Source organism: Python bivittatus, unplaced genomic scaffold (assembly GCF_059951505.1).
Source record: "Python bivittatus isolate LINGU-HERP-01145 unplaced genomic scaffold, Pbiv_v1 ctg000020_np1212, whole genome shotgun sequence".
In the NCBI taxonomy this organism is placed as follows: domain Eukaryota; kingdom Metazoa; phylum Chordata; class Lepidosauria; order Squamata; family Pythonidae; genus Python; species Python bivittatus.
Window position 1 is genome coordinate 20737352 of NW_028277030.1, and position 122499 is coordinate 20859850.

General features: G+C 38.3%; 1 protein-coding gene across 2 annotated transcripts; it reads left to right on the forward strand.

The window, feature by feature from the left end:
• Positions 1-8577: 8577 nt before the first annotated feature.
• On the forward strand, positions 8578-111962 carry LDAH (lipid droplet associated hydrolase). 2 transcript variants are annotated; one of them, XR_015795181.1, is made up of 8 exons: positions 8578-8716; positions 10401-10556; positions 19270-19404; positions 41880-42049; positions 79107-79347; positions 98007-98089; positions 106281-106403; positions 107975-108108. XR_015795181.1 is itself a non-coding variant. In XM_088135637.1 (7 exons), exons 1-7 carry the CDS (start codon positions 8680-8682, stop codon positions 108164-108166), a joined length of 1014 nt encoding a protein of 337 aa, XP_087991763.1. In that variant the 5' UTR covers positions 8578-8679; the 3' UTR covers positions 108167-111962. The 2 variants fall into 2 exon arrangements, 1 of the variants encoding a protein (XP_087991763.1); XM_088135637.1 differs by lacking the exon at positions 106281-106403 and having other exon boundaries at positions 107975-111962.
• Positions 111963-122499: the final 10537 nt, after the last annotated feature.

The following is a 122499-nucleotide window of genomic DNA, read 5'->3' on the forward strand; positions in this document are numbered from 1 at the left end:
GTAACAACAGGTAAAGCAACCAGCTTTAGAACTGACAATGAAGATGCTGAAGTGGTAGACAGCTTCTGCCTTTTAGGATCAACCATCAACAATAAAGGAACAAGCAGTCAAGAAATACACTGCAGAGTAGCACTCAGTAGAGCAGTCTTGAAGGCCTTGAAAGGATAAGTATCTCTATCTACAAAGATCAGAATAGTGGATGAACTCAGTTACAGTGGCAGTGGGTGCACCACTGGAAAACCTAAAGGACCAGGTCAGGGACAGATCATCATGGAGAAAATCCATCTATGTGGTTGCTAAGAGTCAATATTGACTTGATGGCATATAATCAATCAATAAATCAGATTTTTTTTTTAAAGGATTTTTTTCCCTATTTCACACCGATGATTTCAGCTATCCCTGGCTATACATTTATGTCAGTCACTGTGACATGTCAGCAATATTTGCAGATCCGGTGGAAAACGGTTTGAGCTTGCATGACACTCTCCAGCTGCAGTAACTGACTTGAATGTTCAAATAAGTGGAAGGAAAGTTCCCTATTACCCATGCCTTAACCTGTGTCCCCCTCAAGTTTTTCTGGAGGGTCAAAGAGCACTAATGAACAAAACAGAAGACTGTTGTGAGAGAGTAAACTTCCCAAAATTTGGCTAGGATTCTTAAGTAAAATAACTTTAGAAAGGTTATGGGAGGAAAGTTGCCCATTTCTTCCTTCCCCTGTGCTCCTCTTACATCACTCTGGAGGGCTTCAACCTTTCCAGGAGACTTTTTGAAGTTTGTTGTAGGAAGGAGGAGTGGGAAATTTTCCATCCCTAAGCTTTTCTTAATTTAATTTCTCATAGGGTCCAAGCTAGGGATGACTGGCATATCCAATTTGCTTTCCTTCTGTTTCCCATTTTTACAAATTGGTGAGATTCAGTTTATCCAACTTATGCATTAAAAAAAACAACAACTTCAGACTGAAATTTGTATGTATACTTCTAACCATAGGCATTTGCTTAGAAATTTGCCTGCCATATATTTTTTGCAGTTTTCCTTAATATAAGGCATGAAACATTTTTTAATAGCCTCCTCTCTAGTGAGCATCTTTTTTAAAAAATCGAGGAACTGCCCTGCAAAGTTAAAAGTCCAAATTCTGAATAATTGTTTCAGTGTGTATATTCGTTTGAAAATGTGAAGTTTGATACATTAACTTTCTTCTCCATCCCTAGGCCAAGTCAAGCAACTCACTCTCAGCCTTTACATAAGGATGCACTTAGAGACAAAGAGTCTACTTATATCTCAAAGGCACAGGCTCCCAAATGCCTAGTCTACACTAACTAGCAACAATATATCAGGATTGTACTCTTTCTCAACATTACCGGCATGTGCCCTGATATAATGCCCCTCCTATTTATCTTTTGGTTGGGCACCTTCCAGAATAGTAGAGGAGAAGGAACTAGAAGCTGCAAGTAGGAGCCATCACCCGTTATCCCGTTCTTCTATAACAGGAAGCCTTTGTTCATCTGTTACCTTACATTTGCAAGGAGGCAAGTCTGGATCCAACTTGTTTTCAAATTGCTTCTCTCAAAAAGTTTACCAAATTCTATGTTTACCAAGAGGATTCTCCTGCAAGTCAGATGAGGCATATTTGGAGCCCCTTGTAAAAATCTTCTGCACTTTATACATGTAGACCTCCTCAGACTCAAAGTAATACATAGGAAGCTGATCTGCCACGGCATATGTGCCAAAAATGACAAACTGCATTAAATCAAACCCAAGAAAAAGTAATAGGAGTAGAAAGGGATATTTTCCAAAAATCAAATATTTCTTCTGTTATATTGCTACAAGCCAAAATGTTACATGTAGAATGCAAGCAGTTTTGATGGCTTCTCTACCTATTCTATACAGTCAATCTGAATTTCATTGACTTGCTCAATTTAGGTCATGAATAGATTAGGAAGGATTCCTTTTAATGTCCTCATAATAGCTACCTGAAGTATATTTATAATCACAAAAATTCACGAGAACCCACTGAGTATCTTTTGTCCGCTGCAACATGAAGTTTTGTTACTTTCTTACTCAGCGCTTTCTCCCATTTATGTTTCAGACATAAAAATATACAGAAATAATTCACTCAGGGAATCAAGCTTGCCAGAGAGACAGATGAAGCCCCAATCTTCTGGAAGCATTGTGTTGTTTCTACAGCATGCAATGGTTTATTTCATTCATCTCCTCTTGGTAGAAATACAGGAAGAGTTGTTCCAGCACATACAGCTGTGTTAATTAAACATTCATCTCCACCTAACATTTTATACTGTCGGATGCTTTGAAGGCTCATTATTGTTATTTTATTATGTATTTGTTCAGTTCCAGTTCATGCTCCATGTTTTTTACCACATGTGTCTAATTCTTTCCCTGCCCATATTGCTTTTTAAACTTATTTTCCACACATTTATACATTTACAGGGCAAGATTAACATAGTAGGTGCCATCTGTGCCTAGATGGCGTTTGCTGTCACTACGGTTGACATGCAAAGAGAATTTTGTATTTTGCTTGGATACTGCTGGTGCTTTCTTTGGATTAGGTATTTTGAGCTGAACTGCAAAAATGGAGTGAAACGCATAGGTCATAGCAATTAATGCATTATTTACATTACTAAACTGCAAACACATAGATCCCATGGTCCTAAGAACCTTGGCCAGAATAACCCATCTCCTGTAGATTAGATGCTTTGAGATACTACCAGCAAACTTCTGAAACTCTTCTGTATGCCACTGGGCCTACAGTTGGTTGCCAAGAAAAATACCTCAAACCAGTATGTTAGGACATTGATGTTTCTTTTGCCTTCACTGGTAGCAGAGCATTGAAAGTGTTCACACTAAAGTCTGCTGGCTCTGAACTCATGCAGAACCCCCAGTGGGTTGATGTAACAGGATCTGCTGATCAGGAAGGTAAGGGTGGTCTTGATTTATTGCCTTCCAATGCCATATTCTATTTGGCATTTGTACACTGAGAATTGATGTGGACTAGTCTGAGAGAAAGAAGGTTCACAGATGGGTAGTAGAGCATTTGTTTTGTGTGCCAAAGATCCCCAGGTTCAATTCCTGGCATCTCCATGAAGGATGGTAAAAATTCATCTCTGAAACCCCAATGTATGGTTATCTTGCCAATGAGTGTTTTTTTCTTCTGCCATAAAGATAAGCCACACCATTCAATGGATAGTTGCATCCACAATCCACATCCATAATCTGGCTAACCCTAACTTCCTTGCCTAAAAAAGTAAAGGTAAAAGTGCACCTGTCCAAAATCAGTGGGGTTGAGCTGAGACGATCTCAAGGGAGATACTGTGGAAGGTTAAAAAGAAGAGAAGCAACATGATGGAAAAATTGCTGGTTCAGTTGAGTTCAACTCCCATTCGAGGCCTCTTCTTAACAACAGCTATATGCCATATTTAAGGTGATGGACTAGGACTCTATGAGGAGATCCTTGCATAGAAGCTCATGGGATTTCTTGGCCCAACCTCCCTCAGAGGATAAAAGTAAAGGAGAAAGTGTAATGTACTAGTTTGTGGGAAGCACCTCCGAAGCATATTCTTGATCTGGACTGTTGCAGTGATCTGATTCAGGGTAGTGCCTTGACCTGGAAAACCAAGTCATTCCACTTCCATAGAGTGAAAACAATTGAAAATGAATATCTCAGAGACCTGTTATCAGGTAAGCTGGCTGGCCTAACCTAACCTGTTCATTTGTACTTTCTTGCCATAGTACTGTAGCATCAAAAGGCCTCAATTTCTTCTGAAAATTAGCTTTTATGACAGTACAAGGGACCATCTTTTGTGGCATTTGACCACCTGAGACCAAAACAAGATTCTTTGATTCAATAGAGTATAACATATGGAAGGAACCTAGAACTGCAGAAAAGGCTGAAGTTACCTGTGCAGGTACCCAAGAGTAAGCAAAGGATTGGGCCTAACCCCAGGATTTAATTGTATGAGTGTTTTTGTGCATGATACTTAAATTATATTTTCTGATTTTCCACATTTGTAATGCCAGTAAAATATGTGCTTTGGCTACAATACACAGGCAATTTAAAAATATCTCTCTTCTGCTTTTTGTCCAACATTAACGGGTTCATACATGCACACACAAGTAGCACTAAAGAGCAGCTTCATAGATGCTTTTAGACTCACAAGAAAATCCCTGGTGCCTCTCCATTTTTGATAGCTGTAACCCTGAAAACTTGGGAACAAAGAATTCAACAGCCCAGTTAAACCTAGAGAAGAATACAGGGAGGCCAAGGTATGTCCCTGAAAAAAGGAGCAGATAAAATTCTTATGAATCACTGCAACAGAAAATATTTAAAATCTGGAGCTGAAGTTTAGTACTCAGAGGCTGGCACTGCACCCTCACCTAGAATTCATTGTTATGGAGGAAGTATACAAGAAGACATGGGACTTCTCATTTTCATTCAGTCTACTTGTAGTAATATTAAAAATAGTGTTTTATTAAAACAGGGTTTCGGGCTTCAACCTTGAGGTAAAGTGGGAGACAGAAACTCGCTATTTGTAGACAGAAAATTATATTGCATTTTAACCTATCCTTTAAATTTATTCTTAACGTTGGCTATTAGTCAGTCTCAGCAATTCTCATTTTCTGAGCTGCTCCCTTTGGACTGGCCCATGCATGGGAAAAAGCCAGCACTTGTGACAAGACCAGACGATAAACTGCAGAATTGGGGTGAAATGTTGGTGGGTCAAGGGGATGTCTTCATAGGTCTGGGAACAACAAAGACACTAAACTTTATCAGCCAAAACTACTTAGCTTATTCAGCTAAACTATCTGATGGATAGCCAAACTTGTTTTTAGGGCTAGGGAAATCCTTTTAAAAAGGTGTTTTGAAACATACAGGAGTGTGCATGCAGCACTGCTATCTGAATTGTTAAATCAACAGGGTCTTTCTTTTTCCATGTTGTGTGGCTGCTCCAGAAGCTACTTGTGACCTGACACTCCAACCAGAACCAAGGCTGCATTTAATAAATGGGTGGGAGAAGAGCAAAGAATAGATATGACCAAGGAAAAATAAATTTGGATGGACAGAAACAATTCAATTTAAAGTAACCCAGTGTAGTTAATTCTTCATTATTTTCCTTCTGTCGAGCTAAAAATTAAAATTCAGGAGCAACATTTGGAGAGGATCTGAGGGCCACAGGCTATACTCTCCTGAAATCATTATTTGGGTTGATACAAATTGAAAAGTGGGAATAAATTGAATAATAAAAGATAAATATGATGCATATTAGCTCCAGCTTCTACAGCCAAGCAAGTTAGCAAGCAAAAATAAACATAGTAGTTCTCCTCTCCCTCCTTCAAGGAGAAAATATTTCAGAGTCATTAGGGGATGGAAACAGCCAGTTGGTCAGTCAGTCAAACCTTATTATTTCACCTATAAGTTTCAACAAAAAGAGGGAGAAAAAAGATTAAACAATAATAATGTATTATTATTGTAAATAAATGTAAATATTCATAATACTGATATTCCTAGTTTATTGATTAAACCAATGAGAGGATAGCATTTAAACCAGGCTTCAGGATTGTATAGGGTGAAACTAGACACTGCCAGTCACATTATCCTACAATGAGAACTAAGGGGAAAAAAATAAAGTCAGTCAACTTACCCCTTAAGAGCTATATCTAAAAACCTAGATTGAATGTTAGAAAAAAAATAGGACAATAAACAGATAGTATGGCATATCTTACATGAAGTCAATGCCATGTGAGCAGAGATTGTCATCTGTGGTATTTTCTTAAAGCAACCTTCTAAATCTGCTGTTGGCATTTACTGCATTCTTATCAAGTTAAAAGTTCTAATTCAAGTTCTAAGAATATGCTTGGGGAGAAGCCTCAGATACTATTCACACGCCTACAACAATCTTGTTATCTGCAATGACATGCCTGAATAGAGAGACTACAGATACCATCTTAATTAATAACCCAGTATTGATTGATTATGTGCTGTCAAGTTGTTTTCGACTCCTAGCAACCACACAGATTTTCTCCATGACAATCTATCTGTAACCTATTCTTTCAGGTCTCCCAATGGGTGCACGCATTGCCACTGTAACTGAGTCCAGTCACCTTGCTGCTGGTTGTCCTCTTCTTCTCTTTCCTTCCACCTTTCCCAGCAATACAGCCTTCTCCAGAGAGCTAGATTTTCACATAATGTGTCTGAAGTAGGATAATTTGAGCCTGGTCATTTGTGCTTCAGATGAGAATTCTGGGTTGAGCTGTTCGATGATCAGTTTGTTTTCTTGGCTGCCTATGGTATTCTCAGGAGTCTTCTCCAATACCAGAGTTCAAAGGCACCAATACTCTTCCTCTCCTGCTTCTTCAACTGTCACTTCCATACAGTGTCACAGGGAATATCATGGCTTGCACTGTTCTGATCTTTGTAGGTGTAGACACTTCACAACATTTGAATATCTTTCCAAGGCCTTCATGGCTGCTCTACTATAATATTATTTTAAAAAATGATCTGCTGATGAAAACCTCACTTAAATATTGATCTGTCATGCAGAAGTGCGAGAATCAAAAGGCAATTATTAATATTTTATCTGCAAGTTTTGACCATAGGTTATTTCTGTTCTGTCAAATGAATCATAGGCTACACAATTTAGAAACTTCTTAACTTCTGTTGTATCACATACTGATTAACCAAATAAATATTGGGCAGGAGACTGATGTTAAGAATCTTGCTCGAAGACCACCTCTCCTGCCACGTGGGTCTTCCCCAATAGATTTATTCACAGGCAAAAAATAGGTTTTTTTAAAAAAATTCCTCTTCAAGAGAGACACGGAGGTGATGGATTTGTAACAATAAGGATAGAACTGAACAGCCAATGAACTTGAGTAGAATGAGTAGATTCAAATAGGTCCATAGACTGCTTTACTCAACCTGCTTTAGCTATCTTGGAATTTAGAATCAATTTGCTATGTTGTAAATTGTTGTTTATTATCATTCAGAATTATCTATAAAAACCATGTTTGGGAAACAAATAAACTGTTTTGCGTTTGTATGTGCAATTATATTCATGTGTGGCACTGGAATTGACATACAAACTTATTAGTGTAGTGGTTTAGAACCAGTTTGGTGTAATGGCTAAGGTGCTGGACTAGGAACTGGGAAATTGTGAGTTCTAGTCCTCCCTTAACCATGGAAGTCAGCCGGGTAATATTGGGCTGGTCATTTTGTCTCAGCCCAACCCACCTCACAGGTTGTTGTAGGGAAAAGAAGGGGAAACAGCTGCATTATGTACACAAAATAAAGATGGTATATAAATAAGTAATATCGTTTATGCACAAGACTTGACTTTAACAGAGCAATCCCAGAAAATGAGAGCATATATGATTTTAGCCTTTCATCATTGGAAGAAATGAAATGGATAAATGTACGGAAGATACATTTATTCATGGCTGTCTACTTGTCATTATGGGTACATGGAAACAGCTGGGGAACATGAGTAAGAGGGTGCATGTCCTGCTTTCTTGTGCATGTTCTGCTTTCCCACTTACCGGGACAATGTGGTAGCCATTGAAGGCAACGGGATGCTCTGAAAGAAAGTTTTTTTGATAAACTTCAGCAAGGTGCCTCTAACATTGCTCCAGTCTTCTCAAAACAGGCTTTGAAATTCACAAGGCCACCAGGTGCCACGCTGCTTCCTCAGAGCAAAGTGCAAATTGGGACACAAGGTGGCTTGCTTCAAATGTGCATTCCTTTCCCTTTTATATGACACCATCCCTGGCACAAGGGACTATAACTAAGCCCAACTCCCATACTGGGCAGCCTGGGTGGCCATTTAACACCCTTTTAAGAAAGTGGGAAGATGGCAGATAATGCAGACTTTACACTAAAAATGCATAATGTTATGTGGCATATTCTCTTATTGTATTAGGGGCAACTGAGCATAGAAAACAAAACTAGGATATGGGGAATTGCCATATGCCTGTCCAGGAATCCAGAAAGAATACTGAATTAGGGGAACAATCCTCAGAGGGAACAACCTAAGACTGTTTCAGTTCAGGACTGGAAGCATCCTGCGAGGGGAACAATGGGGTTCCCAAGGCATTAAGGAGCTGTTTTAAACAGCAAATGGGGGGTGGGGGTGGGGGTGGGGTGTCTACTTTTGACCTTCTGAAAAGTGCTCAAGATCCGGCTTTCCGCCAAGCGCTGGGATAGACTGAGATTGGTGAGATGAACTTGTTGCGGGCTGCATGGGAAAGTTTAGCTGTGGTGCCAGGGCTACAGTAAATAGATGTGGTCTTATTTTGGGGTTGTGAGCCGCCCAGAATTTGGTTCAAGATGGGCAGCTATATAAATGTTTTGAATGAATGAATGAGAGGACAGACAGACAGACAGACAGACCACCGAGGAATGAAGAGTGAGGAGCCCACATGCGCACACCAGAAGCGAAAGCACGCCCTCGTGCAACCGGCATTCGGAATTCCCAAACTTATCAACCTCCCTGCTGGCCTTCCCTGCTCAGCAGGGGCGGAACCCTTCGAACGATTCGGGTCTCGGCGCCTTGTTTACGTCTCAGCCGGGCGGAAGAGCCGCGGGCGCCGGGCCGTCTCTTGCTACTGTTTTTACTTCCGCCCGGCCAGCAGGGAAGGAACAGGAATTGCTGTGCTTCTCCCTGCCTAAAGATGCTGGGAGCCGGTCGAGAGCCGCTGAGTGGGGAAGGTACGTGCTTGGCCAAGGACTGCCTCGTTGGTTTTTCCGCCCTTCCCTGGTGCTCCTCTCCTGCAACCTGTGGTATTAATCGGTCCCCTTCCCTGCGCGGAGAGTGCCTGCTTTCTGTTCCTTTTCCTGCCCACCTCCTTTTTCCTGGGTGATGGAGCTTTGCTTTCCTTTTTGCAAATTCCCCTTTGCTTGTTTCATGGAGTTACGGTGCTAAGAATGGTCCTCTAATAGAAATAACGAGGCTGATGGAGCAACTGAAGCGAGGCAATCCAGGTGCGGAAAAGAAAGAAATGTTCCTGCTCAGTGTCTGTTTCCACTAAGTCATATATTTCCATCTATTCCCCCGCTCCCCCCGCACTTTTGGACTAGCTACTGTCTCGTTTTGGCTGCAGCTCCCCTGATCTCTGACCATTGGCCGTGAGGTGGGCGGTGTCCCTCCGGAGGATGCCTGGTTGCCTCCCTTGGCTTTGTATATACAGTACTATGACTCAGGAGATTGTTTTTTCCCACCCTGCGCTCTGGCAGGAAAAGAAGGAAATCCAGTACTAATTTCTGGACCGTTCTTTCAGCTGTTAAGAATAAATAGTGATTTGCAGAGCAGCAGAGGTGGTCTTGTGATGCTGGCTTTTGGGTTAAAACCTGTCCTGAGATATATTAAAATAATGTGAACTACAAAACTTCTAACAACAACAAAATACATCAATGCCTGAATCTACATGTGGTTGCAACAGAGAACTTCTCTGAAGAGAAATCTTGTACCTTGGTGTTCACTCAGGTTGGGGCTGTATGTAATTACCCATTTGCTTCGTCCTGTGGCAGGGACAAGACATATTAGTCACATGTGTAGCAAACTATACTCAGAATCAAATGGAGCCACAATATTTTATGATTTTATTAGCAAAAGGCATTAGCTGGAGAACACTGATAAGAACATCAGAGGGGGTCTAAAAAGGAATGTTAACCCCTTCCTCTTTCTTGGCAGTCCTAAGGACCGCCCACCCCCCCCACCCCCGGAAATGCTATTTGCAAGGGGCAGCGGGAGCGCTCATCCAAAGCAATACAGTATTCGCCTCAGAGTGCAGGAGTGAGAAAATGGAGTGGGTTCCCTCCAGGCCTAATCTATTCCATTAATTGAAGTATTTTCTTAATAGAAAAGTTTGTATTAAAGAGTTTGAATCTAGCAAATTAAATCAGTATTTATTTTCCTTGACAAGGTTTAAGATAAATCTTTGATACTTTTATTTTTCATTCATTTGTTTCAGCATCTTTTCAGGAAATTGGTGCATCAGGAATGAAAGCCTTGAACTGCTATCCTGCTCGTTGATTTTTCACTCTGCATGCCACAAACATCATGCCCTTGATTTGGCAATGTTACTAGCTTTATTTTACAGTATTGTGTAAAACGTTGGGATACATGCCATGTTGTAACTTGCCAGTTGTAGTTCTGATAAAAGTCAGCATCTCTTCTGCAAGTGTTTAATAACACAGGAAGTTGTTGTTATCGTACTTCCTTAACTTAGGAATGTTGCCTGTGTGGGAATTGAAATGAAGGAGTTGAAAAAACTCCTGTATCTTGTTTGGCTAGAAAGTTGCTGCAACTTTCTTTCTTTATAAAGCAAAACAACTAGGGAATGATTTCACATGCCTAACCAGTTACCTTTAAACTCTCTTACTTTCTCCTCAGCAACAAGCATGAAATCAGATTCCCAAGAGCAAGATTTGATACGTGAAGAGTTCACTTACATTTATGGAGCTCCTACCCAGATTCTAAAGTGTGGCCCTTGGGAAGATCTCTGGAATGATAAAAGTGCGCCCAGACTTCTATTTCTAGTTATCCCTGGTAAGTTCTATGAGGTGGTGGTTTAATATGTACGTTCTCTTGATCAAATCGGTTCTAGGAAATGGAAGGTAAAAGGCTTGGATATAATTCCATAAAAACAAATTAATAAGGACTTGTATCCTGAAAGGTATATATGGCAATAAGGGATTGAGATACTAGTCGAGATAAGAAACCAAGAGACATTTTCTGATTTATCCCTTTGGGGAGATGGTAGAACTAGTATGAAGGTAATTTCTGTTGAAATCCTAGTTGCTCAGTTACGCAAGGAAAAAATAGTAAATGACAATTCTGCAGAATAAGAGGCCAGTGCTATCAAGTCATCTGGTATGATTTTTTAAAAAGGGAAATAGAGAAGTTAGACTGGAGGGTGGAAACTGATTGTAGTAGTAACCAATTTATTATAGTATTGGAGTAGATTTTCAGTGTCTAGAACTTCAGTCTAAAAGTTTGTCTTTCTTTTTCTTCCTGGCAGAAATGTTCATGACTATTATCAGACTCTGTTTTTGGAATCTAATAGCTTCTTTATATTTTGTCCTTGAATATTGTGGCCACAAGTGGACAGATACTGCCTAGATTCCTAGTTTTCTCATTAAAAAAGGGGTAGACCTATTTCCTTAAGTTTAAGTATCTCTGTATTGATAGGTGAGCTCTTCAGACTAAAGGGTTAGTAAAGCTATAAAAAGTGATAGATACATTTCCTGATATTATGAACCAACCAGGCACAAAACATGCAGTTCCAGGAATAAACATGCTGTTCCAGGAGTATTTGTACAATATAAAATTTGAATAACATAAAAGTTAAATGAGTAGGTGAAAGTAAAGTGAGTTCCAAATCTTGACCATATATGTTCATTTCTCCCCTGCCACGCTGCAAAAGACCAAAAAGAGCCAGTGAGGTGGCAGTGATTAAGGTCTTAGGAGGACCAAGGTTCAAGTCCACCCTCAGCCATAGAACTTCACTGGGTGACCTTGAGCCAGTGTCTCTCTCTTGTCCCAACAGACCTCAGGGTTGCTGTTGTAAGGAAGAACAAGGAGGAGGGAACACTACGTATGCCACCTTCTGCTCCAGAATGGAAGGCAGAATATAATTCAAATAAAAAAATATATTCATCCATCCATCCATTCATTCATTCCCAACTACTGTATTTCTGCTTTTTACAGAATGCTCCCCAGTGCCTCTGAAACATACAGGAGGCCTGTAGTTCAGTGGTAGAATTCCAGATAAGTCCCAGGCTTAATCTCTCTGGGTTCCCCAAATAAAGCTGGGAAGCACTCCAGTGGCTTAGTGATCTAACTTGTTACAGGGTAGCTTCCCATGTTTTTATCTGAGAACAAGGGAAGATTTCTGAGAAATGTGAAATCATCAAATCAATGGAAATGAGGCCAAAAAACAAAAAAATCTCGGATACATTCTTAAGTCTCTTAGGCTGTTGTCCTAGGATATGACACCATGCAACAAAGCATGCATAAAAGAAAAAATATCCAGATGTGTTGTCACGATATGCACTGCATGTACAAATTACAGCTGCATTTTATATGGCTTCCTTCTCCTCTCCTTAATTTCTCTGGGTTCCTGTAATACTTGGCAGCAGTAACGGCCAAATTAAAGTGCCAGTTCTGGAAACTGAAGCTGGGTTGTACTCAGCTGGAGGTACTGTTAGTTCTGAAAGAGTTGTATGATCTCTGAACAATCACATTTGCGCTTGGGAGATTTTGGCACTCTATCAGACATTCAGAGGAAAGATTTTGTCCTCTTTCTCCTATATACGTATGTTCATTGGCTTTATTTGGATTGATGAGAAGAAAACTGGCATTTCCTAAGCTTGCATATTCCCCTGTCTTCTTTTAGCATAGCAGCAAGGAGTTCTAAAGCATTCTCTTGCATTTTGGTTTGCCTTCTTGTCTGAACCTGAAAATATTGTTTATTTGAGATGACAGCAGATGCACAAATACTAAAAGTGAAAAAGCGAGGTACTTCTATGTTTACCCCAATGTCTCCCTACGTATAGGAACTTTGGGAGTGGGACTTGAAAGCATTCCCCCCTCCCCAATTTTATTCATATTAAGTTTTCACATTATCCAATGTCTGCTTGAATAAGACTGGTTTCATATCACTGTTTCTGAAGCTGGCTTGTTTTAGTAAACCATAGTTAATAGAGTTTAGGATTCAGATGTCACATTGCAGTTAATTGAAACTGGAAGCATTTGATCTTAGAAATGATGAAATTTAGCCTGTGGCAGGCTAAATTTATTCATATCACAGTATCATTGTCTAGCCAATGACTTGTGAAGAAATCAAAATACAGTGGGTTGGCTAGAAGCCAGAGGGGTTCTTGAAGCTTTTGCAATAATTAGTTTGCCTCCTTTGACTTGAAGATTGCAATGGAAGCACTCTTAATGTTGGGATCAGGTATGTTTGTTCAGTCCAGTTCTTGCTCAACAGAGATACTAGACAGGCATTTATTACAAACCAATTAGAATATAATAATGCCTAAGACAATTCTGCTTTCTGACTGTAAAGTAGAAACACATGTGCCAGAAGATGGTGCTGTTTTAAAGATAAGTACAATTTTTTTCACAGTTTTTTGTATGAAGAACTTGATTTTACGATGATGTTCATCTCTGGTTACCCTTGAGATATAAAAAGCAATTGCAGAGTGCTTCTGAATAGAACGTACTTCACCTTTTAGAAACTGTTCCCCCTATTTGGAGGTTACAAAGTACAAATCTCACTTCATTCTTCCAGATAATTAAATTGACAAGTATGTATACTCTTTCATAATAAAATATTTATGTAAAGTCTGGGTCATTGGTTGTTTCCCATTATTGGATTTTTCCCAATGACAAAAGATTGAAGACTGCCGTATCCAAAGTTTATTTAGCTGTCTGCTCTTCAAACTGTTGAATCTGGATGTGGAATTATTTTAATTACACAGAACAATGCACAATGCTAAAATAATAATGAAAAAACTTCAGAAGTCTCTACATATTTTACATTATGTCAGACTGTTAGGAAACTAGCAACAAATTAATTAAAGGATCAGTGTAGTGACATTTTCTCAGAGTTCAATGGAGTAGGTGGAACATGTTGGTGCAGTCTCTGTACCTTCCAAAAATCTGCACTGCCTCTTCTACATTGTGAGTCATGTAGGTTAGCCATAAGTCTTCTCTGCCATACAAACATATTCACTATTCCTAAAGGTGGCTGGATCGGGAGGCTCTCTGCACAGTAACTCATGCCCTGGTGACCTCCTGGTTGGATTACTGCAATGCACTCTACATCGGGCTACCCTTGAAGAGTATCCGGAAGCTGCAGCTGGCACAAAATGCAGCGGCGTGGGCAGTTCTGAATGCCATCGGGTGGCCCATATAATACCTCTGTTATGAGAGTTGCATTGGTTGCTGGTTTGCTTCTGGGTCCAATTCAAGGTTATTGGTTATTACCTTTAAAGCCCTTCGTGTCACAGGACCAGATTATCTGGAGAGCCATCATGCCCCCATTATATCAGCCCGCCTCACTCAGTCCGGCAGAAGGGGCATATTGCGGAGCACACCAGTCAAGGAATTTTGACTGGAGGGGTCTAGGAAGAGGGCCTTTTCTGCCATGGCTCCTGCTCTGTGGAACTACTTACCACCTGAGGTGCAGTGTGCCCCCACTCTCATGGCCTTCAGGAAGAATGTGAAATTTTGGCTTTGCCAGATAGCCTGGAGTCCTGATGGGGGCTCGCATCGTTGGAATTGGCTCGTGGGGTTATTGATTCTGCCCACTCGTCATCTTGAGTGTTATAGTCTTATGTATATAGTCTTTTTATCTAGTATGATTTTTTTAAAGCTAATTTAATGTGGATACTTATATTTTTTACTGCTTTGATGTTTGATTTTAATTGTGAGCCACCCAGAGTCATCCTTTGGGGGAGATGGGCGGCAAATAAATTTAATAAATAAAATTAAATAAAATAAATAATAAATATGTTTGTATGGCAGAGAAGGATGAAAAGTATATTGATCTTGCATTGTAAAGTAAGAGGTCCATGTTTCTTCAGGAAATTAGTAAAGATATGAATCTGATGGCCTTCTGTCTTAAGTGACAGATAAACATTAGTTAGCTCAAGATTGCCAATGGATATGTAAATAGTCTTTCTTGTCTAGGCATCTTTCTTTTCTTGACCATCTTTTCTAGATACTCAAGTTAGCACTAAGCAATCCTTAAAGTTTTAAAGGTGATTGGAGGAGAATAAACTCCTAAGAGCATGAAGAGATATGGGGCAGCTTTATAGAATAATTCAAATAGAGGTATTTTTTTTTAAATGAAGAACACTGGAGATACAGTACATGCTGATTTTTTTTTATATTTGTTGCTCAACTTGTCCAATAGGAGATCTTCAGTTTATATCATGACTGTAGACTAGATTAGGAAGTATAAAAACATCCAAATCAAAGGCAAACCAAGGTTCTGTATTATTGCTAGAAAAGCTACATGAATGTATTTATTAATTCATTAGAGGTTGAGCTGGACTTGAAGGGGACGTTACTTTGACTCTCTCTTCGTCCCAAATTCAGTTAATTAAGCAAAAGAGGTATGAGCTCCCTGTCTATAACATCATACACTTTTTCACCTACATATAGTCTTGCTATGGTTGATTGACTAATCAGTAAAGTTATGGTACTATACCTACTTAGAGCCAGTTTGGTGTCGTGGTTAAGGCATCAGGCTAGAAACCAGAAGACTGAGTTCTAGTCCCACTTTAGGCATGAAGCCAGCTGTGTGACCTTGGGCCAGTCCCTCTCTCTCAGCCCTAGGAAGGAGGCAGCGGCAAACCACTTCTGAAAAACCTTGTTAAGAAAACTCCAGGCAGTCACCAGGAGTCAACACTGACTTGAAGGCATGCACACACACTGTACCTACATACAGGTGTCCCTGGTATGAAAAACAACAATAACAGCTATACAGTATGCCCAGTCATGAAACTTAGAGTGGACTTGTCCTGGTTTACAAATTTGCTTTGAGACCCATATTCTGATTGACTATAAAATATGATACTGATCAGTGTCCCCATATTTTTCTGTGATGAAAATGTATTTTGCACCTTCTGTTTGTTTGTTTGTTTGTTTGTTTATTTATTATATTTCAAATTTGTCACCGCCCATCTCACTGCAGAGTGACTCTGGGCAGTTCACAGTAAAATAGAATAAACATTAATTAAAATAGATAAATATTAATTAATTAATTAATTAAAATATGCTGAAAACCAAACTTCCTATATGATACTTCCAAGAGGCTGATGTTAATTAGGTGTTAATAAACTCAGGGAGCATCGTCAAGGTGCCAGCCATCCCCAGAGTCGATTGTATCTTTCCTCACTCCATGCAAGTTGGCAGAGCCAAGTCTTCAATTGCTTCCGAAAAATTGGTAGGGTAGGGGCCTGCCTCACCTCTGGGGGGAGAGTATTCCATAGGGCGGGGGCAAAGGCAGAGTAGGCTGTCCTCCTAGGACCCGCCAGTCGACATTCTCTCACTGACAGGATCCTCAACATGCCTCCTCTGCCAGACTGGGTGGGATGGGTTGATGTAATGGGGGTGAGACGATCCCTCGGGTAACCTGGACCCATGCCATGTAGGGCTTTAAAGGTGATAACCAACACCTTGAATTGGACCTGGAAACAGACTGGAACCCAATGCAGCTCCCACAGAAAGGATGTTACATGTGCTATCCTTGGGGCACCCAAGATTGCCCACACAGCTGCATTTTGAACCAGCTGTAGCTTCTGGATACTCTTCAAGGGTAGCCCCATGTAGAGTGCATTGCAATAGTCTAAAAGAGAGATGACCAGGGCATGAGTGACAGACCGGAGGGACTCCTGATCCAGGAAGGGATGTAACTGGCACACAACACGAAGTTGACCGAAGACCCTCCTGGCCACGACTGCCACCTGCTCCTTGAGCAGGAATCATGAGTCTAGAAGGACCCCCAGATTACGCACCAGGTCTGTCTGGGGCAGTGCCACCCCATCGAGAACCAAAGATGGTAAACCCCCAGATACAGAGGAGCCTCCAATCCACAGCCAATCCGTCTTACCAGGGTTCAGTTAAAGCCTGTTGTTTAGAATTTTAAATCCCTTGATTTTTGTGTGGACTGGTTTCTGTATATTAAAATTGGGATGCTGCTTTGCTGACTGCCTTGAAGCTTTCCTGACTATGGGAACTGGTATTTTTATTCAAAATGGAAGTCCTAGCAACTTGAGACAAACTTCTTTATTAGCAAAATAAAAACAAAATAACAGTGGTGGTGAATCCAAAATTGTAGTGTTTTCCTGGATTTTAAACTCCTTCCCACTCTATTAAGACTTCTGTATATACTTAGTCATTTAAAAATGTAAATGCAGAATCTTCCTGTTGATCATTGGGATTCTTCAGCTATTCAGAGACCTTCTGAACCTTCCAGAGTAGCAACTTTCCATGTTTTAATTACTTCTTGCAAAGATAAATCTAGGCCAGATGTTTCCTTTAGTGACATCATTGGTTCTGCTAGTTTATTAACCCATTTTGCAGGGGTCCTTTCATTTTACAAACTCTTTGTTTCTATTGCTATTTATATTTTTGCTATGTTAAATCTCCACAACTTAACAACAACTTCATCATCCCTCTAAATAGGAGGAAAAACTCTGGGTGGAGAGCTTCATCCAAGATCTGATTTGGAGAATAGATGCTATCAGTTAACTGATCTTGTTTGGTTCAGTTTTCCCTTGACAAGAAGAAAAAGTTTTTGATATCTACTCATTATCTCAGTTCTTATAATGTATACAGAAAGAGTGTTTCTGAAAATTCATATAATATAGGGGGTAAACAACTTGCTCCACCGATGCAATGTAATAACGCAAGATGCATTGCAATAATGTCACTGAGAAAGACAGGGCTGATTTTTTGCAAGGGTGGAAGAGAGGCCTTGAGTTCTTTTATCTTTGGGGATCTTAATGGTGAGGTGGAATGGGAGGCCTCTGGGAGGCAAACTCTTCCCACTTCCCACTTAAGTCTACCATAAGATGGATCAGAACTGTGCAACTGAAATTTAGGCATTTTCCTGCGTAAGGTGGCATGTTCTGAGGATGTTGGAGGGAGTTTAACTCTTACTTCTCTCTTCAATATATTAGGTGCTCTTGAGCTAGCTGGTATTATCTCAACCAGCCATGTGGAGATAATATGTCTCTCTCTTTTTTTTTAACTGGGTGGGTATAAAGATTGGTGAGATTATGCATGTTATGTATTTTGAGTGGGGTAAATGCAAGCAACAATTGGTGACCAAGGTTCTTTTTAAAAAAAATTTACATAGGGCCACAAATACTTTCTCCTGCTCTATCAGATTATTGGATATGATTATGAAGTAGTGAGAGTTCCCACTCTTCACAGAGCTTTGAATGTAGCCTTGAATTTTAATCTTGCAGAACCAGACATCTTAAAATCCATTAGTATCCAGCATCAGGCCCCATAGAGATGCCCTAGTAATAGTTCTGCAAGCTACTGTAAAATAAAAGTCCTTGTTTTGTGATTGGTTCAGTTGCGTATCATCCTACCAAAGGCCAAGGATGATTTGCTCACATTTTGTGACAGAAACACTGGAAAAATGTTTGTCTTGCTTAAAAGAACAAAGACAGTACAATAAGCAGTGTTCAGTATTTAGTGCTCTTTCAGGATTTTTTTGACAGCGATTTTGTTCTCTTCATTAAAATATGTATTCATATTGGCGGCTCTTGTTTCTACCCCTTCAAGGTATTTTGCAGTGTCAGTAGTTATTGTGATAAATGACCTATATGATTGTCCTTTTGCCTTAGCAGGTGTTCTCTTCCTCCTTCTAACCTGGCCTTATTTTTTTCTGTGACCTTTTCTATTTCCTTTCTAAAAAAAAATCTCAGGTAGTGACTCAGTTCATCAGAGGATAGAAATCTTTCCTGTCAGGGGGAAAAAAAAAAAGATTAGTCACAGGTGTTAAAAGCTACACAGAGCAATTGACTACAAACCTTGGCAAAAGTTATATGAATCTTACTTTCACTGTTCAGCTGATGATAGGAATGAGACAATATTCTATACCACCCAGTGGAATTAATGGGGAAGAATGAAAATGTGTGAAAGAGTTGCAGGGTCTGCAATCTTTGTTCTCTCTATCTTTGGTGGTTCTTCCAAAGGGTATCAATTTAAAAAAAGAAAAAGAAAAGACAAGAATGTGAATTATGTTATTCAAAGAGCATTTATTGTAACCCATTTTTTTAAAAAAGGCAATTCAAGTAAACTGCTCTAATTTCCCTGTGTGAGGAAACAGGTACTAAACATTTCAGGAACTTGAGAACTTGAAAAATGTGGATAATATACCATATCTGAAGACTACATTGCTGGAGATATCATAAGCTTGTATACTAAAGCGATGCAATGAAATCATTAAGTCCTTTTTTTCCCCAGAAACTCATTCATGTTGTGTTAATCTTTGGTAGGGGGAAAGTTGCCTGCTGAGTTGAAGAATTACTTTTAGACAAATAATGAGGAATAGCATATAGTCTATTTACATTCCAAGTTTGAGTATAATGTATAAATGGTCCATACAGTGAAAAATATTTGACAAAAGAAGTTTGCACAAGATACAAGATGGATATTAATTTTTCAGTCTTTACAATGAATTGTGTTTTATTTGTGGCCTATATTTTTACTACACTTTTCTCTCTTTCAGGTAATCCTGGTTTGGCTGGCTTTTACCAGATATTCATTGAAGCTTTGTATTTTGGCCTGAATCAGCAGTATCCAGTGTGGGTTGTAAGCCATGGTGGACACTGTAAAATTCCTTATGACGTCAAAAGAAAGGAAGGTAGTCTTAACAACTTTCTCCTCTTAGATTATTTATCAGTTGCCACTGCTGAATGCTTTGCCTATACAGATCACCTGCAACAGCTCTTGTACTAAACTATATGAAAATGGTGTTGTAGATTTTATTGATATTTCCATTTATATGTCTAAGACTAGTTTTTAAAATTTCATTCATTTATTTAGGCACTTATGTGGCTGCTCCATTCAAAGTGTCTGACTCTGGGAAGTGTACAAAAGACAAAAAAATCACCCATAAATAATGAATACAAAATAACATAGCCCACGAGAACATACTAAATAATAAAATGTTGAACAGAACTCAGAATGTCTCCAACTTGCCCACTGGGGACTCCCCTCAACCTGATCACAAAACCTGGCGAAGATCCAGGTCTTAACTGCCTTCCTAAAGGCCTATAGCCAACGGTATGTTTGGGAGTAGATCATTCCAAAGGGCAGGCAATAATGGAAGGAACATAAAAATTAGGAAATATCTCCCAAGACCCTTAAAACGAGGATGAATACTTCTCCAAAGCCTCAAATTATCTCTGTGGTATTGGTTTACCTTGGATCAACCTCTGGGATATGAAGCTTAAACCTTAAAAAAAATCAGCAGGAGACAATGGGTTGACCTGAAGCAGCAGTTATGTTTGTCTTACACAAAGTGTTTGCTAGTTACATATGTCCACAGGTAGGTAGTTACTCATTCTGGAGTAGAAGGTCACACAACAATAAGGCACCTGAAATGAATTGCTTCCGTTGGTTTTCACCATAAGCAAAATGAATAAACTGTATAATTTAATTCCATCTCAGGGCTAGAGGTGCTGCATGTAAAAGGCAGATTTTTTTTTCCTGCCATTTATTATGAACCTATTTAGCACAGGCAGATGGCAGCAACTAAACTAATTTTGGCTGAGCCGCAAAAGACTGAGCCTGGTTGGTTTGTACTTGGATGGAACAACATCAGAAAAACCCAGAGCTGTAGGCTAAACTGGGTTGAAATCTGGAAAGAAATCCCAAAAGCATTGGCAAACCACTTTTATATTACTACCAAGAAAATTGCATAGACATATCCATGGAGTTAAACTTTATCAAGAGAGTGTTTGCTTTTTATACACTATTTAACTGTGAGTGATAGGGCGGACCTCGCATGTGTTACCAGGACCAATACACCTGGAACATTTTTTGTAAGAATATAGTGCTATCCTAACATAGAGGACAAGGTTTGTTACTGGTTGATTCAGAGTAGATGTGCATGTCCCTTCCTCCCAAAACTTCACTGCTGAACTTCAGCATGTTTTTCAGTCGTTTTAGAAGGTTTTAAGGGTAGGAATTAGTAGTTTCCCAGAAATTAATCTTCTGAACTGGAAGCAGTTCCAGACATCCTTCAGCATACCTTGCCCCAAACACTATGGAACCACTTCCAGTTTGGAGGATATATTTCCAGAAAATCACCCAACTACCCCAGAAACAGCCAGAATGGCACAGCCGGAGGAGGAACCAAGCATTCTGGAGTTCTCTGGAATGTTCCATTCCAGGATTGATTATTTTTATCCTTTGTATGACAACAGCTTAGTCTTGTTGAAATTTAAATTCATGCCGTCTTATTTATACAATAAGGTAAAAGATATATATACAGGGTATATCAAAGGTCAGGCCCCATGGACAGTTTATTATATAAATTACATTAAGTGTTCGAATTGGTTGTCATTTTGTTCTAAAGACTTCATTACTCATTTAATGCATGACCTTTGAACATTCCTGAGTACAATAACACTCGGGAATATTTTCTCGGGAAAATATATTAATAAATCATATTGTGATTGGTCTGTGGAGCCTGACTTTTGGTACATCCTGTGTGTGTGTGTGTGTGTGTGTGTGTGTGTGGTATTATACTGACACACCCTTTGGTAAAAGGTTTATGTTTACAGTGCTTATGTCCAAGAGGGTTTTTTGCCCCCCGTTTTTCTGCACTGTTCTATTAGATGTTCATTCCTTAATTGTTCACTTCTGTATCCTAGCCCTGTTGATTCTCCGTGACCTTTCAATCCCGTTTGAGAGCACTGCTAGTCAAACATCTTGCTATTTTGCTGCACAGAGGCATAATGATATGGTGATTTTGGAAAAAGGCATTGGAAAGTTTCTGCTCAGTATCATGGCACTTGTGCTGGCAATTCATCTTATGCTTCATATTTTAACAGCTATCTGAAGTTGTTAGGTAAGGCCATGAAAGGTTTAGGAATGACATCCAAGTCAGATGAGGTTGTACAAATGCTGAATCAACATGTAGGTGTGAAGCAAGACTAGATAAGGGTGCTAAAGTGTAAGAAGTGCCTTTCCCTAGTTCTGGTTCAGAAGCTCTGATTGGTCCTTGATAGGAGTAATCAGGTCACAGAACATTGTGTTCTCATAATCTTGGAACTGGGCTACTGTGAAGATTTGTACATAGGGATTCTCTTGAAAATAATTTGAGAAGTTTAGTTTCTGAAGTGGAAAGTCCCCTTTTTGTAACCTTCAGCATTCTTCTGTGATTTCTGAAAACTGAACTCTTGCTCTTTTAACTTGAAAAACCAGATTAGAATTACAACCCTAAAATAGGCATATCCCAGTTACACCCTGCTAAATTCCAACCTGACCAACATATATGGCCTCACCCATTGCATCTCTTCCCCCACAAATGCTAAATGAACTCATTGGACGCCAAAAGATTGCCCCTCCCTGAGCTAGTGCAAAAGGTGGTCAAAACTGTAGCCAATGCAGAAAGGTAGAGCCATATCATAGCCAGGTAGAGTAATATTTTCCTTTCCTGGCTACAGTACTGATTCATTTACAAGTGCTTACGCTTAGCCTGAAACCCACAAATGGCTTGGGAACCAAGAGTGTCTCTATGAGAACCAAGCTTGTCAGCGCTTTAATGTAACCAGGAGGGAGTTCAACTGTTATGTAAGTCACTTCTCCTGGAGGCGCAAAATGCCTATTTAGCCAGGCGTTTTCATTTGATTTATTATCCTAGTTGATATGAACAGTTTGCTATTAGAGACAAGAAATAACAGTTTCACATACTTAGCATAATTTTATATATCATAAAATACAGTGGTACCTTGGGATACGAACGCCTCTACTAACGAACATTTTGGGTTATGACCAGCTTCGGTAGGAAAAATTTACCTCGGGTTACGAACTCACCTCGACTTACGAACCGGATCCGCAGCCATTTTCCCTGCTGCCACGCGGTCACGGCTTCCTGTGGGCGAGGTCGCGGTAGCAAGGAGACGTTCGGTGAGGCTTGTGGTGTGTTTTGCGGTGTTTTGCGAAGGTTTTTGGGGTGCGTGTTAGCATGGCTCCAAAGAAAATGCAGAGCAGGCTTGGCGGGAGTAAGGCTCTGAAGAGAAAATTGCCTCGGGTTGCGACCAAATTCGGCCGGAGGGCGGAACGGATTAACTGGATTTACATTGAACCCTATGGGAAAATTTGCTTCGGGTTGCGACCAACTCGGGATACGTCCAGAGTCACGGAACAGATTAAGTTCGTATCCCGAGGTACCACTGTAACTAAATATTAAGTATTGGTTTACTCGGATACTGCCCTAGCATTGATGTCAAAATTTGGTCTAAAATATTTTTCATAAAAAATGATTATGTGAGAAGGAAGACGTACCAAGGAGGTACCTTACTTTTTGGGGATTTTGCAAATTCTATCATATTTTGTAAAGCAATCTAGTTTCTTCCTTGATCTTTGTGAATTTTTATAGATAAGTTTATTTAGTTATTTTAAAGTAAATACTATATCTTTAACCATGCAAATTAATTTTTCTATGGCTTTTCTACAGGTTCTTAGATCATTCAGCTTATGTTTGGCAACTCCCAAGGCAGAGGCCTCTCTAGATTAACTTTCATAATTCAGGCAGCAGTATGTCATAGGCAGAGAGCAGTAACTATCCAGAGTACCATATACAATTCCATACAATAGAGAAAGTCCTAAATCACTTGCAGAGGTGAATAAAACTGCATACTTGGAATGGAAGGACAAAAAATAGTCTCAGTTTCCTGGCTTGTGAGAAGTATTTGTAAGAAAAAAATGATACGATTAATTAAATAAACCATGTGGTAGAATTCCTGTTACTGAACAATTTTAAACTGCTAGTAGGAAACTATATTGAACGCTAGCAGATTAAGAAAGGTATTCTAGAACTTTCTCCCCAGTGAATTAGTTTTCCCCATACAGCAGAATCTATGTGGGAAGCCGGTCATCTGTCTGCAAATACATTCAGAAAAGATATGCTGAACTGGCATGAGTTGAACATTGAATTTGTATTTTGATAATTCATCTCAGGAAGGAAGATGAAATGCTTGATCAAATTGCTTCCAAGAGAAATTTTAGCATAATGCTTGTGTTTCCCAAAATCAGTGTATATCAACAAGATTCTTTTATAGTTTCATTTTTATATATATGAAGGAATAACAATCTCTAGCACGTTAAAATGCACATGGGGCTGCCTTTGAAGAATATCCAGAAGTTTCAGCTGGTGTAAAATGCAGTGGCACAGGCTGTTATGTGTGCTCCAAGAACTGCACACGTTACACCTCTGCTGCGCAAGCTGCATTGGCTGCCAGTTTGCTTCTGGGTCCAATTCAAGGTGCTGGATATAACCTTTAAAGCCCTACATGGCATGGGACCAGAATATTTGAGGGACAGCCTCTCCCTGGCTACATCTACCTGTCCCATCAGGTCTGTCAGGAGAGGCATGTTGCAGGTCCCATCAGCCAGGAGATGAGCCTTTTCTGCCGTGGCCCCCACCCTGTGGAACATCATTCCTCCTGAGATGAGGCTGGCTTCAACCCTGCTGGCCTTCTGGAAGGCCCTTAGCACATGGGTTCTGTCAACTAGCTTGGGGGTCCTATGACAGAGTAGAACCTGCTGGACGGTTATACGACAATTGAATGCTTTGCTTTGTATGTTTTGCTGCCATTTGTTTTTTATTTTATTTTTATCTTTTAATTTAAATTGGTTGTTTTAATCGTTTTTATGTATTTTGATTGTTTTGTTATGTATATGGCCCAGAGCCACTATGTGAGATAGACAGCTGTACAAATGTGGTTAAATCAATCAATCAATCAATCAATCAATCAATCAATCAATCAGGCTTCAGTTCTGGGCTAGGGAGTGTTCTCAATACACCTGTCTAGATTGTTAGTTTGGATTGCCCAGTTACTATTATTTTCTCCTTTTTGTTCCCTCAGTGAGGCAAAGGCCATAATCATTTGAGTAATGAATATAATGTGAATTCTCTATGGTAGAACCTGGGATTGCCTAGTATTGACTATTTCCTGCATGTAGTGGCTGCAGTGTTGAATTAGGGCTCAAATCCTCACTGATCCATGAAGCTCATTGAGTGATTTTTGGTCAGTCATCATCACTGATGGGGAGCCTATCCAGCTTCAGAAGTTGTTATAATGATAACATGGGGTACAAAAACATATAGCATCCTGAGCTACTGGAGAAAGGATGAAATGTAGATATTCTAATTAACAAATACTTGACATGGCCTTGTAGAAGACCTCTAGTGAATAGGAGGATTTGTTCACTCCTTTAATAGTTGGTCTTAATAATAATATTATCCTTTTATTACTAAAAGAACCAAGTATAAGACATTATTTCTCCTCAGGTTCATATCAAGTGTGTGTGTGGGTTTATGTTAGGATTTTCTCATGGGAAGGATTCATCTCGTTATCTGCAAAACAGTATTGTTGTGGCTAAGTAAACCGTGTGACTTAGTTTAGTCTTTTTAGTTTGCACGTATACTGCTATTTACTGCCACCTATTGGCGTCTGTATGCTAGTTACTCAGTGGGAGGGTACATATTGGCAATATAATGGGAGGATTATATGTCCAGCCTCTCAGTAGAGTTTTAGCCACCATGTAGTCAGTTTTTATGGGTTATGTAGTTGTAACTAATAACCAAGTAGTGTACCTCTTCTCTGGGAGTTTTTGGCTAGAGACTTTGTTAAGCTTGTGTAATAGATAAGTCTTGGATGCTAAAATACATGAGAAGACGTGTTTTTTCCTATATTTTGTATGAAACTTGTATTTTATGGAGTTTTGGATTTTTTATCAATAAACACCAGATAGTATATATTTTCTGGCTGGATTTCTTTAGATAACAAGATATGGACATTGCATTTTGTAAATCTCTCATGCTGATGTGTATTTTTCCTGGGCAACTTTCTTGGAAGTATTGCTGCACTCTGCACAACAGGAGTATTGCTGCCCTCTGCTCAACAGTTTAATGCCTTCAAGTCAGTGTTGACTCTTGGCAACTGCCTGGACAAATCTCTGCAGTTTTCTTGGCAAGATTTCAGAAGTGGATGCCCTTGGCTTCTTCCCAGGGCTGACGAGGGACTAGAACTCATAGTCTCCTAGTTGTAGCTGGTACCTTAGCCACCACACCAAACTGGTTCTCAGTCAGGAATTACTACACCATAAAGGAACAATTAATGGTAGCACTGCATACTTTTCCATCCCAAGTCAACATGTTTTATTTGCACAGGCATCTTAATTTAGGTATGCCTGTCTGTTGTAGTTTTAGCTGCTCTTCAATCGTATTATGCTGATCGTTAATTGTCGTGTTACTTGGTGTTGTGTGACTAATTTCAATGGATATTTTTGGTATGGGTAATAAATAAAGGTTTTTGTACTTTTCCTCAGTATTTATAAATAATATTTAGAAATTTTAATAGACAAATGAATAATAAAAGCACTTAGCAATTCCAGTTTTAGAACAGGAACATTTATATTTTTCCTTAACTTTTCATTATCACTAGCTTTTCATCTGGGTCCTAACCGTTTTGTAACATCCTACTTCCTGTACTTCTAAAGTTGAAAGTGAAATCTGAGATGTCAGGGTATTTTGGTTAAATTGCTGCTAATCATTCTGGTCAAATGTCATATTCTAAAGCAAACAATAACAATTTGGCACTGCAAGGGAAAAAAAATATTTCTCAGCTTTCAGATTGATAGTAGAACTTGAGAATTAGCATTTGCTGGCAAGTCCATGACCTTACACAGTTAAAAAAAAAATCATTGTTGATTGATAGCTTGAAGTCATCATTTTAGCTTAGATTTTGCATTTAACTTTTAGTGCAGTTGCCTGAAAATTTTTATCACATGATCATTCCTTAGATTGATCTCCAGTACATAGCCAGGGGGAAAAAAAACCTTTTGGTAGATGAATATTAGAGATTAGATTATTTGGATTCCTTAAAAAATAAATAATCTATATTAGTTAGTTTATTTTGATTTTTCAAACTTTTCTATGAACTGCTGGGTTAAAATAGGTAGTATTTTTTTCCTGACCATACTACTTGAATTGTGTGACTATCCTTCTTAAACTGATTTCCCTCCAGGTATGTTAGAGTGAAAACCCTCTTGCAGCATGATCATTAACTGGACTGATGGAAAATTCTGCAGTTTGTAGCCACAGAATATCTGGAAGAATCAGAATTCAAAAAAGGCTGATTTGCATCATTAGTTTCTATACCTTATCTGGAACCATTTCAGCAGTTGTTTGACACAAACCTTTCCTTTGTGTCATGTAGACTTAATTCTTCTAATTCTTCACTAACTGACTAATCCTGCTTATTCCATATCTCTAAAATTCTAGAAGTTTAACTACCAGTCATATATAATATTGTGGGTTTTATCCCTATCGGTGAAATATTTCCTAACAACTGTAACCTAGACAGACCTAAATCCAGCAGATTAAATAATAATAAACAACTTTGGTAGATATTTAAATCTCTTACAGCTCACTCTCACAGATACCTGTATATAGACAAATCTCTTCCTTTATGTTAAATGAAAATTTTATTTATTTATTTATTTATTTATTAAATTTTTCGACCACCCATCTCCCCCCAATGGGGGAACTCTGGGTGATTCACAACAAACATTAAAACATAAAATATATGAACACATAAAACCTTAATTTAAAAATTACTAAAAAGAAGAAGGAGAGACCAAGAGGATGAAAAATCTGAGGCTGAAGGCAGAAGGCCTCTATGGGGCTAGCCATCCCCATGCTTGAGGTATTCCCACCCCACCCCAGGCCAGGTGGCAGAACCAGGTCTTCAAAGGCTCACGGAAGGCCAGGAGTGAGGGGGCTAATCGCACCTCTGGGGGCAGGATGTTCCAAAGAGCAGGGGCTACCGCAGAAGAGGCCCGTCTTCTAGACCCCGCCAGTCGAAGTTCTTTCACTGAGAAATAAGACGAGGATTTGCCAAATGTATATAAGACTATGAATTGTGTGAAAAAGTAGCACGATATGTACAAATTCAGTCCCAGTTTATTCATTTTTTATTACAGTCAGCTTTCATATCATGTGACTTGGTGTCTCATGATCCATTTACTTATGTATTTAGTATTTTATAATACATTTTTATTTAAATTTTATAATTTAAAAACAAATTTTAAAAAATATAACAATAAGGTATAAAACATCAAATTACATTTTAAATTTCTGTGTATAGTGCTGTTTTTAACATGAAAACTTCCAACCTTACATTTTCTGAAAATCTCTTTTTGTCAGGTTTCTTGTTGTTTATTTGGTTTGTTAACTCCTTTTAGAAATACACACACTCTATCTATCTCCAATAAAATGCAATTAAAACCATGAGCAGCACAAACAAACTGCAGGGCCCCCTACAAAATCCATAGCTTGGTGATACTTTCTATTAAGACAAATGTCATAAAACAGTTTTCTTGAAAGAAACTTCCAAAAACTCTCCATCAGGCAAGGGGTTACTAGAACGAAAAGAAAAAAGAAAAGAAAAGAAAGCTAGGATGACAGAAAAGCAAGGGAATCCATAGAAACAGGGCATATCCTTCAGCCATGAAGTTGGCGTCAAAATCAGCCCCACCATGGAGTTTGTGGATTGAATGTGTAGTTATTCCTAGGTGTTATGTAATCCATAGCTGGGCAATGTTTTTATTATGCATTCCATAAACCAAAATGGCTACAGTTATGATAGCTTTTCATGTGACCCTAGGAGACATGCATGTGTATCCATAATGATATATATCTTAGGACTCTCACATATTCTGGAAACTTGAGCAAGCAGCTGTACTGACAATGAAAAAGGCAAGATGAAAAAAAGGATCCTCATGTTTTGTTTGCTGATATCTATATGAAAACCACTTGGAATGGAAGAGGTCATAGGAACACCTGGAAATCATCTAGATGATAGCAAGACACCATAAAATGCCAAACAAATAAACCCAAGAACATATTTGTTTATTTTGGTAGTACCCTATCAACACTGTACCCTATCAACACTGAGAACAATCAATCCAGAAAGTGTAATTCAGCAGACAATTTAAAATATTTAAAGACCCAGAAATCCACATATATCCAGGTTTTTAAAAATCCAAACTAATAAACTATTCAGTATTTCTCCAGAGGAACTATGATAATAATTTGCTGAAAACCCAGCTGTCCAGTTTTATTTTATTTTGCTTTGTTACCCAGCATTGTATCTTAAGTAGCTCAATTATTTTTCTTTTGGAGGAACTGAGCTGGAGTTTGTGTGTATGTGTGTAGACAGAATATCAAAAGTCAGATCCCATAGGTCAGTCACAATTTTTCTTTTCAGAGAAAATGTTAACTATACTTAAGAATGTTCAAAGGTCATCTGTCAAATGATTAAGAAAATGGCAACCAATTTGAACATTTAATGAAATTTACATAATAAATTGTATATGAGGCCTAACTCTGACTATGGGGCCTGACTTTTGGTATACTGAATCTTGGGGGGGAGTGTGTGCGTGTATGTGTGTAAATAGATGATAGATGATGGATAGATAAATTTGCTAGCGCTGACTTTTTGGCCAATTCCTATTCCAAAAGATGCTGCCATTTATACTGATATATTGAATGTTTTATATGGAATGTTAGCAATTAGTACAGTAACAGTTAATTACAGAGTCGAGATTTCTTTTCATCTGCCTAGCTACCTACCTTTAAAGCTCTAATGCTCATACCGAAGTATTTAACATGGCATTCTGTCATTCTGCTTAAGAACGAACGATCTATACGTGCTGAATAAACATTAGCAGAATCATTAAATGTTGCTTTTTCCTCTGCACTGCCCAGTATTGACACTTTGACTCATTACGTTTTCCTAAGGGTTAGTTTGCTTGACTGCAGATGCTACTTATGAACAGCTCCTTTTATAACCTCATAAACACCGACTACTTATTTATATCCCGTAGTTTTGTCCATTACAACTTGCATATTATTGTTTTTGTTTGTGTCTCTGTTTTATAAGGTTAAAGCAGTTAGAGGATGTTAATGGCATACTTGGATCTAAAAAGGCAAGCTTGAAAAACAAGGAGGGGGGCAATGTTAAAATGCTGTATTGGATTTTATTGTAATCAAAGCATGGCTATCCTTGTTTCTTTCTTAAAATAAGCAACTGAAGCTTGCCCACAATGCATTTATTTTTGCAAGATTATAAGGTTTCCCTTAACGTATCTCCTAACATTTGGAACAGCTCTTATTTAATTTGGTTTGAGAATTTGAGTTGCATTTTGTTTGAGTGGTGTAGTGGTGAAGTAATTTACTTTCTTGCTCTTAAGCTTGAAAAAATAGATTTGGAAAGTTTGTTTAAATGGCATGTTAGCGCTTCCTCTCAGAGGCTTTTAAAAATACATTGTAGTTCAGAACCCTGGCTATCAAAACAGAAGCTACTGATCATATGCGGATGTCAATAAGCTCATGTTCAGCTAGAGATTAAATGGCTGACTTTTTTATTGAGTTATAGACACTGTGTACATGTATTGGTTTAAACTTAAATTAACACATTGGATTTATCTTACTATCTTAAAATTTTATTAGAATCTTTAAAATTAGTTACATAACACTTTACATGCCACTCATAGCTTCTCATTTAAAACTCTCAAGTTTGTTGCTATAAGCCACCTTGAACACATTTCCTAATGAAAAGGCAAGACACAACTAAGCAGGAACCAATGTGGGAAGTCATGGATGATGATGATGATGATGATGATGATGATGATGATGATGATGATGATTGCTCACACACAGTCTCAAAATTGGAAATGGTCAAATACTAGGCTTTGATGGTTGTATACCTGGTGAATTATTTCAAGGATGTAAAATGCGTGTGTTATTCTAAAGCAGTCTTCCATAGGCTGGCATCTACCAGATGTTTTTGACTATAATTCACATTATTACAAGGTTGGGGAAGTCTGTGCATCATCTTCTTCCATTAACTTGACCAATGGGATTTTGTCTATACCTGAACTGTATATGATTAACTAAAATAGGGTTTTTACTTTCATTTCTAAATCCACTATACAAGGATAATGTTGATATAAAATGTCGTCTTTATTGGTTTTATAACTGTATGATACAATATGTGGAATATGAAATTGTAATATCCAAGTTTGGAAAACTCAAGTTTAATATTTATTTATTTATTTATTTATCAAATTTGTGACTGCCCATCTCATTGAAGATGTAGAGATGAACTTAATTTTTCAGAAAACATTGTTTTGTATTGGATACCTCAAACCTGAACCTGAACCTGACTGACTAGGATCCAGATAACTGCTTCGTCCAATGTTCTCTGTAGTTGTTCCCTCACAACTGTCTCAATAAACATAGCCAAAAATGATGGTTGGAAACTGGGTGAAAGTTATCTAATACCTGTTGGTCCAGGGAGGGCCTCTCAAGGAGAAGGTATACCAGCTTCCTTCAAGGCTGTTGGAAATAGTCCCTTCCTTAAAGAGATATTAACACTCTCATGGATCTAGAGAACTGGGCCAGTTGCTCAAAGGAGCCAGGAGGGGCTAGGACATCCTAGAGAATACCCTATCCACTTACTCATAGGTCACAAGCCAAAACAAATCCCAAATAATCTGACAAGACATTGTCCTGAGCACTGCTTTAGACTCTGCCCAAGTGGGATTAAGACTCAAGAAAATTTGAGCAACTTTACCAGTCAAATGCTGAGCTAACTGGTCACAGTGGCTGGGGGAAGGTCCTGCAATGGGCTCAATCCCAAAAGGGATTAACCACCCCAAATAAGGCTACTGGACAACAGTACCCCAATGCAGTAGGAGAGAAGTAACAAATAGTTTAGCTAAGGAGGCTTGTTTCCTCCATTAAGGTACCACTGTGGTTTAGCATGTTGTGAATGCAGTGGCTGGTCAGCAACGCCTGAAGGCCTATAAATTCCCTGTCCCTGCCATATTTTCTAACTCAGCAGCTATCAGATTGTTTTGGGGATATGATAAAATCATACTTAGCTTTTAGCCTTAATTCAGCCCAGCTATCATGCATGTGTCCATAAAATATAACCATTGCCTGGAAAGTTGTGTTCCTGGAGGGCATCCATTTGAATGAGAATAAACACTGGCCATTTGCATTTGCTCTTGCTTTTTCTTTGGACTTTCATGTACTATCCGAGCCTCCAGACATGGAAGGCAAGCATCCCGTTCCCACGATGGTATAACTAATCAGGTTGAGAGGGCTGCTTAAGTCAATCATACATGTAGAACACTTCCCCATTTAACAGTTATCTTCCCCATTTTGTTTTATTGACTGTTGAGATGGTGAAATCTCAAATATCTGGTTTTCAGGACTTGCTTGCAGCCTCATGATTAACAGTACATCTGATTTGGCTCTGATAAAAGCAACAGTAACAATTAAATGCAGGTGAAAGAAGTACTGGATGTGTTAATGAAATGATATGGTAATTTCTTACAATGTCTTTGCAGATAGTTTGCTTAATGGCCCCATTTTATAGTCCTCATGAATTTTCATGAATTCTAAGTAATGCTAACTAGCAAGTATTACACTTTTTAAAATAATGAATTATTTACTCTTTTGTAGTGTCACAAGTATACAAGGATGTTTTTACTACAGAATACTTCTGGTGTTTCAGTATAGAGCATGAGCTTCCTGTTTATAGGACTGCTTAATATATGCAGTGATTCACTTTCAACGTTCTGCAAGCTATTCGTCAACAGTGAAATATTCCCACATCAATGTGTGAGGAAGGACTGGTTGTTTTTATTTAATGTTTCAAGAACTGCCTCAGCATGGTGGTGCTGCCCATCTTGATGGTTCAGCTTTTGCTGCTCAGTTTGACCCTTTGGGAACTTTAAAGAACATTTGGAAGCATAAACACCCATAATAATTCATTAATACTGATTGGAAATAGGCAAACATTTTGTCCCAAGAGTTAAAATGGAACATGTGAAAGTATACCATTGGAAAGATGCATCAGTTGCTCATTTTTTCTTTTGATTTGCTTCGTGATTGTTTATAATCTCTCATATACCCACATGCACACAGACACATGCAAATGTGTGTTCTTTATAGTTTTATTCCATCTATGAGAAAGCTTTGGTCCCACAGATGTTGCTGAACTTCATCTCGCATGATTCCTTGATACTGGCTTTGTTGGCTAGAAGTGCCACAGTTGTAAGTCAGCAACATGTGAAGGCCTGTAGGTTCTTCACCTTGATTTATCCCATCAACTTACTAAAATTTAGGGGTGTACAAAACAGTTTGAATTCATAATGTTTTATACTTGAAACATCCCCCAGTTTTAGTTTGAAATGGGTGGTTTCAATCATTCCAGAAGTGTTCTGAACTTGAAAAGAGCCTTTGCATCAAAGTGAAAACATCTTGCAAAACCATTTGCAGAATGGTTGGAACAACCCATTTTGAGCTCAAAACATTATGAATTCAAAACATTTTGCACACGTCTACTAAAATTGTATAAATTGCCTTTGTACATATAACACTTGCCTTAGGATTGTCAGCGAGAGTAGAAGTAAGTTGAAGGCTGCATAAAACCAGTTTGTGTGATTTAAGGAGTGCAGGCAGAGTAGGAAAATGATCCAAGATTCTCCAGCATCTTTTTTCTGCATAAAGGACAGGTATAGGGGTTTAACTCCTCTGGGATAAATTTTCCTTGAACAAATTTTATTTTGGAAGCAGTGCAAATAATACTGAGACATTGCAGTTTTTGATTTCTTTCGAACAGCCCCTTACTTATAGAACAGAATATTTGTAGCTCAGGGTTGAACTATGGAATCCTTGGTGTTCTCTGAGCTCAGAGAGCAACAAGGACTCCATAACCCCTCACTTCCTAAAAGACATGCTTATTCAGCAGTCTTAATCGTGGTTATTACTATCATCCCCCTCTAAATACTTGTGTGCAAATATACCAAGTATACTTTTTTGCCCCCTTGCTATACGCTATAATATATCTGTAGATTACTTTAATATTTTCGATTTTAAATATAATCATTTTGATTTGGTTGTATTTAAAATCACATTCTCTATATTATTCAGGACATGGTGTTTACCAGTGTATTTTGCCAGTAATTTATGTAACTTTAATTTGTAAAAACAAGTCTCCTGATCTTACTTTAAAAACAATATTTCTTCTCCATTCCCTTTCCCACATATAGCCCAGTTTTTCTCAAGCAAGAGCATGGATCGGAACAGCTTTCTTTCTTTTCTTTTTTTTCCAAGTATTGTAGTACTGAGGCACTTCATTGACCGCAGTCCTCTCAACTTTGGGCCTAGGTTTGTGTGTGTGCATGTGGGAGTGTGGGGGGGTGTTGTTTATGGATATTTTCAGCCTTTCACTCCATGACATAAGTTGTTCTCTAGCTGATACCATCACCCATACTGTAATTGGATGCAGATGATATCCTAAGTCAGGGAAGGCTGAAAGAAATTTCTTTATGAATTTGAACCTTGTGGAAAAGAAACATTTATGTCTTCTGATGTCCTAGTTTCAGGAGGTTATGTCACAGTTCACTGAGATGAGCAATACTTGTGGTGTTTCCATTTATATTCCTAACTCCCTCCCTGAGAAACAACAATGTGAAGTACCTCAAAAACAGTGAGCTAAAGATTTGAAATGGCATTTTCTTTGGGGAGAAGCCCCTAGAAGAGAAGTCACGACCCAATTCATATTGCAGTCGTGGGACTGAAGGGTATATGGGATGTCAGCAAGATGCTTGTTGACCTCTGATGCTAAATGAGTAAGAGAAGAGGGCTTAAACTGATTCTGACATTCTGAACATCAATGGCTGCTATACATGTGTGCTAAAGAGTGTGGGACAAACTCTTTCATATGCATTTGCACTAATCCTTACAGAAAATTAAAACAATGGGCAGGATCCAAACTAGAATGCTTTGTGTAATCTCTTTTCTTGGCCTAGGTGTAGTAACACGTCGTACTTTAATACGTTGTCATTTAAATGTGTTACTACACCTTACATTTGCAATTTAAATGTAATTAAATTGGTTAAGTTTCACCCTGATGTTTTTAGCCTTTTCTTTTTTTCCCTTTCCTTTGGGATGTATCCTTGCGTCTTGTTTCCCAGTGCAACTTTTCCTCTGTTTTACGAGTTCTCCAACAGACATTTTGTGAGTTCTGTTCTTTTCTGCACATAAATGAAATAGGTAGGATGACAGTATACAACCCTGACATAATCTTTTCCTGATTTTGAACGAATTAATTGCAGATGAGGTGGTCCAGTACATCCATCTTTTTAAAGACTATCTACAATTTGTTGTAGTCTCCACAGTCAAAGGTCTGATTATAAACAAGGCAAAATAAAAAGTTTGCGACTCTTTTTCCTCTTCCCTTGTCCATCAGATATTTGTAATGTGATCCCAGGTGCCTCTCCCTCTTCCGAGACCAGTTTCTGCTTCTGTAAAAAAACCTGAGAACTGTTTGTTTTATTTTAACCAAGTGACTTTTTAGGGCCAGGGGAGAAAAACCAGTATACATTACTCTGGGTACATGGAGATACCACTCCAGAAATAATACATTCTGTGAAAACAAGGAAATACTTATATTAATTCAATTAAGAAAGTGAGAGAAGGGAGGAAGGATAATTTCTAAAGGGATTTCATAGGATAATAAAACAAATTCTTACTGAACTTTTCAGGAGCAAAGCCTTTTTTTTTCATCCAGCTGAATCAAATAAGTCCTTTGGCAAGATAGGCTTGCAATAAGACAACAACATTGTTTTTTGTAAAGCAGAGCTTTACTTTTGCTTATGTATTAAATAAATCATAATTGTCATTGGTCTGGCAGCTGCAAACAGGCCCCCTCCAAATTGCTGGGCTTGGTACTTTGTTATATAGTAATTGCTTTTGCCTGCTCACTGAGAAAGACTGTTAGTAAGATGGGAACTTGTGTATATCATTCTTTCTCCTCACATCCCTGTTTTCATAACTGGACAGCCTATCATTTCTCTGCCCCTGTTACAGTTAATTGGATCTGTGTGTATTGAAACAGTATTATCGAATCTACTCAGGGGAAGTGCTGCCTTTGGGGAGGAGAATACAGTCATGTAAAAGAAAGGCTTAATCTGTGCGCCATGGATTGCCTAACCGTGGTTTGCAGTGTGGCTTATTGTAATGTGCAAGCCAAGCCAATGGTGACTTATGCAACAAATCTTGGCTTAGCAAGGCATAATTTGCCTCTGTCAAAATAATCAGACTATGATTACATATATGGCATTAGGCTGATTATTGCTTCTCCTCCTTGGGAGATGGCAATTCGCCATGGAAGAGAATGGATGGGCACTTAATATTTTCCTGCTGATATGCGTTGTTTCCACTCCTGTCTGAAAACCTAGAAGTTGGCTACCCGTGAGAACAGGGACTTTTGAGTGAAATTGAGCTTGTGTTAAAAGTGTTAAATACTGTCCTAGAGCTATACAAAACTTCAGCTTCAATTTGCAAACTGTGCAGATTGAAGGTGAAGTTTTGTATAGCTCTAGGACAATACAGTGGTACCTCGGGTCACGAACTTAATTCGTTCTGCGACCCAAATTGGTCGCGACCCAAATCAAATTTTCCCATAAGGTTCAATGTAAATACGGTTAATCCGTTCTGAACCATATGTATTTTTTTTTAAAACCACAAAAATATGAAACAAAGTACAGTACAGCACAGTACGAAGAGAGAGAACACTAACCTTGCTCGAGGCGACTTCTGGCGTGGAGGACAGGGAGGCGGTTATTGTTTGGAGGGAGAGTCCCCCTCCCTACAGGAAGCCACGACCACGTGTCACAGCAGGGAAATGGCCGCGGATTCTGTTCGTCACCCGATGCAGAGTTCGTGAACAGAAGCAAAATTTTGCAAACAGTGCTGTTCATGACCCGAATTGTTCGTGAACAGAAGCGTTCGTGACCCGAGGTACCACTGTATTTACATGCACACCTGCTTTAAAGTATTGCACACTGAAGCACCTTTTGGAGACAGAATCTGAAGCGCTGCTGATATTACATATCCTTCCTAATTTTTTCCTAAGTATTCTTTTCCCAAGAAAGAGCAGTTGTAAGGTTAATGATGCAAATGTTGTAATGTTTGCTTATGTTTTAATTCAGGCCATGATTTACTATTTGTATAAACCGGCATTTAATATAATAGATTGTGTAGCATAGAGATAGACAGGTGGTAGTTACCAGCCAAGGTAGTTAAAATCCAAGCACAGCTAAGAATTAATCAGACTGCTTTAGGTAAGTCACAGTCTCGCTGTGTTTATCGTTGTGACTCTCAAAAGCTTTCCCCTATCCATGATAGGAAGCTGATTAAATTGGAATATCAGGAATGGGGAATCTTCAGCTGTTGCTGAACCAGAATTCTCAGTGTCCCTACTGAGCAACAGTGTCGTTCTACAGTGTACAAGTCTTTATCTAAAGTTACAACTGCATTGTATTTTGTCTTCAGTCCCCCCAGGATTCACCTTAAAGTCCACCTGATCAAGCTTGCCATGCTTTGGCAAAAACCACCACCAACAAAGTTTTCATGAAGTGCAATCCATCCTGTGTCAGCAGCCCATCAGACCATAGTCCCAAAAACCAAACAGTTCCTGTTGACATAATTGCTTAGCTAGTCATTCTTACATAGTATTCCTCTTTCCAGTCCTCTTTCATGGATTGGAGGGATGGAGAAAGGCATTTGAGGCCTCAAGTTCTTGAGCTTCCATCCTAGAGCTTCAAAATCCATTTCTGGTACAGTTGTAGCTGTTCCATGAAGCATAACTTGTCTCCACATCATTAGTTAGGTTATATTGCTCTTAGAGGATACCACGTAAAATTAGCTGGTGGGTCTGGTTGGCACACATTTATTATGATTTTGCAACAGGAATGAATAATCAATTACCAGCAGTCCTTTCTTTTGTTCTTGTAAGTTGCAGCTGCATGTCTGCCCTTCAGAGATCCACTGTATTGTCTTCTGTTCTGCAATCTTTTTTCCCCCTCTTCTTCTAAACCATGTCTCTTGCTTTTGCTGTTTGCTCTTCTCCACTGAGCTTGCTCCTTTATTCGATGGAGAGTTGCTTCCTCTGTGGATCCCTGTTGTAACACCTCCTTTCTTTAATGTAATACGTTTTCATCCTCACGTACTACCTCGTTGCTCTGATCAGTTTTCTGCAAGAACTGCTACAGGCATGCATGGAGAATAGTCTGTGAAGTAGATGTGCATCCAAAATTCTTTCAGATCAACTTTGACTTTGGGCAACTTCATGGGCAGGTCCATGCAATTTTCTTGGCAACATTGTGGAAGTGGTTTGCCATTACCTTCTTCCAGGATGTTTTTCATCTTCCCAGACTAGGGCTGAGAGAGTGTGACTGACCCACAGTTACCCAGCTGGTTTCTGTGCCTAAGAGAACCTGGGTCTCCCTGTTCCTAGTCCAGACCCTTCAATCACTATACCAGAGATGAGGAAAGGACAATACAACTGTATACAGAATGGATGCAGAGCTGAACAGAGACCATTCCATAGATCAGAAAAATAGTTTTGAAGATGTGAGTATGTGTGTGTAATGCTTCAGCAGATTATATCTAATAAAAGCTTTATAGGTTTAAAAAGAAAAAAGAAAAACGGTTTGAGAATTAAGAAGGAATATGGATAAAACAGTATGGATTATGCAAAATGTACAAGGTCATATGACATGGCAAAGTCTTCAAAAGCACAGAATAAATCTGAATAGCTCTCTTATTTTTTCCATGCAAACCTGCCTAAACAAATTATAGCAGAAGAGATATTATGAATAACAGAGCAGCACTCCTGAAATGCTTTGAAAGTGATATAGTAGAGGCAGAAAAGCTCATTGATCAGCAAGTCATATTAGTACAGAGAGCCCATCATACCAGTCAACCCCTCCCTTCAACTTTGTCCACATATGGAAGAAATGCTACAGCAGAATTTGAGACATTACAAAGCCATAAAGTCCACCAAATATCTGAATTCCTTTGAATCTCTCAGAATCTCAATTCAGTTTGATGCTCAAATCATTTAACAGTTTTGTTTTGAAGGAGTTATTCAACTAAAACTCCTTCAAATTAGATCAGTCCTACAAAGCTTCACACAACCCTAGTAACTGCTAGCCAGTGCACAGTACTCTGATTACGTGATATCCATACTGAAAGATTTGAACTAGCTGTTTGTTGCATGCTGGACATACTTTGAGCTTTGGTGTGAATACAAAACCCCTAATATTAAAACATTCTTTTAGGATGATTCTGTGTTTGTAGAAAATAGTTTATAATGTTCAACTGTGATCCTGAGCGCCTTCAGTTCCAACAAGGGCTTCATCTGTAATGAGGACTCCATCTGTAATTTATTACCATATCTGTCACCCTTTTTCATAAAAGTGGAACAATTGGTGGGACTCGCCTTTGATGAATGTGATCAAGCTGTAGCAACCCACTTGCTGCAGAATGTTTTACTGACTGGTGTTCTATATACTTTTTCATATCTTATCTGAAAGATAAATGAAATTGTTGAATGTGCAAGGCAAAGGAAAGACACATGAGAAATGATCATCATCAAAATTATCTTGTGTTACTTGAGAGTTTCATATAATTCAGCACAATACTTTTAATAGGATGAATTAGATGGTCAGCTTACAACACAATACTTGGCTATGGACTAGATTAAACAAAAAAAAAAAAAAAACAGAGCAACTTGGCCTAAAAATAGATCTTCATCTGAAAACAGTGCTTTGGCCTTAGGCCTTTGCTAGAGAACTTAGTTTTTTATTTTCCATTACCTGTATAACAAGTGAAAAAATTAAAAATGTGATTGGCAAAAGATTGCTCTCATTTTTTTTTTAATTTGAGGGGGTAGAGAAGAGGGGATGTATCATGTATTTCTGTCTTTCTCAGTCTCCTTTCTGGCTCTTCCATTTTTAATTTAACAAAGCATAAATCATGCCAGGATGTTTCTAAGAACAGCTTTACCAACAGTATTAATTGGCTTTCTCAAAGCCTTTTCTGTGGCCATCCCTGGTTTAATTTGTTTAAGATTTAAACAAAAGGCTAAACATTGAACATTAAACAATAAACAATAGAAGATCCTGTTTTCTTGAAGCAATTATCATTTTATACCCAACAATTACTTTTTATGTGGCATTTTTTAAAAAACAACTAATTATATGGGGACCGTATGAGAGCGCATTCAATAACTGGTTCTTCATGTGCTCAGCATGGTGCCAAACACGTTACCATAGACAACCCTGTGCAATATAGCCTCTGAGAAACTCTAAATAGTGAATGTCATCCCGCCTTTACTGTTTCATCCGAGCAACCTATGAAGAAGAATACTAAACAGAAATATGGTGTCTCTATTCTATTATTCTGTCTTCCTCTCATTGGTGGCTGAATTTAAACCTGGATCTTAGCATGACATTCATTCATTCATTCATTCATTCATTCATTCATTCATTCATTCATTCATTCCATTTCTCCCCCGCCCATCTCCACCCATTTATACCACACTGAATATAGTCTGTTAAAGTGGAGTGAAGGTTTGCCATATGTAAAAGAAGAGAATATCTGAATTAGATTTTCAGAAGCATTTTTTTTCTTCTAATAAACTTTATTTCATGGGGAAAAGGGCACAGAGTGGAATAATGCATTTGAAATTATATTATACAGTGAATATCTCCAAGACCATGAGTATTTTATTTTATTTATTAAATTTATATCGCTGCCCATTTCACTTACATTTTGGCTTATCCGTGATGGTGATACCATTGCAGCACTGGCCACGTACCCTGTAACCCTTGGAGGTTGAACGTTTTTTTAAATAATGAGAAATGTAAACTCTGGCCACAAGAAAATTGGCCACCCTTGCTTTAAAACAGATGGTTCTCAACTAAGTTACTCCTGTGACATGGGTGCCATAGAAACCACAGCCATGTTCTTTTGTATTGTCAGTTCTACAGGGACATTTGCCACCTGGTGATTACCCCCCTTTTATTTAAATTTCCAGAGCACTGTGATAATTTTTATTTGCATTATCTGTTAAACAACCAAGATAAATTTATTTCTCTAAAAGTAGCAAAATTCTGCTACATTATGTGTAAGCTTCACCCATAGATGATTGCCAACAGTTATTGATGTTAGGGGATAATTTTACCTCGTTTGTTTTATAGAATGTATTTTTATTGGTCAATGACCAAAATAAAGTTTCTGTCTGTCTGTCTCAACTAAATGCATACCTATCACAGATAGGATTCAGAAGTAGAGTAGATGGGACACTAAATAAGTCACTGAAACTTTCAGGCTTTTAAAACTTACTGTAAGTAATAAACATAATAATAGACTGCTTATAAACATATATATATATATATATGATCTTTCTAGAAAAAAAAATCCCTATCATGTTGGATATAAAAGAAAGTTCTATGCAGTGTTGGAGTGGAACATAAAATACAAAAGGTTGAGAACCATTTATGTCCTAAATAATATTAATATTTTCCAAACTTTGAATGGCTGAGACATACCATTTCTCTGAATAAACCATTTCTAAAATGGTGTGATTCTGGTTCCTTAATAGAATAGGACTTAAGATGCAAATGGCTGAGAGTCTTTGTTGTAAAGATACTCCAGCAACATATTTATTGCCAACTGTTACCTTAAAAAGTAAATTGGCTGCCTTTTGGTTTCAGGATTCAGTTCATTATATGGGCTTTCTAATCTTTAAGATCAGCATCCATGGCTTTGTTTTCTGTTCCTACAGTAAAAACAGAGATTGGGGTGTTCTTTATGGTAATTCTACATCTTTCTTTTGTCCTCCTCCAGGAATTCAGGATGGTCCCCTCTGTTGACTTTCTGGAAGATTTTAAAATCTTGTATATTACAATCTGTCTTTGGTTGATTGTACTGTACTGTGCATTTAAATAAGTTTTAATTAGTGCTGCTGTTTTATTGGTAGTACCCTATTTATTACAAATAATTGAACAACATTAAATAATTATTACCAAAGGAAGGTTTATGAGTAATGTCATCTCAGAGTAATTTCTGGATTATTTTTGAAAGCAGTTGTAAAGAGCTACAGTGAATGCAATGAATCATCTTCAAAGCAAAGGAAATAATTTTATTATTATTTTTTTGCTTGTTTATAGAGATGGTTTCGAATGAAACAGATGATGTTTTTGGGCTTCACGGGCAAGTTGAACACAAACTGAACTTCCTCCGGAAAAATGTGCCAAAAGATGTCAAGCTTGTACTTATTGGACATTCAATTGGCTGTTATATTGCTCTTAAAATTATGAAGCATGCACCAGAACTGGAGGTATGTCAGAGATATATAAACTTGCTCAGCTTTTTCTCTTTCCAATCCCCCCAGCCCAAACTGACCATATTTGTATAACAATAATCTTAATTCTCAGTCACAGAAAATAGACCTGACAGCAAAGGGTTAAGACACTTGGCAAAAATGTTTTTTCTGTTTTTCTGTCTGGGAGATTCCAGTCATCTCTCCTTTCACTTTCTCTGTACTTGTGTTATAGACTATGTAAACTCATCTGTAGCACTGGAGACCATGATTCCTTCATCAAAATTGGCTCAAAAGATTATTATTAAACTGTTGAATACATGGTGCTTTTTAATTAACACTCCTGGCAGGACTGGAATTGGGTAAACTGATGATGAAGAATAGGGAAAATAGTACATTCTAACTTCCTCTACCTGAAGTAAGACTCACAGACTTGTAGAGAAGGAATTTCACCAAGTATCACAGTAATAGGAAGGACAAAAAGGCTGTCACAGAGGCAAGGAATCCAATGGCTCCCCCAAAGAGGAAAAGGTGTGTGGTGGTGATAGGTGACTCCCTACTAAGAAGAAGAGTCAGCAGTCTGCAGACCAGATATGCTATCAAGGCAAGTATATTGTCTCCTAGGTGTGAAGATTCAAGATATAACAAGATATAGAGAAGCTGACCCAAATAATCAAGTCTGCTAACCACTATTTCTTCTGTTTTGTGTTGGAACAAATAATACTGCCAGAAAGAGCCTGGGAAGAATATTGAAAGACTATGAGTAGCTAGGCATGAAAGCAAAAGAACTTGGGGCACAGGTGATGTTTTCATACATACTTCCAATTCGGAAGACATCTTGCTAAGGTTATCTGGAGGGCTTTAAACTAGAGGGGGAGGATGTCATCCCTTCAAGATAAACCAAACTAGGAAACCAAAGTTATGCAGGTCAGTACTGCTTTTTATTATAAAGATATAGTAACAGAATCTTGCAAATCTGAATGTACTTCCCCCCTCCAGGGGGGAAAACCAGGGAGGGTCTTGTCTGAGACATTTTCTTAGGTTACAGTTCTGCCCCAGGCTCAGGTTTCTTTTATCTGACCATTGTCTTGGTAGCTGCTTTTCCTCCTGTCCCTGTAGGCCAGTATTTCTTAAAGTGTGGCCTGAGGACCCCTATGGGTACCCCAAGACTTTCTTAGGGCTCCACAAAATCAAAATTATTTGCCAGTCTATGTTGAAAAATAATATGATACTAAAATGCCATCAAACAATTGTAAGAAGTGGCAGCAAATGCATCAATTTTAATTTTTAATATGGTAAATATCAATAAATATAACCCATACAAACAAAAACTCTTTTGGGATCCTCCATAATTTTTAAAAGTAGGAAGTGGTCCTGAGAGAAAAAAGTTTAAGAAACACTGCTGTAGGCCATTCCCTCTGCCTATTATAGAGGGGGACCATTACCTAGAACCACCCCCAAAACATAAGACCAAAGGTAGCAAACTTTGCAACAAAGAAGGAAGGAGCACTTAAGAATACGCAAGGAGATGCAGGAGGGAAACTTAAAGACATCACTAAAGGACTCAGATGCCTGTACACCTATGCACAGTGTATGGGCAACAAACAGGCAGAACAACAAACAGGCAGAAGTAGAACTAGAAGCTCTAATACAGAAGGGCAAATATGATATTGTCAGTATAACTGAAACTTGATGGGATGGATCTCATGATTGGAACATTGTACTAGAAGTATATCATTTGTTCAGAAGAAACAGACCCAACAAAAGGAGAGATGGAATCACATTATATGTGAAGAATGACTACATCTGTATGGTAATGCATGATGCCAAAGATGAAAACTGTGCTAATAGTTTCTGGATTAATATTAGGGAAGAAAGAAACAAAAATGACATTGTTGTGGGTGTGTACTAGAGACCACACAAATGAGCAGAAGATGCAGATGAAGTCTTCACAAACCAGATGGCCGAGGTATCCATGAAACACACCATTGTGATAATGGGGAATTCCAATCATCCTGATATCAGCTGGGAATCAAATTCTGCATCAAGCAGGAGATCCTACAAGTTCTTGACGTGCCTTGCAGATGATTTCATTGACGAAAAGGTGGAGAAGGGAACTAGAAGACCAGTATATTGAACTTAATACTTACTACTAGGGAGGAAGTAGTCAAAGAAGTGGAATTGGTAGGGATCTTGAGAGATAATGACCATGTAATTCTAGAGTTTGCTGCATTTCAAGCAGGGAGAACTGAAAGTAGTCAAATTAGTATTCTAGATTTTAAGAGAGCTGATCTCAACAGACTAAAAAGTAGGCAGGATTCCATGGATAGAAATCCTGAAGGAAAAACAATTCAGAAGAGTTGACAAATCCTGAAAAATGAGATCCTCAAGGCCCAAACACAATTAATACCAAAGAGGAAACAAAAAGAAGGGGGGAGGGGGGAGACACTGGTGAGATTGGCATGGTTGCATGAAGAACTCCCTGATAAACTTGAGAAATAAAAAGGACAAGTTAAAAAAATGGAAAAAGAGGCATATAGCAAAAGCAGGATATCAGGGAATTGCCTGAATATACAAAGATTGGGTCAGGAAGAAAATGCTCAACATGAGTTAAGGCTCGCAATGAATAGTAACAACAAAGGGTTATTTTGGGGGACTTCCAGGGGAGTAATGGCAGTTTGAAGATGGCTCCATTTTCGTGGAGCTGATGGCTGCGGCAGATAATAGAAGCCAGTGCAGGGTCCAGCTCTTCCGAACCATCTCCTGATAAAGGAGATGACTGGATCACCCGTAAGTACTCCTTACAGAGGCTCCCTGTGAAGAGATTGCAAAATAGTGATCTCCAGCGGGTTGAGCGCTCTGGGAGTTGCAGGCAACATTGAGCCCAAGCCACAGTTCAGAGCCTTCAAAAGGACACTAGATTTGCATGCACTTTCTCTTTAATTGACAATTACTACTTATTATCAATTTATTTGGAAATTAAAAACCTTCTGAAGGGCAAGTTGCTACCCACAGGGAGTATTTCCTTCTATCCTTGAAGAAAGGAAGTTTAAGTAAGTTTAGAGATTAAAAAGAAAAAAATTAACTTTGGGAAAACAGCAAAAAGGAGTTTAGAATCTTGATTGTGGACAGTTAAAGGGCCAGATGGATTTGAAAGAATAGTTCTTATGAACTGTTTCAAATTTTATAAAAATACAGCTGATGATTTTGGAATTAATTGTAGGAAACCTTACTGTGGGAAACTTTTGACTTTGAAAATAAGCAAAAGATAAGACTGGGCTTTGAAGGTTAGCTAGAGGGAACCAGAGAGCAATTAAAGGAGAAGATACCAACTAAAATAATAGAGGAATATTTTTTTACTATAGGAAAAATAAAGTCTGTTTGGGAACAATGTACTCAGGACTTTTAAAATTTTCTGATACTTTCAAAGCGGATCTAATAGAGGATATAGAAGAAAAAAGGATTCTATTGGATAAAACAGAGGCTGAGGATGATTTGAATAGGGATCTTAAAATGGATTTTTAAAAATTGCCAAACTATAAAGGTGATATGGAAGATATGGAAAAAGACATTGTGGATTTGAAAATGGACTTAAAAGTGTTTGACTGCAAGAGTGATATGAAGAAAGAAGTTACATCAGACCTACAAAGTATACTGGTTGATGTTTAACAATTAAAGGGGACATTCAAATTATAAATCAGAAGAATGACTTTGAGAGTTACCTTATTCTGGATTCACAGAAGGGAAGTACTAAATCTTTAAAGTTGTTCCTGAAAACAGACAGGGAGGAAATGATAAGAGATCAACATGTGGGACTTTATTTGAAGAAGGGATTGAATGAAAGTCAAGCCTTTTAAAAATAAGAAAATGGAGTTTAAAGTGGACTTATTTGATCAGGGTTAAATTGTATAAGTTGTGATTTTGGGTTGTACTATTGGAATCTTTTTTTTTTTTTTGGCACCAGGATTTTAAGACAAGGATTTAAAGGGTTTTTTTTAATATGTAAATAAACTATCTCTTATTTGTTACAGAAAGTTATAGGTTAGAATGTAAAGGGGACCTGTTTGATTTAGTTTAAAATATATATGTTATTATTATTGGTATTCTTTATGCCTACAGGGATAAATCTTTTATAGTTTACTTATTAGAGAGTGTTATAAGGATTTATTTGTTTACGGACTTACTTGTTTAAGGTTAAAACATATAGTTTATTACTGGTACTCGTAATGCTTTTGCTGAGTAAGATTGATGATTTTTTAAAATAATTTAGCTATTGTTACGGGGTATGAAATGGGAAGAAGAGATTTTTCTGTAATACTAGAGAAGATGTTAAGTTACTGCAAATGTTTATACTTGTTTGGAGACAGGGGAGTCACTTTTTATATGTCTTTCTCTTTTCTCTTTTTCTTTTTTCTTTTTTGTTTGTATGTCTTTTTAAGTTCTGTATTAGCTTTTATCTGTGTAAAACTTTAATACAAATATTATTTTTAAAAAAGGGGTTATTTGGGGATCTGGAACAACAAGGAAATGGGCGGCTTACTGGTTGGAGAAGATGGCAAAATAGCAATGGGGAGCAGGGAGAAAGTTGATCTACTTAATTCCTACCTTGCATCTGTCTTTTCATAGAAGAAAATAGCAGTCTAATTTGTCCAAAGTGTCACTCTGGTGAGCAGAAGGGAAATTCATATAAAAATGGGTAAGGAATTCATCCCTGTTGCTCTGAATGAATTCAAGTTTCCTGGACCAGATTAATTACATCCCAAGGTGTTAAAGGTGAATGTCATCTCAGAGCCACTGACTAAAATCTTTGAGAAATCCTGGAGCACAGGAGAAGTGCCAGAATACTGGAAAAGAGCCAACAATGTCCCAATTTTTTTTTTTAAAAGAGGAAAAAAGTGGACCCAGGAAACTACAGATCAATCAGCTTGACATCAATACCTCAGAAAATCCTAGAAAAGATCATCAAGCAATAGGTTTGTACGCTCTTAGAAATGAAGAGGGTGATTACCAGAAGCCAGCATGGATTTGTTAAAAAAAACAGATCATGCCCAACAAATGTTATTGCTTTTTTTGACAATGTGACTAGTAGTGGATCAAGGGAATGCTGCGGATATAGTGCACTTAGACTCCAGTAAGGCTTTTGATTAAAGAAGACCACAGCTTGCTTCTTGATAAACTGGAACAATGTTGGATGGATAGTCCCACTACCAGATAGGTTCACAGTTGGCTGAACAACTGCAGCCAATGCATGGTCCTTAATGGGTCTGTGTCCACATGGAGGGAGGTATGCATAGAGGTACATCAGTACTCTTTAATATCTTCATAAATGACTTAGAAGAGGAAATAGAAGGGACAGTGATAAAATTTGCGGATGACACAAAGCATTGGGCGGGGTGGGGGGGATTCCTAAAACCCAGAAGACAGGCTCAAATTTAAAAAGGATCTTGACAGACTTGAACATTGGGCCCCATCCAACAAAATGCTGTTCGATAGTTAGAAATGTAAGATTTTGCACTTAGGCAGGAAAACCCAGATGCACAGGTACAAAAAAGGCAGTATCTGGTTTAGCAGTAGTGCTTGTGAAAAAGATCCTAGGTTTCTTGGTAGACCACAGATTAAACACAGGAAAGAGAGAAGAGAACAGCGACCAAGATAAGAGGCTTGGAAGCTAAATCCTACGAAGAGTGGTTAAAGGAACTTGGTACATTTAGCCTAAAGAAGGGAATAGTAAGAGGAGATACAATAGCAGCCTTCCAATATATGAAGGGATGTCACAGGGAAGAGGGTGTGAGTTTATTCTCCAGAATACCCAAAGGTAAGACAAGAACCAGTGGATAGAAGCTTTACAATCAGAGATCCAAACTTCAAATGAGAAATTTCCTGACTGTGAAAGCTATTAAGCAGTGGAATAGCCTGTGTCCAGAAATTGTAGGTATGGAAATGGGGTCATCACTGGAGTTTCCAAGAAAAGACTGGACAAAGTCTGAGGATTCCAACACTGGGCAGGTGTTGGACGTGAAGACCTGCACGTTTCCTTCCAACCCTAGGGTTTTAATTGTTCTAGGATGTTCTTTATTTCCATTCCATGTGTCCTACTGTACAACAGAGGTCTCCCAGGAAGACGTTTTACGAATTCATTTGCCAAACAGATGGCACTAGATTGAAGGCAAGATGGAATATAAATAACTCATGAAGAAAGGATGTAGATATTAGTTGAATATTTATTCTGTTTATGGCTAATGAATGATCATTAATATAATTCATATTATATTTAATGATCATTCATTAAAACAGTGTCATCTTATTCTTTCTGTTGGCTTCAGCAAATACTTTAGTAACTGTACAACAATATAAAATAAGCATTTAAGTGTGTAGTCATGTATGAATTTATTCCTGTTCTCTTGTTGATTAAAAGTTTCCTTTTCTTAAACTGAGACTACAAATTAGCCTGTACTCCACCCCCAGGGATTAACATTAAAGCTCAAATATCAACTCCCCCCACCTTTTTTAAAAATTTCTTTTCTTTTTTCTTTTCTTTTTTGAGGGGGAGATAATACAGTGCATTGTATTTGTAACTGATGTAATTCTAATATTAAGAGATCTAGGGAAAATCTTTAGACATTTTATTTTATTCTAATAGCTACCTGGTTTCAATTATATTTGATTTGTTGAATTGCCTTTTTTCCCCTCCACATGGCCCCATGGATGTTGCTGGCAGTGTAATGATTTGTCAGTGGGTTGAAACTATAGGTATGTTTAGGATGCTTTGAGAGAGAACAATGTGCCTGAAGTTAAATTATGACAAGTTGCATTTAAGATGTTTCAACAATAGAAAATATTTGCATACGCCTGTTTGTTGCACAACTTCTGTTCCTTTTCCCAAAATAAGTTAACTGCTATATTTTATGACATATGAAGTGTGATAATAAGAAACTTGTGTTTCCATCTCTTCTCTTATTTTTACTGGAATATTTAATTCCCAGGAGAATTCAAGTAAATAAGTGTAGTTTAGTAGCTGGCTGTGTGTCTATGTGTGTGTTTATGACTCTGTATTTGCTATGGGATTCTGGTTTTTGCTTCAAAATGTATAGCTTTTTAAAGGGGTTTTCAATGCTATGTGTTCTTGCTTTGAACTATTTAGTTGTTATTTTAGTAGTTCCTTATTTTTTTCATTCAAAGTGCACCTATTAAAATTTTATTTGAAGGTATTTTTAAAAACTGTGGAAAACCAGAATGCATCTTTGAACTGTGTGGGAGGAACCTGGACCAGGATTCAAAAACGAATGCACTGGGAGTTGTGATCACACCAGCTGACCCTATCACCCCCCTCCGTTGACCTGATGTTTACATTGCTTTGAACTGAGCAGGCACACCAAGTTACCACCATGTGTAGCTTTAGTTATGTAAACTCTCTCCTTCAGCTCTGCAGCTTGGAGGTGCACAGCTGGAGCCAATGCACATGACAGATTGTACCTAGAGGCTCTCCTGGGCTCAAGAAGACTTGAGACTGGGTTTGCCTGAACACTTAATGTACCTTTTTTACATACAGAAGGTATACTGTACTTTATTGCTTTAGTATCAAGGGAAAAAAGAGGGAGAAGGAAGGGGAAAAACCCACAAAAACATATAAAGGGAAAAGGAGAAAAAACATGTTACATATAAGAAGTTATTCGGCCTAATTTGTAAACAGATCATTACATCTTGACTATGTGAAATAATATTGATTGGTTTTCCCATTACATTGATAGAAAGCCAACTAATAAGCAGAAAGCGAATACACATCAGTCAGGCTGCACTGTGAATCTGTGTTTACAACGTCTTGTTATCTTTTGTACTGCTCTCCATGTTTGATAAATCCTTAATTCTTGATAAAGTGCTAAGTTGCAAATTTTTGATCATTTAAAAGTACCTTCAGGTATTTAAATTGAATCGATCTTTGTAACACCATATTAGCAAGTTTATGGATATTAAACCAAAACAGGATAATAGTGGGACAAACCCTCAGATGAGAAAGTGTTCCCTCACTTGTTTTATATTTCCCTCATAATAAGATTGACATCCAGGAATTTTTTGTTCTGTTAGTCTCAGTTTAAAATAATAAGAAACATATTTTATATTCTTTAAGACCTTTAGTCATTTGTTTATTAATATGGGATATTCCAACTCTTTATTCCAGAGTCCTTGCAGATAACTAATATCTACCTTAAACAATGTTATGTACCCTGGTTGAAAAGCAAGAAAAAATGCAATAAGTTTAAGCCAGTGAACATAAACGAATATATAGTAATTGTATTCATGGTAAAAATATTGTTAAAAAAGAGATGGATATGGGTTTTTAAAACAGTTAGAAAAAGGAGTAGGAACTTACAAGTAAAAGATGTATTTGAATGTTCTTTACATGGAGATGGTAGAAGCTCTCAAGTTCTCTTCAGTGAAATCTTCCTCATGATTCATTTGGCTTCCTTTGAAACATATGAAGAGTGAGAATTATGTTATTTAAAAAAGCCACTTAAAACAGTTTTTCTAGGAAGTTACATAGCATTAAAATAGCAAGCCATCCCAAAATAGAGCATAAGTCTGTTATTCCACTATGGTAGTCCAAGTACAATAAGTCCAAGTGCAGTAGTCCAAGGAAAAAGGAAATGGAGAATTAAGATCTGAATGACCAGTAGAATAAATAATATCAAATGGACTTCAGTAACCAGTCTTAACACTTGTGCTTAGTCCTACTGAGATGACAACAACAGTCAAGTCAAATAATATTACTCAAGAACGTAATTTATTTGAGCATTCATCAGCTTGCATTGCCTTTAGTTTCTATTACCAGCCATGTGCATTAGTTGATTTGATTTTTTTTCTCTTATGGTAACATTTTCTCCATACTATTAGATGTTCAGGTTTACAAGATTTAGGTTCATAGGGCTCAAATTCACCTCTGTAAAAGTAGCAGTAATAAAGCAAACTATATCTTATTTTTATTCATTAAATCTATTCCATATACATCTCATCTTTTCTTCAGCAAGTTCAAGTTGGCATGTATAGTCTCCCTCCTGCTACTTAGTCACATGAAATTTCTGCAAAAGAGGTTTGGCTAAATGACTACAACTGGTCCAAGGTTATCCATTTAGTTTCATGACCAATGGCAGTTTATCTCCTATTTCCCTTGTTCTAGTTTAGAGGACTATACTGGTTGTCTTAAATGATCAAGGAGTTGATCCTGTATGTGCTTACTTCAGAGAAGATCCCATTGAGCTCAATAGGAGCTGGCATATAGGATTGGATTATGTAACAGTTAAGCAATTAAGTACTTCATTAAAGCTGTAGCATTGCACCTTATTCTGAGTTGCTTCTATTCTGATTTGTTCTAACAGATTTGCACTTATATTTCAATACATGTTACAAACTTCTGACAATTTAGTGAAGTAGCATTTGCCTTGCTGAGTTGAGGGTCTTCTGAAATGAACTCCTTAGCGGATATTTCTGTCAACAATTGAGATGCCTGTATTTATTACTTTATTAATGAGTAGGCAGATAAGAGAAATACATCTTGTTACATAATAAGAGATATTTGCCAGCAAGGCTGGAAGAAAATACAGTTGTTCAACTCAATAAAATTTCTGGGAAGGAAAGCCAACAGAAATACTGACAAAGGTTTTTTGTTTGTTTGTTTTGGTTTTTTGGTCATTGTTTTCTACAGGAAAATATCTAAATGGTTTATTTACTAACCAATACTAGTGTAATTGGGCAAGCCATGAAAAGGAATGAAAAGATTTATATAGACTGTAAAACGTTTAATCTCTTTAGTAATTCTTAACATATTTATATTGCCTTTTTCAGAAAAGCCTTTTGAAATTCATTTACAAAATTACATACGCTATGAAAGAGAAATGATCTAAAATAGCATCACGAAGCATCTAAGCAACATTAGCAATAAAAATGGGAATGATCCATTTACATAAAGTCAGAGTGGAAACCTAAGTCCTTAAGATCTACTTAGAAATAATCAGGAAGGAAGCAATGCTCACATTCCACGGTAGGTCCATTCACAAGCATTGGACTACCATATAAGAAGCTTTGCTCACTTACCAATTACACTTTATCAGCAAGGTAATAGCAGAGTGCAGGTACATGGGCCTTCAAAAATGAAAGTGAACTAGAAAGTGTTAAAACGTACAGAAGCAAACAGCTAAAGGAATGCATCTTTATATTGAGCAGTATTTTGCCATTGTAATATCATGAGTTGCTTGAACTGGCCATGGAATGGGTCTTTGGAGGAGAATATTGATTTTTGAGATTGGCATTAAAAAAAAGTGGCATTGTATAATCAAAATGTGCTTCATTATTGACAACACTGGAATGTTTCTGAGTACTTTTCCTTGTTCTTCTTCTTTGGATTGTGTGCAGGACTATGGTTTTTAATGTCAAAATGCTAATGTTTGTGATGGTAGGAGGAAGAAAAAGAAATTTGAGTGAGAACGGGCTAGCAGCAGGAGCTCTTGGCTATAGTTCTTCCATGGAAGCTGCCTTTTATGTGCCACACATTTGTATTGATCAGATTACATTTCTAATATCTAGGGAAAAAACAAGTGGGATAAATGTTTGGCTATCTATCTATCTATCTATCTATCTATCTATCTATCTATCTATCTATCTATCTATTTATGGAAGAAAATATTTGTACACTGCTTATCACCTCTAAAAGCATTTTCAGAGCCTGGTTTTAACCATGAAAATCAAAACGCTCTTGTTAAATAAAAACGTTCACCATGTTCTGCTCTTACTAATCCCAGACCTCTAAGATGAGGTGAGCTCATGCCTTTGTGGGTTGAGGGCTGCTTTTGAGTGGTTTTTGAGGAACCTCACTCCAAAAGCTAAGAGGGCATAGACAAAAACTCAGTTTGATTTAATTTAAATGTAATGGAAATGCAATTGATAGGATTATTCCTAGTGTGTTAAATCAATTTTCTCTGCCACATTAAAAAATACAATTCAGTGGCTTTTTTTTTTTTTTTTTTTGAGGGAAGCCTCTCTTTAAGATTTGAGGGTATGCATCCAGGCTATGTGCTGCCAGGTAAGATTTAAAAAAAAAAATACTGGAACAGCTCAGAGGCCAGCCCAAAAAAAGCTTCACTTGGTAATGAAAGGATAAGAGCAGACCAGCCTTTCTGAGGGGAAGAGATTCTGAAGACTGAGTGTAAACAGTGAAAAGGTCTATTTCATTTCACTGCCTGCCTGCCTGCCTGGCACAGAATGAGATCCAGGGATTCATTTTAAGGAAACAGCCAGGGTGAAAGATGAAGAGGAGCAGGGAAGATTGATGTGGCACGAGAATGGAAAAGTTAATGGTTGGAGAGTGTGAGCTGAGGTGCAGAAAGAAATTGAATATATCATTTTGTTACCCGTGTCCCTCTCCAAGACTTCTGGTAATGGTTGTGGTTCTCTGATGAATGTAAATGAAATATTTCGAGAGTACGCCATCTGGTTTAGATGGTAGTATGTTATTTCCACTTTGGTTAAAATTTCATGGTGCATAATTTAGGCAGCATGATATACTCCTCACATAAAATGTCTCTTGGGTGAGTTGAGGCTTTAAAAGAAATAATAGCAAATATTATAATAGCTAGGAAATAATTTGACAGTAGAGCATTAAGGCCATGACAAAGAGCATTCATTCATTTGCCTATTTTCTTTAAGCGATATAGGCTTCAAATATACTGTACCTTGCAATAGGGCTCTATAGAGTGGCTCATTAAATTGTTTGGATTTTTTCGTCCATTTGCCAAGAATGTGCTTAATTTCCGCATCCCTTAATGTTTGATAGTATCTGTGATTAAAGAAAGGATACAAGAAATAGGGAAGCCTTTGAATGTCTACCCAGATAGAAAATGTAGCAAATGTGGATATGCTGACGTTTTAACCCATAGCACAGAACAGCAGAAGGATAAGTGGAGATTAAGTTGAATCAGGCACATAAGGAAGCTGTTTTTCATTCAGGGAAAATACTTTCCAAACTAGCCATTTTAGCCTGAAGGGGGGAACTAAAATCTTACATTTGACTGAGAGGCCATCCCAACTGTAAGATTGTTCCCCCCAATTGACACCAGGTTGCAATCTTCTTCCTGCTTATCTTTTTTTTCTTAAGATCAAGAATCCGTTTACCCGTTTAGGATGCGAGGCTGATTCCTGTCGTTCCCTGAACTAAAACTTCAGTGGGTCTGGACTGGACGTACCTGGCTGCTGTCTGGTCATGCATATGCATTTCATCCAACAGAATTCAGCAGCCCTGCAATATATTTTGCTAAACATTGGTGAAGCTAACACAGTCCAGATTCAGAGGCATCCGAAGCAGAAATATAAAAAGGCATACAAGGAGATGACTTTAAATGGCCAAAGCATAGAGACAAGCCACAGGCTACGAGTAAAGTCATATGCGTCGGGAGCATGTTTCACCAGATGAAATTAGTGCCTCAGTTATGAACTTTCATGGCTAGGTCTAATTTATTCATAGCCATTCACTCTTTCCAGACTGGATTACTACAGCAGTTATCAACCTGGGGCTGCCATTGAAAAGTTACACTCGGATTCTTCTGTTTATAGGAGTGGGCCGCTGAAAGAAAGTTAGATAAACTCTGAAATGACTTCCTTGGCTTACTTTGGGCTTTTGGAGCCAATTTGAAGTGAAGTTTAAAAACCATAAATGTTGTTGGGTAGGCTGTCATTTAAAAAAACATCTATAAAGCTTCAGCTATTGAGCAGTTTAAATTTTAATAAAATAAATTAAACATTTTACATACTTGAACTGAAGTTCCTCTGCTAATCTGATCTAATGAAAACCAACCTGGGACAGAATTGATCTATGCCCTTTGAACTTCACTTTACAGGTAAAGTTCATTTTGTCTCTTCAATATTTGGCAAAGATGGTTCTTTCAGAGAATCTTTGTGTTTCTCAAGATTCCTAGCTGAATTCTTCATTTTTGTTTTCTATGTCTGTTTCTTCCAATTTTAATGGGAAGCTTTTTGATGGGGCTGCGGGGGCGGGGGGAGTGTTGTATCCTTCCATCCACACTCTTTTCTTGTTAGAGCAAAGTTTCTATAGAAACTTGTAGCAGCTAGCGTAAAATACTAGGTTTTCTCATATATATACAGTATAGATAATCTGAGGAAGGCAAACTAGCAATTCCCAAACTTAATATCTATCTAGTGATATCTACTGTACAGTAAACTACACATAATCAAGAAAAAAGCACCAGTGTCATGCATTATGATAGACAAATGTTTCTGGTATAATGTAACAAAAATTGAGGGTGCAAATAGAAGACTGAATTAATGGCCTTTCTTACATCAAGTATTTCCTATCATCTTCTCTGTATCACTCCAAAATGTTAAAATTCCATCAGGATTTTCTTTAATGTTAGGAGACCGGGAGAAGCAGAGAAAAATTATTACCAATAGTGAAATTAAGCAGCTAACGATTTAGCACTTTGGGGGATTTGGGGACAAGATTTCAAAGGGAAAAATGCAATTAAGCAATCCTGTTTAACAGAACAGGATTTATAAGAGTTTCAGTAAGAACTTAAGTGCTCAATAATTACAGTTGGCAACTTTACTAAAAGGTAAAGGACACAAAAATGTTAGACTTATTACAAAAAAAAAAAGGAAAAAATGTTAGAGGTCAGTACATACGTTTGGTAGTTTCTTAAGGAAAGCAGATTAGTCTTTTTTTTTTTCCTATCTCTGCTGTATGGGTGAAGTGTTAGTTTTCAGAAGCACACATAGTACAAAGAGTTAGGTAAGAATGTCAGTTGATTCTAATCCTTCTCAAAGCAGCTTGAAGATATTTGCATTACGTATCAAACTAAACAATTTCTATCCTCTGTCCTCTAGATGCTTTTCCATCGAGACTGTTTTTTATTGGCTTCTGTACTCCTTCCAGGTTCTCTGTGTACTTTGTGTTCTACTTTCAGATGGGATGGGTCGCGTGGGATTATATCTTGCATGCAGGAAGATATGCTTAAATCCTACATGACAACAAGAGTAGTCCAGGCATTGAAGGAAGTTTGAGGATGAATTCTGAGTGCAGCTCCTACTGCTTACCCTCTTAAGCATTGACCGGAGGTTGAGCAACATTACTAATCTCAAAATCAGCTGAGTCCTATGGCACCTTACAAATAAATGGTTCAGTATCTAATAGTTCACAAATCATCTTGTCCATTCATTGCAGGAATATAAAGATGAATGCAAGGAGAGAAAGAGAACTGGCTCTTGTGGGTAGAAGCTCTCAATAAACGTAATGGTTTTTTAATACCTTGCAGTTGTTAATTGATAAGGTAGTTGTAATCTGTCTCACTTGTAACCTACATCTGTATAACGCTCTTCTTCTCCCCTTCTCCCCCCGCCTCACCCCAGTTTAAATCCTATATCAGTTTAGCCATTCGATGCATCTGATGAAGTGAGCTGCAGCTGAGAAAAGCTGAAATCTTTTAATAAAATTTGTTAGTTAGAAAAGGTGCTACCAGACTCCTTCTGATTATGTGTTTCCTGTTGCAGAAGTATATCACGCATCCTTTTTATTGTTGCAGTAGGAAAGCTCTAGGTGCAACGTAAAGTTTGTCAAAACAGTGTACATTTCTCTTTATCATCACATCTACTTTCTGAACAGAAACAAGGCAAGATTCTGTGAGGGAGCTAAACCGTGTGGTGGGAGAGAATAACATTTGATCGTATGCTTCATAATGTAAATAAAACAAATGTCTCTTGGAAAGTGATGGTTTATATTTTTTTTTAAAAAATATTGGTGGCTGCCATAATGGGAACAGCTGAAAGATTCATGATATAGAGCTGTGACACATTTCAGTATGAACTTTTGTACAGTTGTCTTCACCCCAATGAAATACCACTCCTTTCACTTTTTACTTTGACCTCTTTTACTGTTCATGTGCTCTGATGATAATACCTCCAAAACCCTTCTTAGTTGACTTTCTCAAATCACTTCAAATTCTGGCTCTTTCCCCTGTTGCCCCTTTTTGAAAGGACTTGATCTGGATGTAGAGGGATTCTTGGCTAATAAGCACTTCTTCCTAATAAATTATTTTAAAAAGCAGGAGAGATTTCAGAGAAGTTTTTTTTCCTTTCGTGTCTTTGAAAGGCTTTTTACAGAAATCAGTTGGAATTTTTTTTCTAGAGGAAGGGAAGGTGAAGTACCGCCATACTAATAAATGGCCTGGAAGATGTGACTAATGGGATGAAGGCTTTTTGCTGCCTTAAAAGAGAGGCACCTTCTTCCCCCATTGGGGAAGTGGGACCACCCACTAACCATGCAGAACCGATGACATGGGGTTTAGTCAGCCACCTCGCAACATTGAGCTGGAAATTTTGGAATGTCTCATGCAACTCATGTCTGGAGAACACTTGTTTTGCCTGCTTCGTGAAACAAGAATTTTCTGAGATTTAGCTAATTTGGGTTAGTCCCCTTTTTCACAGCTGGCTGGTCTGTAAGGATTTGGGAGAAAGCTAAGGAACTGGGGAGCATACTAAGGCATCTTTAGAGTCATGGTCCAGGTAGCTTTCCCAGCCTGCCACAAGATGCTATGTGGGACACACAGCTTCTTGCAGCAGGCTGGCACATGGAACATCTGGGAGCAGCCGTCTTTGGATCCTATTGGCTGCATTACAGTTAAAATTGTCCAGCCATGGGGACAAGATACAACCAGGTACCCCCGTAGTATACTTTCAAGTAAGCAGACAAAGAGAACTAGGATCTGTCGTCAGACTGATCTGAGTTTTGGAGCCAGAGTGCAATTGCCCGTGTGGGGAACCTCCTGGCTTTCACTTTGATATTCAGTTATTTAAGGTGGTAGTGCTCAACTTGTTACTGTTTGCCTTTTTGCCTTTTTCTTTTTAAGATCTTTAATAATATAGAAATGCTGCTTTTTTTTTTCCTAAATGCATAGCTCATGTTTTTATTCTAGTAACTCTCCACTGAATTAAATGGCAGGTTATATTTATATAGATACACTCAGCAAAATAATTAAATAACTTTGCCAACTGTTCAGTATATATATATTTTTTCCTGAGAATGTAATCCTGTCACAGCATTCATAAATCTTCAGGTCAGGAGTTTTTAAGTAGTAAAAATCAATAATGGCAAACAGTCTTTCCTGAAAGACATGTTTACCCATCATTATCATTTTTTTTTCTTTCAGTATAAAATCCCAGTACAAACTGGGCAACTCTGAGATCCAAAGGGCTCAACTGATTGTGAATTGACTATGCATTTTAAAACATATCTGATTCTTCTGATATTCTGGTCGTATTCTGGTCTCTGTGGCAGAAGCCAAGACTGTTTAGTGTCTTTGTGCACATGTTCCTAAAATACAGGGATGGATTTTCTGAACGTTTCTCTTGGAAAATCTCTGATGTGAATGCTTTGACTGTGCATGAAAACCTGACTCATATTCTGATTTTTTTTCACCTGTTAGGAGAGTTGTGATATTGCATTTCTTGCAACAGAAGAGGGCTAAGCTAAATAATCTTATGGTCCCTTCCAACTTTCTTATTCCTTAGTAAGAGATACAAAATGTTTTGTTTTCTTAAGCAATGGCCTTGCCTGAATTAAGCTATGAAATCCTAGCACACAGTGAAAGTATCTTTGTGGATATATTTAAAAAAAAAACATTCCTACCCTAGTGTCGGTCTTGGCTGGAATTTCTGGGCTGTAGCAACTATGAGATACATATCAAACGACCATAAACCACGGCCTTGCAAATGCAACCATAAAAGTCTGTGGCTTCTGTTGTTATGTCCATGTGACATTGCTACTCCGCGAGTTGCTCTAACTTCCAGTAAGCTTCTGGGTGCAATTCAAGGTGCAAGCTATCAGCTATAAAACCGAGCATGGCATAGGAATGGGTTATTTGTAGGACCACCTGCTCCCAAGGGTATCTTCCCATCTCACGTGTTCCAGCAGAGAGGGCATATCTGGGTCTCCTCATTGAAACATTGTCACCTTGTGGGACCCACAAAGTGTGCTTTCTCGGTGGCCACCCTGCCCTTTGGAATGATTTTCTGTCCAACATATGGTTAGCCTTACTCTCCAAGCTTTTAGAAAGGCAGTTATGACCTCCTCTTTCCCTGGGCCTTTTGATCAGGATACGCAGAGTTCCTAATTTTACGGGTCATAGTATATTTTTGTTCTGATCACTATTTTAATGATTTAGTTGTTTTTTAATGGCATGCATTGTTTTCTTTTGTAGTTGTTGCTTGCTGATTTATTGTAGGCTGCCCAGAGTTATGTTCTTTAAGTTGGGCAGTCATATAAATAAATAAATTAAATTAGTCAGCCATGACACATTCTGATGGCCTGACAAGAGAGAAGAATTTGGGTGTCTGAAAGCAATACATATGTATTTATTATTGTCGTATATGAGTGAATAACCAACTGTTTTCAAGGCTAGTAAATGCATGTAGTACTGTATCTTTTCTAGGCACAGTGAAGATTCATAGATGAGAAATGCATAAGAAACAACCTGGAAAGAAAAAGAAATTCTTTTTGTATGTTGTCCAGTTGCAATATAATACAGAAATTCATCCCATGATCTCCCAAGATACTAAGATCATAACTTTTTTTTTTTAATTTAATAGGATGCTACTTACTTTTCATATTGTCAGGTGGATTCTTAAAAGCATTGAACAAAGTCAGGTTTCCATAAGGGATGAATTAAAGTGTGATGGTTATGCACACAAAATTTGATTTAGCTATCCAAGTTTGGCAGTTACAAAGTAAGATCAACTGATCAGTCAGCACATGACATTAAGGACTCCAGAACAACTTGTCTGAATGTACTAGAATGAGTTAGGGTTAGGGTTAGCTAGCTCTTTTTCTCTCTTTGTGCATATTTAAAAATTTCTTTAGTAACATTAATTTTAAAAAATAATAGGTACAGTAAAATGACTTAAGATTCTTTGATTTCAAATACTATTAAGAATAGATTAAAATAAGATAGATTGCCATGCATCTTTCCATTTGTCTTTATCAGAAGGAAGTCAATGTACATTGATATTCACATGGGGGAAGAACATGTACATGGCTGTTTAGTAATGATGTGCACATAATGAGAAATGTGCTTTGTTTCAGGCTTGAAGCAAAGTAGCCTCCCTAAGTATTCCATTGGAACATTCCAAATTGGCTGATTTTCAGCTTGGGGCAAAACTGGAGACAACTTGAGTATCCCATCATAAGAAAGAGATCAAGTGTTCCACTCATTGAAACAATAAGCCCATTTAGTCGTTCATTTCCATGTAATGCATATAAAAAATAGCGTGGCAAACATCACCCTCCGTAAAGCTATCCAAGACTATAGTCCAACTGTCTGCAGCAGAGAACGCTACATGTGAAAGTCCTCATTATCAGGATTCCAGCTCACGTGGACAGTTTTGCGTGTAGAATTCTACACACATCCCTTCTACAAACAGTCACACTGTGCTTGCAGATTGCTGACATCACAGTATAGAGGGGACACAATTGTTCCTCACTACTTGGTAGTACATCAGAGACCAGCAAACCAACCCAAACCAGAATACTACAACTAGTTGTCTTGGCACTTATAACTTACAAATGAGCAATAATCTAAATTCTCTCTTCCAATAAGTGGAAGATGGGTTATGGTTTAAAAAATTAATTAACTGATATAAAATATTAATACCCCTATTAGCCATGAATTTAAGTAAAAAAAAAGTTTATCTGCAATTTTCGAACTGGGATATCTCAAAGAGTTGAGTTTATCATGTGAATAAGGGTCAAAATTCTATTCCTGTCTGAACTCCTTCCAAGTATAATGTTGAAAATACAATAGAATTATGACTAGAAAAAGGAATCAAGCTTCTGACAAGATATCAGAAAAGTCACATAATACTGTTCTAACACCATCACTTCTGCTTGTGGTAAAAGAAGTTCAGACACCAGCTGGGGGCACCACCTTCTGCTACAAGATCATTAGGCTTATTAGAAAAATCAAATCTTTGAGCCAGTTTTGTCTTTCCTCTCCCATGACCTACAGAAAGGGCAGAGAGCCACCCAGTGAAGGGTGCACTTCACACACAGGTTTGGGGGATAACTGAGATACCTATTTTAGGGCTTCATGATAGTTTTTGACACTTCCCTGTCTCAACATGGCCGTCTGTTTTTGGCCATCATGGTTGGAAGGCCCACTCCTGTTCTATCTGCTTTGTCTGTCTTTCTCAGTTACAGCTTTAAAGATTGCATGTTTTAATTGCAAAGGGAGATAAATTGAACAGGAATTCTCTCTTCTGTAAGTAGTGCCCATGCTACATTGCCTTAAAACTAAAAGCTTAGTAGCAACTGGTTAGTACTTGGATAGGAGATCCCAAGTCTATAGGTTAGGATGAGAGATCAAAACAAATAAAGTAAAAATGAATAAATAGAAGACAATGGCAAATCATTTCTGTATTGTTGTTTCTTTCTTTCTTTTTAAAGTGAAAGCAACACCCAAGTTGCATTACAACTAAAAGGAGTGAGGTGGGATGAGAGGCACAGCAGGCTACCTGAATCCAGGAGCCAGATACTTGTTCATGAAGCTGTAGTGGTTGTATAACAGTAGAAGTAGTTGCAGTTGGTCACAGCAGCCTACTCTACTCCTTAAGCCGCTCATTCTCCCTCTCTCTTCAGTAGCAGAGCAGAGTCCAGAATGGTTCTTCCGGCCATGGGCCAAAAGGCCTGCTGCTTGTTCCCAACAGTCCTTCTTCCACATTACCCCATTCAGTCTAAGCCAGCCTTTTTCAACTGGGGTTCCACAGAACTCTAGAGTTCCACGAGATATGGTGACTGGGAAAAAAAATCATTTTTTGAATTTCATGTGCCTCACAATAGTGGTTACAGCGGTGGGAAGTTTTGCATCCCATGACTTACCTGCTGGCCTGTTGCTTTGCAGTTGTAAATGTTGTAAAATGTGGATTTTGTAGGTGAGAAGTGAATTCTATTGTGAAGTTTCCATGTTTTTTATGATTTTTATGCAGGAGTTGCCTGAGACTTGAACATTATTTCAAGGGTTCCTTCAGGATAAAAAGATTGAGAAAGACTGGTCTAAGCCAATGGCTACAGGGGTATGGCCAATCTCACCCTCTATACCAGCTAGACTGGAATTTGGGTCTGGGGGAAGATTCAGTCAGAAGACACCTAGAACAGTGTAATGGTTAAAATGTTGAACTGGCACTGGGGAGACCCCAGTTTTAATCTACCCACAGCCACAGACCTTGGTCAGCCACTCACTCTCAGTTCAACCCATCTCACCAGTTTGCTGTGGGGAAAACAGGAGGAAATGACTACCATATATACCACCTTGAATTCCTGAATGAAAAGACAGGATACAAATCTAATAAATAAATACAAGTCCAGTTGTGGAACACGTAATACTCAGAACAGTGCTGCTGTACAAGTGGCTCTGGTGTATGAAACAAAACAACATAAACTCAGAACAAAACTTTCAGAACACTGTATGCCTCAGTGTTAAACACTGACTTAATGTATGCCTGACTTAAACTTTTAGGAATGCCTTTTAAGGCTCTAAATTAGATGGAACCCTTTCCACTATTAAAATATATTAGGAACCCCTCATCCATAACAGCATCACCATTAGAATTATCTGTAACATGGTCACTGGTTTTGTTAGCTGAAGATGACAGAGGTCCAGATTAGGAATTCTGTTACAGTCTTGAGCTAACCAATGGCTTGACTAAGTAGCTCCCTCCTGTTTCTGCCATCAGACAGCCCACAAACTGAAAACAGCCATTGTCTCATAAATTGGCTGGGAATTTCAATTATGTCTGCTGTGCAGAATAGTAAAAAATGATGGGGGTGGTGGTGGTTTAAAACAGATCACACATTCTATGTTGCTTTGCTTTTCATATCTCTAGAGAAGCAATTAGATTAGTCTGCATTTGGACACGATCTAACCCTACTGTTCCTTCAATTCCAATCCAGTTTGCTCTGCTCAAGTGACAGTTATGTCAAAAAAGTGAAAGTTTGTGAAGGTAGTCATCGTATCAACTTCATGCTTGTAAAAAGCACATTGGCCTCACTGAAAGGCATGAAGAAATCTGCAGTAGTGGTCAGGAGTGATAGAAAATATGGCACTGTGTTACTATGTGTGTGCTTCCTGCTCATCATGATCTTCTGTGAAATTCATAAACTGATGGAGAAATCTTAGATGTTTGTATTGTTGTGCTGAATGGCAAAATTAGCTTGGCTCAGAAATACTGAGATCTTCAGAGAAGAAAAAATCACCTTTGCAGGCACCCAGGGCAATGAGCCAGTTCAGATAAACAGTGCAAAAAAAATGCCTTTGATATAGCTGAAATATTCATGTTGCAGTGACTGTAGTTTCTTCACTTGAAGATTATTTTTATATGATGGAGAAAAGTGGCAGCTAGTTGCATTTGCTACTCAAAATCAAGTGAAAGGAATAATATTTCATCCTGCTACTATAGGAATACTGACATGTATTATCACATTTTTTTAGGTATAAATTTGAAAGGCAAAGCAGCTCATTTTATCCACTTTAGCAATTAAATTCATTTTTAATTTAGTTTTTCAGTATAGTATCATAGGAACCAAGTTTATTTTCTTTGCAAAAAAGGTACCATTTACAAGGTTTTTAGGTACTGCAAGAAAGTCTACATCAACTCACTTTTATCAGCTGGACCAGAGTTTCTCAACCTTAGCAACTTTAAGATGTGTGGACTTCAACTCCCAGAATTCCCCAGCCACCATGGCTGGGTGGGGAATTCTGGGAGTTGAAGTCCACTCATCTTAAAGTTGCTAAGTGGAGAAACACTGAGCTGGACTGATACTCAGGCTTTAAATAGTTCTGCTTGTTGAAGTTCTAAAACAGCAGTTCCCTTCCATATATCTGATCCAACGTATCTAATCCCTTCCAGATATGTTAGACTATGATCGCTATCTGAGTGGGGAATTCCAGGACTTTCATTCCAACAGCTAATTTTAAATGGAAATCATATAATCTAGGTCAGGGCGTATTAGTTTATACATCTCACAATGTTCTCATCTCCTACACATGAAAGTGTATAAGATCATTGTATTTACTTTCATGTTAATGAAAGCATGTTTGCCTTTCCATTAAGCAATGGGAAAGAGCATTAAATGACTTCTTACAGGTGCTTAAGTTGGAATCTTGAAAAGTTGCTTTGGCATTTACTGAAGTACTGTATTCATTGAAAGGTGAAATTTTATTGCAGAGGGGAAAAAAGGAATGTAGTGGCAAAAATGTAGGATTTTCTTAGGAAAATCTGTAGGTTATAGACCGTATCTGCAAACATTGACCAAATGCAAAACAATGTTTCTGAGTATTAATTAGAGCAGTGATACAGCTCTTTGGGAGGAGAAAGTAAACATCTTGACTAAATCAGGACATATACTGGAGTGTGTGTGTGTTTCCATCAAACTTTGGTGAATGTCAGTCATAGGTACATTTTCTGATAGTCCAGAAAAATAAAACCAATAGTGTTCACCACAATATATCTGAGAAGCAGGGACACTCCCAATGTAATTATTGTAGTATTTATCCAAGAGTTTCAATATTCAAATGTACATTAAGTATGTTTTAGTGAGATGGAAATGTTCAGTGTGTGGGATAAGGAACGTAATTAATACTTCTTTGCAAGTCTAGAACTTTTATCTTATTTAAAGAGGCTTAATACAGGAATTTTCCTGTGGCCCAGTAGTTCAATGCAATTTTAGGTCAGTATTATTAGATCAGGACCTATAATTTTAGGTCAGTAAATACACGTTTTACCTTTATTGATTGAAAAGGCAGTGGTTTCATAATTCCAGACATACCTGAACAATATGGATCACACAGATCTTTTGATTGGGGTTATTTATTTACTTATTCATTCATTCAGTGTTCCTAGGGCACCCAACTCAACAGAACTCTGGCTGGCTCACATATTAAAAACAAAACCACAGTATAGTACATTAAACCAAAAATGATAAAAGATGATCATAATGGTGAAACAAACATGAATCATAATCTAATCCACATAGTTCAATCCAAGTGGACACATACCACAAACTATCTTAGGACCTGGGGAAAAGGCCAGAACTTCAAGGCCCATTTGAAGCTGTTGAACCTCTGGAGAGATGCTATTCCAGATGGCTGGTGCTGCAGCAGAGAAGGCTTCTGGGTAGAATATGGGACTGAAATATTAGATTCATTTGGATGAATGATCTGTGCTGGGGACAGAGTAATGTGGGCTTGTTAAGCCATTTGGTACTCTTGATTCTCTTTACCATGGATCTTTCTGGACCTGGATACACTGTATTGCAATGGCTCTTGTCCTTTATGGCACATTGTGTCCAGAAGGTGGTGCTGGGAGACTGCTATTCAATATCATTGTTTTGGTCTACAGTGTCCCAAACGGTTCCATTTGTCTTCTGTGTAGTTTTGTTACCTTCCTGAAGCAATGGAGAGGAATCATTTGGAGTGCTGAATGACTTGTCTTCAACATGCTGATGCCATTGAACAGTACTGCTGTTTCTATTCAATTCCACGGAGTGGTTGCCAGCATTTGGTAATAAGCTAATTTTATTGAGTGGGCAGGAATAAAGACAGACTTAGGAACATTCTGCTGGTCATCAGAAAGCTCAGCTTGAAGACTGGGTTCTTCTTACTTATGAAAGAGGTGTATTCCCTCTGAAAGATTGTGGTCTTAACTTGAGAATGTTTCTTGATTCTATGATGCCCTGGATGTTCTTGTGATGACAGTGGATTTCTTTGTTTAGTTTTAGGCAGACTGTAAAAACTTGTTTGTTTCACAAGTCTTTTAAGTGATTTTTAAATATATTTGTTCTGAGCTCTGGTTTTTAAAGGACTGGGTTTTTCCTGATCTTAATTTTGCTAAGTATGCTTTTAAGTTTTAAAGATGTAATTTGCCCTTGAGCCTTTTCTAGTTCCAAAGGCTACTCAGAAATGCTTTAAATAAACATGGTTTCTTTGCCTGCCTGGAATATATCTCAGTTATGCATGAACTGATCTTTTGCTCTTGAAAGTATTTAGAAGAATGTCTTTTGACATTAAAGGATTCAGATAGTGTTCAAAGGGTATAAGCAGTTGATATTCCCATTTTAAGAGATTCTACTAACATGTCTGCCCATAATAGCAATGCAGCATAATTTTGATAATGCAGCAGCACAGCAGGTCTTTAGGTATAAGCTGTATCTGGATGTACATTCATTACCAATTACTGCTTTTACTTAAGCAGTGAGATTTCTCACTCTGTTCCACCAGCATCATTCCATATATGTTCCCAGTTCTCTCTTGGAGAATCTCCAACCCTTCCAGAAGAGATTTGAGGATGTTTGAAGGGTAGGAGGAGGATTTCTTTCCCTTGACAGATTATGCTTTGTCAATGGAAAAAGGATTCCTTTGGATGTAGGTTGAAGGCATGATGTTTATACATTGGTGCTGCAGTGTTTTGGGAGTTCTGGGCAAGATGCTTGTTTTCTGTCCCTTTCCCAATTGCACCATGTTTTATCTCTGTCTTTTAGAAGAGATGGGGTATGTGGAGCAAGTCAGCAAGTTTGCCTTGAGCCTTGATCTGTAGAAGGTGGCTGCCTAGAGAACTTAAGGAGAAATGAAATGCTGTGAATGGTCACATTTAATATAAAACCAGATAGGAAGTGGTTGTCTAATCCTCCATCCTACTTATCTGATAGGATGGAGAGACTGAACACTAGTTGGGTAAGAGGAAGGAAAGTGTTACAGAAGCAAAAGAGACAGAGCATGACGGGGGAGTATATAGCATCTTCTTAAAAATATTTTTAAGGGGTGCCCTGACTATTTGAGGCCCTCTGGGCTGCAAGGCCTATTCCTGCATTTAAGAGTTTGTGTTCAATTCAAACTGTTTTCAGGTGTGTTAAAATTAGACCAAGGATTTATTATTGAGCTTCTTGTAGTTACTATGAATACGACATATTTGCATAGTCTAAGGGTCTTCAGCTTAGTCAGTTTGTTGCTTTGATTAATTTTGGTGGTTTGGATAAATGTGATTCAAATGGAAGGAAAATGAATGATTTTCTGATTTGGATCCTAGCTTGTATTGTAGTTTAGAGCAGGGATAGAGCCCTTCTGACTCATCTGACCCACAAGAGCTCAATCAAGATTCCTTCTTCACGTAGCTACCTATCCCAATTTGTTTTGCCCATGCTTCATCCATCTAATGGGATAGAAGTGGGCAAGGATGTAATAACCAATCCAAGTGATTCTCCTAATGCCCTTGCTCTACCCCAACAGGATAGGTAGAGATCTAGAACCAGTCCATTACTAGATTCAGGATTCTACCCTTAATTTAGAATACATGGGTTAGTTTTGAGAGGTAAAGTAAAATTACATAAAGTATCTTGCAGAAGATTATATTATATTATATTATATTATATCATATTATATCATATTATATTATATTATATAGTATAATGTATGAGTGATTATCATGTTGACCAAAAAAAAAACCCCGTTAAGCAAATAATATTAAACTTAAAAGGAAAAATATCTTTCCAGTACAAAAACCAACATTCAGTGTCCTTTCTTTTTCTGGAAAAATGTAAGTTTCCCATCTAGCAATGTTACCACCTAAACCAGAGAGAGGCAATATGTAGCCTTTGGCCTAGCCCCCCAGCATAATTTCAAAAGCCGTCTGTAAGCAGTCAGTTCAAGCCTTTGGCAAGAACAATCTGTTCCATACTACTATATGGGGAGGGAGATAAAATAGAGCATATTGGGAAAAGAGGCAGAGAGTGTTTGACGAAAAAGTATAAGAAGAAGAAATAGGGATTTTCAGAAAGAGGTATCCCACCTATATTACTCAGGCAGTAGTTACTTCTGCCTTACTACCTACCTGGACTAGAGCAGGGACATTAGGAGAGTTACCTGGATTGCTACTGCATCGTTGCCCACTTCTATCCCACTAGATGAATGAAGCAAGGGCAAACCTCTATTTATTTATTTATTTTATTTATTAAATCAATTTATATAGCCACCCATCTCACCACAGGCAACTCTGAGCAGCGTACGACAAAGCTAAAAACAGTAAGATATGTTAAAAATATATAAAACAAAATAAAACAGAGAATAAAAGAAAGTTAAAAATAAGAGAGCCACCTCACTAATTCCATAACCAAGTCTTAAGGGACCTCCGGAAGCTGAACAATGACGAGGCCAACCTCACCTCAGGGGAGAAAAGATTCCACAGCACAGGCGCCACAGCAGAAAAGGCCCACCACCTGGAGCCTGCCAAATGTATCTCCCTAGGCGATGGAACCCATAACATGCCCTCTCTGCTGGATCTGGTAGGAAGGGCAGATGAAATTGGGGAGAGGCGGTCCCTCAGATGAACCCTGAAGAGCTTTAAAGGTCAACACCAGCACCTTGAATTGAACCCAGAAACAAACTGGTAACCAGTGCAACTCACGAAGCAGAGGTGTAATATGTGTTCTACTAGAACACACATAACTGCTCGTGCCGCTGCATTTTGCACCAGCTGAAGTTTCCAGATACTCTTCAAGGGCAGCCCCTTGAATGAAATAAATCATGATAATTTTTGAACTTACACTGAAAGATTTCTGTTTCTGTTGCATCAAAAAAATAGCTTTTGCTTTTCTGCCAAATATTTTTTCTTTCAAGCACACTTACACAAAATAGCAAAAGAATGATCAAAGGTCTTCTGAATCACAGGTGTGTCCTAAACATATCCCAGGAAAGCTAATCTAAGTTTGTATACTACGCGGGGTTTAAGATTGAAAGAAAGTTAAGCGCTGCACCTTTTAGAAACACAGAAGTAGGCAGAACAATTGGGTAGATGATTGAGAATGATTAAGAATTGCATTTTTTGTTAAGTGGCCTGGATTGTCTTCACAGTAGTATGTATTTTGCATTTTATGGAAATCTTCACAATTGCTTTTGAAAAACAAACAAAATTTCTTCAGCTGGATGAATATGTTCTGAACACATTAACTTTTGGATCACTCATTGGCAAAGTAATGTTTGGTTGACTTATTGTTTATAAACATGTTTTGATGGCCTGGTGCATGAACCCTGATGAAAATGCAATTTTTCAACCTGGGCTGAAAAAGTAGTGGTTATGGTATATTTTTACATGGACAGATCATTGTTAGTTTCTCCCATCACACATCAAAACAAAGCCACCTAGTAGAAGGAATTATAATATATGAGCCACAGTGAGATAATGTGTATACTTCATGTCCAATTAAATAAGAAAAAATATAGCAGAATTTCTCATGACCTTAGTAATATATACTGTGTAGATGTCTTAATACATGGCCCCAGCATGTATGTTCTGTGAGAACTGAGATATGGATAAAGCTCTTGGCTCCATGCACATTTAGAATATAAATTATACCTGAGCTCTACATAAAAAAAGTCCCATGCAATCTATATACTGCTATCTGAAAAAGTGTTTTTAAGCTATTTCAGCTATTCAATTAAATCCTGGATTTAGAGGGACATTTTTTAAAGAAATCTGGATGATTTCCTGAATATCAACCATACTGCTTCTCTAGCATTACTGATTTCAAGAAATTAAGAATGTAAGTGGCAATATATTTTTAAGTAATTTCATTTTGCATTGAAAATTTTGTTTTTTATGCTGTGCTGTTGCTCAAGACAAGCACTTCAGAGAGAAAGAATACTACGGCTCCCAGAACAAATGCAAGGACAGAACTGAAACCATATTCAGTCTGATTCAAATACTCTCTACTCTGTACAAAAACTGCTGGTTCTGGATGAATGCATTTGCTCAAAATCCAATTTGTATTATATCTTCACATGGGTCAAATCCACTGATAAATAAGATATTGTCTATTCTTTTTCATGGAGAAAATAACCACTTAGTGCAAATATACATAGATAGACATCCCCATATTTATACCAGTGTACAATATATCTATTGACTTCAGTTGGTTGCTTAGTAATGGGTGAGATGAACCCCCATGTGAATTGCCATTGCTCAGACTTGTTGTACTTGAATGTTCTTTATCAGTTGTATTCCTATTATTGTGTGAGTCTAGAGAGTGTGAGCTATGTGATAATGACTGTGAGGCATTTGTAGATTGAATTTGGTTCTTTGTGAAATTGGTAACTGGTTGGATTAAGTCATTGGATTGTAATTAACAAAGGTGTAGATGCAAGTAACTAGTGGGAGAGATTTTAATCTTATTTTGGCCCATGGTAATCTTGACCTGATAGAGAACTGGGTTTAGATCAAAGAATATTTAAAAGTAGAGTGGACAGCAAGTGGTTCTCTTGGTAATTTCATGTGGACCTCACCCTAATATCAAAAATTCTATGCAAAAGAATAGGGGTACGAACAAAACAGGAAACATGTTTTATTTCAAGCTTGGAACAGAAGAATTTTACTCAAAACATTCTGCTGGAAAATACTGTATTGGCTCTGTTTCAAAAGAATACAACTTGAAATTGCTCAAGTGTTCCATCTGAACAAACTCAAAAAGTTTTGAATGTTCCAGCTACGGAAAATAAGGGGAACATGGGACAAGCTCTTTTTTCCATTTTTTTTTTTTCACTCCAGGCCATAAGAATAGGTGGGGTACTACTCCCTGCTGATTGCTACTTACCAACCAAAGTAATCCTCTGTGGGGATTATGGTTTTGTAATTTAAAAAAATAAAATAAAAATAATCCCTTTACCTGATATTTCTGTTGCTCAGATCGCAGGTAGTAATTAGTATAAATTACCATCTCACCTGCTAAGTTCTTTGCTAGACTTCTTTAGGACCCTAAATTGCACAAATAATATCATTAACATTACTACAACAGCAACAAAAATATACTACTATTCCAGTTTTGTAGGCCAGGAAAGCCTTGCAGTTGAATACATTGTGATATTCAATATCATGGTGGCACAAGAGTTCACAGACACACTCAGCAGACCAATCCAAAGTGTCCTAATATAGAACTAGTAGTGGTCTTTATATTTGCAGCTCACAAGAATTAGTAGCTGTTTGATTAGTTGCAGCAATCCAGAACCTGTCTCTAGTAGCAGAGCAGAGTTCACAATGTCTCTCTTCAATCCTAAACCATGAGTTTAACTAACTAGTGCTTTGCTCAGCGCTTCACATTTTACCCTATCCAATCTGAGCTAATAGCAGTAAGGATGTAATGATCCCACCTATTGTATTTGGTAAATGGTTAAAAATTACCCCAATCAAAAGCCACAATATAAATGTCCAATCAGTACCACCACAACATTCAAAACAGTGCCACTGAAACTAGCTGAATTTTGTTTTGAATACAAGTTGCAAACCATTTCAAGCCAAAACAAAACTCTCAGAACAAAAATGTATTTCAATCTTAGAGCAAGCACTAAGACCAGCTATCTTGATCTCAAAATGTTTTGTGTCCCATTACAAGAAATCACGCAGATCTCTTTCTTTTTACAAAAAGCTTTCATTGCTTACACTTGGGAGTGGGTGGAGAGGAGATTAGCTTTCAGTGACTGACAGGTCTCTCTTCAAATTACAGTGATCCTAGAAATTAGGATATCCATTCCCAGGATCTTGAGGCTGAAGAGATTTGGGGAGTTGGCATGGAGTGATTATTTACCATTGCTCTAAGAGTCTGTGTCTTAATGCCACCAGTGCCTCATCCTGAGTGGCTCACAGTCTTTTCTGAGTTGCACTATCTGACCTCAATTAACAATTGTGATCAATAATTTCTTTCCTATTCATTTTTTATCCAACTTTTGAATCGGTTTAATCAATTTAAATGGATATTATGAAAAAGGCTATCAAATTAACCCCTGTACTTTAATGTTGCCCTGTGAAATTCTGTTCATAAGGAAAGGGCATCATTATTCTTATAAATACTTGTTCCCTTTGGACAACATTCCCTTGCCTTTCTGCCTACAGTTTGCCTACAGTTTGACATAGATATGCTGGAATTTATTACTACAGATTTCATCACATCAGATGAACAAAGCTGCAGGCACTGTTTTAAGATCAGATGATAAAGGACTGTCGTTCTAAAGCTGAACAATTTCTGTGGAATTTAGAAGGCTTCCTCTTTTCAGAAAAGTCTCCACATAAAGCTCTAGTGTTCCTGCAAATCTCATTGTGCTCTTCTGGAAAACATTCTGCTGTTTGTGTTGTTTCTGAGCAAGTCTAAAAGAGAATGAAGCTTTGCTTTTAGCTGTTTTTCTCTGGAATCCTAATACATCACATTGAATTGTCTCTAGGTTGGCTTGAACTTGAGCAGGCCATTTCTGAATCTCATGATTGAGCCCCCAGGTAGCCCTTTTTGTTGAATATCTCTGGTGTAAACCTTCATCTCACTACTGTCATAATAAATGAGCTGCGTTTTGCCTATATATACCTGCAGGCTTTAAACCATAGGTAGGCAACCTATTGGCTGCTGCCATATGGTTTGAGGAGCTTCAGGAGAGAGAAGGAAAACAAGAAAAGAGAGAAGTGGGTTTCTACCTTCTCTTGGCCTTGGTTCCATCTTCTGCCAGCGGCAAAAGGCTTTCCATACATGGTAATGTGGCCCTGAACTCAAATAAATTTTCCCACTCTGGCTTAAAAAAAAACAGGTAATTAATACCACACCTTAATTCAAACCATAGATTACCATTGAACACATCGTTATCCTTTAAAATAACAGCAGATTTCACTTGCCTGCTAAAAGCTTTCCTGCTCTCCAAGCTTGTGATGCACAGAGACTGAGAGCAATGTCAACAATAATTGTTACATATGTCACAAATAACCTTTTGGCTTCCATAGATTTCTTCAAAGGTTAGCAGTCCATAGTGATCTATTGTGATTGCTTATAAAACTTCCTTGTTGTGCTTCCTCGAAACTATCTGACTCTAAATTACCTTAATTTTACATGTCCACATTTCTTTTTATATGGATCAGTGCTCTGCAGCCATAAGAACTGTAGTTGGAGGAAGCTTTTCTTTGTAGGGGTCATCACAATGGATCAGTTATCAAAATAATGGATTGCTTCCTGTTTTTGCTGGCTGATCTGATCAGAGCCTGAAGTTTATTGGAAACTTCAAGTTACATACATAGCATGGAATCCAAGTCATACATTCTTCTTAGTTGAGGGTGATTGCATTAACTGTTTTGTGTACATCCCCAAATAATTCAAAGCAGGTTATTCTTCAAAAGCAAACAAGCTCCAAGATAATTTCCTCCTCAGGCATGGAAGTGAAACTCAACCACTATTGAGTCTGTTACTGACATTGTGTGAGCCAGCAAACTATTTCTGAGCTGTCTGCAGTGTCTGATGAAGTAGGGAGTAGTTTTGCCAGTTCTGTGTTTCAGGACATGTATCTTTAAACCAGTAGTTGCGATTATGGGAGTTCTGTCTATTTTCTAAGAGATGGTGTAGCTGATAAGAATGTGCAGTTAGAACAGAACAAGATGTCAGAGTGATAGTACACATAATTAGAATGGATGGGCATGCTTGCCTTCCAATTGATTGCCATTCCTTGGTCTGTGAGTAGAAAATCATTTCACATTTTTCACATGTATGGTACCTGAAGAAAGATAGAAAGATCTCTCTCTCCCTCTCCCCCCCCCCCCGCCCCCATGGCCACGTCCTCAACACACTATCAAATGTAATTTGTTCGGATAGTCTTTCATATCTTTTTCATCTGAACATATGAAAAAAGTAATTCTGATGTGGGAAGCAATTATAAATAATGGTTCAGGGGAGTTATGTGTGGGAGGTAACTCAGGTATGTTTACAACTATTATAAGATTGGGTGGAACTATAGTAGTATGTTGTTTATGCAATAGTAAAATAGATTGTTATGGCTTCAGTGCACATGCTTTGTTGTTACACATTGTTGCCCACTACTTTATGCATAATGAGATGAAAATTGATAAATACCTATTAACAAAAATATAAAGACATAGGAAGTCCTGATCCACACATATAGCCAAACTCTTAAGCTATATTCATAATAGATAGAAAATTAAAATTTGGTATAAAGATTGTCCAGAATGTCTTGATAATTAAGACCTCTAAAAGTGAAACAGTGGTATATTTGATAGTGAACCTTTGATTTAATGTCAACCTCATAATGACACCGGAGATTCCAGCAAACACTGAACCATAAATACGATAGAATGCAGTAACGAACAATTTCACTTTGGCATATTTGAAGCATCTTTAAAATGCAGTGAAAAGCTCCAGTGGTAACCCAGATGTATGTATGCTTGTAGAGTGCTAGTTGTAATTATTCATAAATAATATGTGTTAAAATGTATACCTTAATTTTAAAATTAAATAAGGTTTTATATCATATTTAAATTTAAATAAGAATTTTAAAATTCTTATTTAAATTTAAATATGATATAAAACCTTAATTTTCAATTTTATATTTGTAAACATTGAAAGAGTTGCTTTTCAGTGCCCTAAAGCACAAATAGCTTGCTCACAAGCTTAAAACTACCTCCCCGTTTTCCTTTGTCAAGCCACTTTCTAGCATTACTTATAAGTAACTGGCATTGAAAGAAACCTTTGTTGCCTGATGTTTTCCTTCATCTGTCTTTTGTTGTGTAAAACCAATAAGTCCAGAACACATTTTATTGATCCGTAGAACATTGTATAAAATAAATTGTAAAGGGTTACAAAACATGTAGAGTTTTAAAGAGTTGTATGAACAGGCCTTTTCAAAAATACAGTCTACATTTTGACAAGGTTGCACAAAATAAAAATTAAGAAAAAAGAGAAAAAGGTAAACAATATGCATAAACACCAATAGGAATATTCAGTTACTGTAGAATGGAAATAAAAACAGAAACAAAGTGTTGCTATGTAAATTACTAAAGATTACAAGATCTCACCTTCAGTAATGTACAGAGAACCAGTGTAAGAGTTTAAGGAGGCAAGAGGGATGAATAATTTGATCATAAGTTTTCTAGAAGTGAAAAATTTCTGTTGTTGTGATGGAAGGATAGAAAAAGAGGTAGAAACCACAGCAGAAAAATATCATTGGATAAGTGTATGATCAGTACATAATATATTTTCTATTTTGTTCCATAATAATTGCCAAGTGTGTGCTGCCACAGAGTTCCTAGCTTCAGTTATTGAGGTTTTATTATGAGCTATTGTTTTGAGTGGGTTTTACATTTATGTTTCTATAGCCCAGTGCAAATATTTGGAAAAAGCTAACCAATAATCCAAATGTGGAAAACACTGAAACTAAAACATAACATGATAAGTCTTCACATGGGTTTGCCTGTGTTTCCTTGAATAGGATCTGGATTTTTTTTCACCGGTAAATATACCATGCCAGTCCTCCCATCTGTATACTATGATGTCTCAAAGAACAGAATTTCAAAGAATCTGCTTTAATATAATGATATGAACCTGCCATGTAATCTGGTATCAGGATCTCATTCCTCTACTTCAGCCGTTGGATGTCTTAAAGGAAAAAAAAGAGGCCTGTGATAGCTATTTTTTTTGCATAGAATGCCTTTTCCTTCATCCAGAACCAACACAGTGTATGTTGGATTGTGTACAGAGCTCTTCAGATATAATTCTCCTCCTCTTTTATGCTAACAGAAGAAATCCTTTCAAAAATATTTCTTCCCTACACTGTGATATGGCATGGCCTACGGACATTTTCCTCCCACCCACCCACAATTATAAGGCCAGATGCTTGAAAACTGAACCACTGGAACAGCGTATCTACTGAACTGTTATTGTCTCAAAACCTCCTGCCAACCTCAAGAATGATGCCTGAAAAATAATTTTAAAATTTCTTGGAAATCTTGGTAGTATGATTGATATAATCAAAAATATTAATTAAAGAAGATGAAGGATCATACTGTCAAAGGTCTTGAAATATAATGTTAGATGAATGCTCTCCCCCCCTCCAAAAATAGACATAGAACAGTGGTTGAATAGAGTCATCCTTTCTAAAATGGTGGTTGAAATCCAAGTCCTGAACAGGCGAAGGTAAAGTATGGAAGAAATTTGTCATCACCTTCTTTCAGGAGGCTTTTTCCAATTTCTAATCTAGTTAGCCTACAACCATAGTACTTCCTGATGGTCTTCCACTGAAATATTAATAAGATCCAACTCTCTTTAGTTTTTGAGATCAGCCAAGGTTAGTTAGATGTTGGAGAGCAAAGCCTAAAACAAAATTGCATGCAAATTCAGAAATTGTGTTCATCTTCAGGGAATGTTTACTTTTGTTTGCTGAATTTTAAGGCAATGACAAGTATTAGCTTACTAAATTTAATAACCTTTGCATCCTGCAATTTAACTTTTTTAAAATTTCTAAATCCCAAACCATCTGCACGCTTGTCAATTAATTATAGCATAAAGGAAGTACCACAAACTGTTCTCAGTAAGTGATACGTTCCTCTTGCAAGGCCTCACTTAATACATTCAAATTCTAGTTCAGTTTGTTGGAAGGTAAATGGTCAGTTTGCTTTATGCATTTACCTTTAGTGGAGATAGTCAAGAAATATTCAAAAGAATAGGAATTCTGGAACATAATTCTTGATTCCTGTCAGAAATTCCTCCTCATTAGATCATTGGAAACTCCTTAAGCCATTCATTGTTTCAAACCTAATAATCTTAGATTCCCATAAAGAGACTTTCTTATTATATATGGCAGAGTCATATGTATCACCTGAATGATTGTCTTCAAAGCAGCCAATGACACAATAATAATAGTTCCAGGATTATCCTTATTTCCAGATGAATGGATATATCCCATTTTTAATGATATTCCAAATGAGTATAACTTTTCTCACTAACAGATACGCATATATGAATCTCAAACTAATGCAGCATCAGTTGGTGATACAGGCAAGGTTGGACTAGGAGGGATCAGTCCTTTACTGCAATGTTTCAGGGAACCATGAAATTTAGGCAAGTAATATTTCTATAATGTCTGGGGTCTCAGAGAAAACCTCTGGCCATTATTCTCTAAGTTTTTTGAAAATGCTAGAAGTTGGAGAAGGAAGTTCAACATACTTAATCTGTGATGTTACCTATCAGTTTTCCCCTTAAGAGGATGGGTATTAGAAGGCAAAATAGGAAAGATTTAATAGGCAATATCTTAAAATCATGAACATTTCTCAAAAAAAAAAAATGTCCTGGATGAAGAAAAAGAGGTAGGTAACAAGCCAGACACATATGCAGAGGGAGATTAGTTTTAGCTCACAATGGGACATGGATTTCCAGAGTGATAAGGGTCATATTTTGTATATGAATATAAACACTATTGCCACAATATCTTGTGTGGCTTCAGCTATATATGAACCTTACCATCTTTTTCCTATGGTGTTTCATTTATTCCTCTATCATTAAGGTCTGAATTCTTTTCTTTTTCTTTTTCTTTTTTGAATTTACAACATCAGTCTCATAAATTGCCTGTCAACTCTTGAGATGAAAGAGGTGTGCTCACCGTAAAATATTCTAAGAGCTGAAGCTGAATGGCCAAAAAAGCTTGGAGTAGCTTTCTTCACATTTGACTTAAACTTTATGGTTTAAAGTCTCCTATTGCTGATCTCTGGGGGCGGGGGGCGGGGATCACCTTGGAGAATGGGGAAGGAAACTAGATTACAGTAGGTAACTATCTGGCATAAATGGCATTTCTACTAAGGAAGCATTGATTGGATTATAAGGTCCATGATTCTGAAAGTGGAACCAGCATTTTGAGCATCATTTCCTGAATGAATGACAATATTTGTGGTCTAGCCCATCCTTTCCCAACCTGCTACTCACCAGACCTATTTGGAAACCAGACCTCCTCCTAAGTCTTATTAAGATTTCTACCTTTTCACAACAGTTTGAACATAGGCACATGTCTTGGATACATGCCCTAATTTTTGGCTTAATCCCAAGAGAAAGCATATATAAAAGGTAAATTAGGCCAGTCAGTAATTAGAAAACTAGCCACTGTACAGACAGGGGGGAAAAAAAGCTGATTAATTTTCATTAAATAATGTGTGGACCTATGAGGCATAAAATCTAATCTAAGCCGTCAGTTGAACAGTAACTTCTGCTCACAGTAATTCTTAGAGGAACCCAAGTCATGTAATTTGGCTCATAGCTATTTGTATCAATTACCTCCCACAGCCTTGTCCCTCCCAGGAAGTAGAACAAAAATGGAAGTGCTACTATTTTTGGTTCCCTTTTAAATATTTTGGAAGTTTTTGCCTGCTAGTGGAATTGGAAGGAATCCCTAGCCACCTTTCCCTAAAATTCCCATTTTGAGATACAAGTCCTTTATGGGAGGATTATGGATTTACTAATGAAATATGGAAAATACTACTTAAATAAATGAAAAACATTTTGCAGTTTTGTTCTGTAAAATGAGCAATTAAAGGACCAAAATTTGAAATCTTTGTTATTAGGTCAGAGACAGAAGAGAAATTGTTTAATAGAATAGGCATGTCCATATTTCTACAGACATATGTGTATATGTGTGCATGTCAGAATGGCTGCACCTGAATCTTTACATATGTAAAAGAAGTTGTAGCATGAGCAAACCTTTGCAGTAAGGCTTTTTTAAAAAAAACTTGTTAGGCATTACTTTGGCTAATGTATTTACAGGGTTATATCGCATTTTAATAAGAGAACAGAAATGAATTGTATGCAAATACGTTTCATTCATTTTTTTCTGCAAAATAGGATAGTAAATTCCTTTTTAAAGAATGGTTTGACCTTAAGAATTCAAATTTTACAGTGATCCACTGGACCTCAAGCATGGAGCATCCTCAGAAATAGATCCTTTGTTGCAGACCAGTAAGGAGGCAGAGGCTGATTAGCTCTACATTTACATCTATTGAAATAGAAATCCTACTGAATTCAGTGGTATTTACTCTCAACTAAGGATACATAGGATTCCTAAGCATCAGCTCATCTTAGAGGAATTGTGCAGTGTAGAAAAGGGAGAGCTACTCCAATAATCCATATTGCATGTAAAGTTTTCTCTGTTCCATGCCTTGTTCAGTCCTTTTCTTTTTCATGGCTTTTCAGATTCTCCGCACCATCCTGCTCTTCCCTACGATAGAACGCATGGCGCACTCCCCGCAAGGCAGATTCTTGACTCCCCTGCTCTGCCAGCTCCGTTATATTCTGTACATGCCTGCGTACTTGCTAAGTCTTTTACCAGAAAAAGCCAAAAGCTTCCTGGTGCGCTATGCATTGCACAGGCAGAAGTCGAATAATGACGTTTTAGTAACAACATCGGTAGACATGCTTAACATGGATTGTATTGGTGAGTAGAACCGACACATGAGACCTGATCTTTCTTCTAAATGATCTTGTCTAACATACTGTTTTGATGGATTGGTCCTTGTAAAAGACAGCTGTCATTTTAAAAATATTTTTGGAATGTGTTTTGGTAATAATTTGGGGAAAATATTTTTAAAAGTTTGAGTGGTAGTGGTAAATTTGTCTCTTGGGTTTCAAGCAGTATGGAAATAAGCTGAAATAAAAATGCCTTTTTTCCCCAACAAAAATGGATAGGTGGAAGAAAAGTTGCTGTTTATTTATTTATCCAATTTGTTTATACCATTACTGAGGCCTCTTGGTGGTTTATAATATATTAAATTATCTGCAATATTTGGGGCTTGTACAGTTTTTACAGCCTGTAAGCCTGGGATGTGCAACTTTTTCCCACATATCTTCCTTTGAAGTAAAATATTTCTTGAAATGTATCTCTCCTCTCATTGTATATACATATCTCTGAGAGCTAAATTGGAAGGTTATTTTCTGCAAACCCCAGCACTTCTCTGTGCCACCTTCCCTATTGCTGCAGAGGGTCCCTGCCCTTATAAAGCAAGTTAAGAGGGAACAGTGGTTGAGGCTTGGAAAAAAGTAGAATGGAACTGCTGAGAAGCATCTCTTTCTCAATTCTGCTGATAAAAACCTCTTCTAAATCAGAGCCTTCCATCATTGGCAGGAAATTAATCAGAAGTGCAACTTGGAACATTTACAAAAGCAAACATCTCCAAACACCAGCAGTTTTTTAGATGTAGTCCATAGTTCCTTGATAATGCTAATTTTTCCATTCTGTTTTAAAATCTCAAGCCTTTTGGGGCCTTTTTTTATAACTCTAGAGCCACCCTTCCTGCTGCTGTATTTCAGAGGTGCAATTCCTGAAAACTGATGGTGCTGTTCCCACTATTTTGAAGTGGAAACATATGATAATTAAGTGGTAAGCCTTAAAATAATGCTTAACTGGAACCATCTCCTTCAAAAGAAAAGACCAGAAAAAATTGAGAAATCACATTCTGTCCATCCTACAGTGTAACTATGACTATTTTGCGTCTTGATTCAAACCATCTCGGTGGCTTCTGAAGAATTCTTCAAAGAATTTGAGAAATTTGTGATGAATAGGTTCTTTAGCCAGAGAGAAATCCCCAACATATTAGTGGATGAGATATCTAATTATATGTGTCAATCTACTAAACTGCAGAATAAAGGTTCTGGGCACCTATGTCTGCATGGATAAAATCTGTGGTTGTCAAGAGCTATTGAGGACATAACTGAGGCAAATAGGTTTGTTCCATGTCATCTTTAGAGGTGAAGTGAATGAGTGGGAGAAGTTTCATCTTACATTCTGGTACATCATTCTTTTGGATAATATGGTATCATTTTGTAAGCATTACAGTTTTGAAGCTTAGCACGGTGGGACCATTATATTTGTTCTTTGACAACTGAATGGGCCACTGCCAGGCTCCTCTCTGGAAGGAAGCACAGGAAACATAGATCATGCAATACAGTGAATGAGCTCTTGGAGATTTGATCCTCTGGCAGCTTCCAATTTTTTTTTTTTTTAATGTAATTAAACCCTATTGAGAGTGACTGGTTTTATTTGGCTGGACTTTACTAGCAGCCTTTAAATAAAATTAAGTATCCATTGATTTCAATGAGTTGCCTTCCTTGGAAATGAATCATTGTGGTTGACTGAGTTCAAAGGAAATGCCCGCAAACATTAAGACTGTGAGCAAAAAAGGGTTTTATATAGTAACAAACTCCTAGGCTTCCTGTATAGGTAAGTAATCTAGGAAGTGGCATGTCCTGTACCATCTGCTTCAGATTAGCAGTAACTGACAATATCTTGGTCAGCAATCTTGGCTATTTTAACTTGGCTTTACCATTCTGTGAGTGTGCAATGAAATAAAATAGGAACAAACATTATATCCCCTTGCCCTTCAATAACCCATTAGGTATGGTTCAGAAATGTTCAGCAAATGAATTTATTCCTCTTTTCCAGGAAGTTTGTGTTAACCAACTCATTAAAAGTGTGTGTGTGTGTGTGTGTGTTACCTTTGGCATTAGTTTCTGTCTCATTGCTGTAATTGCAATAAAATCCATGATGAAGGGCAGAAGAGAAGGTAAACGTTTCCTTTAAAATGATGTGTTTCCTAGAACAAGCTAACCTGCCAGGGACTTGTTACCACGTCCGGACCTTACTCACAACAATATGTTTTCTCTCCTCTAAAAAGGAAATGAGATTTAGAAAACCTAATTATAACAAGACTAAGTGCCCAGTCCGGCTTCCATCAGACTCAGAAAGTAAAACACCATTTAGAAGGAGTGTGGCCTCAAGCAAAGTCTTGGGTATGTTGTTGTGAATGGGAGAGTTTCAGCAGAATAAGCGTAGGCTTCAAGGTACATAGGAAGTCTCAGCAAGTAGAAAAGGAAACATGGTGGCTCATATTATATCATTCAGTATTCAGCCAGAAGACATTAAAATGTGTGTGTGTGTGTGTGTGTTTTTGGGTGGACTCTATTTGTTGGTACTGAATAAATAATCTGTATCAATAGCAACATCGCTAATTAGGATTTTCTCAGCATTTAAGGACTTGGTTTGGCTAGTCAATTTCTTTATTCAGATTTTACATTTTCAAAAGTTACCAGGCAGATACTGTGTGTGCAATATGTAGTAATCAACATTGATATTAAAAGAGTTCCTAGGGAATGGATATTAAAATAGGGCATCCTACTGCCTTACTCTCAAGTAATTGGGAACACTCTCTCAGAAGTGGCATTTAGTTGCCTCTCTACTTTCAGGAAAGGCATTAAGTCTGTTTTTTAACCCATTTCCTTTTTTCTTTTTGCATTGTTAACTACTTTGAGTGCCTTATGGGTAAAAAAATAAGTATACATTGAAATAATAAATAATGCATATATGTTGAAATTGGATGTATATCTTATGGTTAATGATAAATCACAATAATGTATTATAATTTTTATTAATTCTAATGATGATAGCACCTGCCTTAGAGAGTAGTGGCGTTATAATGACTGATTGATTAGTTGATTGATTTTACCCTGGGAAAGGAAACACCATAATCATACCATAGTCATACCAGGTATAACATAACAAGATATGAGAATGTTAGAGGTATCTAGAGCATAGAAAACAGCAAAAAGCATCTTTCTTTATAAAAGCTAGTTCTTGAACACCTGACGTAGTCTTGGATTTGTGCTTTTGCCTACTGAGAACTTCACTAGTAATAATGCTGTTTACCTCTGTTTGAAGACCAGTGTTTTAATGTATAAACAAAAGAGGAAAGAAAAAATGTTCTAACTGTAGCTTTCATTCTCATTTTCAAATACCATTTTAACTCTTTTCTCCATAATGTCTCAAATGCATAAAGGTTTGCAAATTCAGGTCCCTTCCAAAATGCTTCCTGTAGTACACTGAGTCTAGTTCTGGGGTAGACAACCAACTTTCCTCCAACCATAATTGCTGGGAAACAGGTACACCTTCCCACTATTTGGAAGCAGAAAGCCATAAAAAAGCCTCACCCTAAAATAGACTCAATATAGGTAAAAACAGAAGAAAAACATGTTTGAGTTACCCCCAACCCCAGGGTGAAAATGGAAAATACCACGGGCCTGTTACAGCCCTACCTCCTTGATGTCAGGCTCAGCCCAAGAACCACCATGAGACAGTCCAGAAATCAGCTCAGCTTCTTTATTAGCTTGCACCTAATAGACAGAATCTCGCCAGACTAACTGTAATCCCCCAACGATAGCACCTATGACCATCATGCCCTCAGGGAGGGGCCAGTCTCCTTCTCTTGACTTTCCCACACTCCAGCTGGGGGCTGAGGAGGTGCTTCCCTGGAACCTCTCCTCCCCCTCCCTGTGACCTTGAAGCTCCATTCCAGAATCCTCCCCGCTCACGCCTTCCATCACACCTCCTTGTTTTGGCCCCCACCTCTTCTCAGGGATGTGATTCCCCTACCGCTCCCTACCCAGCTGAAAGGGGAAAATCATAGCAAATATCAGGATCTTATAGTAACCTACACTGTTTTTAACAACAGCAGCACAATCCTTGATGTCCCCACAATGGTGATGGTTGGAGGGGGAAAAAAAAAACCACAAGAAGATGAACTACCTCAGAATCGTTTTACACTTTCATCCACTTGGTGTTACATCTTATTAAGCCCCAAAGGTTTCCCTTTTGAAAAATAATGATACTGACCAACTTCCAAATGGAAGACTTGACTTCCTCCATTTTATTCAGCATATTAAACTTCTAGCGAATGAAGTGGCACCCCCCCCCCAAAAAAGGAAGTGAAATGTGTTTTCTTTATTTTGCAGCATATATTACTAATGCAGTGTGTTTGGGGCTTTGTTTTTCTGACTTTTAAAAATTTACTGTCTGAAACATATTTTCCATTGAGCATGTAAGTAGCGGATTTAAGGTGAGGGCAGACGGGTCTGTATCTATAGAGCACAGGATTTATTATCCACTAGCTTGACTGGCAAACTTCCTCCATTTGTTTCTGTAAAATTTCCACAAAAGTACAGACATTACATAATGGGCAAACACTGCAAGCCTTTTTGAGAGAGGCAGGCTTCTGGGTCAAAGGTTAACGTCTGGATGACAGCGAAGATACAGATAAGCACAGTAAGCCCCCAAGCCCCCTCCTTACATGCAGTCGTTCCTTGCAATCTTAAATCTGTGGCTTCTCTTGAGGAATTTCCTTGTTTTTTTTAATCTGTTTACTGACCAGAAGAGTACTGAAGACGGTTTATTTTACGATACTTGGCAATAGCAGAAGGGATTGAAAAAAAAGTTCTTATCTTGGGAAACAGCATTTGAAATTGTTATTAAAAATGAAGTGGAAAACAATTTTCTTCCTATTTTATATCAAAACGAGCATAACTGGATACAAACCATATTTAATAGTTGGCAACCAGATGGATGAATAGTGGATAACTAACAGGAAGGAGGGATTAAGACCTTTTTCTTTTTCTTTTTCTTTCTCCTCTCCCCCTGCCCGCCTTTTCACCTCCATTGAGCGAGCGAGCCTGAGAATCAGTGTATTGGTGAGCTAGGGAGGTTAGAAAGCCTGAATGCATCCAGCAGGTTTTGTTGTGCTTTAAAGCCAGGAGCTACGCAAAGGTTAAGTAATACCTTTGATTCATTACACGGAATGAGTGGATAGGGCTCGTAAATTGCACCTAGAAAGTTGTTCCTGGCACCAGGGTAAGAAGTATCCTGTGTTAGGCAGGAGTCAGGACTTGTAGTTGTATTTTTGGATTGATTATGTGCCATCAAGTCATTGTTGACCCTTAGCGACCACATGGATAAATTTTCTCCATAATGTAGTTATATAGTTTTGAGCTAAACTATGCTTAATATGAGAAGAAGTATAGGAGAAACAATAACTCTTTGAAATGTATTGAATTGTAAATCATTACAAATTACAGGTAGACCTTGCTTAATGACTGCCCTGTTTAGTGATCATTCGAAGTTACGACAGCACTGAAAAAGTAACTTTATGACCAGTCCTCGAAGTTACGACCATCACAGCATCCCACAGTCACATGAGCACCATTTGTGCACTTCACAACTGGCTTCTGACAAGCAGAGTCAGTGGAGAAGCTGACAGTAAAATTGCAAACTGTGGTCATGTGATGTGTCACTTAGCAACCACATCATTTAGCAATGGAGTTGCTGGTGCCAATTGTGATTGCTAAGCAAAGACTACCGATATGTGTGGTAAGAACCCTGGATGGGAAGATTTGTGAAAAGATTGAATGGTAAAGTGGGTTCAGATGCCACAACTGTATTTTTCACAAAAACTTTCCATGCCTGAGCACAAGTGAGTTAAATATGACTATAGAAAACTTTGAGCATTAAAAAAAAAAATACCACAGAGATTGAAAATTATGTATGAAATGGAAAGAGAAGAAATATGTAGAAATCATCATAATTACCTAAAAGTTGGAGAGGATTGGGAAAACCTTTTTCATTTATATGCACATAAATTATCTTACTTGCACTACACAGATTACAGCTGTTCCTTCCTCCTAGTTTGACCCTTGGAAGCACTGAGTTGGAATAGCATCTGCCAAACACTCTTGGGAAATATGTCAGAAATCTTGAAGTACAGTGTAGACATTATTAAGCCCACTTAATCAGTGATTGGTCTGCCCTTGAACCAGGTCATTCCTATGTCCCTAATATATATTTGGCCTAGCATGATGTGCATTAAAATATGCAGTGAAGATGTGGCAAGGCAGTTGAATGAATGATTCATCAATTTTATGTAGATACATTAGCCCATATTTATATGCCATTTGAATGGTATGAATTGGTGCTTTTCTATTTCAGATGCCAGTAACTCTGGCTAGAATGAAACAATCTAGGGTACAAAATGCATCATCTAGTGTTTTTTTTTAACATTGTCAGCATCCAAGCAAGATTTTCAGTTAACCTATCATTTTTAAGTTGACATTTATATGAATGATTTCTGATCATTCTTTTTTTAAAGGTAAAAAACATAATCCTACAGTGGCATTATCATTGCTACCATTATTGATTAGTTAAATCGACAATAGTAGTGTTTTTAAAAAATTACACTTTGAAGAACATACTTGAAATCTGCCTATCTGTCCTTTCACACACACATTAAGTCAACTCTCCTTGCAAAGTTATCCAGTGGTTTTTGTGTTAGCATTAGTCATAATCCAATATATTCCTCTGTGTGGTTTATGCACCAATCTGTCATGCATCATCTTAATTTTCTGCTAACTTTATGGATATTGTAGAAGCTCATTTCTATGAAAAAGTTGGTAAGTCATTTTGGAGATATTAGGAGATCATAGAGAAACTGGACCATGGAATCAGAGTCAATTAAACATTCCATATTATGAAATGCAAATAACTCGGTCCTTAACTCAAAGTTTTTAATTTGAAATACATTCTGCTAATTACTGTCAGACCAACTCTGAAGACTTTGTGTTAAAGATCATAGATTAGCAACATTTTCATTTCCTTATCTCTCCCTGAATTACAAGCATTTTATAAGTCTCATTCTAGGTTCACGGTTTCAATTCCACTTACAGTCTGCGTCCCACTGCAGTATTGTGTATTGCATTGTATTGTATACGATTACAGATAGTCCTTGCTTAATGACCATTCATTCAGCAACTGTTCAAAGTTATGATGGGGCTGAACGAATGGTAGTTATGGCTAGTCCTTGAAGTTATGGCCATTGCAATACACCTGCAGACATGTGATCAAAATTTGGGCGCTTGGCAGCCTGCCCACATTTATGATTGCAACATGCATTTCAGCCCCCCACCCCTCATTTCTCCCTATCTAGGGTTGTTAAGCAAGGACTGCCTATAGTTGGCAGTTCACATTATAGTTGTGACAACACATTATAGCCATGACAACTACTCCTACACAAAAATGTGAGCTCCAAAATTTTTTTCTAAACACGGGACATGTAACTAGTTGCAAAAATATCATATATTTGCACTAGAAAGACAAATGCACTGAGGAGGTACTTAGTTTATCATCATCATCTCACCTTCACCATAACAGTAGAAGCAGGTACAGAAATGTCTATGTTATTTTATCATGTTTTCCATGCAAATGTCCTGTTATTAATGAGTGCAATTTTAAAATAATGGAGTACAGTATATTTATCTGTCCTCCAAGCCACACCTAAACTAAAAGAGAAAATACTGTATATAAGCATACATAGTTGTCTTCTCCAAGCCATGTGTCCAGGGTCTATAAATTAGATTGCCTAAATGAAAACAAAGGTTTTTTTTTTTTTTTTCTTGTCAGAGTCCCACTCCCCATCCCTAGAAGCATTGCTTGAATGCTTGGGCCCATGCAAAGTTGTTGCAGTGCCCATTTGTAATTGAGGTAAGGAATTATATTCCATAATAGGTATTTTCAAAGAATGTTTCCTTACCTCTGGAAACACATTAGAGTTTATCACCTGCCTTCCAGGAAAGCAGACCAAGGAATAATGACCTTCACTATTTTCACATTTCCTCTCCTACTGTTTGTTTTCCTGTGTGATGCCTGACTAAAATGTTTGCTCAATGTTGTCTGAGGACTTACCTTCCTAAGACAGTCTTTAATTGTGGTTTAAAGGAACTCTGTATCTGCTTTGTTCCTCTTTTTAAAAATGAACTAAAGTTTTCCCTATTTAAGGATGGGATGCTCATGCTAATTTAGTGAAGAGAAACAAATGGCTTTTAAAGGATTTATTATGTTTACAGACCTAGTCATTTGTCAGAGTGACCCTCATTTATAATTTACCCTCTTTCCAAATGAACGAAAGAAAGGATGGGTGGGTAGGAATTTAGCAAGTTGCTTTATTGCTCATAAGAACTTTGATTTCTCTACAGATGCTCTGAGTGAGAAAAGGAAAGAAGTTCTTGCTTTAGTTTAGCTTCCGTAATTATGTTTTTTTAAAAAAAACAAATTAAAAGCTGTCAGTTTTATTTCCATCATAAATATTACTCATGAAGCGTGAATGCTTTGATAGTGAAACTGTTCATAACTTCCAAGAAACACGAAGCATAGTTTGGGAGTTTCTAACATCCTTCCTGAGGTTGTCATTTGAAGGAGAGCTCACTTGGAGTGACTCACCTAGCGTACCATTAAGAGACGGAAAGGAAAGAGAGGTGAGGAGAAGATATTGAAAATAATTTGTTATTAAAAACAAAAAAACATACTGCCAAACAAGTGGCAATAGGTAGGACTACCCTGACCACAACTAGCAATGAAGCTGTTGGTCAGGGGAATAGGATTAGGGCTTTAGGCAACTGATGTGTGATCTGATCACTTCTTTGCCACAATGACTACAACACTATCAAAGTGGCCTGCTTTTCTGACAGTGTAGCATGTCTATAATCAACAAAATGCCTGAATTAATAGGCTTCTGTTTTCAAAAGTTCAGCTCCCGAGCTCCTCAGTAGTAAAACTAAGGAATGATAGAATGATTCACCAAGAGAATTAATCCTGAAAGAAGCATACACTGATTTGAACTTTTCTGCATTTTGAGGACCTATTGTATACCTACCTGTTCATAATATCAGTGGTAGCATAATTCTACGTTCAAAGCTTTATTCACCTGAATTGGCTTTAGGAATTGCCCTACAAGTAGAACAAGCAGGTTATCCAGAATGCTGAAGCATCAGAATGTTTCAATAAGACCCAGTTTACCATTGTTGCTGTCTTTGCTGCAAGAAAAGTAGGTTAGAATTTCCATTTTGGTACCTATATTTAGTAGGAAGACAATGGAGTAGAAGGGTATACTGATCTTGTCTCAAGTCATCAAGCTACAGTAGGACACTGACTGCATCTTTGGTAAGCAATAAACTCTTAACAGGCCAAAGGACTTGGTTTAGGGTTTTGTAAAGCTCAGATGAAGTATCAGACAAAGCTCAGTTTGAGTTTTCTACAAGTCACAAAAAATATAACAGCCAAGCTAGATCAGACAAAGGGCCCATTTAGATCAGAGTTCAGGATAGCCAGGTGCTTGAGGAAAGCTAGCTCATGAGAAGGGCAAGAGTGTAATAGTGCCTTCTGTTCATGTTCCACAGAAGCTAGAATCAGGAGGCATGCTACATATGATATTGAGGGCAATATATGCTAGTGGTCCTCATTATTTGCATAGGTTCTGTTCCAGTGTAAAGCCACAGAAAACTAAACTATGAAGAAGGAGAATTTGAGTCTGTGAGAATTGGTTGGGGGACTATCCTTTTCCCTCCACAGCCTTAGTGAAGGAGCCACTCAGCCACCACCACTGGATGCTGGTGCTACCTCTAGACCACTCATAGTGATCTCTGCATTGCATAACTGAATGCTAGTGCTGCCTGCAAGGGCTCGCTGTGAGTGGTCTCACTCTGAGCATTGTGAGGGTCTGCAGGCAGTAGTTGCAGAGTGATTGGGAGGCCCCTCCAGTGAGATAGTAAAAGAGCCATGCAGATTGGAGCAACCAGCGTGAGCCAAGTGATGCAAATGAGGAGACTCCCTCCATCACTGGCCAAAGCAAATCCCTATGAAGAAAGAGGTCAGCTGCCATGGGGAAGCCACATGGAGCTTCATGACTAGGCTGACTTAGTGAGATCCACTGCAACCTTGAGAGGAGAAGCAGCAAATATAGGTACATTGGGAGATAGCTGAACCTCTGAATCTCTTCGTTTCCTTAGATGATTTTCAATAAACTTCTCTCTACATATACCATCTACATTTTACTTTTACTTTAGAACCATCATTACCTTGCTTCCTTAGAACATCCCAAAATGGCAGACTTCTATGGTGAATGTTATGATTTAGAAATTCACCAGTGCCTCTTTTCCATGCTCCAAGGCACTGAAAGAATCTTAAATATATCTAAGCCAGTACATTGCCTGTTGGTGGTTGGATTTTAAAGCTCCCCACCCAGCCTTCCGTAAAGTTATTGGCAGCAGCTGGTGACGATAGCGCTCCCATGGCTGCTCAAGATTTCTATTTATAATTTTCTCCATTCCATTGGAAATAAAGGGTATTCAGACAGAATTTTACCAGGTGTGCAGTATCTTCATATAATCCTTATGCATATTTGATGGATCAAGGACAACAACCCTTTCAGTAGAATGTTGGTAAATGATTGCTGAATCAAAATTCACCAGAATGCCACATTGCCATCGACTGTCATAAACACTGTGCATTTCATTCATATCTTTAAAAAACAGAGAGTGGATGGTTTTGATGATTAGACAGGATAGATTATAGAAAGAAGTTATGTTGTAACCATAGGTAAATTTATAATTGTAGTTATAACTGCTGTAAAGAAGATCAGAAGCTACTTCTTTGTATCTTTTTTCTTTTCTATTCTTTTTATTTTTTCCATTTCTTTCACTTTTAGCTTTCTCTTTGATTTTCTTTTTCTTTTACGTTATATTAGTTTGTATATATTATTTGTCTTCCTTTTAAAATTCTTTAATAAAATTATATATATAAAGATCCATGCCATCGACATGTACGCCCTGCCAGTCATCAGAAACCCTGTCTGTATAGTGAGCTGGCCAAAGGAGGACATGGAAGCTGCCGATGTGAAGTCCCGGAAGCCCCTCACATTGTACGGAGGTTTCCACCCCAAGTCCAACAGTCAGAGATTGCACACCAGCCGCAAAGAGGGCGGGCGGGGTCTGATGAGTGTCAAAGCCACTGTCCTGGACGAAACCCGGAGTATCCAGGAGTACATCAGTAAGATGGCACCCAAAGATGAGCTGCTGAGAGAATGCCTCAGGCAGCAGCTGACATGGGAGGAAGTTCAAGTGGAGGAAATACCATGGCAAGACAAGCCCCTGCATGGGATGTACCATCAACAGAGCTGAGATGGCTGACATTCAGAAATCTTACCAGTGGCTGGAAAGGGCTGGACTAAAAGACAGCACTGAGGCACTGATCATAGCAGCACAAGAACAGGCACTAAACACCAGATCCATAGAAGCAGGGGTCTACCACACTAGACAGGACCCAAGGTGCAGATTGTGCAAAGAGGCCTCAGAGACACTCCAACACATAGTGGCAGGGTGTAAGATGCAGGCAGGAACAGCATACACTGAACGGCACAACCAAATAGCTGGCATTGTGTACAGGAACATCTGCACAGTGTATGGCCTAGACCCTCCCAAGTCCAGATGGGAGATTCCACAGAAGATTGTGGAGAATAACAGGGCTAAGATCCTGTGGGACTTCCAGATCCGGACAGACAGGCAGGTACTGGCCAGTCAACCAGACATTGTGGTAGTAGACAAAGACCAGAAGACAGTGGTAGTGATAGATGTAGCAGTGCCAAGTGACAGCAACATCAGGAAGAAGGAGCATGGGAAGCTGGAGAAGTACCAGGGCCTGAAGGAGGAACTAGAGAGGATGTGGAAAGTAAAGGCCAAAGTGGTCCCAGTGGTGGTAGGAGCACTCGGGGCCGTGACTCCTAAGCTGGGAGAGGGGCTCCAACAGATCCCAGGAACAACCTCAGAGCTCTCTGTCCAGAAGAGGGCAGGGCTAGGAACAGCTAAGATACTGCACAGAACCCTCAAACTCCCAGGCCTCTGGAAGAGGACCCGAGTGAGGAAGACACGTACCAGCCATAGGGGTGAGAGGGGAATTTATAAATAAAAACACTGAGAGTGGATGATAATGAAATTGATATCCTTGTGAGTTTTGATATAGCATTATTTACCAACCACCCAGGAAACTACTTTACCAATGAAAGGTTGGTGACATTTTGCAGTATTCTGTGTCAGTCTATAAGTGGGTGATTCAGTACTGCTGAAAATGGGGCACAGATTAGGAGGTTTGATTTGGGAAGAGTGTATAGTATGTCTGGCTTGGATGAAGAAGGTAGAATAGCCCACTGCTAGCTTTTGGAATACATTGTGGTTTGATAATATAACATGCTTGTTTTTCAGGCTTAGGAACAGGGTCCTTTGGTATTTTTTCTGTATAAATTAGGATGCAATCAGTTTTGATTTTGTTGCAGCTGTTGTTGTAATCTGTCAGCCCTTCCATGTAGGTCAAACAAGAAGCACCAACCATAAGTACTAACACTACCTTTATTGTAAGGTTACAGTAACAGAATGTTGCAAGTCTGGAAGCACCTCTTCTCTCCCATCCATACCCTTTCTAGAGAACTAGGGATGGTCCCTTCTGAGATGCTTCCCATGCCCCTTTTCCTTCTGTGGACTGAGATACCTTTGTATGATGGCTGTCTAGCCTGTGGCACTTCCTCCTGCCTCCCAAGGTCATTCCCACATACCATTTCATAATCTGACTTGCCCATTTGGACTGTAGCATTGTCACTGCTTTGAAAAACTAGCAGCATGGCTAGTGAATAATCAATAAATATTCATTGTTTCCCATGGCATATTTTTAAGGTAGATATGAGAGAAATCCCTGTTTGTGGAAAGTAAGCTTGACAAAAAGGAGTCTAGCCTTCCCACATGCTAGTTTTCTGAATGCAGAAAGATTTAAGCATACAACACTCTCTTCAGTGTTATAAATCATTTAAACATTCAATTTCTTCCATCTGTAGCTTCAGAGCTGTTTATTTACTAGTTCTGTACAGACCCAACTATACAATTTGGGCAACAGTTGATCCTTATTCAAGCTACCTGTTGTTCCAGTTCTTGTTGATGTGAGTTACATCTCATTTCCGCCTTGTGATAATTTATCTGAATCTAATTTAGCTGAATATTCATTAAATTGTACCTGAATGAATCTACCTTCTTCCTACTTCTAGCTTCTACATCTTCCACTATTTCAGAAGAAAGGAGAAAGGGGAGAAGAACAGCATTTTTACTCTTGCCTTCAGTTTTGAGAAGTCTGCTATTTTTCTTTGCAGCATCCATAATACTTACCTCAGGGTAACTGGGATACTTTTCTCCTAGGAAGCTGTCAGTTGTATTACTACCATAATTTAATTTGCTTTTATTGAACCCTCCACTTATATCTGTTCTTCCACATCACAACAACCGGTTTACAATAACTTAAATAAAATCATCTGGACAGAACTGATGCTCAATGATACAATAAAAGAGCTATTTCCCAAATGTATCTTCCCTATTCATCTGTTTTGGCCTCATAGGAGTAACGGTAGTCTTGCAAAAAGTTCTCGTGGAATCCCAGGGTTTCGCAGAAGACAGTTTTGATTTTGGTAATTAAGATGCGAATTGCATGTCTCTGAAGTTGAATTAGAGAATATGCAAGACTGGGGCTACCTTTGTAATCTTAGCTGGAAAAGATGCTTAGTTGTGTGTGTATGTGTGTGTGTATCTTCAGATTGCTGCATTATTCTATTCCTGTAGCTTCAGTTTGTATCAGTGGTACAATCTCTCCCTTATTGTTGGTGCTCTGGCAAATTGGGGGTGTTTTTCTTGATCCTGGCCCTTGGTTGCATGGATTATTGTCTGATTATTCTATTGTTGTTTGGTTTTTAATCATTTATGCTTGTCACATTGCCATGTGACCATAGAAGTTCCCAGTTGCTTATTCAACAACTGGATATGGCTTGTTTGTTTCTTCATCTATGGTTCTGTTTTCAACATGGTGGTGCTTTGTGTGATGCAAGAGTTAATAAGAGGAGTGGTATTAAACTTCCTTTATTTTTATCCCCTAACTTATATCCACTTTTATATTTAACTGAGTTACGGCTGTCATGCTGAACTTTCCTATATTCCTAAGTTAGTTTGATAGCATTTGTTTGTTTGTTTTTAGTTAACCGAGAAGTTTCTAACTTTCAGCATACATGGCCGCAAGCTCATTATGACCGTTCAACTTCTAATGCAAATTTTTAGTGAAACTTATATGCTGAGGCAATTTTTTCTACTCCAAATCAGCAACCAGTTAGCATTTGGAGTTTGCAGTAATCAGACGAAAACTTCCAGGGAGTAGCATGTGCACCGTGACTGAGATAACAGTGGACTGTGCAAGCTGGTTTGGATTATAGATTAAACTGCTGGATGAATCTCTGTGCAGATGGAATGAGGTTTACCGCTTCTCCCAGAGGAAGAGAAATAGCAATTGCTTGCTTGCACCAATGTATGTATACAGAATAATATCTGCTGGCAAATTTTAACTTTCCTTTCATAGGTTGCAATCCTTGAGGAATGTAATTGATATATAATAGATGCTTTGTTTGCCCTTCAAACAATAATGTGAGTTGAAGAAAGACAGAAAAACCATTCCATTAATATATTTGCTTCTAAGCAGGGCTGGGGAACATATGTCCACCATATCTTGTTGAACTACAACACCCAGCAGGACTTCCAGTAGCGAGGAATGAAGCAATCTGTAGTTCAGTGACATCCTAATGGTCAAATATCTTATTATAGAGGCACATTAAAAAATAAAATACTACACATTTTACTGCTCCTTGATATTCTCCAAATGTTCCTTGAGATAGTGGGAGTTAATCAAGCAGAACCCAAAGGCCCTAAGACTGTTGCAGATTATTGTTTCAAAGCACAGTTCATCTTTTGTACAGTCCTGCATTGTTTTGTTTTCTTTCCATAATACGACTATATGAATGGTTTTGAACTTCAGCGCTGTATGCGCAGGTATTTTTGTCTGACAATTGGTGGTTGATTGAATCAATGTCAAATAGTTCTAAAGACTGAAAGAAGCTTGATTGATTTTGATCATTAAGCCCTGTAAAGGGGGTGCTATTAATTTAGCTGGTGAGGATATTAAGCACTGGTTGTGACATGTTAGGTTAAAGAGCTACCAGTGATATAAAGCCCTCTTTTCTTTCCTTGGTCCTTGATTCTGAGTCCCTTCAGGGTTGCACCATCATAAATAAATCAAGCATGTTTGGGCACAGTTAGCAGCCTCTGTTTAGCAAAGGCACATGACTAAAAGGACACCAATGCTTAATCATCCCAGATGGGGAAAGGGAGAAAAGGGAGGGAGGCACCATCTCACCCTCCACATCAAAAAGAGGGGTCATTCATAGGATTATAGAGGGCAATTTTTTCTACACCTAAGCGCATTAGAGCTGACCTAGGAACAAAGAAAAAACTACTGATTTCTACTCTTTTTCTATTGCCTCCTCTACTGTCCAGAACAATAGCACCTTCATAGGCATTCTCCGTTTAAAATGGCAGGGTGAGTTGCCTGGTTCATTGTTCTCTTCTACTGGGTTAATAGTAATAACGTTATAGCTGTTGTCGCCGATCCTGACCCACACAACACTTCTTCAGTCATTGTGTTTTCAGATAGCTCTAGCAGCATGCAAGATTGTCTCAGGACTTTCTCCTGCCATTGCTGCATTTGCGGTGGGTGTTAGTTGGGTCGGTTGGAGCTGCTAGTGTTGCTGTCACTGGAGGGATTTTGGTTATTACTCTAAAACAGTGTTTCTAAATCATAGCAATGTTAAGATCTGTGGACTTCAACTCCCAGAATTCCCCAGCCAGCTACACATCTTAAAGTTGCCAAGTTGAGAAGATTCATGTTCCAAATTGCTTTGAATTCTTTTGTAAAGCAATACAGATTATAACTTTTTAATTTAAAAAAATGTGCAGCTTTCAGATTTAGAACAAACTAGTATGCTTTATTAGATTAAGGCAGGGTTTCTCAACCTTAGCAACCTTAAGCTGTGTGGACTTCAGCTCTCAGAATTCCCTAGCTACCAAGCTGGCTGGGGAATTCTGGGAGTTGAAGTCCACACATCTTAAAGCTGCTAAGCTTCAGAAATCCTGGACTAAGGGAATACTCTTAAAACTCTAGACCTCTACCTTTCCTCTTTTAGGTCTTTTGTTTTTATGTACAGCTTTTGGATTTTAATTGTTTGAAGCTATTTTTGCTGCAATTTTAATATTGTCAACAATTATGGATTTTATATTGTGCTTTGTGGTTTTAATAAAATGATGCTTTTTATTTTATGTTGTTAGCTGCCACAGGCTGGATTTATTGAGAAGAAGCAGGTTATAAATATGATAGATAAATAGAAGGGGAGAACTGCTCCATCAGTGAAGAGCTGTGCTGGTGGCCTAACATAATCACCATGGAAGCCTGATTACTTTGGTAGAAAGTTTGAGGGCTAGAAACTTACCATTAGCACTAGACCTCGAAGGAAAATCTATAGAGGCAAAATATGGTCAGTTATGGGTCCACCAGATCCAAAACTTCTTTGTCCTTCTACCAGCCTTCCTTTGGAAATACGCCTCGGGCAGAATAAAAGATGCACAGTGAACAAAATGATCAACTTTACACTCTGGATTCTCTGAACTGCATAGCTCTGGATGCATCAGTAACTCTAGGCAGTTGTGTCTCATTCCTTCACCAATGTATAATATTCCTGTGCCCTATATATTTACTAATCCCATACAAATTTACTATGGGATAAGAGCCATTGAAATCCAATCTATGCAGGCCAGCTGATAGGAATGGATGGGATCATTCCAGGAACTTGGCTGTATGGTGAACTGTCAAATAATTTGGCTTTAAAACTTGGATCTAATTTTAATTTTAAATTGAGCTTGCAAGTACATCGATATCAAGGCATATGGAAAGTTATTACAGTATTTTGATATCCAACTCTGTTGTCTCTTCTACCTCAATGTCATTTGTTGCCGCTTCCTTAAAGTGCTGCAGGAATTTGCCCATTTAATGTTTTGAGGTCATTGGTAAGGAGCAGTCCAATTGTTATTTCCTTTTGCTCTGCCTGTTGAGAGAAGTCCATGCCTCTGCTTTGCAATCTTCCACTAGTTATTATTTTCAAGCAAAAGACTGCTCAGAGGAAACATCCATTAGAACTCCTAGATGTTCTGAAACAGAGTTGGCCCTTGCTAGTTTACTGATCAAGAAAAATGCTAATATCAAGTAATTTTGTGTAATTCACTTTTTTCATAAATGTTTTAATTAAGAGTTACATATCTGTTGTTAATCAAAATAGTTCATGCTTTTTTTAAAAAAAAGACAACATTGAAATGCTTTAAAACATTCTTAGGAGTATAATAGAAACTAGTAAGTCTGTGCTTAATTACCTGGGTTCTTTCATGTCTCAAGTTAAGAGGTATTATATAGGAAAAAGGTGGACAGCAGTAGAAAAGAGCTTGTGAGCAGTAGGGGCAGGATTAACCTGATTCAGTTGGGCCTGAATTGGAGGGAGTTTGGGTCAGGCTTAACTTAAAAGACTTTGAGTTCATCAAACTGGATTTTATTTTGAGTTTCCCCAGATTATAATTTCATCCTCAACTCTTTAAATGATGATGTTTCCTTTAAGTAGTGCATATCTGCTTAATCCTGATAGCTAAAGAGAGAGTTTTCTAATATTTTGAAAAGGTATTTCATTTGGATTTTGACAGTGCTCCGTAATTGTGGAGTAGGCATGAAAACCATCTTTTGAAGTAACATTGTAGTTCAAATATGGGTTTCTGGATGATAGCCCCCATGGTTTTTAGCTATAAAGGGGTCAGGGAACAGTTAGGGCCCAAACCAAACCATGTAGGATACTTTAGCTCAAAACCATGACTTGTCAGTTGCAAGGCAAAAAACCCAAAATCAGTTTCTGATCTGCCAGCCACAGGATGAACATGGCTAACAAACACCAATTGAACTCTGCATGTCTATAGGATTTTTCCTCTTTAAACCTTCAATTAAATTCTGTGCTCTTGCACTGTATAGGTACTATAGCTTTTATTCATTGATGCCTTCCTCCCGTCCCCATCCTGGCTTTGAGGGAAGGCCCCGTGGACCTTCAGGAAAACAGTGAAGACCTGGTTTTCCCCCAGATACTGGGGCCAGGAGGTTGATAGAGCTGGCACTGGGGGGTAGAGGTGGATGGAAGTGAGTTTTGTCAGGGCCTCAACATTGTTTATAGTTTTAAATGGTCAATTTATTGTATTGTATTCTTATTTTGTTCATCACCCAGAGTTCCTTCTGATAGATTGGTGGCTATATAAGATGGATGGATGGACCGGTGGATAAATGCATAGTTAGCTAGATCATTGTTAATAAGCAGTGGATTGACTGCCAATTGGAGACATTTTTATGAAACTGGGAGAATAGTCCCTCAATCAGTCAAAATTTGAAGATTGTAACCAAACATAGCTTCCTGTATAAGTTCTGTTTTCTGATGTGCATCCCTGTGTGTCTTATTTCTGCAGCAAACATCATGTACCTGGGAAGTCAAGAAATGAGGAAGGTCATAGACCGAGACAATTCTACAATAAAGCAGCATTTAAAAAAGGTAGACCTTTATTCTTTACATTTTCCATTTGTTCAATTCCAAACTGGGGGTACAAAAGGTAGCGCCTACTGTACTTGCAAGTTTTTAAACCATCCGTGTCTTTTCCTGGGGTTGTGTGATAGCTGCAGAGGGCAGCCATGTGATTGTGGAAAAGATGCAGCAGCTTTAAAGAGTTGCAAAGAGGCGCTATATTTGGGCTCCCATATGCTCTGAAGCCACTTTTCTGAATTATTTCTAGCCTTATTGCTTATCTATTTCCAAGTATTTTGTTAGTATGTTTTTTTCAAATCCAAACAATTTCGCTCAGCTCTAATTCCAGGTTTGAGTAACTTTGGGTCTATTTGAAAGATTCTGTGTACCTCATCTCATCTTGTAATACTTTAAAGTGAGCTATAACAAGAATATTTTAGAATAAAAACAAGAAGATACCCCAAATACCTGACAGCATCCAACGAGAGCAACTAGATATTTAAACATTATATTTTTAGTAATTTATCTACTTATTTACTTTATTTGTATCATTTGTATATTGCTTATTAATTTTTTTAAATCCTATAGACTCTTTATAGTCAAAAATATAAAATATGAAGCATGTACCTGAAACAGTTAAAATAGTTTCAGGATCAAAACAATTAAGAAAGGAAATACTATATTTTATTTGAAGGCATATCTTCTCTGGATGGTCCTCTTCTGAAGGTTAATATGCACCTCTAGATGTACCGTGTGCTTTCTCTGAACCCAAAACCAGCAGCTACAAAGGCACGGGTCTCAGCTTAGAATCCCATAAGGCAGAGAACCTTTCATTGTGGACATCTGCAGGAGGGGGCAAGTGAAATCATGTGTGTCAGAGCGGATGTCATTCACGTCATGATGCAACTGATGCAAATTACATAATTCACATCATTTATGTGAAGGTGCAGTGGCATATATCATGTCATGGTGACTTCAACCAAATATCTATAGTTCTTACCTAAATTGGCAGAAAAAATCAAATTCTAGGGAACAGAGGAGGTGGAGGATTCATACTCAGGGATGCAGATGTAACTAATGAATTGGTCTACTTGTAAGTAAAGCTTCCTCAGTTGTAGGATTTGACTTATTCCTTTCGAATAGCCTAATGGCTAATAATGGAAGCCTGGATGGAATTTTATGAGTTCTGGCTTTACAAGCTTTTAGTTTGTAACAGACAAGGCTGGAAATAATGTCACTATACCTTGCCATGCTTCTGACTTACTTAATTCATTCAACCTCTGGCTCTTGACCTCCACCCTGACTTTAGTCCTTGTCTTTTGGATAATAGACTCTGTTTGATGCCTCAACTTTATTTGACCTCTTTGTATGCACCTTAGTATGGCATCTGACTCTTTTTTTCTGTTGCCTGTGAATTATTAGGTTCTGTACTCCTGACAGTGCTAACAGCTTGTTTACTCCATTGCCTAACCAGAAATTCAAATATTTAAAAGAATCAGCTCCTACACTGTGTTATCCATTAATAAGATAATAAGGCTGGAGAAGGGTGATCCAGCCTACTCCAAAAGGCTCCATCCATCCATCCATCCATCCATCCATCCATTTATGCAGGACAGGCTGGATATAGCTTTTAAAAAAAAAACCTGGAGTAAGTTGGTGTTCTGGGGACTTTTTTGCACTGCAATCTTCAGTTCCTCGTCTTCCATGAGTGAATCAGCTGGAAATGAAGCCAGCTTAAGAAATGTTTTCTTTCATTCTGGCCACAGTGTTCTCCTAAATCAGTTATTATGGCCCCAATTAATGGATTCCCCCTCTTCTTTTCCACTCCCATCTAGGCCAGGAAAGCAAGCACCAATGGCTTTCTGTTCTGTGGGCATGTCTTCTGAGGATTGGAGGGAGGAAAACAACAGTTCTTCCAGTCACTTGAGCTAGAAGGGGAAACATGGCAGAACTCTTGTCAGTTTCACCCAGTTAAAAATTAAAAAAAGAAAGAAAGAGCATTTCAGGGCAGGCAGCCAGGATGAAATTGCCATCAAAAGCAAAGAGCAGTGATTGATTGATTGATTGATTCATTGATTGATTGATTGATTGATTGATTCATTGATTTGGGGAGACGTGCCCACCAGAGCATATAGCAGCCAACCAGAATGGAGGTGTTTGCCTAAGAGGGAATGAAACACAGACTGGGTTGCCTGCTTGTGCCAGCAGAGAGGGAAAAGCCTGACTCCTTATGACAGTGTTGTCCAAACCTGGCCACTTGAAGATGAGTGGACTTCAACTCCCAGAATTCCCCAGCCAGCCATGCTGGCTGGGGAATTCTGGGAGTTGAAGTCCACTCATCTTCAAGTGGCCAGGTTTGGACAACACTGCCTTATGAGGAGCCAGAAAACTCAGGGGGAAGTTGCCTCCCCAGCAGGCTAGGGGCAGGTGGAGGATGGATTCATCTACTCCAGCCCTCTCAAAAGAGTAGACTGGCTTTTCTTGTACTGGGGCAAGGAAGAAATGCTGATCAGCCCTGGATTATCTTGAAATGCTTAGAGCATTTCAATTTTATTGGAGATCAGCAATTAGACATTGATTAAAGTAGTGTATGAGTTACAGTGTGGCATCTTTCTACCTGGATCTAAACTGTTATAATGGAGCTGAATAAAGAGGTCTGCCTTCCAACAAGTAAAGGCTCTATTTATCTAATGATGTAGCTACTACTATCATTAGATGTTCCTGGAAATACAGTGGATACTAACCTAGGAAAGAGAATCACAAAGGATGGAAAATCCCCTTCCTGGGCCTATAGCTCTCAAAACCTTTGCAGGTGGAGTCAAGATTAGAATTTGCCCTGAACAACTGCTTGCTCAGATTCTTTTGCTGCACTGATACGGTGAATCATTTCATTCTCTATTGGTTTAATTTATGTATTTTAAGTAAAACATGTACTCTTCCTTATAAACCAGTGAGGCCAAAAACAGAACCTAAGTATATTCAAAACTTCCAAGCCCCAAAGAACAGAATTGTATTTGTGCTTTGTGTTAGGACTTTGGCAAGCAGCAAGTCTCCTGCAGGTGTTTTAAGCTATCTGGACTGTCCAACCAGAGCTTTTGCACTTGGAGACTTTCTTTGAAAACCTCTGTTTTCTCTCTGCCTTTGCACTTTGAAACTGGGACACTCAGGTTTTAAAAGTTGGGGCAAAGTTACAGACATGTGGCAGATCTACTGCAGAGTAGATGAAAACATAGATTTAAATACCTTTTTTATTTCAACATTCTTCCTTTGAATGATTTCTGGGAATGTGAAAATTAGGGGACAAATGTGAATTGACCGTAAAAAGTAGTTCTGACTACCAAAGGGTTGGAAATTTACAAGAACTAGGGTCCAAGTTGCTATAGAGTTGGTAAGCTGTCAGTTTGAAAAACTTATGGTGCTTGTGTCACTGCAATCACTGCGATCATAAGTGTAAAATCAGTCTTAACACCTATCTGTGCCAGCTGCTGTAGAACAGAAAGGTTATTTCTGGACTCAGTTTGCATGCTGTTCACTGAAAGATGTGCTTTTTCTTGCAGTCATGAAATAGAAACCCAGCCCCTGAATGGCCAGCAAAGTGCCATTTTATAAGGAACATGGAAATAATTTGAAATGAGCAATTTGCATATATATCCAGTTTGCTGTTCTTCATAATGTATATGGTTTAACCCCCTTATCCCCAGTGTCATATATGGTAACTAAAAGTACAAATTTAGATAGAGAGATCATACTGTGTGTGCACAGTGCAAAAACATATGAGGGCCTATCAACTCCGTAATCAACTCCATGTCTCCATAATCTTTGCTAGTAAAGGACTAAACAAATACTTTGTCACTGTGAATATTGAAGGTAAACATTCTCTCTAGAACCAATAATGGTGCCCTTCTTATGGAATAACTTGCATATATACCAACCCCTCCTAGATGAGTTACTTGCAAGGAGGTATCAACCTGACTCTGGGAGAGAGCATTTGGGAGATGTTAAGTGTGGGATCTACCCTTGTTGTTCAGCACCATTATCATTATATTGTTTTCTGTTGTTATGTTCTTTTTAAACCTAGTAGTTGCAGTATAACATGTTTCTCAACTTTGGCAACTTTAAGATGTATGGACTTCAACTCCCAAAATTCTGGGAGTTGAAGTCCATACATCTTAAAGTTGCCAAGGTTGAGAAACACTGCATCTGAATGGACCGAATAGAAAGGTCAGGTCAAATAAATAAATTGGAATATAAATGCCTTGGTTCACATCACAATCTTACGATGTTTTTTAGTTTCCCCCTTTTGAAAAAAACCTTCAAGCAAGAGCATTTTGAGACAATTTTAGAAGTAACCCTTAATGCAGGAACAAAACATGTGCTTTGTACCAGATTCAATTCTTGAGAAGGAGTCCACTTTGAAACTTTGGAAAACTCTTGTTAATCTATGTTGGCTATGGCTTTGCAGTGTAACAACTTCAAGTGCCAAAGTGCCCACAAAATCCCCAAGATGGGTGCCTATAATATCCCCACAGAATTTCAAAATTAAATACAGATATATACTTTTTAAATAAATGTTGTCAAATGTTCCAAATTTCACATGAGTGCCAAATTTTGTGAGGTGTTGGATTTCCATCTGAGGTATAAATGCAAAAATCTCATGAAACATTGGCATTTGTTTGCTTGTCTACTTATTTTCTGTGCCCACCCTTTTGTGCAAAATGGTATCCAGCACCTGAAAAGGTTTGTTTGTTCAGTTTGATGCCACCTGACTCTAAAAACAATATAATGGAAACAAGAGATGACAAAACCAACTGGAACAAAAGAAAAAGAAGAAAAAAGAACAAGATGGGGAACTCAGCAGACACCAAAACATCCCACCAACCCAGCAAAGGGAGCACCAACTACCCTAGTCCAGGGTCTGGGAGAACAACAGATCTTTGTATTCCTCCAGAATGCCAACAGGGTAGAAGCCACACAGAAGTCAGGGAACTTCATTCTTGAGGGCAGGTGCTGCAACAGAGAAGGTGCATTTCCTAGATCCTGATAGATGACATTGCTTACTTAATCCAGTGTTGTCCAAACTTGGTCACTTTAAGATGAGTGGACTTCAACTCCCAGAATTCCCCAGCCAGCATGGCTGGCTGGGGAATTCTGGGAGTTGAAGTCCACTCATCTTAAAGTGACCAAGTTTGGACAACACTGGATTAATCAAAAGAACCCGGAGCACGCCAACCCTGTCAGCTCAAATTGGCCGGGCAGATACCACAGGAGATAGGCAGTCCCTCAAATAACCGGACCCTATGCCATGCTGTTGACCCCTATAATGAGCTGCATGAATGAAGGGTTTGACTCAGTGTGAAACAACTTCCTATGTTCCTATAACAAGCAGCCAATGAAAGGAAAGGGGTGCGGCCATCTGCAAGTGCCAAAGTCCTGCATGTGTAAGCAACTGACTGTGTGGGAGAGATTTTATTGGGCCTTGGTCCGAGGTCATTCATAAATGTTTGCTATGCAACTTTTTAACTCAGAATGCCTTTGGAAGAAGCCCGTCTCCCGCCCCCTCCCTCAAACTTAACCTTCTTCTTTTCCTTTCCATCCGAGGCTCATTTCATTATACCAGCATAAAGAAAATTGCCCACTGAAGCAGCCAAAACCAATTTTGGATTGGTTTTATTGAAACAGCTTGTCTAATATTGCCCAGGGTTTTTTTAATCCAATGTCCAAAGCTGTCCATAGCAGTCTAATAGTTATTGCCCTTGAAAGATTCATAATCTGGAAAGCAGCAGTACGGAAGACACTACAAGAACAGACTTTCTTCCCCTAGCCAGAGTAAATTAGTTCCCTCCAGTTTGGAAAATCCTTCAAATACACTGTATGAATAAGTCTAAAACCCACTCTGCAGCCAGGAACACCTTTCATTTGGGCAGGTCTCAGATGTTTTTTGAACTGTCTGCTGCTGAAGGCCAAAGTTAGAAAAGCTGCACTTGAGGGTTTTGCTACATGTAGCATTTAACCATGCTTTAGCTCATGTAGCAGTGCCAGTTTAGTCCTTTTGTGACCAAATCTCAGAACTGAAAGGTAGGGAGAAATGGAGCTCCTGGAAAGCAGAATGTAAAACAAATAGAGTTACAGTAAGTGTGGTTTCTTAGGTTACATTTAACCACTAAGACAGGCTTTTAATGGCTCACTTCAGCAGAAGGCCTCACAAATAGGTTCACGTACACAATTCAAATTTGCAAAGTCCTGTAGATTAGCCTTCCCTAACCTGGTGGTCTCCAGATGTGTTGGACTTCAGCTTCCATAATTTATAGCAATTTGGCCATAGTGGCTGGAAAGTCGAGGACATTTGTAAGGCACCATGTTAGGGAAGGCTTCTATAGATGTGCATACTGTATTGTTAAATAATGAATATTCTGGTCAAATTATTGTTGATATACAGTATATTATAATAATAGCATATATTACTAAGCCCAAAGTAAAATGGATTTATCTCACAATAGAGCACTGATGAGCATAGAAGGAGTGTTAGGTTTTAAGGTAAATTTATATTTCAGCATTTGAAGCCAAAGTATGAATTCTGTAACAGTAAATCACATTACCCTTTAGTTGTACTCTAAATCTATTGTGTGGCAAGATCACCTTACAATACATCTCTCCATGGGGGGTGGGGGTGATCAATGAAGACTCTCTTTCCCTCCTATCCATCTATCCCCCACTGCAATCCCATAGGATTGTTACCTTTTTTACAGGAATGTACAATCTTTAAAATATCTATGATCAACATTAATACAATAATAGAAGCTCTAAAACATATAAAACCAAGGCAACACAGTGAAAAGAAGCAGAAGTGACATGAACATTTTACATTAGCCTCTGCCATCCTGATGTAGCTTGATACACATTTGGACTACAACTCCTATCATTCTTAATTAATAGTAATGGGGCACTTATCTGTGGAATATTTGGAGGTTAATAGCAATATTTCAGCTTGCATCCAAATGATAAAGCATTAAATCCAAAATGCAAAGTAGGAGCAATAAATTTTTTTTCATAACCATTACTTTGGAGGGATGAAGAAGGGGGGGAAAAACACAAGGAGATGAAGGAAAAGTAATTTCTTTGTTAGTGCTTCAAAAATCAAATTTCACCCAGTTTTTCATAAGCTTGTTGGCTACACTCCCAGCTGACAATGCCTGTTTTATGAGGTGTTAGATCAAGTGAGCCTTGCTTTCAGCAATACTATCTTTTGGTGAATGATAAAAATACAAAACAAGAGAGATACAAACGAGGAGGGAGGAACTGAATGAGAAAAAATAGAAACTCAACATACCACCCCCCTACACACACACACACACACACACACACACATCCCAATATTTGAATTAAAAAGTAAATCCAAGGATGAAAAACTTGGAAGGGTACATTTTTTTATTGAGTGAGATGGCAATAAGGCCACGTTGGGCTCTTCCAGGCTTTTTTAATGGCAAATGTTGCCCTAGGTAGAACCCTCCTTTTGTCTGAATTTATGTCTGTGTGATACATAGGCTTATTTGAGCACTGGCTGTTTTGAAAATATATTTGGTCACAAGGTCTGATTCATTTAGCATGATTCTACTGCCGTGAGTTTTCACATGTGAACTGAAGGCACTAATACCTCTGTGCTTCTCAGACATTTAAGGTTTTATTTTGTTTTGTTTGTTTGTTTGTTTGTTTTATATTGCATCTTTGGCAACCACATAACAGGCAGAATGATTTTTTTAGGAACATGTTTTTAGCAACATGTTTTTGTTAGGGACTGACATTTTCTTGAGATGTCCTAGTTTTAATAGCAATAGGATCACTGTAGAAAATAATTACTTTCTTAGAAATGTTAAAACATCCGATTGATAATAGTCTCAACTGTCTGCCATCATGTTGTGCATATTTATGAAAAATTAAATAAACATTCACTTTACAAGAGTTTGAGGGATAATGGAATACTTTAAAGATTTTGCTCTTTCATTTTTTAAATGTATTAACGATGATACAAGATCAGTAAAATTTACTAAAGTTAAATTTGGGTGGTGGTGATGATGGTGATGATAGTTAAAATACATAGTACAGAATATTGTACTGTGTTGTTGTTATTATGGTAACTGTATACATTAGAGAGGGGTTTTCAACTGATGTGTAAGCGTAACATGTCCTTAATAATATTCCAGTCCTAATTATTTTGTGCTCCTAGGAACAAAGATATGGAATCTAGGGCCCTTCAAGATGATGCTAGATTTGAACTACCTTCAGCTCCAGCCAATATTTCTAGCTCTAATGACCAAACAAGACTAGATGTTGAAGGAGGAGAAAGAAGGTGTGTGGAAAGAACAGGGTGCTTCATTTTGTTTTTAATACCATAGTGCTTGGAGAGAAGGAGTATTAATTGAAGCTGTTTTGATTGTGTTGAAAATCTTCCTGGTCCAAATCTGAGCCAGAGAGTCAGTGTGGTATGGTGGTCAAAGTGATCAACTAGAACTTTAGTTCTAATCCTGTTTCAGCTTTGGAAGTTCAGTAGGTGACTTTGTCACTCTCTCTCACCTATCTCACTGGTGCTGTGGGGAAAAATAGGAGGATGGACTCATTGTGTGTCACCTTGAGCTCCTGTACAGGTGGGATATAAGTCAAATAGAAAGGCAGTTATTGTTAGGACTATGGTAGTGGAGGAAAGACGTCAGTAATGCAAAAGGAAGTACTTACCTAAATATAAAGCATGAACTAGGTGCCTCAGCACAGAAGAGCTAACCAACAACATGAAGTAGAAACTGACCCAAAAAAAGTGTCCTAAAAGTTTATAACTATACATCATGGACTAGTGTAGTGATGGGATGGGATGAACCAAAGTATAAGCAATGAAAAATACCGAGACCATATCGTGCAGTATCTCTACAATCCAGAAAGAAGAAGAAACTTGCCTTTCTAAGTGATATGTAGCTTCTGTTGGTGAGGAAGTGTTTTTAAGGTCATGGAATCCACAGGTTTTTCAGTACACAGATAGAGATAACCTGCGAGCAAAGCAAAAGATGTCAGGATGTTTTCCTTGGGCAGTCTGGGTCTACTCTATTTTCTTTGTTCACTTTTCTGTGCCGTGACACCCAGTTCTTGTTTTGGAGGAAAGGGTTCACCTTCCTTTCCTGCATGCTGAGATCCCAGTGAAAATCCTTCCCTATCTGCAGTTGCTATTTATTTAAACTTAAAAAAAAAAAACTGACAGAATTCCAAGTGTCGCATTTAGTGTGATGTCTGATTTGGCCCTAAAAGTAAAAACAAAAGTACTGGAAAGCACAAGAGCCCATACTAAGTTGCTTGCTTGGAAACAAATCCTATTGATCCTCAGGTTCCAGATTGTACATCTAAGACTTTTGCTTTGCATTCAGCTTGAAGAAGCAGGACGACTACACCTCCTGGATTTCCCTGGCAGAGGAAACATTTTTGCCTGTAGGTTGGATAGACAAGTAGATGTAAAGTATCCACTACACTCTCCACCTGTCATGCTGACTGGGGATAGACATCATCCCAACGTAGTCTATGCCGCAACATAAAGAGCTATCCTTGCCTATCACATTGGGTTACCAGGCAGTATGATAATTCTCAGTCAATCTCTCTTGACTGGGACCTGTTGTTGAAAAGTGTCTTACAACTTCAATAATCTTCATTGAAGGAATTCTGATCATCAACATTTATTATCTATGGTATTTCTAATACATAAGATGTTTTATAATCTACCATCGTATAGTGGTATAGGCTCAAGCTATTGAATGTGTCTTTGGAGTTTGGATATTACTCTTGGACCATGTCTTAGTTTTCTGTCTTATAATTGGATTTATTTCTGGTCTTTTTTTTCTACCACCATCCTCCATTTAAGATAGTTCTGTATTTTTATTTTAGCTGATGTTTTACTATGGAGCTACTGACGTATGGTGTCCTCTGCAGTACTACGAAGAGATGAAGATGGAGTTTCCAGATGGAGACATTCGACTGTGTGAGAAAGGAATCCACCATGCTTTTGTCCTGGATGCCAGCAAAGAAATGGCTGAAATGATAACGGGCTGGGTACAGGATGATCTGGCCAGGCTATAATAGAGATAGAGTAGATAGCAAGAAGAATCGACTATATCATGGCTGTGTAATGTTCCTTGATGAGTTTCCTTTGATTTTGTCTGTGCATTATGATTTGCTTTTTTCTGTAAGCACTGGTGTTAACCTGATGGCCCAAACAGCATTCTTGTTGACAAGGTTCCTAGCAAATACCCAAGGTAAGGCTGTAAACACATGGAGCTCACTTTCTCAAACCAGACTTCAAAAACTATAAGCTAGTCACACAAAGGCAGCAACATCTATGCTGTAAACCAGGATCACATAAACCAGTTGGGCAAGGTGCATTTTCCATGCCATGATGTAATTGAAGGCAATTATTAACAATAATTAACGATATTGGTTGGCCATTAGTGGAGGAGACCAAAATATGGGGAGGGAGGAATATATGGAGCATCCATAAAAGGACCTGGCCAGCTGGTTGGCTAGAACCCTTAACAGGAACGCGCTAGACTGCAGTATTTTACTCCGGTTTCTAATATCATTCCTGTATCGCTCAGGGGTTGCTGAGACAAAGATCTCACTTAAAATTAAAATTATCACTTAAGATCTTACTTAAAAGGTATTCCCTAGGTACATAGCAGGTTAAGACTAATTATTTTTGGTTTTTCTATTTCTGGAATTGGAAGTCTTAGCCATTGTGCTGACAGCGTCTTATAAACCTTTTATGAGTATGTGCGCTAAGCCCCAAAAGCTGTTGTCAAAAAGGAGGAAGATAAAGTTAGCCTGTTGGAATTATGATGCTGAGAAAGGTGGTAAAAATGAAGATGATTGTCAAAAGATTTGCAATTACAGCATTGAAATATTAGGCTGTGATTCAGTACAGTTTTAGGCTCCTGTGTGTAAAGGTGGAATTGCTGTTCCTTTCACTCACTACTTAAACTATCACAACTGCTTACTCCACCACATGTTGTAATTATGGTGCTGGACACCCAGATTTACCCTCTCTTGAACTATACAGATCCCTGGATTCCTTTAAGCCAGTGTCAGCCTCCCTCTACAGCCAGTGACTACCTCTCAGCTCAGCTATCTCACAGGGTTGTTGTTAAAAATAAAATGAAAGGATACCCCCCCCCCCATGTGCCATCTTGACTCCCCAAATGCATGAATCAGTCAGCCATTAATTCTGTGTCTAGCTGGCAGGATGCCTCTTGCAGTATTGTATGAATTGGTGCATCAGCTGCTTAGCTCTTCTGACATACAAGCCCCAGTCTGCTCGTCAACACCATTCATTCTGCCAAACATTGGGGTAGCATTGCATCCATAACTGTGTCCTATACTCTTGTCGAGGTGGTTATGGCAATGGGATCTACTGTCACTCACTGTTAAAACCATTCAAATGAATTTCCTGGCATGTGCAAAAGTTGGGGGGAAAGGTAAAATGGCATCTAATTTATAAAATGGCATCTAATATATTAGAATAGCAAAGCACTCCAAAATAGCTGTCCTTTTCACAACAGTATACAGTACATGGTTACTGCTTAAATAAATTTTCACTTCCATTGTGACAGAAGAGGTCTATTTGGTGTGCAGAAATGGAAAAAGAACAATGTTGCTCACAATCAGGGCCAACAAAGAATTTGTAAGGTGTAGTACTTCTTATCGAGAAATGTGTAGGTACATTGGTTAGAGCCGTGCAAATGTTAAAAGGACTTGTATATATTTTGTGTACTCCATTCAAGGCCCTTGATACACCTCAATACCCAGCCTGGGGAACAGTGTTTTCTATATTCAGACACCCTTTTGCCACAGACAATGGGAATAATTGCTGAGGCAATTATTTTAGAACTGCTTTTAGAACAGACAGAACTTTGATGACATGATCCATTTTTATTAATCTGTTTCTTAACCAAAGGCTGCAGAAAATGCAGTTCTGAATTAGCGTAGCCACTACTGGGCATGGAATATTTCCCTCCCTTCCTTTTTTCATTTTCTGTGATTTGTGATTTTCTGTTTAAACAAAAGCAGATATGTAAAGCCTGTATGTTGCTCGTATTTGGGGAATTTGAGAGGAAAAAGAGGCTTGGGATTACCTGTGCTCCATAAGCTTAAGCAGGCAGATCCTGAAACCCCTCTTCCACTTGCCTGCCCCATAATTTAGTACAGTATCCAGTGCTAGATGCCCTGTTGTATGCTTGTCCTTGTCTCCCTAATCTTGACCGTTGCCTAAACCAAGGTAGCCATGTAATGGTGAAGTTGTGTGCATAGACATGCTGTGCAACTGTCTCCTTTTCTGCTTTCTTCCCACCCTGAAAAAAGCCCAGGACCCAACTGGACTTCATTCTTGGAAGAAGCCCTATTTCCCACAATGCTGCTATCTGCTGCTGGCCAGGATGGGAAGGTCTTGTGTAAGCCAGGAAAAAATGGAAGCTGCTTGTCACTGGGTTCATATTTTTGCAAACTTGTGTTTGGATGATCAGGTTGGCTGGTTTTGTGCTATGCAGCCCCCCACCCCCACCCCAGGAAAACCTCACACTGGTAGCAGACAACAAAGAGAGCGGCCATCTTGGCAGGAAGCCCAGGCATTGCAAAGGTGCCTGGAAGGCTGTCCCCGTCTGCTGTTTGGGGGTGGTGGGCTGGTGGTGGTGGTTTTAATCACACGGGGAAGGATTCGTCTGATGATTGAAGCCGTTGCAGGCAGGGTGGGTACAGAGGCTTACCCAGCTCCAGCTCCCGTTCTGACCCTGCTTCATCCCTCCCTTGTGGCTGCAAGGGGTAAGAAGTAAAAGGACTGGAGGGGCGGCCTATCTGAAACAATCTTAATTTAGCCTTAGGGCCAGCAGCAGGAAGAGAGGGAAGCTGGTGCGTTTCTTTCTTGCCGGTTCTCCCAGTGCAGCGGATCAGGGGAAGTTAGTTGAATCCAAACCAACCCTGAGGGCTGTTTCATGTGAAAACTAACCTCCTCTAACCCCACTATTGCCTGGGTTAGTATATCAGTATAACCCCTTCCCCCCAATCTTGTTATATGTGTGTGCAAACAGAGCCACAAGATATTTGCCCCAGGGCCGCGGCAGGATATCATGTTGATATATTTAAGAACTTCAGTAGGTGTATTAAGTGTTCTGATCTATGTATATATGTATGCATATATATTGCTTGGGTAAACATTAATATTACTGGGAATCCAAGTGGCATAAGCATCACTAGCATGTATCTAAAATTTAAGGAGGGTTTTTGGAGTGTAAAAAAAATATATTCTGTGTGGGTATTGGTCTTTGCATAACTCAGTTGTGTGTGTGCTGTTCTATGTGGTCTCATTAGATCCTAGCATTTTGTAGATCTTAAAAAAAACATACTCCTACAATATTTTTTGTGTGTAAGATGTGGTCAGGCAGAGGAATATTTATAACCTGGTGGTAGCAGTATTGCCTACCAAGAGGGAAGTCCAGATCTTTAAACATCCAATATTTAATTAAAAACACCCAGCAAAGACCATAGGGCACTTTAATGTAGTGAGTCTGCTCAGTATGTAACAGTGATAGCCTATTTCCAGAATGCTATACTTATTAATTTTGCTACTGTCCCCATTGCCTACTCATCTCAGTAAGCCTATCTTGGAACTGTTGTAGTATTTCCCAACACAATTTTAATCATAGGGTTGAATTGCCTGCTTTTACCTGAAACTTAAATGTTTGTGCTCACTAGTAGTTTACACATGGGCATATGAGATTGTCGTAATTTAAACCAATTTTTGTAAAATCTGATAATTGCCTGATGAAAAATGCTAGTTTACCCTTAGGAATGGTCATTTATTAATAAAACGGCTAGTTTCTTGTTTCTTCCTGCATTTGAAAGACTCCTTTGATCTTGGTTTCTGGGTGCTCTTCTCCCAATGGCAGAAAACTGAAATTGATAAGCGATGAATAAATGTTCTTTCTCCTTTTAATTTTGAATTAAATGGAATAAATAAAACTGAACAAGAGCCAATATCAGGGGTACAGCTTTACAGCCAGATTCCACCTATGTTTACTTGGAAGGAAACTGTTCATTGCTGTTCACTGCTTTCTAAGCTCGGAGATATGTTTGCAGGGAAGAAAGGATTTGCTTTGCAGGAAGTAAAAGGGGTTTGCATTGGGAGTGCCCAGCAAAAATAATAAGAAAAAACATCTACCACACATCTTCTAGGTTCCCCTAGATAGCTTCCCTTGTGTTTCACTTGCACATTTCCAGTTCCTAAAGAATTGCTCTCACGTTCCATTCTTTGCAGATAGAAAAAAGATACACAATTGGAAAAACCAAAACTTGGGACTCTGAAACTTGGGATTTGTAAATTTGGTTGGCCTAAAGCAGAGCAACTGTTCAATTAAAGACTCTAGTACAGGTGAGGGCTGGGCAAATCCTTTGAAAGAGGTGCTTCTTGTGGAAGTACATGAGAAGCATCTGTTTTTGAATCACCAAAAGGATCGGGCCTTTTTCCTGGGTTGAGAGGCTGGTCCAGAAGCTATTTCAGGTAGCTTACAAAGCAAATGGGTTGCGTGTGCACGTATGTATGTGTAAGCGGCAGGGAGTCTTGCAAAAGATGCAGTGGCTTTAATTATTCAAAAACTGGTACTTTTTATCCTTTCTGCTCATTCTAAGGATTTGCACAGTCCTGATACAGATAACTGTAAAATGGAATTGTACTAATTCATGAAGGAATTTCTGAATTTCCATATTCAAACAGAATTGATCATCAACTGCTGGGGTGAAAGGACCGGGTTGGATAATTGCCCTCCTAACCTACTTGTGAGTTTTCAGATAAAACTCGTTGGAGTACAGATAAGGAGATCCAGGTTCAAGTCCATCCTCAGCCACAGAAGCTCAGCAGGTGACTTTGGGCCAGTCACACACTCTCAGCCCATCCTACCTGGCAGGATTGTTGATGATGAAAATAAAAGAAGGAAGTGTCGTATATGCTGCCTTGAGCTCCTGAACAAAAGGCAGGATGTAAATCAATCAAACAAACAAACAAATAAATAAAACTAGCTCTTGTTTTCTTTTACACAATTCCTGATTCTAATAAATTGGGTGAGAAACTTGCCTTTAGGAATTAAATATAAATGTCCTCCACATTGTAGAAAGGCTGTACATTCTGCACATGATGAACCAGATTTTCTATATCCAATGCATAGCTGTAAGATTTCTAAACATTTATATCGATCGATAGATAGATATAGATATATAGATATATACACACACATAACAAAAGTTATGACCAATAAGTAATTTAACATATTTCCATTTACTATTCCATTCTGATCTTCCTCCAATTCTAATTGATCCAGTACAAAACACTTCGTCTGAATAACAGAGAAGAGAAGAATGTGGCTGTTAGTGAAGCTGCATAACACTTTATGTGGAATGATTAAAAACCCACTTGTACCCTGGAGGCTGTCGTTTTCCTTTCAGGGTCTCAGGGTCAAGTTAAGGCTCGGGATTACTGTGAGCCCCAGAGCTTCTTTATTGGAATTTAGGCAACATAAGAACCCACCGAGAGTCTCCTAGTGACCAAGAGTAATTAAAGCAGTACATAACACTGAAAGAGAAAGCTATAGAGTGGGAATATAGAGTGATTGCCAAAAGTGGCTGTTGCTTTAAGCAGTGACCATGCAGAATTTATGGAGCAGGACAACTCACGTATAAAAGGGAACCGTGGAGGGAGACGGCCATTGTCCTTGCATGAAAGAAGACATAACCAAGAAGTGTTGGCTGTCAACAGGAGCTCTTTAACCTTGTGTGATAAAGAGGAGGACTCAGGTGAACATTTTTTACATTTGCTGTGTATTTGAGTCTTACTAGTCATTTTACCACCATCTGGATTTTCTTTTTCAGACACTGATATATTTTATTCTATCAGTGATGGGGAGGGAGGGGGGGGGGGCTTTCCATTTTGTATATTATACAAAACACTGGCAGGAGACTGGAGATCTTCCTTCATAACCCAGTGAAGATTACATAAGTATTAAAATGCTGCTCATACACTGGGAGAAAGGGATCTGTGGTGGTGTCCTTTCGTTTACTTTCTTACCCTCTTCATTGATTTCATTCTAATGAATGCACCAGGAGACTGGTTTTTAACAAAACTCTTACACGCCTGGAAAGAGGATAGAGAGAACTGCCATAACAGGAATGTCCTTACAGAAGTTTGAAATGGAAATCTAATGCGGAATAAAGGCAGTTTGGAAGAAGGGTGGCACATAGCTTGGCTTCAATTGCCTGGTCTAGGAGCAGTGGTTTCTAGATGGGCCTTATAATTAGGCAAAGCAAGGTGATGTCAACCCCGCTAGGTAGACCAAACCAAGAAATCAACTCCACAGGAAGGCCAAAACTACTGTTACTGAGATTGGTTATAATAACAGGATCTTGCAAGTCTGATTGTGCTGTCCCTCCTCCCCCTTCTTCAGTGAGTTAGGAAGATGTCTGAGCCTCTTCCAAATATTATCTGTCTGTCATGGCCTTAAAATATGTTTTACCCCTTATTGCCCTGGCGATGATGCATGTATATCTCCATCAAGATCATCTTCCTTATTCTCTACAGATGGTAGAAACTTCCTCCCTCCCCACCCCCCAAGCTTAGGATCTTCCCTCAGCATACAGTTGCTGTGGTGAGGGAGGTGATGCTTACTCATTGGAAGCCTGGCAGACGCTGGAGGCAGAAGGCCAGGATGTCATTTAACCAGGGCCCCCAGATGCTACAGAGATGACTTACCACATATTGAATGAACATCATCTTATGAAATGCTTGGTCCGAGCACTGGCCCATTCTGACACAGGCGAGTGCCAGTGGAGAAAAAGCACACTCAATGGAGCAGGCAGAAAGGCAATCTACCTCAGCTACTCAATCCAGTATCCATCACGTATAGAAACATCACTATTCTATAAGGCATGCAGGTGCTGCTAAGGTTGCACTGCTGCCTTTTGATGTGGAAATAAGGCTGAATTATCAGTCCTGTCAGCTTTAGTATCCCAAATGGAGAACGGTGGAAATTGCATTTTTGCTGTTCCTTTAAGGCAATAAAATGTTTGACTATTGGAAAGAATACAGCAATAAAATCTGAAATATTCATTTCAATTAGTTGTCCAAAATAAATTTAACTGAGAGGATCTATCGTTCTTTGGAAATCCAAGAATGAATCCAAAATAAGGATCACACTGAAGCAGTCAGATTTTTTTGTACGTTTTTGAAAAATCTTGAACTATATAATTAAGCTACAGAGAATTCAATCCAAGTTCACACTTGGATCTTGAAATCACTTTATTACATCACAGACCCCGGTAAACATAGTGGGACTCACTTCTGCTGTAAAACAATCCCTAAACTCAAAAACTATGAAATATTCTCAGGCAAACTTAACTTGGAAGCAAATCCTATTTCAATCATGGGCACTTGTTTATGCAAAAGCAATCAAAAGCATTTGCTTCTACACAGAGCTGGATTAGGATCCGACCAACTTAATAGAAATACAGGTCTCAATCAGCATTACCCAGAGATATCTGTTCTATTTCAGTCTTCTAAAATGCTGGTCTAGAAGCTTAATGATCTAGAAGCACATCAACTTCTTCCCCAAGTCCCAACATGCAACAGACATGCTTAGGTGGGGATACAGAAATTGATATGCTATAGTTGGACATATATGACACAGTAGAGAGCTGGTTTGGTGTAGTGGTTAAGGCCCCAGGCTAGAAACCAAGAGACCATGAGCACAAAGCCAGCTGGATGACCTTGGGCCAGCCCTAGGAAGAAGCCAGTGGCAAACCACTTCTGAAAAACCTTGCCAAGAAAACTGCAGGGACTTCTCCAGGCAATCGCCAGGAGTCAAAAACTGGCTTGAAAGCAAAAAAAAAAAAAAAAGACATAGTGATATGTGCTGTGAAATGGGGGCCTGAAAGAGGGAGCTAAAAGTGTAAGGTAAGGGTTCAGGTTCTGGACTAGGTCTGGAAAGGCTAAGTTGAAGTCCATTCTCTCAGCCCAACTTACCTGACAGAGTGGTGGTGGGGACGATGGAAGGAAATGCTCTACATACTGCCTCTGTGTCCTAAAGACATCTATTGAATGAATACATTTCCTGATCACCACTGCACATCTGTCTTTCCTGAACAACTGGCCAGTTTAGAGGTTGAACTCCTGGCTTTCCAATCCTGAAACAGTGAAACGAAACATCTTTGTCACTACTTCACCTGGGTGACACTTTCCTTGTCTCTGTCCCTAAGAGGCCAAAGAAGAAAAGCAGTATCCTAATGCATAAGGTTTGAGGGAGGAAAAATCCAGTGATGACAATAAAGCCCTTGTGGGGAAAAAGCACCGAGTAAATAGATATAGACTAGAGTTGGATTTTTCTTGCAACCCCCCCCCCCAAACTAATAATAGAAATATAAAAGTTGAAGGTCCCAACTTCCGATATTGAAAAAAAGTTTTCTAAAGAAAAATGCAGAGAAGCACATATCAATAAAATATTTAATAAACTTATCTGTACAAAATATTTAAATGGTTAATTAAGAGTATACAGAATTGCTTATTTAACAAATATATACCACTATATAATATATTCAGGAAAATATATATTGCTTGTTTACAATTGATTTACAATCCACTATGTACAATCTATTTAAATTTTAGAATACATACAATGCATTTACACCCTTGCTTACAGAACTATCTTCCATAGAACATTTCGCACATTCAGACCCACATAACATTTTAATCTCCCCAAAATAGGCATCTATTTTTATACACAGGGATATATGGAACACCGTAAATAAAAGTTTTACAAAGTGAAAAATAAGAAAGAGCAAGAAATGGAAAATTATCTGAGCTTTTTGACACGAGAGAGAAGTAAATGTATAAATTAAGATGTAGAATTGGAAGTATGCTGCCTTGGTTTTGGGGTAAAACTCAAATATATTTGTTTTAGTATATGCAGAAAGCAATTCCATTCTCTTAGCCAGGGAGATAATTATGTTCCAACAACATTTTTCTCGGGGTTGTTCAAAATACGGAGTAAGGAAGATGCAGCTGGTTTCCTGGGGAAGAAAGAAAAAAAGGAATCCAGTTTCTTGTTAATCAGGAAAGGAAATAAATACATAAACACCTGAAGTATAGCCACAGTTTTTGGATCTGGATGTTAACAGCTTGGGTCTTCCTAATGCTGTATTTTAGAGACCAATGGCTTGATTTCCACATATATTTAGCTCTTTCTGCAGCTATTCAAGGAAGGAGAAGCTGGACAAAGTACAGAAAGAAACCATCCATGTTTAAGCTGATATGAGAGAAAATACCGATGAGAAAAGCAGACGAGGACCAAAAGCCGTGAACTGTGGGGGCATTCCTGAGGTCTGACCAAAGTTAATTCAACTATTTGCAACCCAACAATGTAAAAAATGTCAAAATGTGCAACACTATTTTTAATTCTAGATATTTTCACTCTCTTCCCTCTGGCCATATTATGAGATAAGTTATCTTCACGGGACCTGAGTCCAATCCCACAGTAAATCAGGCGTATCTCCACCAAAGTCAATAAAATTATGATGGATTCCAACCAATGTGAAAGTTGGGGGGGAGGAGAGCAGGGGAAGGTGCAAATATCAGTCTTTGTGCATCCATGGGTCTCTACTACATCTGGTTGGAGAACTTTTTTTTCTTTAAATCTGCCCTTTACATGGTTGCATTTAACAGAGCAGAGGCAGTATTATGTCACAAGCATGCTACAATCCTGTCACTTTTTGGGTTCTTGCAGATACCAAAGTGGGAAGTTTGCCTAGCTTACTTATAACACCAAGCTTTACCCTCCACAGTCAATTGGACTAACCAAATTATGGTTAACCATAGCTTATGGAATTAACCCAATGCCGGAGGTTCACATTGCTATGCCGAGTCATAAACTAAACACAGGGCAAGGCTGCACAATATGCTAGATTAAGATGTGGTTGGTTAGTTTGTGGCTTAGGATGACTACGTTTATTGGCTGGGTAGACAATAAGTCATCGTCACCCTACAACTGGGCCAAGGAATTTCTGGACCTGAAGATGCTATTGGCCTATGGCTCCTATAATACCTGATTAGTGGGTCATCCTTTTGAAAGTGAATGGGAGGTGGAATCAAGTATTAGTTGAACAGCTAACCTTTTGCACTGCATTCAGAAAGAACAAAGCAATGTCTCTTTAGGATCTCCTGTCATGTAAGTTGTTGCAATTAACAGAAGTTAGGCATAACTGGGCTTCCTTTCAAACACAGATCACATAAAAACTATAGCATAAAATACATATCTTGCTTTCCATAGGTGAAGGTAAATAATAAATATTCATGTATATTATACATGCATGTATCACGCAGCTTTGTGTAAACATTTTCCGAAGAGGGAGTAAAGTTTTGTGGATTAAGTCTACTGATACAAATTCAACAAGTTTCTTGGTTTTTTAGAGGTCATTGCAGATTCCACCACTCATCAAAAACAGACATTCATTTGCAACAGCTCTATCTTTTATGGCAAAACTCAGAATTGTTGCTGTTCCATTGTAGTTCTCCAAAACAGAAAATTTAGCTAGAGGTTTTGTTATTTGTATTATGAATTTTTTTTTAATTGCATCTCCTCCAATTTGACCTTCATGCCACATTTTATCTCAGCTGGATTTGTCTTATTCTCCTCTGCACCATCCCACTAATTAAATATTGACTCCAGAGCTTCTCCTGCCATGTTTTATATGTACAATACAGGTAGCTTTATATCTGAGGAGAAGGAAATTTGTTCCAGTTATATTAGTTTGGTAAGTGTGCCAAATAAGGGTTCCATTTTGTAGCTAGACAATGAAAATGTCTTCAAGAATGACATCTGGGGGTTGGGGGTGGGGTAAAATCCACCTTTTTTGAAAAAAAACACTGTACTCAGTCAGACTGAATTATTTCAGACAAGTATAAAAGATAGTGAACCATAAAGCCTGGTGAGATTGATTTCAGATGAGTGTCAGGTACCCTCCCATATATTTACAGTGAATGTTTTGCTAAAATAGGAGCCTAATTCTGATGGGTTTTACATTCTGTCACACAGAGATGGTGATAGAGAGTGGGAGAGAGATGAAGGGTAATAATATAAAGTGTCCAACCCCAAATCCCTAAAAATAAATACATAAAGCGTATTTATTAATGAGATGTGTCACAATTTCTAGTTCAGTTAGAGATTGTGAAAGATTAAATTAGAGCAAATATCCATACAAAGGATTTTAACAGAAAGGGAAAGGGAAGTATCCTGTATTTCCTTAAGCCATTGTTATTTTACTTTAAACTCTAATGAAAAAAACTAGTACAATATTATCAATGATAATTTTGTATAATCAATGATAATCAATGATAATGATAATTTTGTACTAGTTTTTTTAGATAGGCAGTGGGGCCTTACATTTTCTAACTCATCTACCTATTTCTCACTTACAGTACCTTCCTATCAATAATATTCTGATAAAAGCCTTTAAAATGCAATATACGAGCAGCATTAAGCTCGGTGCAGTAAAGCTTTAGAGAGAACACCACTTGATACATGGAGCTGGAACGAGCTGAGTGTAGGGACATCTATGTATCAGCCCAGATTCAGCTTTAGGTGGCTACAATCCAGCCAGGGCGCGTCCCCAGCCAGCTCCAGTTGCTCACGCAGGCAGCTCCAAGGACAGCAGGGGTTTATATGCACATGTCCAACCGCAAGCATCACCTGGACCTGCCAAGGTCTACTTCAATACTTCAATACCAGGCTAATTTCCATTTAGTCCACATCTCAGTTAAATCTTCAAATCCCCTGCCCAGCTGAATTTGGGAGGTGCTGTCCTTTGTCTCTAAAATGCATATGGACTGTAAGGGGATATTACTTTCCCTGTGAAAGGGAGATGCAAGGATGGAGAAAACATCGTCTGCTGAATTTAACACCTCCGTGCTGAAAACCAGCTAAATCCATATTATATTCTCTCCTGCTAGAACAGAGTCTTCTCAGGACTCTGCAAATGCAGCTGTAGAGCAAACATGATGCACCACCTAATTTTCTACCAACAATATGAGGTCAAAAGGGATCCAACTGTGGTTTTAGGTGATCTGTTTTAAAAAAAAGTGGGGGATGAAAATGGAATGTTTACAGCATTCGGAGTATTAAACACAACTATAAAAGATGCACAGAAGTTTCAAATTTGTCCTGAATCTAAGGAATACTATGATCTTCAGATCTGTCCAGGACATGGCATTCTGTATTTTCTTTTCCTACCTCACTCGGAAACCCAAAGAAACGAGTGAGCTCTCCAGCTGAAGGACTTGCAACACATTTGTCTCCTCTTGTAACCTTCCCTGGCAGTGTGTTATTAACAAGCCTTCAATCACCAAGACGCCGAATTGGCAGGAAAAGATCATAATCGGAAGCAGAAGTTGAGCAAACAAGCAATTTGACCTCCCTCTGGGCTTCAGAAGACTCCTGCCAATGGAAAGAGAGGCTGCAACTGAGATGGCACCTCTAGACCTCTTCAGTCTGAGTAGATTTTCCCACTGAAAGCCTCCAAATGCCCAGCACACAAGGGGAGCCCAATCTAGCAAGTTCAACGTTTGTTTTCTGCCTCTTTAATAAATGGTGAATAATAACAACAGCTGTTTTACTTAAGATTGGCAGTTGAGCATATCAATCAATGCTGCACTGTTAAAGAAAAAAAATGGTACGACTTTGTTTGTTATAGCAGATGCCTGTTAACCATTAAAAGCAACAGGAAAGAGCATAGCAGCTATGCAATATGGCACATGACGTTCTAATTCAGTTTTACCTACACCAGCAATGGGGAGCTGATTCTGGGGAACAGTTCCAGTTCCCAGTAGCCCCTGGCCAACGGTGAGACATGCTGGCAGCAGCAGTTCACACATTCCCAGCAAAGCACATTCCACTCTCCTGTACTACACTGACCAGTGGCATTTTTTCTAATGTTTTAGACAGTATCTTCTCCTAGCTTACCTGGAAATTCCAGGGATTGAAACCAGGATATTTTGCATGCATAGCAGGTGTATTTTGCAAGTGAGCTATAGCATATTTTCATTTTTTAAAAACGTGGTGGTGGTGTACTGAATTCTTAGAACCCTGAAATATCAACAGCCATTTCATCAAAAGGTAACTTTTTAAAAACAATTAAGCCAATTGGTCAAGGAGCTGGAATATCTCCTTTACTGGGAAAGACTACATTTAGGGATTCTTAGTTTGAGCAAAGGTTGAGTGAGGAAAACATCATAAAGGTATATACAATTACGTATGGTGTGAGAAAAATAGATATGTCCATTTTAAAGTATTATAACTGGTGGTCATAACTGAACAATGGATGATTCAGGACTGTAATTACATACTTCCTCAGACACTGCATTTTTAAACTGTACAGTCTGTGACTAGCACAAGATTAATAATTTGGAAAATGGTCAGGTTCATGGACAATTCAGTGAACAGTAGCCACTAATCATGGTAACTATAGAATATCAGAAGCAGCAAGACTCATCCATCAACAAAGCAAATGAGTTGTAAGGAGTGCTGGGGAAATCTTGCTCCCATCTCAAGTTGATTTTAGCCATTTCCGTATCACCTGAATAAATCTGTAGTTCAAAGCCATTGACTAACATATTCCATTGCACCCTTGCATCACCAAGAAACAAAGCACCAGATTTAAGCTAGGCAAGCTGAGGACAAGCTCAGTATCAGTACTTGAGGTCTCTAGCAGACTTTGAGCATCATTTAGCTCTGCCACAATGTTTCCCTGAGTGCATCCCTTAACTTTCTCTGAAATGAATTCATGGTGACTTGTTTACTCCCTACCCCTGGAGACACTCTATGAAGATAAAGACAGCCCTGACAAGGACACTGCAGGCAAAAGGGGAAAGTTGCAAGCAGAACATCAGGAGTAGACAATTTGATGCTCTCCAGATGTTTTGGATTCAAGCTTCAGCAATCCCTTGCCATTGGCCATGCTGTCTGAAGCTGATGGGAGTAAACATTCAAAACATCTGAAGGACATCAGATGCCTTCACTCTTCCTTAATCCATACCTCACTAAGTTGTTCTAGCAGCAAGCACACTCTTCTTCCCTCCCTCTATATAATATTCCATCAGTCACAACAAGAGGCATTGTGCAAGTAAGTATATAATTTTATCAGCAAAACTTTGTGGGGTTGGGAAAAATGTCTTTTGATACTCAATCCAAAGTGGTTATTATTATTAACTACCTGGTCAATGTTTGTTATTCATTTTCAGGGGGACATGGACATGTGTGCCAAGACTAAAAGCAGGAACAGCCAACTAATAGCTTGTGGACCAAAGCCAGACTTTTCACAATTTTTATCAAGATGTG

What these genes read in the sequence shown, in the direction of transcription:
- LDAH (XM_088135637.1), top strand. Translation starts at nt 8,680, where the DNA reads ATGCTGGGAGCCGGTCGAGAGCCGCTGAGTGGGGAAG. An exon ending in AGCATGCACCAGAACTGGAG is followed by an intron (nt 42,050 to 79,106) that starts GTATGTCAGAGA and finishes ATGGCTTTTCAG; the next exon opens with ATTCTCCGCACCATCCTGCT. An exon ending in GCTTAACATGGATTGTATTG is followed by an intron (nt 79,348 to 98,006) that starts GTGAGTAGAACC and finishes TTATTTCTGCAG; the next exon opens with CAAACATCATGTACCTGGGA.